The 144,179-nt window shown below is 35.4% G+C and overlaps 2 protein-coding genes across 2 annotated transcripts; one reads left to right on the forward strand and one right to left on the reverse strand.

Moving 5' to 3' along the window:
- Window positions 1-45,758: 45,758 nt before the first annotated feature.
- LOC149557089 (NAD(P)-binding Rossmann-fold superfamily protein) lies at window positions 45,759-110,600 on the forward strand. Its single transcript, XM_089831771.1, has 9 exons — window positions 45,759-46,060; window positions 61,664-61,750; window positions 61,849-61,922; window positions 62,166-62,261; window positions 62,689-62,769; window positions 90,446-90,508; window positions 109,894-110,067; window positions 110,177-110,272; window positions 110,381-110,600. Exons 1-9 carry the CDS (start codon window positions 45,898-45,900, stop codon window positions 110,459-110,461), a joined length of 915 nt encoding a protein of 304 aa, XP_089687897.1. The 5' UTR covers window positions 45,759-45,897; the 3' UTR covers window positions 110,462-110,600.
- A 32,006-nt stretch (window positions 110,601-142,606) lies between these two features.
- On the reverse strand, window positions 142,607-143,815 carry LOC149557090 (uncharacterized). The gene has a single exon (XM_089830090.1). It carries the CDS (start codon window positions 143,813-143,815, stop codon window positions 142,607-142,609), a length of 1,209 nt encoding a protein of 402 aa, XP_089686216.1.
- Window positions 143,816-144,179: the final 364 nt, after the last annotated feature.

The following is a 144,179-nucleotide window of genomic DNA, read 5'->3' on the forward strand; positions in this document are numbered from 1 at the left end:
ATGACAATGCAAGTGCACAAATTATGGTAGGAATGATTGATAATGTAGCATCCTTTGTCACTACATCCTAGAATGCATAATGATTGTATTATTTTAATTTGTTCTATAATTAAAAATTAATTTACATTTGATAATTAAATATTTAATAAATCAAAAATTATAAATTCAACTCAATATACCTACATCTCTAAGCCATACATCTATTGTAACAAGTCATTTTTCAACAAAACATTCCATGCACTAACATGATGGCTTCTACTTCTCTCATAACAACTAGAATAACAATCAAAATAAACTTAGGAGGTAAAACCATCCCTCTATAAATCAAAATATCTCCCAAACCATATATGGTAACAATTAGTGCACATGTGAGAGCTAGGTGTACTAGAAGAGGCAGATGGTCAAGCTATTGCACCATAGTCTAGGCCAAAAGGTCGAGATAACTATGTGCCATGGTAGATGATTGTCAGATAATGTGGAAATTTCTTAAAGATCTTGTGCCTCTATAAAGACCTTTGGGGCTATTAGAATTATGACATAAACATTGGATTTTACTACAAGTAGTCTTTGGTTTGGGTTTATATCTACCCACTAAGCTTTCAGTCTATCCTATGTATAACCTCTACCATGTTGTTGGATGAATCAATCTAGTGATTGTGTGAATTATTATTGATTGCTAAATGGGAAAGAAAGGTAAGAACACCAAGTTGTTGTAAAAAAAAGTGGCCACATGATCGAAAAAACATAAATTTCCATAAAACTCATGCGTATTATTTAAAATTTAAAATAACACACTTGGGTTATGACATGGTAAAACTAAGCTCAAAGTTATTCAAAATGTGTGTGTGTTTTGAAGAACTAAAAATTAATTTTTAGTTCTTCTTAACATGTACCTGTTGTGAAGAACTATATGTTCTTTTGTTTGGCTAGACTATTTATACAATTTTATAGAATCTAATTTTTCTTATCTAGAAATAGAAATTCTCTCAAAGACATATCCTAAATAACATTTTCATTTTTCTTATTGGTTTGATATATATATATATATATAGATAGATAGATAGATAGATAGATAGATAGATATGTGTTGTGAACTTTAAGTTTATAAGTATACATTTTTATTTATTCATAACATGTATGCATCATGTAAAACTAAAAATAATGCTTTTAGTTCTACATAAAACGTACGCATTATGTACAATATGGAATCGTGCTTTGTGTTTTGCATAGCATGTGAGAATTATTTAGCACATGGAAACCTGTACATATTATGGCTTGGTTAGAGGCTTGGGAAATGACCCTAAGGCTTGTAAGCTCATTTTCCCTTCAATTTTGTCCCTTTACACGTGTTTTTATCTTCAAAGGTGATTTCTCAACTTTGCCATCAAGGTTTACAAATGATCAAGTAGTTGTCTCTAAAATTACCACCATACTCTCACATGTCTTCTCATCTTTCTAACTGTACAATTTCTCCTATTATTGGACAACATTAGCATAGTGAACTTTATTGTTCTTTACAAGTATCTTGATAGTCCAAAGAGACATTTCTACCACATTTTGAATAACTTTTGACCTACTTGATCAAATACAAAACAAATTACATATTACTATTCTACACTTGATTCTATACACTTGATAAAAAAGTGTGTGTTTTCAATTATTTTGATGCAAGTTATGCCCATTGCATGTGTACACTAAGTTTTTGCACTTCTCTAAACCCTTTTATCCAAGGTATCCCATAGATTGGAACACTTGAATGGTAGCTTAGAGCTCCCTATCCATGGAGTACAAAGGTGTGTTCTTGTGTATATGAGAAGCTCTTAGCTAAGCCTTAGAGACACAACCCTTGCTAGTAAGCCATGCAATGGGAGATTCCTTAGACAAGAGCAAGAGTGCAATGCCAAAGGAGCTCTCAAACATGCAATGCAATAAATTAGCTAAGCTAGAATGAAATGCACAATGCAACTATGCAACTATGTTAATAATATGATAATGTTACCAAGCCATACTAATTAAACTAGGTAATCTAAGCTATTGCAAAAGGAAATATAACTATTCTAAATGGCTCTAAGCTAAGATGAAGGATGCAAGAATGAGACAATAAGAATATAAGTTCTCCACAAAAGCTCCATGGAATTCGTCAATAAACCTGTAGCATAACATTAGCTCAAAAAAATGGGATCCTTAGAGAGGGAGAGAGCTCTATCTTTTAATGGTGTATGGACGATTGAGATCAAGATCAATAAATGGATGATAAAGGTGGGGTTGACTTTTTGTATGATCCATGTGCAAGATCAAGTCAACTAATAAGAAAGAGTTGACTTTTCATGTGAGACAAAAGCCTTTTCTTTTAATTCATAAGTAGGGAAAAAACTTTATGTGTGCACATTGAGTGGGTTAGAAGAATGGGGCCTTTTATTTAATTAAATGGGGATGTTCTTTAAATAAAATATGGACTTAGGATATTATACTCAAACTATAGGTTAAAATCAAATAAATTGATTTTTAGCAATTTGGCCTAGGGAAATAATTAATTAATTTAGCCAAAATGTTGAGAAAGGGCTAATAGTCTAGATGACCATTTTTAGGTGATTACAGCATGAACAAGTACCAAATTTTTAAGATGGGGCCACTTCAAAAAAAATTAAAAATTAAAAATACTCAATACTAAATTATAAGAATAAAATAACTCATAGATCTCACTCTTACCTATCACCCTACCAAATGGTTTTTTAAAATACTAAATCTAATTATATATTTTGTGAAGAACATGTAAACAGCTATGTTATATTTTTCTAAAAAATCATGAACATTTTTCATGTGTGGTGGGTTTGACCTCTTAATCTTTATCCATTTTCAAGGAAACTTTAGTAGTTTAGAAACTAAATTTCGAGTACTACAATTCTTGTGCTTTATACATCTTCTCATTTTAAGTGCATGACCCTCAAATTTCTTTTTGAATTTCAAGTTAACCCAATTTCAAAAAAACATGGCCACTTATTCCCCTCTTTTCATACACCATCTTGGTGCACTTACCCAGAAATGATCTTCCTTTATATCCATTAAGGAACCTCTCCCAATCAACATGCCCCTTCACAAAAGAGTGGCATACTTCTTCAAGTCAACCCCATAAAATAATAACTATAATTTTTATTTCCTTTTGTGTTTAACATGGGTCAACCTAAACAAGGGTCCAACCTTAGCTACATTGTTAATTTTTCCTCTTAGCTAGGAAGTATCCTTGTTGACATTTGAGTCATGGAATAACCTCCACCATCGCCACTCCCAAAGGGTGGAACATTCACCATGGCTACTCCCATGCATGGAAAAATATATGAACGCAAGTTCCCATCATGAAGTTACTCAAGTGATGTCATCATCCTATCATAATGGCCATCGCGGCTACTCCCAGAGGGCAACTAAAAAAAAGTGATAAGTCATGGAGCTTGTCAACATGACATCCACCTTGACTACTTCTAGAGGGAAAATCCATCATGGATTCTCTCATAAGTGGAAATGCAAATGAATACAAGTGACTATCACAATATCACTCAACATAATGCCATCATCTCATAATGACATTCACCATAGCTAGTCTTAGAGGGTGACTAAATACAAGTGTTAAGTCATAGTCACCATATGATATCCACCTTGGCTACTTCTAGAGGGTGGAAAGAAAAGGTACGTATGTATCACTCACATAATCACTCAATGTGATGTTTTCATCTCATCATGACATTCACCATAGCTACTCCCAAAGGGTGAATAGACACAATTACAAATTCATGGATTTTATCTCATGACATTCACTATGGCTACTCCCTAAGGGTGGATCCAACATGAGCACTCTTAAAGGGTGGGACAAGGGATTTCACCTCAAACTTATCTCTTACAAAGAAGAATATATTACAAGGGTTGACACCTCAAATTTATCCATCTTAAAGAAAATTTCTATAAGAATTGAGGCCCTATATTTCTCTATCTCAAAAAAAAGTGTTATAAGGGATGATAACTCAAATTTATCTATCTTAGAGAAAATATGCACACTAGGGATGATACCTCAGATTTATCCATCTCAGAGAAAAATTTATATAAGGGATGATGCCTCAAATTTCTATCTCGGAGAAAAATAAATACAAGGGATTGCACCTCAAACTTCTCCCTCACATAGAAGAACAAATTAAGGTACATCTCTAGGAATTATTGATACAGACATTCCCTCTCAACTAGGCATTCATTCTCCACAATTCAAGCTTAATTTTTCTCAAAAATGGACAAACTTCACTTTGGCGAGAGGCTTGGTGAGATTTTCAATCATTTGTTCTTCTATGCAGTGTACTTAAACTAAATATCAACCCTTTGAATCATATCTCTAATATAGTTATATTTGATCTCTACATGCTTTGGCTTGTCATGAAATGCAAGGTTGGTGTCTGCATCACTCTTAATAAATCCCAAGCTCACTAAGTACCCATCTATCCAGAAATATTACAACCTTAAGTGTTCACAAAAAAGGCCTTCCAACCTACATATATGGTACTCCATCCCATGCATCATAGACCTCTGCTACAATTTCCTAATCACTATATAATCCATCTCAACATGATTTACTCCCTCTAGATCAATATGAACAAGATCCTCTAAAATGAAATAAAATAGCTCCTCTAGCTTCTCCCTCTAAAACTCAAGTTCTTACACCAAACTCTTGACCTCTTCATCCAAAGTTGCCTCTAATTGATTTCCAAACTCACTTTGAAAATTAATTTGACTCTTCCTCTTTGAGTGATGTCTTTAGTTATGTGCCATCAACTTAGTCCTATAGTAACAAGATGTGTCTCTATTCTTCAACCTAAAATACTTTCCTAGAGGATGCGTTTAGCTCTTACCTTAAATTCTCCTCAATTTGTCAAAATCACTGTTGTCAATATCAGTGGTCATTAAATCTATAGTTTTTATACTCACTAGATGTAACACCATTTTTAGTTTTTTCAATCAAGTCAAGTGTCTCATCAATCTTTGACTCTAAAGAAAGAGAGTGAAGCTTTATACCAATAAATCTTCACCTATACATGATTCAATAACTATCAATATATAAACACAGTGAAAAATACAAATAATGCTCAAATCACACTACTTAGAAATTGTAGCCACAATGAATGCATGACTTCATAGAACTTTTCAACACATTGAATTCTTACACTATTCCTAAACCAACACCTCGATGGCCAACAAGAGAGTAAATACATAAATAAAGGTAGATCTATCTTTCTTCATAATGTAAAAATTTTTAAAAATCATGTCTCCCTATGAAAATCTCTCCATATTCCCATGTAAGAAACTCTTGACTTTCCAAATGAAAAACTATTCATGTTCCCAATGATGGGACTCTTTATATCCAAACATAGGTCTCTATAACACTCTCTAACCAAGATTATACAAAGTTTGTTCATACTTGAACAAATTGTCATTAAAAAAATGTCTTTAAATATCACACACCTAGAAAATAGTGAGAAGAAGCAACCTTCACATATGTTGATTGTCTTACAAAATTATAATAGGTACAAATAAAATATCACCTACAACTAGATATCTTCAACAGAAGAGGATCCCACATCATTTGACTATCCATCCATAATTCTTTAATTCACTTGTGGTTTTTTCGTCTTCGTTCATTTCACATTAAAATATATTCCTTCGAGACACGATGCTTTCTGAGATCAATAAAACCCTTCTCCTTGTCAATGTGGAGCACCATGATGGGTTTGTGCCTTCCCACCTTAATGAGGTTCCTCATCCTCTAAATGAACCACCACAATAGATTTGAGAATAATATCATTCCCTCTATGTTGTTATACTCCAAAAGAGATGCATATGCCCCTATGTATATCGTGTTCTTCACTTGTAGCCTCTTAAACTTGGCATTGTTTTAAATATCCAAAATGGACTCTTTCAAGTCATGAGATAACTCTCAAAGAAATAACTAATGAATGAAAATGATATTATATTCAACATCTATCATGGTGCTTGAACAGGAGGCATCTCAACTCTTGTAATATATTACCTATCTCAATATTAAAGACACAAAACTGTCATTTCTCTGATATTGTTGGATGAATCAATCTGTCGATTGTGTGAATTATTATTGCTTTCCAAATGGGGAGAGAAATAATCTTGCTTTATATTCATCAAGATTTCTCTCCCAATCAACATGACCCTTTACAAAGGGGTGAACAAAAATTTCAAGTTAGACCAATAAAATAATAAATATAATTTATATTTTATTTTGTATTTAATATAGGTTTGACCAAACAAGGGGTAGATCATAGCTACAAAGCCTCAAATTTTACCTTAGAATTTTATCTTATAAAAAAATTTGACATTTGATTAAGGATATAAATTATAATATATTTTTAAAAAAATAGGAAAACGTGAAACTATATGCAATCTGAAGAGGAGAGGGGTCTGCAAGTGGGTGTGCTATCATCAACACCATACCTCATCTGCACATTGCTATCATAGATGATCAAAGGACTTCCTATTGTGTGGTGGAGTCTTGTGTGTCCTTTTCATGAGTACCTACATTCATTATTTGTAGTGTCTATAGTTTTAAACCTTGTTTTGTTTTCCCTTTTTTTGCGGGTTAGGTATTTTGTGTGCAAGTCTGGTATTGCATGTGAGTGTTTTGATAGTCTTTAATTCTGAGTCTTTTGGTGTGTGGTTAGTGTTTAGTCATGGGCTTGATTGATTGGTGACCTCTTAAATTAAAAATGATGGTAGATAGAGGCCAAAGTTAGGTAATAATGAAGGTCCCAAACCCATCAATATTAATAGTCATACAATGCAGAAACCTTCGTAATGAGTCGTGGTTATAGAATCTATGTTGCCTACAATACCAGACTCATCCACTTTCAATGGAGCATTCTAAAAGAGGTATTTGGAACTAGGAGGAGCAAGGGTCAAATCCAATGGAGATATATCCAAAGGAGGAGAATCTAAAGGAAAAGAGGAGTTTTTGGATAATGGAGAAGGTAAGATCTCGATGCCTATTATGGAAACCCTCACTTTGGAGTCAAATGATGACATGGTAAAAGCTATTAAAGTTGAACAAGAGGGATTAAAAATGTTGGTATTTTTTTGTATGTATGTATTTGAAGTTTCTTCCAACTCGTAAATTTATGGATGATTAGTTTAATAATGTGTGGGGCAATAAACTAGGAACCTTTGTTAATTTTAGCAGAATGGTGCAAAAAGGCATGTTTGATGTGTTTTGAAGAACCATTTGATGTGGGAGAAAGTATTAAAGCAGGGCCTTTGGAATGTAGGGAAAACTCTATCTAGGGCATTTCCTTGGGCACCCAAAAGCAAACATGAGAATGTACATTCATCCTTCTCTCTGTTCTAGGTTGAAATACAAGGAGTTCAACCTAAGTTCTAGTCCTTTAGTTCTCATATGTTGAAACCATTGGGGACTTTCCTCCAAGTTGAGGAGTTAAAAATTACCCTACTGCATTTGAATGTTAGAATTATCACATCTCTCAACCTTGATATTGTGTTCTCTAAGGAAATTTCATTGAAAATTGAAGATGATAGTTATTGTTGGAAAATCTGCAAACTTGGGGATGTGTGTGCTTGTTTTCATTGTAAATTGAATGGTCATAATCCAAAATATTTTACTTTATTGAAAAACATTTAGAATAATTTTAACCCTCCTAATAAAGGTAACAATCTTGACTCTATTAATAAGACTAGAGAAGAGGATCATAATATTAATGTTGGAAAATAAAATGTTGCTCCCAAATCTAGGGAAGATAATCTAGATAGCCCCTTGGGTAATTTTGTCACATTAACCAACCCTCTATATGAATATGATTATGTTGTTTTACATACCACTCATAATGAAGGTATAGGTCCTGTCAACTCTTTTGGTTCCAAACTACAGTATATTCATGTTAGCGGAGAGAGAGTCAATGAAGATAATGCTCCAAGATTTAATGCCCAATAATTAACCATGAAACAACTCTACCACATGATGGATCCTGAGCCAAATAACTCTTCCTTAGAGTCTAATGATGTTTTCCTTGGCTCCACACATGCTCAAACAAAGACCATGACAATGAATTACCCAACCTTTAGTAGTGATTTACCTTAGGCTCTTAGTGAGGAAGGTTTTGAAGAAGTTATCAATAAAAAAAGAAAAGAGAGACTTATGAAAGGACCAATAGTGGAAAGAAATATGAAAGGAGTAATGAGATTCAAAATAATGTAATCCCATAATGTTTCAATAGGCTATGTAAGAATAATAACACCCCAAATTGTTAATAATAAATATGCATATTCATAGTTGCAATATCAGGGGTCTTGAAATGCCAAATAGGAAATACATTGTGAGAAGTTGGTTTAATAAGTTGCACAAGAAAGATCTTGGGATATCATGTCTTTAAAAGTCTCAAATTTATTTGCAAGAGATTAAGATCTTGGGATATCATGTCTTTAAAAGTCTCAAATTTATTTGGGATAAAGATAAATGTTTACATTTTGGACATCAAAGGGGTAAGGGGGGCGTGACCTTGCTTATTGGTCCCAATTTGGTTGATAGAATGGTCTCCTACAAATTTTCTCCTCACCATAGAGCAATTTGGGCTACATTTAATGACAAGGACAATAATGTCAATGTATCTAACATCTATGCCCCCAATGACTATAGAGATAGGGCTAGATTGTGGGACTAGTTAGCTAATAATCTCCTTGACAACATTTGGATCTTCACATGTGTGTTTAACATGATTGAAGACAATCAAGATAAGAAAGGTGGGGTAAGACATGATTGGAAAGGTAATGAGTTATTTTTTTTGTCTAAATTCAAAGGAATATTTAAAATCAAGGACCCTCTTGAGAAGAGTAGGCAAGAATTAGAAGGCATATGGTTTACTTGGTGTAATAATCAAGCCAACAATATGAAAATTTATTGTAGGTTGGACAAGGTATATCTGAACCCTGTTATATTTTCTTATCAACATCCTCCAGGGGTCTCTCCAGTAAGGGTCATGCATGCCAGTCTCTCAAATTAATCTTCTATATCTATTAGCATCTACTTTAATCATGATATAGGTGGTAAACCCAAGACTAGAAAATGTTCCTTCAAGTTAAACATCACCTTCTTACTTGATGAAGACACAAATGGTGCAATTAAAATTGCTTCTATTCTCTCCAAATTTTGTAATGAAAATTTATTAATTAGATAGAACTGGAAGACTATGATTAGTGCATGGAGGAATTTTTTTCAAATCATTGGGACTAAGGAAGCCAAAATAAAAGAGAATGAAAGAGAACCTGTATAAAAAAAGACTTAGTGAAAGTGAAAGAAAACTTCAAGATAAAGGTAATGGTGTTACTCTTGAAACTAACCTGGTTAACACTAAAATGTAGTTGAGGAAGATTCAAAATTATAAAATTCTAGGACAAAAAGTAAGAACTAAGGCTAACTAGCTTAAGGGTGGTGATAAAGGGTACAAATATTTGGTTAATCTTATCAGAGCTAAGAAGTCCAGAGAAAATATTGAGGTTATTCAAACTAATAATGGCATGAGTAGTGACACCAAAGAGATTCTAAAAGCATTTTACAACTATTTCAAAGATTTATTCACTTCATAGATGGGTCAAGACAACATGGAGACCCTTAGAAAATGTTTAAAGTTCATCCCTCATAAGGTCACTAGAGGACAAGCCAATATCCTTAGCCAAAGCATTTTACTTTAGGAGATTGAAGATACTATTAATTCCATGGCCAATGGGAAGTCACTTGGTATGGATGGTATTCCAATTGAGTTTTACAAGAAGAACAAAGAATGGATTTCTATTGAACTTATTTAGCTCTATGATGAAGCCTATGAATATATATCCCCTGGTGAAAACATTAATAGAGGAGTGATCAAACATTTGCCCAAAGGTAGAGAAAAATATGAGGTTAAAAAATGGAGGCCAATCACTCTTCTAAATTTGTTTTATAAGATTATTGTCAAGCTCCTTGTTATAAGGATAGACAATATGCTTAATGATATTATCTTAGTTTCTCAATTAGGTTTCATAAAAGAGAGATACATAGTTGAAATTTTGATTACCAGTTTGGAGGCAATGCAACAAGCTAGGGACAATGGTCAAAATGCTTGCATAATCCTTGTTGATTTGTAGAAGGCCTATGCCATAATTGAATGACATTTTGTGATTAGTGTGTTGCAGTCTTTGGGTTTCCCCCCTCTTTTGCAAATGGGTAAACATCCTCTTCAAGGATGCCTCCATTGTTATTGAGGTGAATGGGGAATTCTCTGAGTCTATTAGTCTTAGAAGGTCCATTAGACAAGGCTTCCCTCTTGCCCACTCTATTTTTTTTGGTTGTAGATTTTATGCTCTATATTCTCAAAACTAAGGATTTGGGTCCTCTCATCAAAGACTTCATAATAATGATGAATTGATTCTTACACAATTTGTGCATGACACTTCCATGTTTATTATTCTTAAAGAAAATAACTTAGATAACATGTTGAATAGAATCCTTTTATTTTGTAAAGCTTCTAGGGATAAAAAATTTCAAATGGAATATGTATCATTAGGTGGGATGAATTTCCACTTGATTGGGTTTCAAAATAAATGTTGGCAATGTGTGGGTCACCACAAGATTGTAAGATACCTAGGTATTCCTTTCTTTGTGGCCCGCTCTCTTAAAGATATGTGGAATTGGATTTATAGTAAAATTGAGGATAAGCATTGTAAGTGGTAGAATCACATTCTCTTTTGGATGGTAGAGCCTAAATGGTTCAAAAGGCTCTCTCTTCCCATGAAGTTTATTATGCTCTAGCTTGGATACTTTCCAAATATCAATACAATAAACTACAAAGAATTCTTAGAGAATTTCTTTGGTCTAATGGCATTGGTAATAAGAAGAGGCATTGTGTGAAGTGGGAGTGGTGTTATCTTCCAAGACATCTAGGGGGCCTTGGGATGATGGATATTAGACTTCAAGTCATTATGCTAGCTTCCAAATAGATAATTAAGGCCTTAAATAGTAATCAACCTTGGAAGGTGTTGATCATAAATAACATCTCAAGAGCCAAGATCAAGAAAGGCAAGCATTGGACTGAAGTTCCTATCATTGATATTTTCATGGATGGTTTTAAAGTCAAAGTAGTAGGTTCTACATTTTTGTAGTCTTTGTGGAAAGCATGGAGCCTGGTTAGGCATATGTTATATTCTAGGGATGCAGTTGGCAAGAATCCTCGATATATTGTTATGGATAGATCCTTGTGGGTAGGGGGTTTCTCTTAATAATAAACCCTTGGCTCTAACTCAATGTTGCTCGGCTAAAGCTTGGAAGGGCAAAGGCATCTCTCTGCTAGAGGATATTATTATGAGGAATCAATTGGGATCTTGGGAAGATCTTAAAACCAAGTATCAACTTCCTTGTTCCCAAAAGAAAACTTATACTTTAGTCATCAAAGCTATTGGCAATTTCTTTCCTAGCAAGATTTTTTATTCTAGATACTATATTGATTAGGTTAAGTGGATTGATGGTAAATTATTGAGAGAAACTTCTTTCAATAAAATTAATAACTTGATGAATTATGATAGTTTATCATCAATAGAATCAATCAATTCTACAACTTTGGATGGTCATGCACTAAATGCCAATTTGTCTTTGATCTATTTTGGTACTCTCATGTGGAGCCCAAAAAGGGTTGCTTTAGATGGATGTTGCTCCTTTATAAACTAGTTGTTGGTCAATTTATCTCTCATTTGGGCAAAAAACCTATTATATGCTCCTTATGTAATTGTTTAGAGTCTTTTGAGCATCTTTTCTTTGAATGTAGTTTTCCTTGTAAAATTTGGTCTATTTTTTTTGGTAACCCTATTAAGTGAAATCACAAGCCTAGTTTGCCTTGGCATGAGATCCTTGTTGGTTTTGTTGATAAGTTTAATACCAAGCTTAATTGTTTTTGGTTTTCTCTTACTAATGAAATTTTGTGGTTCATTTAGAAGGAAAGGAATGAGGAAATCTTTTAGCATAGACAATGAGACTTTACTGGGTTTTATGTGAAACTCACCCTCTCTCACATAATGTCTAAAGTTATTGATATATATTGGAGGTGCCAAGAGAAAGGTTCTTATTACTCATCAAGGAAGGAAACATGCTTATCTTCAAAGATGACATTCAACTATCCAATTCTGTGGCTACAACATCTGATAACAATTTCCTCAATGACAGTGCTCAATAAGACCCAATTCTTCACAATGTGGAAAGTGACAACAATAATCAAGACACACAAGCTAATCCTATAGATCTTATCAGCAACTCTTATGCATTTAAATCCAACAATGTCTAAGAAGAACCTTTTTTCTATGGAGATGATTGGGATAATCCCATATACATGAGCAACCATAATGATGGTTGGAACTAGTCTCTGTCGTGTTTATAGTAAATATATTTTTAGTTAAATGTGGATAATGTATATTTGGAAAATATGAAACTATTTTATCTCCAGTCTGATGTTAATCCTAGATTGAACTTCTTGACATCTTTTGTGATGTTTTTGGTTTTTCTCCTATAAAAAAGTTGATATACTATCTTGAACAGAAAAAAAAAAGGAAGATATCTCATAATTATTACAAGGAGGTTGGATGAAGACTATCTACCAACTATCCCAAATATTATGTTCAATACCCTCATGATTACACCAATGTATTAGAAACCTCTTTGGACAAAGAGAAGGATGCTCATTTGTTCTAGGATCAATGGAAATGCCACATATTTGTACTTATTTATTTTTTACTGTATCACATTTTGTCAATCCATTTGCATAGTATTAACAACATGAGCCCTTATTAGTTTTCTAATAAGTTGTTTGGATAGTAACTACATCAACACTTGTGCAAATTAACTCCAAGGCTATGCCATGGGATGCATGATTTATGTGTTGTGGAGCCTTTAGTCTTCAAATTATAATAGATATAGTGGTGTTGTTTTTTGTTAGGTATGTTTTGTTCAAGTGTAATATTTTGAGCATATCATATCAAAATTAAAAGAACTAATAAATTAATAAAAATTAATAATTAAATAGTTAAATTTTGATTGAAATTATTAAAATTCAAAAAAATCAAATACCTATCTCTTTAACATTATGACATGTTGAGATTAGTTGCGATTGAGCAAACCTAATAGGATTTCACTCATTACTCACAAGGGTTTTGATGTGATGTTGCAAGTAGTGGGTGGGAATGACGTAGTCTTCCATTTATTATAGAAACTTATAATTAGAAAGCTCCAATCAATTTTTTTTATTTGAAAAACCCAATCAGGTTGTAGTTATAAGTTTAACATGTACATGGTTTTAATTAGAAAATAATGTACATAATAAGGTTTGTATTTTGAGTCATAACATATATTGATTTTTTGTAGATGTAAAAAAACACAAACACATTACCTAATTTTTGGGTTTTTTTAGGTGAGTGGTCATTTTTTTGTCCACCATTTTTGTGCACACACTCATATGTGTGTGTCTATTTCTTGTTGTGTCACTTTTTTTTTCTTCTTCTTCTTCTTTTTTCCCTCTTTTGTTTATTATATCTAGTCATGGAATTACATGCCTCACATCATCATGCTTACGCTTGTCATCATATAATGGTATATGAAACAATGTTTTTGTCTCACTATGCTATTTGCAACTTCTTTTCTTTGACTTTTGTGATCCCTTTTTGCCTATATTCCTTGTGCTCTATCTATCACATCTTTACAATTTCCTTCATTATTTATATAATGGTGTACTGACTACAACATTTCTTTTTAATCATTATTGTGTTTGCAACTTCTTTGTTTGTGTTTATATATGCACATAACATACCATCATCGTGATCCTATATCATATAGTACATACAAATTAAGTGCTATATGAAAATAAATATTTCTCACCTCTAATGAAGTTACTATGAATACATGTATCCATCAGCCATTTTTCTATCATTCATCCACACTCATTCATCATCCCAATTATAATTCATTTTGTTGAGTTATATCCTTTTGATATTTCATTATCTTACATGTACATCTATGCAATCTAGAATCTTAATTAGCATCTAGTCATCCTAGTGACATCAATGAAAAACACCAATTTTATACCATCATATAGTCTTTGTATGGTATGTACATCATCTCAACATGATTTCTACCAAATCATCTTTTATACATATTGACACATATTTCTCTTCTTTCTTTTCTTTTTAAGAGATCTACAAGGCTCCATTTCACCCAATAAATGGCTTTAGGGACATCACTTCCACCATCATCCCTAAGTGTTAGGGAATCTTGCTAATGAAGCTTTATTCCATATCACCCTACTTTTTAATCTTCTTTGACACAATACCACTTAGTTGCATTATATCAACACAAGGGAAAAATCTAGATACCTTACAAACATTTCCTATTGTTTTCCTTGGCCTAATCTAAACCATCACTGTCACATATTCCTCATTATCTAGTTCATTTCATTACTTCGTCCAAGTTTCCCAAGGTTTACATTTAATTGAACAATTCATATTATTTGATTAAAATAATTTACCAACTCATTACATTTAATCAAATAGCTAAATAATTATCATATTTTATCTATTGTCTACCTAATACATATGGATAAAATAATCAAATAATAATATCATTTAATTAATGCGTATGTTACTTCAAATTAATCAAAGGCTAAAGTGGACATAAGGAAACTTTTGTTTATGACTTAACTATTCCCTCCAACAAGCCAAAAAACCTAGCCTTACTATCTATTTGCGTTCTTCATTTCCTATCATGGTCAAAATAACTACTAAATTTATCTTGAGCCAATCCTAGCCATTGACATTCCATCTACCTACATCCCATCCCTCAATTCCCTCATTGCTTCTACATAATTTCTTTAAATAAGTTTGTATTATTGATTTTATTTTTTGATCTTGACCATCTATTTAATTTTCCAAGAATCTATAAATGTAGACACTATACAATAGAAATGTGCATCACTCTAAACCCTTCTATTCAAGTGATCCCATGAATTGGAATGCTTGAATGTCAGCTTAGAGCTCCCTATCCATAGAGTGCAAAGTAGTGTTTTGAGCATTATGAATAGCTCTCAAGCAAGCCTTAGAGTCACAACCCTTTCTATTAAACCATGCAGTAGGAGGTTCATGAGACAAGAGCAAGAATGCAAGTGTCCAAAAGAACTCTCAATAATGCAATGCAAGAATGAGCTAAAGCTAGAATGATATGCACAATCCAACTAGATTAATCAAAATGAGTGTGTTACTTAGCCAAGCTAGTTGAACTATGTGATTTAAATTATAGCAAAAGGAAAAGCTACACTATATGAATCTAAGTTAATATGCAATGGTGATGAGAGAATTAGACAAGAAATGAGAAGTTCTCCACAAAGCTCCAAGAAATCAATCGAGAAACATGCAACATAACAATAATACTCAAGAAGATTGATCATTTGACAAGGAGAGAGCTCTCTCTTTTAAAGGTAGACAGACGGTTGAGATCAAGATCAAGGAAGTGGACAATCAAGGGTGGGGGTTGACTTTTGGCATGATCCATGTGTAAGAAAAAGTCAACCAATGAAAAGGAGTTGACTTTTCATGTGAGACAAAAAGCCTTTTCTTTTTATTTATAAATACAAAAAGGATTTTATGTGTGTACATTGAGCAGCTTGGAGGAATGGGGTCTTCTATTTAATTAAAAGGGATCATGTTCTTTTAATCAAATATGGACTTAGGATAATATAGCCAAACTATAGGTTACAATCAAATAAATTGATTTTAGCAATTTGGCCTACGCAAATGATTAATTAATTTAGCCAAAATGTTGGGAAATGGGGCTAATAGTCTACATGACCATTTTTAGGTGATTAAATTTTTCCCTCTTTGAATAATGTGTGATCGATCTGGGAACAGATTACGTAAAATAATACAGAAGCCAAGTAGGCAACAATAGATAGAGATCTAGTTCCCAAGAACAAAATGTAGAAAGAGATAGCAAGTCCTGAATGTATAGACTGATAGCAATAGTATTGAACACTAGGAAAGAGACAATGTCAAAACTCAAGAAGAGTACTAAAACCAAGCAAAGTAGATAGATTGAGAGCACATGAAAAGATCAAACATATGCTCCTAAGAAATAGATAGTTGTAGTCAACATTGATAGAGTATTTTTGCCCCTTTAGAATTGAAATCAAAATGGGGTAAAGAAAATGTAGAAATGAGCTAGATATGAAAAAATTGAGTAAATTCCATGATGAAAAATATGAGATTAGAATCGAAGAGTGAATATTAAGGAGTGATAGAATGCCCCTGCTTGACTGGAGCTAAGCAAGGAGGATAATTATGCAAGTTAGGTCAAATCAAGTAGAAAGATGATTTAGAAGTCAAAATTGTGAATTTAAGTAGATATGAAGTGTAGAAATGGTGAAGACATGGAGAAATGAAGATGTCCCAATGAACATTCAAATATTAGACTTCAAAAGGTCAGTTAACTGCATAGAAGAAGGTAGAATTTTGAATGTGGTTTTGACTATCAAGATGAACTCAAATTTCAATTTCAATCCCAAAAATGGATCTAGGACGTCAAAATTAGCCAGGGGTGCAATTTTTTCAGAATTTTGAAGAGTTTGAAAAATGAGTCAAAATGAGATTGAAGGACTATATAAGGGGTCCAAGGGTCATTTTCAATTCATTTTTCTTTTGTGATTTTGGAGAGCTTTTGAGAAATTTGGAGAGAGATTATGGCTTTAACAGACATTCCAACGGACACACACCATTTCAAGCACAGTTGATTGTACAACCGGCCACCTGAGTACAAGGCCTCGATAAGTCTAAGAAAGTTTTCACTATTTGGAGCTTTTAGCACATTTTTATTAGGTTTCTAGGGTTTTTTGAAGAAGTGGCACACAATACTTTAAAATTATCACACGAATGCTTTAAGAAGCATCATATGAATACTTTAAAAAGTATCGCGCGATACTTCTATCAAGAAAAAAATATTACATGCCTTTGGGAAACTCTATCGCACCAACCCCACCCAAATCTCACATGACCTTGTGCAAAATATCACCCAAGAAAAATGTATCACCCGAGTAGTATAGAAAGTATCGTATGACATTTGTTCAACAAATTGTATCACCTAGTTAGAATAAAAAGTATTGCATAGTCTATTTTTTAGTTTTTTATGCATGTTTGGGCATTGTTTTCTATCATTATTCTTAATTGATGATGTTTATAGCAGATACTGATGTTTTGAATTTTTTTTACGTCATTTTGTAGATTGTTTTTTCTACCCTTCTCATTAGAGCCCACAAGGTGGTGGGGTTACTCATCCTTCAACATCTAGAGGATAATGAGAGGGATGACATATCGAGCATGGGATTGAGGTGGTTGACATACATGCCCCATATATACATCCAAACCATGAGTTGTTGAGTGCTTTAGTTGAGTGGTGGTATGGTGAGCACAACACCTTCCATATGTTGACTAGCGAGGCCACTATCACTTTAGAGGATGTATGCCACATCCTTTGTGTTCTATACCACAGAGATCCAATGAACATTTATGTTTGGTTACTAATTTTTAAAAAGTTTTGGGTATCCATATAAGGTATACTAATGTAAGATTTGCATGCCACTGGTTTATTATGATTAGACCCTAACAAAGGGGAGGTTAGTTGTACAAAAAATATTTCAGGATTTCATTATCCTACATTATCTCTTGAGTTGGGAGAGGCTTATAAATGATTATGTAGATGAGTTTCCACTACCTTGCCTTCTTTACTCACTAGTTGCTCAAGCTCTAGTCACTAATAGGGGCTAAAAGGGCTTCCCACCAGGATGGGGCAGATTGGTGGCAAACTTGATTGGGAGACCCCAAAGGATGGCTTGGGGACTTGAGATCTTAGCCGACATGCATCATGAGTTGTACAAGATTGTTTACCGATCAGGGTGGACATGGACATATGGTACAGGTACTGGCCCAAATATGGGCTTGGGAGCATATTGCAGTGATTTGATCGCAGGTGCAACCACGAGAGCATAGCAAACCGTTTATTTTTAGATATATAGGGTTCATCCCATAGAGTCACAATAGAAATGTGACATATTATTGGCATATTTTTTATGAGCTAACCTCTTTTTTTTGGTGACCATACCATCAATGCCATAGATGGTTCAATGCCTGGGAGTTAGAGTACATGCACTACAATCATCCATTAGTTGGGAGACATTTAGATATTGTAGAATGCTTTGTCATCAACTGAGTACGATGGTAGTTTGGGCAGCAATAGGTGATCTCGATGGAGACTACCACCTACGCATGATTCCATGATGAAGAGGTGAAGGGTTGGTTGTCTATGCTAGATTATTAGAATCCTTAAGAGATGTTGCAACACTTATGCTCGAGCCTTGGGATTATTACCCAGATGTGGAAGATGCAAGGGCAGATCTAGCATACTTATATGAGATGCAACATCATCCATTCTTGAGATTCACATGACTAGATGTACCACCTATGGTAGCATGACAAGGAGGGGATGGTGGAGATGGCAGGGGAGGTGAAGGTAGAGGTGGTAAGTGTATGGAGGTCAGGAGTAGTTCTTGAGCAAGGAGGCAAGCACGGGCCTATGTTGTTAGAGAGGAGGAGAGCGAAGAGGAGGAGGAGGAGCATCCATTGAGACACCAGAGGGTAGAGTGAGCAGAGCCATAATAGGAGCATCCTATCAAGGGAGATGGGGAGAAGGATGCTCGAGATGCCTGGATTCGGGCCTTGGAGGTGGAGTTGTAGATATCATGGATTGCCCTAGTTGTGTAGGATCAACAACTGATAGATGAGCGGATATGGGGGAGGAGCTCTACATGTGGTGAGATGTTGCTAGGTGAGAGTCAAAGCATCATGGAGCATGGGCTACTTACTACTATGCAACATACAAAGGTGTGGTACTGCCATGATAGGGGTTTCCTAATTATTCAGAGCAAGGGGGCAAATCAAAGGCAACCATCGGATAGGAGATAGGGTCCACCTCCATGACCACTACTAGCCTAGGAGGCAACGAGTTAGTCCTAGAGTTAGGAGTAGCCTAGGATGATGTTCTTGTGGCATTTTTGTTGTACCATATGTATTTTGAGACATAGATCTAGGTTTTGGATCTCATATTGTATATGTACCTTTGACACATTTGATATATATGAGATACTAGATTTGATGTATGCACTTGTGTATTTATCTCATATTTATGCTCATGTAATTGATGTTGTATATGGATGTTTCAACATTTTATGTTTCCATGTGATATTTCAGTTTTCTACTCATGATGATGTACTCAGTTTTTGTTCATGTTGATATGCTCATGGATCTCTCTCCTGGATAATTTAGCTCTCATGCTTATGATATAGACTCTTGTTTTGAAAATGTAATACTTAGATGGATCATATGTGATTTTTTAGATTAACCCCTTGTAATGATAGGATAGCAAAGAGGTGAAGCGAAAGATCAAGAAGATGAAAAGGCACATGATCGAGAAAAAATTGAAGGAAAGATGAAAGAAATTAGTTGATATGTCCATGAAAGATGAAGAGAGAGCTCTCCCCATATGTAGAAATGCAAGATTGCACTAAAATGTACCTATGATGAAAACTAGTATGCAAATGGTTTACTTGCAAGGGACACAAATCATTTAGACTTTAATTCCATCATTGAGCATTATTTAGGGACATTGTAAGATCATACAATCATCACTAGTATAACTATGAGGATATGAATATGATCTATGTCAGATAGGAATGTAGGAATCAAACCTAAGAATCAAAGACATGTAAGTCAAGATGAATAATACAATTAGATTCCCTAAGTTTAGTATAGCAAGATTACACCTGTATCAAGGCATAAGCACCAGGATAACCCTTGAGTGCAGTCTTACAAAAACATACAAGGATGATACGTTGTATGTAAAAGTGTCAAGGAGGAAAAACATGAATTCTCTAAACACCTTAGATTAACAAAGTATACCCACAATTAGAAAGGAAGTAAACATTCCCCATGCCCCCAGTCTTCTAGTCCATGACATCCTCAAAAGACTATTAGAAAGAGAACACTCAACAAATAAATTGTCATAAACAACACACAAAGAAGATAAAGTTCATCATAGCTCACTGAGTTTAACATTTAAGTGTGTGTGTGTGTGTGTGTGTGTGTGAGCCACATGGTCATTTCTTCAAGACTTGACTCTTATAGTGAGAAATATCATAGCATCCTAGATAGTGGGTAGAGTATCTAAGAAGTGTTCAAAAACACTTATGTCGGGGTGGGGGGGAGGGGGGCGCGGGGGTAGTGTTGAGAAACATTATTTTGTGAGTTACCAAAGAAACCATAACGCATAAGGAGACCTTGATAAGCTAAGCGGTTGTACCCCTGAGATGAGGACAAAGAGACAATTCTGAGCTAGGAAATGTGTTTGCAGAGTGAAGGAGTGAGATTGATAGACATAGGTGCGAGGGTTTCAAGTAGCGCTTGTTTCTAGGTTTTCACCACTTCATAGATTTTTTTAGGACTTTTTATGACTTCTTTTAGATTTTTTTTGGGTGATACATCAAAGTGTCTATTTTTTTCATTGAGATAATCATTTTTTCAAGACATTTTCTGATTTTTAGACTTTTTTAGGATCAATAGATATATATACAAATAGCTAAGATGTGAGCCTTAAGCATAGGACTTTTTCAGATTTAGGATGTTGATAGGCTTAGCTAGTTGTTCTCCTTCAACAGTAGAAAGCTAATAGGCACCAGATCCAAATGTTGTTGTGACAATGTAAGGACCCAACCAATTAGGCTGAAATTTCCCTTTCTGCTCTTTGTTTTGTTGATTTTTGGGATTTTCTCGAAGCACAAGCTTGCCCACTTGGACTTCATAGGGATGAGCCTTTTTGTTGTAGGTAGTAGACATTTTTTTTGGTAAGCCCTCATATGATCAAAAGTAGCCTTGCGATGCTCATCAAGGCTTTTTAGCTCTTGTATCCTCATAGCCCTATGGTCTTAATCAGTTATCAACCCATGTAGAGAGACTCGTAGTGAGGGAATCTCAACTTTTAAGGGTAAAACAACCTCATAACCATAGACTAAAGAAAAAGATGTAGCCCCTATAGAAGTACGTATGGTGGTCCTATAGGCCCATAGTGCCAGATTGATTTGTAGATGCCAGTCTCGACCTAATTTGTGAACCATTATGTGCTGGATTTTGAGCAATGTTTTATTAAAGGCCTCATCTTAGTCATTCCCTTGGGTATAACAGATTGAGGACCAGTGTTGTTTGATCTTGAATTTCTTATGCAATTTTTTTATGTCCTTGTTCTTGAATTATCCTCCATTATCAATAACAATGGAAGATGAGATGCCATAGCGATAGATAATATGGTTGAGAACAAAAAAGGCAACATGTTTTCCTATAGCAACAGATAGAGTTACAGCTTCAACCCATTTTGTAAAGTATTCAATCATTGTAATAATAAACTAATGACCACTGGATGAACTTGGGTGAATCTTTCCTACCAAATCAAAGGCCCATTGTTGAAATGGCCAATATGTAACAAAAGGTATAAGCTCATGTCTAGGAGCATGAATCAAGTTACCATGAAGCTGACATTTCTTACAAGATTTAGCATATTGAACAACATCAACCTACATGGTTGGCCAACAGTAGCCCACTCTAAGTAGTTTTTGAGCAAATGCAAGGCCATTAGAATGTGCCTCGCAAATGTCATCACAGACTTTGGCTAATGCCTTTTCAGACTCTTCTAGTTCTAGACATCTAAGGAGCATTATGTCTAAACCCTTCCTATACAAGTCACCAAAGACCAAGGTGTGGTGTGAGGCATTGTGAAGGAGTTGATGCTTTTGGATGTGCGTGAGATTTTTAGGAATAATCTGATCACGTAAGTAGGAGATAATGGTGGATTAACGTGAGGAATCATCGCTGACAATAGTGTAGATCACATGATTTTCAGAGGAGTCATAAGTGGGGTGATGTAATTTCTCCACCAGGATCTCAAAACATGATTCATGTTCTTATAACTAAAGAATAGATGCTAGGGTGGCCATACCATCTGTAGCCTTATTTTTTTCTCTAGGAATTTGTTGAAATGTCACAAATGTAGAGTAGTTCCATAGAGCATCAATCAATTTCTTATAGTGTACCAACTTGTCATCTTTGGTTTAATACTTGTTATTAATTTGGTTAATAGAAAGCTAGGAATCTCCATAGATATGTAGCTCTATGATCCTCCATTCTAAAGCCATTTTGATTTGTTTGTCAAGGCCTCATACTCTACTATATTATTAGTGCAAGGAAACATAATTTTGTAGGACTTAGGGATCATGTAACCACGAGGTGTGATAAATAGAATGCCTACACCAGCTCCATTCTAAGTGTGGGAACCATCAATGAACATCTTCCAAGTTCTTTTACTGATATACATAATGGAAGCATCGGGAAACTCGATCTACATAGGAGTTGTATGTAGTAGTGTAAAATCAGCAAGTTAATCAACTATGGCTTGCCCTTTAATAACCTTGCATTTGACATACTGAATGTCAAATTCAAAGAGAATCATCATCGATTTAGCTAGACAACCGGTAAGCACAACTTTACTCAATAGATATTTGAGGGGATCAATTTTTACAATGAGATGGACTATGTGAGCCAACATGTACTATCTAAGCTTTTGGGAGACAAATACCACTGCTAGGAAAGCCTTCTTAATGTTGCTATAGTTCATCTCATAAGCCACCAAAGTATGAATGATGTAGTAAATAGCACACTCTTTTCCAGTTTCATAACTTTGTGCTAAGAGTGCTCCTAGGAAAGAATCTATAGCCAAGATGTATAGAATCAAAGGTTTTCTTGGGATGGGTCATATCAATACTAGAGGTTTATCCAAGTACCCTTTGATCTGATCTAAGCTTTGTTGAAAATCTTCATTCCAGATACAAGTGGAGCCTTTATACAATTTCTTATTAAAAGATTGAGCTTTAATAACAAACTAAGATATGAACCTCCTAATGGATTGTAGACATCCCTGAAGACTTCTTAATTGACTGACATTTCTAGGGGGATGCATTTCCATGATAGCTTGCACTTTTTTAGGATCAACATCAATGCCTTTTGATGATATGATATAGCCTAACAATTTACCTGATCTGACACCAAAGGCACACTTTTTGGGATTTAGCCTAAGCTAAAATTCTTCCATGTGGTCCAGTATCAAAATAAGGTCATCTAGATGCGTATTTCTTGTTTTATATTTTTCCAAGGTGTCATTAACATATTATTCCATGTTTTTGTGCATCATGTCATGGAAGACGATGGTCATGGCTCATTGATATGTAGCTCCTACATTCTTTAGCCCAAAGGGCATAGCATTCCAACAAAAGGTACCCCATGCACATGTAAAGTTTGTTTTCTCTTGATCTATATTGGCAATTTTTATTTGGTTGTACCCAAAGAAGACATCCATTAAAGAATACATTTCATAGCCTGCAGCCATATCCACTATCATATCTATGTTAGCCAGTGGAAAATCATCCTTAGGGCATGCTTGGTTCAAGTCTCTGAAATTAGTGTACACCTTAATGGATTTGTGGTGTTTAGACATAGCTACAATATTGGAAACCCACTCTATATAATCAATAGCTCTGATAAAGTTTGCGCTAAGGAGCTTTTCTAGTTCTGCCTTCACCAAGAGAGCTATATGTGGATGCATTTTCATTAACTTTTGTTTAACATGCTTGACACCAGGAGAAATAGATAAATGCTACATAATAAGTGTTAAAACATGAGCCCAAAAACTAAAGATGATAAACAACAATAAAAAAAATCATACAAGAGATATAATCAACACAACAAGATATCCTAGGAAACCCTTTGAGAAGGAAGGGAAAATCCCAGCCACACAACCAAAAGATCATTTTATTGATCAAAAAATCCAAGTGTGCAATCCTTTCACTTGAACCAAAATATATAACCATTAAAGAGACCCTTCACATAAAAATCGAAGTCTCTTTAGTTTCCCATAACTCCTATGATAAATTATAACTCTTCGAATATTCATGCACCTCAATGCATGTGAATGACACATGTCATTTACATTCAATACTACAAATTAAACTTAAGTATCATTTTTAGCTGAAGATGACAATAACAGTAATAACGTCTAGATTTTGAGAGATAAAGATCTTTATCACAACTACAAACTTTAACATTCCTTCTTAGCAAGAGAGATCTTTAGCTAAACAATACACAAAATTGTAACCAAAAAATGTCAATGAAAATTCTGATCATACAAATTCAAAACATAATTCATGGAGTTACTCAACATGAAAACCTGTAACAATGAGTCATATTCATGGAATCACTCAACATGAAAACCATAACAATGAGTCATATTCATGGAATCACTCAACATGAAAACCTATAACAATTACTCAGATTCATGGAATCACTCAACATGAAAAGATTTGTAAGACTCACAACTAAGCCTTTAATCAAAAACTCTCTCAACACAAACTGTCATAGAATCTCTCAACATGACATCCAACTCCCATCATAGATTCTCTCAATGTGATGACATCATGGACTCTCTCAACGTGATGTTCACCATCATATAGTGAAAGAGTTACCATAGTTGATCTTACAATCTCATTTATTCACACAAGAATAAAATAGGCAATAATAAACTAAGACTTGATTCCATTTAAGTCTCAAATTTTATAAATATCACAAGCATCACAAGCATATATAAGAATGAAGGGGATTCCATAAGCACTTCCTCTTAATTATGAAGCCTCCCTTTGAAGCTAAAATCTCCTTATAAAGCTTAACATCTCCCTCTTAATTAATGGAACCTATTGCCTTTCTTGTTGCATCCTATAATGATGAGACATAAAAGATCAATCACTATTTATGGTTAACATTCATAAATACTTAAAAATAACCACTATTTTTTAATATAACATAACTTCAAAAATTATAGGATATTTATCTTAGCAATTCCATGCAATACTTGTCTCTGCAACCTATATCCAGACCAGAGTTTATGCAGAGTCTAATACAGAGAGATGGATTTCTGAAAATGAATTATGTTGTCTACGGAATCATCTTACTATATCCAAAAAATAGATAACTCATAAAGAATATTTGAATGCAATAATATTTATAATTAAAATCAGAAACTTTAGCAAAAGATGATGCTAGATCATTACTGAAAAATTCAAGAAGGCAGAGATATGATCCATTACTCTAATATTCCAAGAATTTCAGTCAAGCCCCTATCATAGTATATAAAATCATATGATATCATAGTGTAATCACCCAGAAATGGTCATCTGGACTATGAGGCCCCTTTCTAGCATTTTTCCATAATTTATCTAATGGTTATTTTTTATCAAATCCTCAAAAATCTATTTATTTGATTATAAACTTAAAATCTATTTATTTGATTATAAACTATGGTATGAACACTTTATCCTAAGTTCATATTTAATTAAAAGAACATGTCCCCCTTTTGATTAAATAAAATTTCCCTCTCATCTCTTATCCTAAGTGTGCACACATTAAGCATTATTCTTATTTTAGAAATAAAATAAAAAGCATTTTTGTCTACACATGAATGCACAATTTCTTATGTGAGAGGAATCTTCTATTTTGAAAATAACTTTAATTCTCCTCCACACATTTCAAACCCTCTCAAAAAGTCAACCATTAATTGTGATTGGTTGAGATGCTTGTGCACATGGATCACTCCCACTTTCAAACTCCACCCTTGATTACATTCATCTTGCCTCTTAATCTCTACCATCTATTTTTCTATAAAAGGGGGGGCTCTCTACTCATTCAAAAAATCTTAGTCTCTCATGTTATTGTTATGCTGCAGGTTTTCTTGGTGATTTTGGAGACTTGAAGCATTCTTGCATTTTTGTATTTTAGCTTAGCTTTCATTCTACTTACATTATGTCATACTTTTTATCTTAGTTTCATTTATGCTTTAGCTTAGTTCTCTTTGTTATCTTGCATTTTATTCTAGATTGTTGGATATTGGCACTCTTGCCTCCACTCTTTGAATCTCTTGTTCTATGGTGCACCTTGCAAGGGTTGCATAGTTTGGTTCATTTGAGAGCCACCATCTCATATCCTTTGCACGTCATAGATAGAGAGCTATAAGCCAGCTCTTGAGACTCCCTCTTCCATGGGTTCTCTCAAGTATAATAGTTTATATAAGTGTGACACTTTTATGCACACATTTTTTATGTCCATCGTGGGGCTTGAATCAAGTTTCTAGCTCCATTTGCTTTCATTTCTCATTTTTGTTTTTTTACAACAGCATATTGGATCTAATCAAGTGGTTTTGTAGAGTTCTCACTTTGGTTTTAAGACTAACCCATATACAAATTGGTTTGAAGGCCAAAACCCTAGGCTTTTGAAGATTTGATCATATCTCCTAAACCACTTGGAGTTTGGTTTTGAAATTTTTTTGTAGGTTGACTGTGTCTGAGATGTCTCATTCTGATTTTCAAATCATTTTGACTTGATTTGTGTTAGTTATGAATTTTTCTTTGTTTTTCATAAAAAGTCATCTTTGGTCGCAAATTGATGACTTTTTTAGAAAAAACTTACATTTTCAAAAAGTTTTTTGAATTCTACAGGGGTACTTTCTTTGTGTTTTAAATTTTGAGGTCATATTAAGGATCAAAAATTCGATTTGATAGATTTGGTCTATTTTGACAAAATGGGTCCCTAGGGCACAAATGAAGAATTGTTTTTGAATTTCTAGCATTTTTAGAAAGCTCTCTAGTTTTTAGTAGGGATCTTTTCTTTTCATTTCTATTTTTAGATCAAAAATCATAGAAAAAAAGTCCAATCTTGTTGACTAGGTCAAAGGAAAAGAGTAAAAATGAGAGCATTTGTGATTAGCTTGCACTTTCTTTGCATACACTTGGTTGGAAGATAACTTGGATCTTTGAGGCAACTAACCACTTTTTTTTGTAGGTCTTAATTGGTTGTTCCCCTAACCTTGGTCGTTTTGCAAGGAGTTTCTCATTTCATTGCTAAAAAGAATGCATGTCAAAGCTTCAAATGCACAAGGGCTACTAACACTTGTTTGCAAGGGCTGCCCAAAGCATAAAAACCAAACTTTCTTGTATTTCTTTTATTTCATGTGTGGAACTCTACTAGTTTATTTCATTTCATAGGCATATTAAACTTGTGATTGGGATTTCTTGGTGATAGGAGAGTATGCTCTTCACCCTTGCGGTGAATTAGAAATCTTGACCCACCTTTGGATTTTGAAAGCAAGTGGATAATTGAAGCTTCTTGGCATGTTTGGTGGAAGCAATCAAGGTAGGAGAGTATGCTCTTCACCCTTGAGGTGAATAAAAAATCTTAACCCTTGAGAGTGGATCCATTTTGTGGTAGTTAGGATCCTTTAAAAGGCCTATTCTCAGACAACCTGAGCGGAACGACCCAAGTGGGGACAAGAAAATTACTTGGCTCTTCCAACCCACTATAAACTCAAGGCTATCAAGGACACAAAACCTTGGTAGATGTAGTCTTTATCTTCGCTTAGTGTGATTGCTTATGGAATTTTGACCATGAGGAGATCACTAGGCAAGAATGCTTAAGGTGCTCTTGTGACTGCGAGGTCTATTACCCACCGCAAGGTGGGGTGTCCCTTAATTGGGTGCAAAAAGAACATTATGAATGCAAGCTCTTTCTAAACACCCTATGTTAGTAGCTACCCTATTTTTCTACTCAACTTCTTGGTGGAAGGATCGATCCTAGTGGACTACCCGAATCACCCCAAGATTTTATACTCACCATTTGTGTTCCTTTGGTTGTACTTATGAAACTTCCATGACAAAGCCAATATCTCTTGTGGGAAACTACTTGGTGTGAGGTGAAGGAGCATCAAACATGGGCCAAGTAGTTGAGTAATGAACCATGACTTTTAGGTAGATATTGCTTGATGTGTTCTTGAATATGCTAGACTTGTGGAAATCTTTTGAACATACACATGACGATAGTTCTAGGGCTTTCTTTTAAGACCTCACATATGCTTGTATCATGCAAGATTGCTTTGTCCCTTGCTTGATGATTTGAAGACTACTCCATGTGTCACTATCTTGCTTGGAAATAAATTGCTTTTGAACATCAAACTTTCTATGTTATCAACTATTGTCAAACTTTGTCAACCAAGTCAAAGCATCAAGTCTTAACATTTTTCTTGTGTTGCTTGCTAAGGGGAGTCTCATCATTTTATTTTCCTTTTCTATGTCTCTAGTGCTTGAACATGCTTAAAGTGGCTCTTTGGTCTTAGTGATCTTGGTCTTTCTATCTTCATGGTCTATGTTTGCTTGCTACTTATCTTCTTTCTAAAATGGTTACCTTAATTTCTTGACTACACTCTTAGGTTGGGAAAGTTGTTCAATTGTCACCCTGCTTGCTCTATCTGCTTGGCTATTTGGCTTCTTGCCTAGATCTTGACTTGAGTCATTAGTGTTGTAAGTTTCTTGGACACTTTCTTGACAAGTCACTTTATTCTATCTTTATTATTTTGGCAAGTGAACACTCTACCTCTTTAGTTTGGACATTAAGTTATCTTGTGTCACCTTCTTAGCTTCCTCTAGTCTCCTTCAAGCTTGATTATCTATCTACCACTATGGAACTCAAATCTTGTGCTACCAAACCTCAACCAAATATAGATGATCATGATATCCTCCATGCCACTAAAGAGTTTCAAGATCTATATGCTCAATACAAAGAACTAGAAGAGACAAACGATCCTTCTTACCTTACTCTCTCTAAGCATATGATAGAAATTAAGTCTAAACTTGAGAAAAGATTAGAGGGGCAGATTTCATTCTTAAATGAGTCTCCCTTAAGACCTTTACATACACATGGTTTGTCTTCATCAAGGTCTACATATTCTACTTCAATACATCAAATTTCTTCATCTTCTAGATATAAAGACCTCCTTAGAGAGAAAGAGAGTGATACCTCCTTTGAGCCTATTCCAAGCTATCATGATGGACCTATCTTTGACCAAGACAATGATGAAGACATGGATGCATACCATTCACTTAATAAACAACAAAAGGACTCTAGACATACTTTTCATAGAACTTTTTCTCCCTTGGAAGATTCTTATGATGACACTTCGCAAATACACTTCGTAAATACTTCTTGGCACCAAGCTCATCATGTTACCTAAGTCTAGCTCATATGGAAACCCATTATTGGATATTTTTTGTGCTTATCATTAACATGATGAGCATAGTACTTCAGATTACATTGAGCTTAAACATAAAATCTAAGATCTTATTGATGATAGGATTATTGATACATCTAGTAACTCATGTGATGAGGATACTTCTCGTAAGCAAGATCATATTAATGAAGCTATGTCTAGTGGTGTTTTCCTTGATACCTCTGTTTCTTCCAACACTCATACATCTCGCAAAACTTCAAAGCTTTCCAACATGACTCCATCAAACAAATAACCTAGTGCTTTCCATATGGACTATGTGTACCCTCAAGGGCTACCTCTAAAAGAAACTCAACCTAACCTTCACTTGGCTGCAAACCTTTTCCATGCTACTAAGCCTAAAGATCCAAGCACTACTCCATTCACTTTTCATTCTCCCTTTTCCTTAGCAGTGGCTCCATGTCAAGAGGACTCTCAAAAAGAAAAAGCGATAAATGTCAAGAAAGATCAAGATCAAGCACTGTTTCATCTCCTTCAAAATTTCACCCCTCCATATCCTATGTCTTTTCCATCCCCCAAGTATGATGAAGATGCCACTTCCATTAACTCCCTTGAGCTTACTGAAAATTATGAGAAAATTTCTCTTCCTATGCTATCCAAAGCTACTTGTCAAGATCAAAGCATCCCCTCATGTTCTACTTCTTCAAAAGTGTACTCAAGCTTCAAGTGCTCCTATTAAAAATGTTGTTCCTATCAAAGCTACTCATGAGTCTATTGATGGCTTTGACTATGTTGCTCACTGTAAAGATGTTGATATCCCTTTTCACTATCCATTTGCATATCTAAAGTCTATCCTTGGTCCTTGTCCATCAAAGTAAAGCCTTAAAACCTTCCATCTATATTGGGACCTTATGTTCCTTCATCTCCTACATTTTCCACTCCTAGCTCTCCCATCATACCTCAAGATCAACAAGACACTCATCCTTGAAGAATTTCCACCCATCTATCCATCTAAACCAATCATATCATTTTTATTCATCCACAAATCCCAAGTCTTTTGGAAGCAAGAATAAACATAAGAATCCATTAAAAAATGAAGATCACCATGTTTCATCTAATCAACATGTGAATGCAAAGAAGAAATTCAAGAGACCACAAAGGTCCATTATTAAGAAAGCTAAATCAAAGCAAATATGGGTTCCTAAACCCATTATTGAAGAAATGCATTATGAAGTATCCAAAGGAAAATCTAAAGCTATATGGATTCCCAAGTCTCTCTTGAAAGACTTTAACATTGAAAAGAAATCAAAGTTGACATTCAAGCTTCCAAAGGCTTCCACTCCATCTTCTTCCAAAATTTCTTTGCTACATCATATGTCTAAACCTAAAAATATTTCCTCCATGATTCCTACATCATTCCAACACCCTTTAAGGTGTGTGTCGATGTTGATCTTGCCCAATATTTCAACTACCCTGATGAAATTCTCTAAAGCTTACACTTACTTTCTATACATAAACTCTTAACCTCCATATACTCTTCCTACTGCCATCTCTCTTCCTTCATCCCATCAACATCTTTGAGCATACCTTATCCATGGTCTTGGCTTATCATGACTTATTCTTCCTATAGGAGCACTATCTAAATTGACAAAGTTTGAACTCTTTCTAAAAAGCCAAAAATAATTTAAAAGAAAAAAATAGAAAAAAGAGAAAATGTGCCTTAGTGAAAACCACTTCTTGTGGCACCTTGGATAAGTACCATGATGGAAACCTGGTAAATAAGCATCATGTGTAATTCTTCCATCATCAATCTATCCCCTTTTCCCTCTTCCTCTTTGATCTTGACATTGTTGAGCTATCCTTGCATATTGGCTATCTTATCCATGAGATTCTCTATTGTGCTTTCTCATTCATTCATATCCTTCATATCCAACTTCATTCTTATTTCTCTATCGCATTGCTATCCTATCTAGTTGATCCCTTTGTCTTGATCACACAAAGAAAAAATGGTTCTCATAGGTCTCTTGACATGGATACTCTTTTAGACTACATGCTTTCATGCTATCTCACTTATTGTCTTCCACTACTTATGCCATATGCTATCTCGCTTATTGGATTCACTACTTATCCTATACACTATCTTGCTCATTGCTTTTGTTGCTTATCCAAAACCTACTTTATATGGCTATCTTTCCCTAGCTTGGGTAATCTTGAGGAGTCAAGTCCTTGAGGATCATTTTCACTTGCTTCATACTCCTTTCTTATCCATCGGCTTTCTGCTCCATCATGTCCTACACCTTGCTAGACATTGAGAGAAAATAATATGATCTTGTTTGAGAATTAGTGATTTCTAAAAATCATATATGGTCCTAAAAAAATCCTCAAAATCAGAAGATGTCCTAAAAAAATGATTATCTTAGTGAAAACCTAGCAATAGGCACTTTGATGTATCACCAAAAAAATCAGATATCTCAAAAATACAAAAAAATTGAAAAAAGTCCTAATAAAATTTGAGAAGTGGTGAAAACCTAGAAATAGGCACTACTTGAGACCCTGCACCTATGTCTACCAGTCTCAATCACCCATTTTGCTATACATTACCTAGCTTGGGATTGTTTCTTGTCCTCATCTCGAGGGCATAGTTGCTTAGCCTATTGAGGTGTCCTTGTGCATTAGGTTTCCTTTAGCAACTCACACAATAGTGTTTTTCAACACTACCCCCAACTTGACATTAGGTGTTTCTCAACACTTTTCAGATAGTCTACCTACAGTCTCCGGTGTCACGATATTTCTCACTATCAGAATCAAGTCTTGAAGAAATGGCCAAGTGACTTACACACATGCACTTAAAAAATTTGAACGATTGAGCTATGCTGATCTTTATCTACTTTGTGTGTTGTCTATGATGATTTCTTTGCTATATGTTCCCTCCCTAATAGTCTTTCAAGGATGTCATGGACTAGAAGACTTTATCTGTCTATAGTGTTTTATGCATTCATCCTTGTCTTATTTGACACTTTGACTTATAAACTTATCATCCTTGATTGTTTTGCAAGACCGCACTCTGGGTTATCCTGGCACTTATGCCTTGATACAGGTGTAATCTTGCTATACTAAACTTAGGGAATCTAATCGTGTAGTCATCTTGACTTATATTTCTTTGATGCTTAGGTTGGATTCCCACATACCTATCTGATATAGGTCATATGTATATCCTTGTAGTTTATGCTAGTGATGATTGTATGATCTTCTGATGTCCCTAATAAGGCTCAATGATAAAAACTAGGACCTACTTATGTAACACTTGCAATCGCACCTTTTCATACTAGCTTGCATTCTAGGGTTCATTCTAGTTTAGGTTTACATTTTACATGTTGAGAGAGCTCTCTTCTTTATCTTTCATGGACTTGTCAGCTAACTGCATTCATCCTTCTCTTGCATCTTCTCAATCTTATCTTATCTCTTCTTTCCTATTTCTCACTTCTTTTCTATCTCACCATCTCATTTATGCTTTTGACCTATCTTTGCTAATCTCAACATCATGGATCCATTTTCAGGATTGAAATCCAAATTCAAGTTCATCTTGCTAGTCAAAATTTCTTCCTTCTTCTATGTAGTTGGCTAACCTATTGAGGCTTAATCTTTGAATCTTTTTGGGGAAACCATCTTTTCTTCATTTCTTCATATTTATACTCTCTTCCACCCTTCTCTTTCATTTCTATTTTATCTCATTTCACCTTTCTTCTTTCTTTGACCTAATTCTTATACTTTATCTTTCTTGGTCAAACTTACTCAAACTGGGGCATATTGTCATTTCTTGGTGGTCACTCTTTGGTCTTAATGTCTTATCTATGATTATGAACTTTTATTTGTTCTGATTTGATCAAATCTAGCTTATTTTTTGCATCTCCTTTATCGCATTTTGATTTCAATCCTGAGGGGTAGGAATATTCTATCATTGTTGCAAATTGCTTTCTTCTACAACTATCTATTTTCTCTTGATCTATCATTTTTTTAAATGTTAGTACTCTTCTTGAATTCTGATATCATCTCTATTCCAGTGTTCAGTACTACCGCTATCATACTATGCATTCAGGATCTTCCATCTCTCTTTGCTTCATTCTTCATAATCAGATCTCTCTATTATCTTGGATTCTTCATTCTTTGACGTAATGTGTTCCCAAACCGATCACACATTAGTCAAAGAGGGGCAAATGTAATCACCCAAAAATGGTCATATGGACTATGAGGCCCCTTTCTAGCATTTTTTCATAATTTATCTAATGGTTATTTTTAATCAAATCTTCAAAAATCTAAATATTCAATTATAACCTATGGTATGACCACTTTATCCCAAGTTCATATTTAATTAAAAGAACATGTCCTCCTTTTAATTAAATGAAATTCCCCACTCATCTCTTATCCTAAGTGTGCACACATAAAGCATTATTCCTATTTTAGAAATAAAAGAAAAGGCATTTTTGTCTACACATGAATGCACAATTTCCTATGTGAGAGGAATCTTCTATTTTTAAAATAACTTTAATTCTCCTCCACACATTTCAAACCCTCTCAAAAGTCAACCATTAATTATAATTGGTTGAGATGCTTGTGCACATGGATCACTCCCACTTTCAAACTCCACCCTTGATTACATTCATCTTGCCTCTTAATCTCTATTGTCTATTTTTCTTTAAAAGGAAGGGCTCTCTCCTCATTCAAAAAATCTTAGTCTCTCATGCTATTGTTATGCTACAAGTTTTCTTGGTGATTTTGGAGACTTGGAGCATTTTTGCATTTTAGCTTAGCTCTCATTCTACTTGCATTATGACATACTTTTTGTCTTAGTTTCATTTATCCTTTAGCTTAGTTCTCTTTGTTAGCTTGCATTTCATTTAGAATAACTTGCATTTGCATTGCATTTTATTCTAGATTCTTGGATATTGGCACTCTTGCCTCTACTCTTTAAATCTCTTGTTCTATGGTGCACCTTGCAAAGGTTGCATAGTTTGGTTCATTTGAGAGCCACCATCTCATAGCCTTTGCACATCATAGATAGAGAGCTATAAGCCAGCTCTTGAGACTTCCTCTTCCATGGGTTCTCTCAAGAATAATGGTTTATAGAAGTGTGACACTTTTATGTACACACATAGTATCAACCAAACCCATTATTTGAATTAGAATAGCCACATGATAGAAAAGATTACCAAACATAGATCTTGCACAGGCAAGCACATCATGCAAAAGAAGGAACTAAAACTATAATTATGCTTAAAGGAACAAACTCACTAAGAGAGTAATCCAAGTTATGGTGTGCACATGCATAGAGAATCCCGACACCTTTTGCTTCAAGTTATTTTTGTCTCTTTTCTGTTGATCATTTATGTCACTGCCCAGTATCCCAACTTTGCATGCTCCTTTATTCATCCAAATTTACGTGAAATGCCATAACTTGTGGGTATTCTTCACATCTCCCTTCAATTTTTTGCTCGTTTTTATTTAATGATAAATTTGAATCCTCCACCATGAGCTGAATATACTTCTTATGAATATCATTAAATCAATCCTAACAATGTTCCCATCTACATATAATGTTCTATCGCTATATATTTACTCTTTGCCCCAATGCTATGAGAGTGTCCAAATTGAAAACCCCAAGCATATGAATTTCAAAGAACATCAAATCAATGCTTCAATAGCCAAGCACAATCATATACTATCAAATGATAAAACCAAATCACCTAAATTAAGAGATTTCCATAATAAGCGATGATGCCAAAAGGATGATTGACACCACGAGAAAACTCTGATTAAAAGAAAACAATTTTAATAAATTAAAAATTGCAGGAGTATCAGCTACAAAAATAAATAAAAAATGTATATCCTTCAACCTACAAAAAATAATAAAAGCCAAAAGAATACTTATTTGACTAAAATATGATCGCATCTAATCTGGCTATGTTGCTAGTTAGAATGCATCGCTTCAAAATTTAATATGTACAAGAAAACACCCAAAGATGAAAAACATGATCGTTGATAGGAAGGAAGTCTTTAATTTTTGTTGACTGATGAAATCCCTTTTCCAGATCATGAAAAAAATATGTCTAGCCTTATAGCAAGGATTTTGACCTTTGTTAATATAATTAGACGCCCATGACTGTGAATGTCTCAACTGCAACAAAAGAGAAGATAAAGAGGGATTTTGACCCCAACATTAGACTTGTACTTTGCAACTATCGAACATATCTATAGTCACTCTCCTTTTCATTGGAATATGGTCATTAACCATGAAAAAGTGATAGATGAAACAAGAATTCAAACATGAATACAAATAAGACAAAGGAAATGATGACTATATCTGTTGGCCTCCTGCTGAAGAGACAATATATGATCATTGCAATATTTCTTCGATACTTGACCACCAATGGGCTTCTAGCATAACACCTCTCCTCTAGTGATGATAGTGAGATCATATTGACTGTTATTTTATCACTAGAACTACCACGCTAGCACTCACATTAGGAAAAACTGACATTGAGGAACATGCCAACATAATAGTGTTGGTTTTTATCAATCTTGAAGATATTGACTAAATACAAGTGCTAATAACTAAAACCAATGTTTTGATCTAAAAATTCCATCAGCGATGGCTTGAGATGAGTTTTGTTGTCCTCTCTTCTAAAACTTAATGGCTGCACAGATTCCAAATCATATCTCATATTTGCTAGCGACTATGCACAACAAATTATTGCCAACCACGATCCCAGCTTGTATAGAAGCATGAAAAGACATAATGTTACACCTTATGAAATCAATAGTGAACAAAAATGCAGATGCTTTATATTGAAATTTTTATAAGAGACTGCATAATTATTAGAGACAAAGATCAAGGAAAACATCCTGATCGATAATCAATCTAAGCATCATTTACACATATCTACCCATGATATATTAGATGGAAGGCACTGAACAAGCTTGCTCTAACACCATGTTAAAAATTGAGTGTAGAAACTAAAGATGATAAATAATAATAATAAAATCATAAAAGAGATATCATCAACACAACAAGATATCCTAGGAAACCCTTCGAGAATGAAGGGAAAAACCCAGCCACACAACCAAAAGGTCATTTTATTGATCAAAAAATTCAAGTGTACAATCCTTTCACTTGAACTAAAATATATAACCAATAAATAGACCCTTCACATAACAATCGAAGTCTCTTTAGTTTCCCATAACTCCTATAATAAATTATAACTCTTGAATATTCATGATTTAATGCATGTGAATGACACATGTCATTTACATTTAATATTACAAATTAAATTTAAGTGTCCTTTTCAGTTGAAGAGAACAATAACAATAATAATGTCTAGATTTCAAGAGATAAAGATCTCTATCACAGCTACAAACTTTAACAATAAGATCCATGTCAAGGCTAGGCATATCTAAGCAAGTCTAGGTGAAGTTGATCTTTTTATCTTGAAAGAACTTAGTGAAGTTCTCCTTTTCTTCAGCCGATAGAGATTGAGCCACATAAATGATTTTGGGAGATTCCTCTGTACCCAAGTTGTAGGCTATGTGGGTTCAATGAGAATTGATGATCTATCCTAAAAATTGCTTGGCAGACTACCAAGTACCTCACCTTTAGGTGCCTCAAAGAGGTTTTCACCCTTAGATGTGTCTTTATTTTTACCTTTTTTGTGGTTCAGAGACTGCCAAAAAGTGGTTTTCGCGATCTGAATGTTTTTTTTTCATTTGTTTTTATGACTAATGTACTTGATATCTAATTTTTCATGTTAATTGTGGGTTCACTAGTGGAAGATATCATCGGTTCAATGGTTTTGAGGTAGCAAGTGATCTCATAATCATTCTGTAAAGATTTTAGTTTAGGTCTTAAGTGTTGAGCGGACCAATCTATGAGATTGAGGTGGATTAATGAGAGGGACATGGAGGCTTCAAGGTTATTAATATGGTAAAAGTCATCTCTAGTGACATGAGACGTTGATCCTATAATGAAAGTTCCAAAGGAATCTAGATCAGGAACAGGCCTAGAGGGATTGGCGTGAACCACTAAAGTAGTTTGTGAACCAAACTTGCCAGACCCTAGACTAGACTCTTCAACTATGTTTGGTTGGGTAGCATAGGCATGGATTACATCCAATCCTAATTCACAGGACATATCTGAGAGACTTTCCCATCCATACTCACCAGAATTTGTACTTTTGGTTCCTAGCAATCAAGTAAGCAATGTTCTCTATTATCCTCCCTCTATTTGGGTCTTCCTAATCAGATGCATCTTATTGGTGTTGCCTCGAAGTGGAAGTCTCAACATCATCAGAGGTAACCATATGTTCTTCTCCCCAAAGTAGGGAATTGAGAGGCATGAAATCCTCATCTTGTAGAGTAGTAGCAACAAAGGGTGGGTCATCATCCTTTGATTCACTAAACATGGGAGCTCTTTAGTCAAATTTGGGCAATTCATCTTCTAGCCCAAAGCCTAGGCCAATATTATCTCTATTATTGTGACCCTCAGTGTGACTTAAGGGCTCTACGAGAGCTTTCTTATTACTAGTTAAGGACCCTTGGCCCTAATAGCCTTTTTTTAGAAATTTGTATCCTTTTCCATAACGTTTAAGAGAGATAGGAGTAGTGACTGTGACTTCCTCCATATCTTCCTCTTCCCTATATATCCAATCTCTAATAGCTTGGTCTTCCTTTTCTACTTCTAGGGGAATTGAGGACTGAATGCAAATGCCAAAAATGGTCATAGTAGAAGCTGAGGGCTTTGATTTTGTAGAAGGTTTCCTATAAGACCGAGGAGAAATTGGTAGAGAAACAATAGAATCTAGAGTGTACTCACCCATACCGAGGCTAATCATTTTCAACTTTTGTTCACACTCTTGGAGAGACAATTTGAGCTCATGAGAAGAGCAATTGTGAGCAACTAGTGTTTTGGCAGTGAACAGTGTGTTAATAGACATAGAATTATCTCCAACAACGATTATTTTAGTACCATTGAAGGGAAACTTGATACATTGATGGTACATAGATGATACTTCCTACATGTCATGAATCTAAGGTCTTCCTAGCAACAAATCATATGCTAGTAGGATGTCTAACACTTGGAAGACCACATTTTTATCAACAGGACCAACACAAATTGGGAGCACAATAAGACCTTTAGAAGGCGTTTCAACCTCATCATAAACTTTGATAGTGATCTTTCGCCTAAGGTCAATAGCAATTTCAGACATGCCAAGTTGTTGAATAACGTTGAAAGAGATAATGTTTAACCTTGCACCATTGTCTATCAAGACTCGATGAATGTAAGTACGAAAGATTTGGACTTCTATGTGTAAGCTGAGATTATGGGGATGACCGAGGGATTTGTCATCTTCTTTAGAGAATGTGAGGTAATGTAGTGAAGAAATGTGATTCACCATAGCTTGGAACCACTTTGCATCAATATATGTGGGGACGTTGGCTGAGCATAAGGCTTTTTCAAGAATATCCTTGTGCAGAGGATATAGCTCTAACAATTCAAAGATGGATATTTGTGTTAGGGTTCTTCGTAAATGACTAATGAGGTCATAGGTAGAGATGGCTAAGGTAGCTACTTGTTTAGACAATGAGGCATGTTTAGGATCATTGGCAACTTTAAGGAAAACTTTTAATTGCCTCCTAGTAATAGCATTAAGTGTCTCACCATGTGACGAGGAAGGTTCTACCACTCTAAGAATTACCTTAGGTTGAGTGTCCCTATATTGTTTTTGAGCATTACATGTTTTAGGGACTACCTTAGATTTTTCATCATCTATATCATAATTGAGTGCTTTGTCAAACTTAGGACCCATCATGCAAAGATATTCAATAGGTTGTATCATGTTAATGACATTGTTAGCATCAGTGTATGTGTAGTTGATCTTTGTGTCATGATTTTTGTTGTTAGCCTTAGATGATTCTCCTTTTTCATATTTTGGTAAAAGTTGTTTGAAGGTCTTGTGATCAGAATTTTTCACTAAGCAATCCATTACAACTTTGTTGGCATCAATCAGATCTTGGATGCCATCTTTGAGTTTAAAGCAATTTTTAGTGTTATGGCCTTTGCTTCTATGTTAACTGCAAACATGGTATAGGGCCAAGAATTGTTTGGAAGTGTGACCAGTTTATTTTACAAGTAAGGTCTTCAAGACCACTTCGTAAAGTTCTACCATAGGTGCATAAACACATCTTGGCCTAGATTTTTTTTTTAAAAATCATATGTTTGAGACTTTGAAGTCTATTGTTGCTTCACAACATAAATAACATTGGGAAGGTTAAAGGAAGAATCTTTGGTCTTAGGAGCATCCACTACTCCATCATTAATAACATATTTTTATTTATTTTACAACTTATTTTTGTCTTTGCCATTTTTGTCTTTATTCGGGACAATGTCACATTTTCTAATAACAACATCTTTAATGTGGTATGCGCTTTCAACCATAGCATTGAAGGATGTGAACAATTATTTTCTAAGGTCAAAGTAGAGTTTTTGTACAAGTATATTGACAAAAATATCAATCTTCTCAATCTCAAGAATTTGTCGAGGGTATCTAGAATTAGAGATCCCCATCGCTGGAGATACGTTGCAAAGGATTAAACTTGTTTTTGTTTAATATTACACAAATCCAATATAGTAATGGGAAGTTGAATGTTGTAATAGTACTGCTAGATGAAGCGTTGTGCAAGTTCATCAAACATTTTGAGAGGAGGTGATAGTTTTCTGAACCATTCCATAGCTTAACCTCTTAAGCTTCTACGAAACAACCTCATAAGGTACATGTCTTCATGCATGAAATCCATACTAAGAGCATAGAAGTGTCTCACATGATCACGAGGATGACTATTTCCATCATATTTATCATATGTGGGAACCTCTATATCCCTAGGAAATGGAAGCATGAAAAGACTTCTATCAAAAGGAAGAGCACATATTGATTCAACAGAGGATGTTTTGGGCGGTTCCTTAGAAACTTGTAGTTGTGCAAGTTGATTTATGAGTTCTTGCATCTCTTCCCTCAAGATCTCAGCTTTGGTAGGTTCTCTGTTTTGGATTATCCTTTGCATGTCAAAGTCCTGAGGGAGTTTCCATCCCTTTGTTGTTATATATTGGAAGTATTGGTCCCCATTTTGTTCCAAGGCTTTGCGCATTAGCCTTTGGGTAACTTCATCTTGTTCAAATCTCATCAAGTCCTTGCTGGTGATTTTGTCATCACTTTCATGATATGATTGTGAATGTCTGGGTGGTGATGGGCATGCTCTTGTGTTGACTCTAGGAGTCCTAGGAGGCATATTGTTTCCATTATTGCCATCAAAAGGAATGTTGTCAAAAGGGTTGTTATGATATCCTTGCCTATTTTATTGTGTGTGTGAGCATCAGACACAACTTAGTGATAAGATTTTCTCTAGTAGCCATGCATACAACCTCTTTGAGTCTTTCCATTCCCATGTGGGCTTGTTCTTTTAAGTGATGTTTCCTCTCCTCAGGATGCATGGTGATCAAGACGTTGTCTTCACCCCTAGGTGTATCAAAGGATGTATCGAACGGATTCTCAAACCTATAGAGGGAATCATGCTAGATATTAGCTTCTTGTGGTTTATCAGAGACAAGATCCTCCACATAAGGTTATTCGCAAGGGTGCCTAGTTGGAATTTTCAATTGTTTGAAGGTGAAAGAAGGACGACTACCTTTATCGACTTGGAACCTAGTCACAACTAGCATGTAAGGGAATGTCTTTGTTTAATAAGATGAGAGTAGTGTTTCAAATTTGGAGCTTGTAGGGTCAAGAAAAATCACTTGGCAAAGATAGAATAAGCGAGTGGCTTATCAAGTGTGCTCAAGAATTTACAAAACTAGTGACTCGAGCCAAGAGAGTGAGCAAGAAGCTGCATAGCAAGTAGTTTTCATAAAAAGATAACCAGATTTAGACAAGTGACCATTAGTGATCATTTTTAGATTACATCTAGTAAACTAAACCCATCTTCTCGACTTAGACCAATATCTAACACAAAGATTATTTACCAGATTCAGGTAGGATGAAGTGACGACCTCCCTAGACCAACTAAGACACAATCTAGACTCTGTTTTAGAAGCAACAGAAGCTAGGTGATATTTCTCTAAGAAGTAGGCGATATTTGAACAACAAAATGCATTGTATGATAGAGTTGACATTAGTTAGGCAACACTTTTTCATCAGATGATACTTTCCTTTAAGGAGGGTGATATAGTTGACTATAGGCAGGCAATACAATTTTAGAAAAATAATATCGTATGATATTTCTCCAATAGTTGTACGATAGAGTGCCATTGAACTATGAAAAATGCACTTTTAAGCAAGAACAACTTATGTTTCAAGTTGATTGTCGAATGTTTTCAAACTAGAGTGTTATGCAAATAGTATAAGACCTTAAATTTCATCAGAGAACAACATGGTTTGCAAATGGTAAGGGTAATTCACATGTCTCAAATAATTGAGCAAGGGACAAAGCAACCTTGCCAACACAAAATTGTGATATCAAAACAAATTCCTACTGATACTAATGAGATGTTTGATTTGCAAGAATGTTTACACAAGTCCAACAAATTTAAAAACACCTACCAAGAAAATCTACGTAAGAGTCAAGGTTCATTATCAGCAACCTGGCCCACACTAAGTTCCCCTTCACCTCACGCCAAGTGGTTTCCCACAAGAGATATTGGTTTTGTCATGGAGATGCCATTAGCATAACCAAGGGAACATAGATGGTGAGTGTAAAATCTTGGGGTGATCTAGGCAATCCATTGGGACCGATCCTTGCACCAAGAAGTTGAGTGGCAAAATAAGGTAGTTACTAACCTAGAGTATTTAGATTGGACTTTCGTTTGTAGTGTTTCTCTTGCACCCAATTATGGGACACTTTGCCTTGCGGAAAGTAATAGACCTTGCACCCACAAGAGCACCTTAAGCATTCTTGTCTGCCATTTTTCTCGTGGTCCCAATCCCACAAGTACTCACACTAAGCAAAGACAAGCACTACATGTACCAAGGTTTTGTGTCCTTGGTAGCCTTGAGTTTATAGTAGGTCAAAATAGCCAGGTTCACTTGTCCCCACTTGGGTCATTCCTCTTGATTACTCAAGAGCAGAACCTCTAAAGGATGTTATATTAAAACAGATTGGATCCACTCTTGGGGGTCAAGATTTTTGATTCACCACAAGGGTGAAGATCGTACTCTCCTATCCCAATTGTTTCTCCCAAACATGCCAAACAAGTTCAATTACCCTCTTCCTTTTGAAATCTAAAGGTGAGTAAAGATTTTTGATTCACCACAAGGGTGAAGAGCATACTTTCCTACCACCAAGAGATCACAATCACAAGTTTTATGTCTCTATGAAAAGATAAACAATTAGTATGATCGCTGCACACAAAATAAATGAAACACAAGCACTTGTTTGGTTTTTATGCTTTTAGGAAACCCCACAAACAATCATTAGTAGCCTTTTTGCATTTGATTTGAAGCTTTGACATGTGTTCTTTTAAGACAACTTTTCAAGCATTTGGGGCAAAACCTACAAGCACAATCATTAGTCCAACAAGAGTTAGTCTCGAAATCAATATGAAAACCTGCAATAAGACCTCTGTCAGACTATAATGAACCTGAAAAACCTGACAGACAGACTGCTACAGACCAAAAGATTGATCAAAGAACTGAACACAAGCAGTTTTAGGCTAGGCAATATTTTTTGTTGACAAAGTATCGTACGATACTTTTGTCTCATGCGATATTTTTGCCTATAGCTGAGCGATAAAATTTCTATATTGGTAGGATAATGTTTTGTATGGGTGCACGGTACTTTTACTAGAAAGGTATCACACGACAATGCTAAGAAATATCGTATGATGTTGAGAAAGTATTGTCCGATATTTACAACTGTAAAAAGATAAATAGACCAGACATAAAGTGGAAAATGTAGGAAAAATGATGCAGAGCAAAACTAGACCATTTTGCCCCATGGTGGGTGCCAAAAATGTACACTAGAAATGTGCACCACTCTAAACCCTTCTATTCAAGTGATCCCATGAATTGGAATGCTTGAATGTTGGCTTAGAGCTCCCTATCCATGGAGTGTAGAGGAGTGTTTTGAGCAATATGAATAGCTCTTAGGCGAGCCTTAGAGACACAACCCTTTCTAGTAAACCATGCAATAAGAGGTTCTTGAGACAAGAGCAAGAATGCAAGTGTCCAAAAGAACTCTCAATCATGCAATGCAAGAATGAACTAAAGCTAGAATGATATGCATAATGCAACTAGATTAATCAAAATGAGCGTGTTACTTAACCAAGCAAGTTAAACTATGTGATTTAAACTATAGCAAAAAGAAAAGCTACATTATATGAAATCTAAGTTAATATGCAATGGTGATGAGAGAATTAGATGATAAATGAGAAGTTCTTCACAAATCTCCAAGAAATTGATCAAGAAACTTGCAGCATAACAATACTCAAGAAGATGGATTCTTTGAGAAGGAGAGAGCTCTATCTTTTAAAGGTAGATGACCGATTTAGGTCAAGATCAAGGAAGTGGACAATCAAGGGCGGGGGTTGACTTTTGGCATGATCCATGTGTAAGAGCAAGTCAATCAATGAAAAGGAGTTGACTTTTCATGTGAGACAGAAAGCCTTTTCTTTTAATTTGTAAATAGAAAAAGGACTTTATGTGTGCACATTGAGTGGGCTAGAGGAATGGGGTCTTTTATTTAATAGAAAAGGGACATGTTCTTTTCATCAAATATGGACTTAGGATAATATAGTCAAACTATAGGTTACAATCAAATAAATTGATTTTAGCAATTTGGCCTAGGCAAATAATTAATTAATTTAGCCAAAATATTGAGAAAGGGGCTAATAGTCTAGATGACCATTTTTAGGTGATTATAGACATATACATCTATTTCTCACCCATTATCATTTTTTCCTAAGTACATGTAAAACAAATTAATTTTTAACAAAGGAGCATCCACATATTCATTATTGCTTTGGAGTAAATCAACCAACAATGATGATTTTGGTAACATTTGAGTTAAGTTACAAAAGTTCACAAGGAACAACACTTTGTAAAGGTTTTGCAAATGATACCCAAGCTAAATGGGCTTAACCTTGAAGGAAAACTCCATGGTTAAGTGTGCTTAAGTTGGAATTGTACTAAGATGAGTAACCTTCCATGAATACCCAATTGCCTAGACACAATTCCATTAATTCCCATGAGAGATGGGTTCTTGCAAGCCATTACTCATGAAACATGGGTTAATGAGATTGACTCAAAAAAACATTCGAGATATTTGTTGATTTTGTTGTTTTGTTTGTGTTCTCTTATTGAGCTTTTTATGGAGATTTTTCTTTAGTTTGAAATAGAATTTGTGTGCATTTGTTATTCCATCTTGCTTTCAAATTGAATATGCCTTGAATGTAACATACTCAAAATTCTGTAAGTCAATCATAAGTAACATGGGATAAATCTTGTAGTGCGATATTGAGCTTCAAGGTGTACTTTAACCTCATAGAAGTTGTTCAATTACGAAGGTCAAGTTCTCCTTCCTCAAGTTACTCGCTAGGCTGACTCCATGACATTAAGAAGACAACAAACTCAAGCATGCAATGATTTATATGTAGTATTGATGCAAATGCTTTTTTTTAGCTCAAAGTAAATAATTCATATAATGTATGCTCATCATGATGTGGTTATTACTTGATGTTCTAATACATGTTTAAATGCAACATGGATGCCTTTAAATACGAATACATAATGGATAATATCACAAATATGCATCAAGTTTGCTCCTAATAGATACTATAAATGGAAGGAGTGATCAACTTAAATATCTTTAAAACTTTGAATTCAAGTCAATCTCATGCAACATGGAATTAAATCATTGTGTTGTGAGATTTACCTAAGCTAAAAAAAAAAAGGAAACTTCACGATCTAGAACAAATATTTGGAAACAATATATGTTCTTAGTACAAATGTAAGAAAGTAGTAAATTTTAAAAAAAAGACCAAAATTGCTTGAATTGAACACTTGATTTTATTTTGATAGGTGATTAAAAGAATGGATAAATATAAATTTTATTACTATTATTGCTTTAGAAATGTATTATTGTACTCTCAAGCACGCATTCAAATTTATTCGATGGAAATCAAGTGAAGAGAACAATGTCTCTGACTATCAAACTTCCAAACTCTAGAGAAGGAGAGATAAGTTAACCAAAACTTTGTAGCTAGATTAGTTCTGCTCTTGCCTTGGGGGGTGATTGTGTAGGTCCCATAGGCTACTTTAGCCTGAGTGAATGTAATTAAAATCTATCATATCATATCATGTGAAAAAAGATTAATTTCAAAACTAAAACCCACACAAAGAAATTAAGAAGACATTGGCAGCATTTGAGAAAGACTTACCATCCGTCCACAACAAATAAAAAAGAAATGTGTGGATTGGGCGAGCTCATCTCGGTTGCAAAACAATAAGCAGGTCAAGCTCATCCCTGAGCTTTGGAAATCATTTCAAATGGCTCAATCTATGCACTGCATGCATCTAACTCTCTCGCTCAGCTGCTCTACAATGCAGCATTGCAGAATCCCTTGCAAGAAATCATGGGTGGCAAACAGCTCATCTAACAAGAAATCTGGCCTGACTTCATTTGGAGAACGCTTGCTTGATTACATGGAAGGTAGATGTCGTTTCATTCTTTCCTCCACCTATTTTTGTTCTAATTTCCCAAGTTAGGATATCTTCCTTCGAATCAATATATGATAGTATGAGACCAATTTCAGATTCCCATTGCTAATCCGTACACTTATATTAGTTTTGAAATTTGCTTGTACGAAGCTTCAAAGTATGTAGAAAAAATAACTACAGTTAAAAGTTTTCTTTTGTTGCACACACAGTTGCTTTTTCTCCCACTCCCTCTAATTAATTAATTTATAGTCTCGATGCCCAAAGGACTTGAAAAAATGATCTCTTATAATCACAGAATATATGTCTTGCCTGTCACTATGGGTTTTGTTTATTCTCCATAAAGTTTGGGCGAGGGACATCAGGATATTTTTCTGGGATAGCTAGGATGGGAGACCTTTTTTAAGGAATGACAAAGGACAGCAACGAAGAATTATTGGAAATCTTAATTATTTGAGGACAATGTTTTTGTAAAGAGGAGGACAATGTAGTGTGCATATGGTTACGAGTGGTCGATTTGTGGCTGCCTTAACCTTTAAGCGAGTCGTATTATCAGCATTAAATTATTCTTTAGTCAGGTATAGTGTTTTATTAGGCATAAAGAGGGTATATATAAGAGGTGCAGTATATTATTTTGTCTTATTGAGTGTTGATTTCTTATTAAAAATTATATGAGGCATCCTCCCCTGAAATAAGTATTACACAAGCAATTGGTAAATTATTGATTGTTGTATTAACAAATGATCAAAGGGATCATTATAAACAATTTTACAAATGTACAAAATAGAAAGTTTCTAATAAGAAAATGAAAAAAGACTGTAGAAACGATCCTATCTATCTAAATGACGTTTTATACAAAAAGATGACCATTAAAGTGATAAAATATTAATATTTTAATATCCAAAGCAAGGTGAAAATTCTCCGCAAAGCATCTGATTCCATATATTTCACTCTAATAATTCTAGCCCAAAGGGCTGCTGGGCTTTCATATAAATTCCATGTCAGCTTTGCCTCCAAGTTGATATTCCTCTCTAGAAGGTTATGGACTCCCACTCCACTGTGGGATCTTGGCATACAAAATTTTTCCCATGAGACGAGCACGATCTTTCTCTTATTATCTAGATTTCCCTTCCAAATAAATTCCTGAAGACACTTTTTAATTGAATCCAATACTCCTTTAGGAGCTAAGAGGACCGATATTACAAAACTTGGGATAGAGCTGGAAACTGATTTTACCAAAAGAACCCTATCTGCTAGTGATAGCTATCTACCCTTCCAGGATGCAACTCAATCTCTGATATTTGATTTTATTATCATTATTTATTTAATAATAATGTTTTATATAATTGTTATTAAAACTATATCTTAAAATGGGGACATGATAGTTATTGATGTGCCCATGCTTAAAGAGAGGAATAGCCACACTAGTTGCCCAATCCATCGAGAAACCATCTTGAATGACAGTGTTAAAGACTCCATTTATGTGAGGGGCAAGGAGATAAACTCCCCACTTATAAATTCAGCTTTAAACCCATCAATAGCACTTGCTCTACCATTTGGTAGCTTCTCTATTCCTAGTTTGATATCATCCACTAAGAAGTTCCATAGAAGTGTTCACAATGGAAAGAGAGTTCTTCTCACAAGTCTGCTCATAAAGAAACTTTGTGTGTTATAACCATTAAGCATCTGTAATACTATTTTCAACTTATTTTTTCCTTCACTGTAGTTCTTTGCAGAAGTCTTTGGGATTATGTTTGTCCAAAGATACTAACTCCGTCCATCTTGGATTTACATACTCCTTTTTTTTTTTTTGCTTCGATCAATTTTGCGTATTTCTTCTTGTCTTCGTTTTTTGGGATTTCCGTTTTATAGATCTCTTAGCTGCCTTGCAGCCTTCTTCATACCAGGGACTAGCTAGAAAAGTATTCGTAGGTCTCTTTCTATCCGAGCTTTCTTTCTACTACAAGATATTTTACATGTTTTCAACGCCTTATGTATAATAGGAATCGACAAGCTGCTATGTGCATGCTCAAATTCCTCATTGACCCTTCCAATAGCCAAGATACTATTTGTCTCAAGAAGTTTCCTGTTTAAGAACAACGCTAAATAATACCCTATTCTCCTAATTTATGAGGATTCTTCTTTTGTAAACAACTGTCTTTTCCCTGTGTAGGACATGTTTTGCAGATGACTTGGAACAATGTCCAACCTAATATATAAAGGCATGTGATTTGACTTCATCTCTATAGGACCTTCTCCAATGTCGAACTCTACACTCTAGATGTAAGACTTTGAGAGAAAATCACGTAATCCACCACATTGTCTGTTGTAAGTTTTTCAAGGGATACCTCCTAATGTTGGCCATCTTGTATGTTGTTGCATATAACCATGCCAATGAGACTACATAACCCCAATAATTCTGCCCCGGAATATGAAACACCGCCATTGCTATCTTGAGAAGCCCTCTTCCAATAATGATAGTCACTTTCTTCTATTTATAAAATGGTTATTCTCTCCTTTTTGTAATTGCTCAAATGTAAAGATAGATTGTTGGCTGTCCTTGCATTAATTTCTCTTGAAGTGCTGAGTTAAGGGATTTCTATTTCTAACGAAGCAAAGGGTCTTCATTGTCTAGGTTCCACCTCTTAGAGATTTTCAGAGCAAAATAACAAGCGACCAATTGGAAAATAGTTTCATTTTAGTATTATCTGCAGCCATATGTATTTTTTATTTGGATCTTCTTTTTCAATTTTAATAAATCCATACCAATTCTCCTTTATAAACATTGTGACTCTACTGCGCCCTTTACTTAAATCAAAATTGTTTTGTAACATTTGAAGTTCAGAACCATGCAACTGTCATGTTCTTGTGTTTCAACAAGAATAATAATATCCTTCTCCTTCGCTATAGGCCTCAACCCAGGACCTCTTCTCTATGGATAACCCCTACAGTTCCATCTTACTACATTTAAGTGATCCTGTGGGGCCCCTATTTCCTATTTCTTATTCGAGATATGCTCATTGATTTGAGTTTTCCCATTTTTCAGCCATGGCCAGTATCCCTAGCTTTTTGCTGTCTTTACTTTTTCCCACTTCTTCCTCTATTCTTCTTGTTGAGAAAAAATTAGATCTTCATCTAGATAGAATTGCGTTCCTCTAAGCAGCCCTCCATTTCTAAGGATAATATTTTCATCTTTTAATATTCTCAGGATAACTCTTATGTGTCTATCCCTTCCTCCATCCAACCTCTTACCTATCCCATTTTCTTGTTGAATGCTGCTTGTCCATTTCAGCTTATCTCTAAGAAAGTCCCTTGCTAGAATGTCAGTCCTTTTTTTTCTCCAAAGCCTTTCAACCCTTTGATGATATTTGCAGCCTTGCCTTGTTCGTCTTGTTCTTCCCTTATCTGAATTTTGAGTTGTTGTTCAATGATTCCCTTTTGTTTGTTTGCTGAACCATTTACCACCTATGACCTTGATTTGGCCTCTTCTATCCTTTTTTTAATTGCGATTCTTTAAATTCTATGTTTTCTAAGGCTGATTGAATTTCCTTCAAATGTGTGGTGTCGACTTCTTTTACCGTTTGTTTTCCTTTACTCATTATTCTTAATTGTTCCAATTCCTGTCTTGTGTTCTCAAGTTCATGCTGTCCTATATCCATTTTGATCTGCATGTTCGAGATTTGCTCTTTAAGATTCTTGTTTTCTCTTTCTACTTTGCTTGTGTATTCTACAGTGAAACACGGGGACGCGTCCCCCCTGCCAAAACTAGGCTGCACCCGAGATGGGGACGCACTCAAGACAGGGGGACACCGTCTTGGTGTCGCGGGCGGCGCCACTCGGAGTGCCACCTCCACCGGAGACGGCGAGACGTCCCCGAGTCCCCTGTTGATGCGGGGGGGGGGGGGGGGGGTGCGACTGCGTCCCCTTTGGGTGCGGGGGGATGCTTGGATGTCTCCCCCATCAACAAGATGGAGCAAATTAAAAAATATAAAAAAAATGCATTTTTTTTTTGTTTCTATTTTTGTTATAATGGGATGTGGGCCCCATTCCTTCCTCCTTTGCTCAAAAGTCTTCTATTCTTCATTTTTTTTCACATTTGCATTTCTCATTGTTTGCAACAAGAAGAAGAAGAAGAGTGAAGAGCTGAGATAAGGGTTTGTGCAAGAGTGAAGAAAGTGTTTGCAAGTGAACAAAGAGAGCCCGGGAGCAAAAAGAAGAAGAAGGGGAAAGTTTAGCATCTTGTTGAAGGAGTTTTTAAAGAAAAAGGTAGGTTTTTAAACTTGTTTTTCTGATTTTCAAATGTATGTTTATAAATTATTGTTCAATGTTTTTAGTTCTAAATGTGTATTGTTTCATTTTGTTATAGTTATCATTCATTCATTGAATCATTTATAAATAATAGATTAAGATTCTTGATGTTTCATTTTGCAAATTCTTGTTATTTAGTTTCAAAATTTAGAAAGTTTAAAGTAGGGCATAGGCTGAAAGTTTGTTTATTGATTTTTTTTGTTTATTTTGTCAAATGCAATGTCAAAATGAGCTCCCACATTGATTCTCATAGTGATGATGAGATGGAAATTTATTTAGATAGTGGCAATGAATCAGAATGTGAACTTGAGCTTGAGGTTGGCGTTGAGCATGATGATGACACCGTTGAGAGGGCTGAGCATGAGAGTAACATTGGGGCTGGGCCAAATCAGCAAGGGCTCCAAACTAGTTCCACTTCCATGGGTAGTGCATCTCAACTATCTGATACTCCATCTATTGATTGCCCCTCCCCACATTTGGCACAGTAGGCTAGGGGTAAGTTTGATCCAAAATCTCCTCTAAAACAATTTGCCACTAGAATAACAAGCAGATCAACATCAGGTGGCACAAGAAGGTGGAGATGCAATCTTTGTGCTGATGAATGGTATGGTAGCATCACTAGAGTGAATGCACACCACCTCTTTTGGATAGGTAAAGGTGTTGGACCATGCAAGTTTTTGAGTGAACCCAAAAACATGCACTTGAGGATTGAATTCAACAAGGTTTGGGGAGTTCCAAAGGACTTGGGCATTCCAGTGCTTACTCCTTGGTAGGCAGTAGGTTTAGACTATACAATAGGTGCATGAGCAACAAATATAGGGGCAGCAACACTGACATGTCTTCTTCTAGACTATAGTATAGAGCTTCAACTATTGCATTGCTAGGGGTAGCCTTCACACCTTGCTCTACTTATAGCTCTATGGGTGTAGCAACAACCCAGTTGAGCAAGGGGAAACGCAGGGCATAGTCTAGTGACAACAACCCCATAGCAGATTTATTTGCAGCCTAGACGAGAGAGAAGTTAGATGCATGCATTGGGAGAATGTTATTTGCCAATGAGATTCCATTTCATATTGCTCGGTCTCCTTATTTTAAGAAGGCATTTCAGAATGTAGCGAAGGTGAGGTTACCATCATATGTGCCACCGGGTGAGCACAAATTGAGGACTAAAATCTTGGATGATGAGTATTCCAAGATTAGTGAGTCCATGGAGAGCATGAGGGCTGTTTGGGAGGATTCAAGGTGTAGCATTATCATAGATGGGTGGACAGACATTAGACACCATCCACTCATCAATGTCATAGTCAAATGCACAGAGGGCCCATTTTTTCTTAGGGCGGTTGATTGTTCAAGGCATCAAAAGGATGCTGATTTTCAGTTTTAGATTCTTCGGGAAGCTATTGAGGAGATTGGGTCACAAAATGTGGTCCAACTAGTCACAGATGCAACTCATGTGGGCAGAGCTGTAGGGAGGCTTGTTAAGGCCACATATCATCATATTTGATGGACTCCTTGTTGTGTGCATGCTATGAATAATGCTCTAAAGGACATGGGGAAGATTACCTAGATAGAGGAAGTGATGAGTGATTCTAAATATGTGCAGATGTATATTTGCAACCACCACACCTCACATGCATTATTTAGGAGCTCCACCAAGAAGGATTTCCTAAAGCCAATTGAGACACGGTATGCATCCTATTTCATTCTATTGGAGAGAATGCTTGAGTTGCAGGAGCCACTGCAACTAATGGTTATGACGAATGAATGCAATAGGTGGGATGGGTCTGGGTCAGAGCAGAGGATGAGGGTGAGCAAAATAATTAAGAGTGCCGTATTTTGGAGCGATGCAAAATACATTGTCTCTATCATTAGGCCGGTCTTTGAGGTGATTAGGTATGGAGATGGGGATGCACCTACACTTGGAGAGGTGTACGAGTGCATTGATTCTATGTTTGGGAAGATGAGGGCAGTTGTGCGAGAGAAGGACCCCACATTAGCCTTCTACAATGATCACATTCGGCCTATTATTTAGTGTAGATGGGACAACCTTAACACACCCTTACACATGGCTGCATATGCATTGAATCCGAAGTGGTATATGACTAGGCTTGGTAGAGTTGTACACTTCACGATGATGAGGTGGTTTATATTATTATATAACACTACTTATTTTAATCATCTTTATGTCTTAGACTCTTATCATTTTATAAATCATTTATATCACTAGCGTCTTGATTCTTCTATTTGCTAATAATTTGTACTTTTAAAATTTTTTCAGGTGAAGGAAGGGTTCTTCAAGTGCATAGATAGGATGTATGACCCTGAGACAATAGCTAAGGTTCGCTTCAGTGTAATGGGACTCTGCGAGTCTGACCAGGACTTTGCGAGTCCGAGGTAGAGTCCCACTTTCCTAGGAAATTGGCCTCTAGACTCGGACTCGGCCAAGTCCTGGTAGAGTCTACATGGACTCGTCGAGTCTAGGGACTCGCTAGATTCGCTGAGTCTTGAGCCCAGGACTTTCATCGGCAAGAAAGACAAAGTGCAAAAAACATAAAAAAAACATTGACTTAAGTTGCATTTTTTTGGTTGTTATAAATCTAATTGACCTAAAAAGGTCAGTCCACCATTTGCTTATGCTTGTGATAGAGAGGAAAGAGTTAGAGAAGAATATTAGGGTTTTGATAGAGAAATTGACAAACCGGTTGGCTCTCCTGTTTGTAGCTTGCACTTAAGCATTGAGAGGAGCTTAAAAAAGCATTTGGAGGAGGCTTCTACAAACTTACTTGCATTCCATTGTTTGACAGTTGACTTTGTGCAAATTTGAAGAGGTAAGCAACAAGCTGCATTTCTTTGTGTTGTTTTGTAATATGTTTTACATTCATATTTTTTACTTCCCATTTTGTTTACATTTGTTGAGTCTCTACTTCTACTATCTACTATTTAGAATCTAGATTTATTCTAATTTATGTTGATGACAAAGTAAGAAGGCCCTAAAGTTTAAAAATCTGATTTGATCCTAACTTTTTTCTATTTATAATATATTCGTATTGCAGCAACAAACACATTGACATAATGCCTCAGGGTGAGCCTTCTGAAAGTGGAACTAGGCCTGCATTTAACCCTAATGTAGACCCAAGTGCAATAGCAAGGGTTAGGGCTTGGAAACATGCCATCCCGGGGCACAAAAAAGGAGTTGTTACATGTTGGCATTGTGGTGTAGTATATGATGAGGGAGGAATAAATAGATTGAAGTATCACCTAGCACATATACTTAGGCGTGATGCTAAAAAATGCAAAGATGTAGCCCAAGATGTTATGCGACACATGCAAACTCTTCTAGAGGAAAAAATGGAGAAAAAAGAATTGAAAAAGAAGCAACAAGAAGAAATGGCACAACTAGCCCAACAGGGATCTTCTAGTTTTCGCTCTCCATTATCCCCTACTCCACCTACGGATGCCATTGCTTCTACTAGTGTGACCATTGGGCTTCGCATTTGTAAGCAAAGATCGACACTTGATTCCATGTTTGTTCTACACACGGCTCCAGGTGCACAACCATTGCTTGAGAGCATGGGTTGGAACAAGGAGAAGTGTGATTATGCAAAATTGGCACTTGGAGACTTCTTCATCTACAACATTTCATTCAATGTAGCAAGGTACTTATTTATTTAAATTTAAATTTATGTCTTACTTCTCTTGCTTTCAAGTTTCAAGTTTCAACTTTCAAGAGAATAATATGCTTATTTTGTTTATTTTAATTTGTATTTTATTTTCAAATTTATTTATAATCTACTAATTTGTTTAACTTTAAATTTTATTTAATTTGTTTTAGGTCCCCTTATTGGCAAATTGCAATCGATACTGTTATTGTTTGTGGTCCGAGGTTCGAAGCCCCTAATGCTGACGAGCTAGGAGGCCCTATTTTGACCCAAAGGGTGGCTGATGTAGAAGGTGCAATCAAGGAGCAGCGTGAGGTGTGGAAGACGAAGGGTTGCACCATCATGACTGATGGTTGGATTGATAGGAGTAGAACACTCCTCAACTTTCTTGTCTCCTCATTAAGTAATTGTACTTAGAGTTTTAGACATTAAAAATTTAGAAGTAGAACTTGTACTTAAGTGATTAAGTTTATAAATTATGAATTTATAAATTATGATTCATCATTAATCATTATACTAATTTGTTTCTTTTTCTTCAGGTTCCACAGTTTTTTTGAAATCAATTGATGCCTCAAGATAAACAAAGAATGCTGAATATCTTTGTAAGGTAATGGATGAAGTGATAAAAGATGTGGGTGAGGAGAATGTGGTGCAGATAGTTACGAATAATTTGCTTCAGGAAAGCTTCTTATGGAAAGACACCCTCACATATTTTGGACCCCTTGTGCTGCTCACTGCATTGACCTCATGTTAGAGGATCTTGGTAAACTCCCTTGGATAAAAACAACTATAGAGCAAGGAAGTAGTGTATACAAATTCATATATAATCATACGTGAGTCCTCAACCTCATGAGAAAATACAATGAGCAAAAAGAGTTGTCTCGTTCAGGGGTCACTAGATTTGCAACCAATTTTTTCACATTGAAATTTTTGCTTGATTCAAAGGGAGGTTTGAGATGCATGTTTGTTAGTGAGGAGTGAATTGCATCATTATATGCAAAGACCACTACAGGGATTGATGCAGCTGATCACGTTTTTGATGAGGCTTAGTTTTGGACACCAATTGCTGATATTGTGACAGTAATTTTTCTTTTTGTCCTCATTTCAACTTTATTTTGTTTATGAAATTATGTTATAAATTATTGTTCATTTTAAAAAAAAAAAACTTAAAGCTGATTATTTCTCTTCCAACTTTAATAATGATTGCAGTTCGTAAAGCCGCTTATTGTCCTCCTACGAATTGCTGATGGAGAGAAGCCCTCAATGGGCTACAATTATGAGGGCATGGATAGGGTGAAGGAGGCCATTCACTTTTTTTTTGTAGGGAATCGAGATAGGTATGGGCATATATGAGATATCATTAATAGATGTTGGCGCAATCTACTTCATAGGCCTATACATGCAGCGACCTACTTCCTTAATCCAACATACCAATTTAGCCCACATTTCAAGGTTGATGATGAGGTGTGGAGCAGCCTCTATGATGTTGTAGAGAGAATGTCACCTGATTCAAGAGTTGGAAAAATTGTAGTGCGTGAGATTGAGTTGTTTAAGAAAGCTTAAGGGGACTTATTTGCATGAGAGTTTTGTAAGAAAAATACAACAAAATTGATGCCTGATAAAAATCTTTGATTCTACATCCTAATTTCTAATTCTATTACCATTTTAATTTGATAAAGTCAAAGTTGTTAATATGATTCAAAATTTTCTTGTTTCAGATGCATGGTGGGAGATGTTTGGCACTAAGGTGCCAAATTTACAGAGGATTGCGATTCGCATCTTGAGCCAGCCATCTAGTGCATCAGGATGCGAATGTAATTAGAGTCTATTTGAGCACACACACTTGAAGAAGCGCAATAGGTTGGCAATGAAAAAATTGAATGGTCTTGTCTTTGTTCACTACAACCTTTGCTTTCGCCATAGACAGATCCTGGGCATTGATACATCACCGATTGTATTAGAGAAGGTTGATCCACATGCAAAGTGGAACACAGAGATTGCTGATCCTGTCTTCAGTGATGAAGATGTGGAGTGGGTAGATCAGGTGGATCGAGAGGCTGAGGCAGTAGCGATGGTAGTCGAGGAGGCTAGAGTGCGAGAAGACAGAGTGTAGGACCCTGAGGCTAGGAGTCATGGATCCCAGTCTGATGATGAGGATTATGTGGGTGAGGATGAGGATGAGGATGAGGTTCAGCCTCAGGTACAGGGAGAGAGGATGGCTCTACAACCTTCTATGACTTATCTTAGGCGTACTTGTAGGAGGACATAGAATACTACGAGCCTTAGTCTTTTAGTTTTTATTTTGATAAATGTTTTGAACTTTTGATACCATAGATTTTGCAATCCATGAATATTGTAGAAATTTGAGTCTTTGACATTGCAGTGACATTATTTTTATTACTTTATAATATTATACTTTATAGTTTATATTGTGTTATTCAGTTTTTTTCTTTCAAAAATTCGCTTTCATACTTATGTGATCTATGCAAAATTGTGTATGTGTATTAAGTAGCTTCTATTTATCTCAATTATCGTGTATTTGATGTTAATTGACTGAAAGATGCATGAAACAATTTTAAAATCCTTAAAAATCTTCGAATTTCATGGGTTTTTCAATTTTCCGAGTCCTTGCCAAGTCGGGTTGCCGAGTCCGAGTCCGAGTCGGATTTTGACTTTTCGAGTCAGAGGCGAGTCTGAGTCCCGTAACTATGGTTCGCACTGAGTGGACCGAATTTGCTACTCTTAGGGGTTACAATCAAGTGACAAAGGCAAATATCAAGACTATGGCACAAGAGGATCCCATTTTGTGGTTGTCAGCTCATGGACCAAAATCTACAACCACCACACTAACTATTCGTTTGCTGTCCCAGGTACTTAGTTCCTCAACTTGAACCTATTTAAGTTTTCACTTCTCAAGTTTTCAATGATCATTGTTCAACTTCTAATTCCCAAGTCTCACATTGACCAATTGTTTTTCATCTTAGGTTTCTAGTTCCTCAGCTTCTGAGAGGAATTGGTCTACATATAGCTTCATCCACTCTCTTAAGAGAAATAGACTTACCTCTCAGAGAGCGGAGAAGCTAGTGGCTCTACACAGTGTGTTGCGCATCGATGATCGCAAGACGTGTGTACAAGGAGAGCCCAACATTAGGATGGGATGTAGAGCCTGAGGATTCATCGCAGATTGATGAGGAAGAGGATGCTTTAGATCCAGCTACAGGGCTAGTTGGTGTTCCCTTTTCAGCTCTTGATCTTGGAGACACCGATCGTTCTAGTGGCGATGAGTTTCAACTTCTAGGGGATGATCATTGATCATTCATTTGGCATTTTGATTCAAACTCTTGGAGACTTGTAGTTTTTGTTTGCATTATATACTTATTTTGATATCATGATTCATGGCACATGATACTTATTGTAATCATCTTTATGTCATGACTCATGTGATCATTGATTAGATAGTAGATACTCATATTATTGATCTGATATATATTATAAATTTAAAATTATATAATTTGATACTCTTTCATTTTCGGATGTTCAATGTTCATTGTTTGATCATGAATCATGATGGTCCAGTTCAAAACTTCAATGCAATGTTCAATGTTTAAGTTTTTTACATCTTTATATCTTATATTGTAGTACATCTTTTCATAACTAGCATTTTAAGTACCATATGTATAGTATATACATCCTTGCTCCCCCCGCCACCCCGCCGTCCCCAAATCAAGGCCCCTCTATCCCCCCGTCTTGGAAACTTATGCCCCCATACCCCTGTCTCGTAGGGTGGTGTAACTATGGTATTCTATCACTTCATACACTTTGTTCTACTCTTCCCAATTCCTTGTTTTGAGAGTTTCATCCTTTTTTCAAAATCCATGAGCTCTTCCATTTATGGCTTTGAAGACCACCTAAGTCACAAGGCTCATATTCAAATTCGAGTTCGTAAATCATAAAATTCGATGAAATTCGGCAAGGGTAAAAATTTGGAAAAAGATCAACATTAAATTTACATTATATAAATTTATTAATTTTTAAATATAAGTAATATATCCACAAAAAATGTCAAAATAGTTTGACATTGCTAAATAATTAAACTGAATAACTCAATATTATTTTAAAATAAAATCATATTTTATTAAATATCATAAATTTGGATGAAGTTCAAAAAGGTAAAAATTCGCTGAAATTTGGTGTATCTAGATACTTAGAAGACCCCAATAGTGGTGTTGTAGTTGAGATAGAAAATTTATTATTGTCTTGTTTATCTTCACTGCTGTCCCCTTGGTTCGCCGTGCCTATTTCTGGCTGATTTTCAGATTCGATTTGGGATTATTTTTGGTTTCAACTTGTTCTTATAGTCCTTTTTCCTTTTCTTTCTGTGTTGTTTGCCTCACATTAGATTGGTAGTTCTTGTCAGAGATTCCATTAATTCTAGATAAAGTCATTGCGAAACATTTTTATTCATTTGCCTAAACTTTTGGTTCTATCTATGCCTTAGAATACCTTTGTAGTGCTTCACACTAACCATTATTAACCTTTCACCTGTGTTTGCCTGCTTGTTTGAGAAAATCGGTTGTAAGAGAATTCCAAGTCCTTGTTAAACTTTCTAGTGTTAAATATCAAGCTGCCGAAGGCCCACTTATAGCCTATCTCCAACCCTTGTGCAAAAAGTTAACCATTGGGCTCATCAACTTGGTTTGAAGATTCCAGTAGAGTCCTACTCCATCACCTACATTCAAATGGAAGAAAATTGCTTCTAGTTGGTATATGGGACCTCTTTATATTGGGTCCATGGCAAACCATCATTAGGTGCCTGACTCATTAGGGCTAGGCATCATCAAGTGCTGATTTATTCCAGTTTTGCCCCAATATTTTTTAGTTGTCATCTGGTTTTCCAGTTATCCAGTGTTTAGTTTTCTAATTCTCCAATTTTTCTTTAATAAAGTGCTTTGGAAGATTGTGAAGAATAATAGAAAATAGGAGACAAAGGGAATAAGTTGGCACACCTCTCTGCTGTTTAGGCCTGCTCTATGCTCCAGGATTGTAGCAGAAACACTAATGTTGTTGCAGGTGAAACCGTCATAACTTTAAAATTCGCCACCTGTAAATTCCTTTTCAGGGAAAAGTGTTCCTAAAGAACCTTGGCAATTTTTGTCGCAATGCCTTCACTATTGCAGGCTCCGCTTTCACTGTTGTAGGTCCTGCAGTGCCCTCACTGTCACAGTGCTCGTGTGATCTCACAGTGCTCATTAATGCAAAGCTTGACAAGGTCAGTCAATACAATTTGATTTTGAGGGAAAAGTCCTTTCTATATCACACTAGGCCTTTGATAGATTCTATCTTCATAATCTAGCTTTGATTACTAGCAGTGAGATTCCTACCCTTTTCGCCATTCAAAGTTGGAGAACTTCAGGTTTGTTTTGAAATAAATTTGGCTTGTGGAGAAGGCAGTAGGGGAGTTTGTAGATTTGGCAATTAATTAAACCTTTTGATTTGCAAAAAAGACCAATATTTTGGTTTATGGTGATTGGTCGGGTAAGCACTGTTACTCGCCATGTATTGTGGGGTTCAGGGAAACAATGCAATATTTTTTTTGGGTCAACTTGTCAAGCATCTCCCTAGGTTGACTTGTCAAGCATTTCCCTAGTTTGACTCGTCAAGTATGTTTTATGGTTTACTTGTTAATCGAGATTGGTAAACTGCCTAAATGGCTTTAAAAAGCTGCGGTGTAATGTAAAATGTATCAGATTGTGATTTGCTTTTCACTTGATAATATGACTTGATTCTTGGTGGATGTAGCCCAAGATTGGGTGAACCATGTTAAAAATTTGTGTCTTTTGTTATATTTATGTGTGCTTTATTCCTTTGCATTATTGGTTATATATGCATGTAACTATTATTTATGTCTTCTAATCCGAACACAATACCTAGAGAGACAAACCGAGCATTTTAGTTCCTTCTAATCATACCATCCTATCTAGATCCTTTCCTGGGTTTCTCTTACTGGAATTTTCTTCTATTTCTGTTAAGAGTTCGAGAGAGTTAAAGAATGGTGACGATGAGACATAGCTCTCACATTTAAGTCTTTTTGATTGCTGGCTATTAAACTTTTTTATGGTAAGGATGGCAGTGCAATGGCAATTATCAATTTGTTCTATGTGAAAGGGGTCGGTGTTACAAGTCAGTTAAACTTTAGGCACAATCATGAATGAGGAGCCATTTGATGGGATTGATAGAGAGTTCAAATTAGATGAATGCCCATCAATAGTCAGAGGCATTGGGGGTCTAATCAAGGACCTTTCCTATTGCATAGATGTGTAAATCTTGGTTTCACTTGCTTTGGTTCCATGACAACTGTGTTAAGGCTTGATACTTGTCTTGGATAAGAGTTTGGTTCATACTTTTTTAATAGCTTTGTATTCTTGATGTTTCAAAACATTGGTTATGTAAATTGGTTTTTTATTAAGCCCAAAGCTTGGGGCATCCTCTATAAATTTTTATCTCAATATAAAATTTAAAATTGTGTGATCTAGTTGACTCAAACACTTTACACTTTGGGGTTGTCTTTGTAGTTGGTAGTGACTTACCTACTAGTATCTTCCAAATTACAGTTGCAGAGAGCATGTGTTCACGTCTTGTCTGTTATTGGGATTGACTGCGATTTGTTTGATTTTCATTTGACATAAGCTAACATCATAAGTCTGGTAGAGACTGCTTCAATTTATATTTTGAAAGATCCAAGGGTTAGATATTTAGGTATCCAATCTTTTTAATTAAGTGCTTGCAGAGTCCAGACAAGGGAACAATACATAAGTATACTTGTGAATTGTACTATGCTTCTGGTCATTACTTAGGAAGACGTTGTTCAGCACCCAATGCACAGGAGCTGACTTGTATCTAAAAGAGCCAACTTCCAGTCAGTAGTAGCAAATAAGATTAACATAAATTTGTTTAGATTTGAATATCTTGGGAGTTAAATTCTTGTGGAATGGAAAAAGTCACTTTTGTTTTTATGGAATTTCCTAGATATTATGTGTGTTCAATTTCAAGACTTGGTGTTGAGCTTGAGTTGGATTCATGATGCATTGGTCTGTTTGAGTAAACAACAATATTTCTTTGAGTTTTGGGCTATTGGGGATGGAAAGAATGGCTATGTCAAATACGAATATCTAAAAAATAAAAAAATAGGCTTGAAGTGAAAAGAAGCTAAATTTTGAAAAAATTACGCACATCCCATTGATGCGTAATCCAAATGAAAACCATGATAAAATAATATGTTTTCAAATCGTAGTTGATATAATATGCATTCCAATCATGTACTAGTTGAGTGAGCGTCGTTGATTTCAATTGGATCTGTTTTTGAATTCGTTGTTACCACTTGCTTTTATGATAAACTGGCTGATTTGTTTTTGTTTTGAATTTTAGGACTGACTTTAGCATTTCTTCTATTTGTATTTTGCAGTATTATGATCGTTCTTTTATGATAAACTGGCTGATTTGTTTTATTTTGAATTTTAGGACCGATTTTAGCATTTCTTCTGTTTGTATTTTATTGTATTATGACCGTGCAGAAATTCCTTGTTTCTTCATTTAACTTTATCAAAATTTCATGAATTATCTTTTGGTTGTAGGAGGGCCTAAGCTAAGGAAATGGTATGGTGCACCTGATCAGCTTCCAAGAGATCGAAATGTTGAAAACAAGGACTATAATAGCAGAGGTAAAAATTTCCATGAATGTTTTAATTTTTTCTATTCAATCACACCAAAAAAGTCTAAAATTTTGTTGGTAAAGGAAACATTTTTTTATGCTGAACAGAACCTAAGGAGGATGATATTCCTGAAATACGTGATGCTGTGCTAGTTACAGATGGTGACAGTGACATTGGTCAGGTAGAAAAAGATATAATGGTCTTAGATTAAAGAATTTTCGATGTTTATATATCCTGTTAATTGGAAAGCCAAGGTTTGGACATGTTCTAGAATAGTCTACAATTTAATGAGCACAATCTCACATATATGCATTCAATCATGCTTAGGAATAGTTGTGCTATATCAACTTGTTTTGCATTTTATTATACTGGTGGTTTAGTGACCAAAGAACTCATACTGCATGTTTTGTGGCTTATGATGCAGTTGGTGATTCTATCACTAATCATTAAGCGGGCTCGAATCAAGGCACTTGTTAAGGATTCAAAAAATGCCATTAGTTCTTTTGGTTCTTATATTGAGGTACTACTTACTACCTCATGCCGCAAAAAATATTTCTTTTGTTTGAAAGCTTCCTTATTCTCATTTGCTCACTTTCAGCTAAGTGGCTTCCTTTATTTTCTGTCCATATTACAAGACTTATAGTGCAAGTATCTGAATTTGATTGTGTGAGCACATTTTTTCTCATCAATGTTTCTAATCACACTCTGTGATCCATCATCAGGATGCAAGAGAACAATATCATTTTGCTTCTTTTGTTCGCTTGCATCCTGATGATGGATCAAGTAGTGTAAATCAAAACCTTGGTGAGAAAAAAATTGTTTGCACAATCTAATCCAGAAACTTGCACTGCATTCCTATGAATTGTGGAAATCAAATAGCTATGATTACAAGACTTGTTATTTCTATTCTCTTTGTAATTGACTTGTGACATAATTTATGTGGCAAGCCTATAGATGGAGATATAACAGATAAAGCATGTGTCAAGAGGGCTTTAAAGGGGGTTCGTGCCATCATATGCATTATTAAGGTAGATGAAGTTCCTCTGAAATTTTTCGGAGTCTAGAAATTAAGTTATATTATTCTAAATATTTGTTCAAATTTGAATATATGAAGGAAACTTTCTTTTGTAACATTCATGTCCTCAAGATATACATTGGCTAAAATAGTAATGATTTCATTACATATATATATCTTCCATTAGGTGCAGTAGTATTTAATTTGTAGTGAGAATCATCTAATGACATGTTTTAAACATGTCTTGAGTTTGTTTCTAGTTCTTATTGCCAATATGCCTTTCATTTTTTACATGCATGTGCATGGGCATAGAATATGATGTGTATTTACTATTTGCTAACGGCTTAATTGACAAAAATAAATTCCCCACAAAGTAATTTTGTTTACATTTAAGCTAATTAGTCAATTTACTAGAAAAAGGATCCAATTAATTCATAAGTGGGATCCAATTAATTTAAGCTAAGATCATAAGTGGGATCCAATTAATTCAAAATCTGAATTCAAGGACAACAAAAGAGGATGCCCATCCTATGTTACAGATTGACTCACCTCAATACTTGAAGATGGCAGCAAAGTATAAGAAAACACTAGCTTCCATAGCAATAATGCCAAGAGAATACAATGCGATCATGATGACCACAGTAGATGAAGACCATGCCTAAACCACTTCCAAAGACTTGAGTGTCCCTTGATGGTCATAACTGAAAAAGTATGAGCAATTTGGAACTCCAGTGAACTGATCTCTGCTATATAGTCCAAAACAATAATATAGTGCTAATGAAGAGCACACACAACCTTCTATTGTGCAAAAACAGCAAATAAGCTCGTCCACGTTGTAAATGATAGTGTGAGATGTGAGCACAAATATGCACAAGGGATGCTGTTGATTCCCAAGGTGACCTCATGGTGCGAGAAAAGGGCACACACACCCTTGGACACACAATTCAAGCAAACAAGTTGATACACCTTAAACAAAATGACAAATACATACTGGGGTAAGATTGCTTCTTTGTCAAATGGATCTACAACCCAGAGATTGGTAGTTGTGTGTTATCTGTAATTTCCCTTGTTAATGTTTTGCCCAAAAAAATGATCAACAGCAATAAGAAAAGTAGAATAAAGATGCACAAAATTATTGTGGAAAACCCTTTCACTTGAAGGGAAAAACCCAACCACACCAGAAAAATATCTCTTTTATTGATAACAAAAATGTTCAAGTACAATGCTTTCACTTGATACGTTGTGTATAACACACAAAGCAATCACATATATATAGAGTTGAGAGACCCTTCATATTACACTCGAAGGTCTCTTTAATTTTCAAATACAAGACTCTTCGTGTTTCCAAATGCATGACTCTTTGCACAACACATGTCTCTCCAAATAATATTATCTCAAATATTATCATAAATATATTCTCCAATTGTTGACACAATATTATCTTTATGGAAAAACCAGAGATAAAGATCTCTATCACAGTTACAATCTTCAACATTCCCTCTTAGCAAGAAAGAGATCTTTAGTATGGCAGTCACACATAGCTGCAACCAAAGATGTCAATGCTAAATTCTCATCACATAGGTTCTCATAGAACATGTTATCCCAGCATAGCATAATTCATCATAGTAGCATAAAATTAACATCATGGACTCAAACACAACTTCCACCATGCCGCATCGTAGAGGGTGGAAGGAGGGCTTTCACCTCAAACTCCTCCTTGAGAAGAATGAATTTCCACCATGTCTCATCGCGGAGGGTGGAACAAGGGCTTTCACCTTAGACGTCTCCTTGAGAAGAATGCATTTCCACCATGCCTCAACGCAAAGGGTGGATCCACCATACCTACTTGTAGAGGGTGGAACAAGGGATCTCACCTCGAACTTTTTCACAGAGAAGAATTCATTAACTAGGGATTGCACCTCAAATTTCTCTCATGAAGAAGAACTCATTAACAAGGGATTGCACCTCGAAGTTCTCTCACAGAGAAGAACTCATTAACATAATGTATAGAAATGACTGAGATCCTCTCTCAACAGGGACAACTTGATCACCACAATAAGATTGTTGATGTAACCTCCCTCCGAAGCTGAACATCTCCCTCTGAATATGTATCATTAAGGCAACATCCTCATCTCATTGATTCTTGTTGCACCTGGCAACCAAGAGAGAGATTAAAAACTCTTAAAATCAACTATAATAGAGATCAATGTTAAAAGCATACACTATTTTAAATAATATAACAAGAATTCAATATAGAATACTTATCACTTTTTGTGCGACAACCATAAAATGAGAACCAACAACTTAAACTAGCATCTTCCAAAATAATTAACACCAGAATAGCCTGTCATTTCTATTACATTCTCTTGCACGATGCCAAGTCAGCATATGTACGATACAGAACATATAATGTATGACACTTGAATCGGTATAATAGACCTCTTAGACTCATAGGTAATATAATACTCAAAACAAAATACAATCTCATTTGCAGATTGTTATGCTCGCAAAATACAATCATACAAAACTCAATCTAAATATAATCTTGAATGTTGTTATAAGAACAAATCTTTCACCTAATCAGGCTTGCTCTTATGCCACTTATCAATCCTTGCCGACTTTAGCAAAAGGAAAATCATTTGAAGTCAAGTGCAATTACAGAATATAACATTCTTCAAACATCTCACAGATATTGTATTCAATAAGATGGCTCATACACATTTGTTCACAGATCATATACAGAAAAATAATGTAGCAATGATGTACTTATTATAGAAAACTTATTCTCCAGACATGAGAATAATAAAACTTGCATTTACAACAGTCTCTGTAAAAATCTTTGTATGATCAATGCATCATGCACCACTAAAGAAAACAAAGCGCTCTACAATTGAGCCAAATGATCTCCTTTCATGGAATACAAAATCACACGATAAAGAACTGCAAACCATTAATAAATTGAATCACTGCCAAATACAAAAGAGACCAACTTAACATTTAAAGAATCGTCGGATGATGTAACATTAGTGCTACCCACATGGAATAGAAAGGAACTACGATGCTAGATCATCCTATACCTAACTTGAAGAAGCAACACATAAAATGAATGATGAACGATAATAAGGAACAACATAAAAACAAACAGATGGTGATAACATATATAACAATACACATATATTTTTTCATCAATTCTGACACAAAACCCTGATATGCCATCCAAAGTCTATTTTCCTTGTTACTGGCTCACACTATAAAGACTTTCCAAGAAATAAATTATCTCCACTGTGGAAATAAGGAGACAAGCATTTACAGTGATCAATAATCATGAACCGTCAACATACTATGTAAAGCATGACCATGAAGACAAATAATTCCACTCACAATGAATCCATGATACCATGTAACAGCATCAGGCCCAAGAGAAAGAATAAATTGGTTGGAGGTAATGACTAAAGAAGGAATGCTACATAAGGAGGCATAAAAAAATTATTCATAAGAAGAGCTAAAGCAGCCCAGCAAAATAGCACTGCAGACTTGGATACCATCAGACCAAGGAAGAGATAAACTCAATGTGACTTTGTCACTCAATAACAAAATACAATGAACAAAGAAAATCAAACAAAGATTTTTGAAATGCACGATCAGGAATGAAGATCTTTCTCGCAGCTTCTTAAAATTCAACATTCCTTTATTTGCTGTTATCTAAATTTGGCTCTAATACCATGTTAATGTTTTCCCCAGAAAATAATGATAACAATAAGAAAAGTAGAATAAAAAAACAAAAAAATACAAGGGATAATCTTGGAAAACTTTCCATTTGAAAGGAAAATCCAACCACACTAGAAAACTCTCTCTTTTATTGATAATAAAAATGTTCACGTACAATGCTTTCACTTAATATGCTGTGTATAACACACAAACACAAACACACACACACGCACACGCGTGCGCACGCGCATGCGCACACGCACACACGCATGCAAAGTCGAGAGACCCTTCATATTACACTCAAAGGCCTCTTAAATTTCCAAATACAAGACTCTTCATGTTTCTAAGCGCACAATTCTTCGCATGATACATGTCTCTCCGAATAATATTATCTCAAATATTATCATAAATATGTTCTCCAACTGTTGACACAGTATTATCTTTATGTCAAAATCAAAGATAAAGATATCTATCGTAGCTACAATCTTCAACATCCCCACTATGAGGATTAGCTTGGGATAAGTAGTACGTTCAAAATAAATGTCAAAATTAAACAATAACAAGTCTAATAATAGTATTCTTTTCTCTTAACCCTAACCTTAAAGACATCTCTAGATCGGGTTTCCTAACCCTTAGTTATTCCACTGTCTTCTCTGGAGTGCACCCCTTAAGGTTCTACGACAGGACATCCTTTATCCAAGGCCAATCATATATGCATATGTTGACATCATCAGAATATTCTAGCACATGTGGATTATACTAGTCATAGTTGTTGGTTCCCAAAACCACAGATTGAAATCCTATGAGTCTTGCCAACTTGATGCTAGGATTCCAATTGGTAAAGGGTCAACGTGACGAGATTATTTGATATGATCTGAATCCCTTGTGCTTCTAGCTCTGCAAAACCAAGGTGGGTGCACCTAATCCTGGGCAAAAAGCTAAAATCCAAGGATATTTATAGTAGATAAGTTAATTATGAATATATTGAAAGTCCTCCAAATTGGCAAGAAACTTGAAAACCTTCAACTGGTATAAGAAAAACAGAATGCGCTGAAACTATATTGATTTTTGCAACTTCAATGATAACTTCAGAATATAAATGCTTCAAACTTGTAGATTCTGAATTTTAGACAAAATAAATATACGAGTGTGAAAGTATTTGAGATGAAGTGTACTTGAATTATTGAGACAAATGAATATATTAATTTTCAAAGGAAAGATATGAGAAAATTGCCAGCATATAGATTATGAATAATGAGTAATGTAAAGACCAGTGTCAAAATTTAAAGGGCAATAGAGTCTGTATTACAAGTTTATAATGTACAACTTTAGAAAATTCTGCACACTTCAACTATAAACAATGAATGATCAAGATGTGCTAGATCAAATAAATATGCAAGTTCAAACTAGTCTAGATTTTGCTTTAACTTCTAAGGAGACAAACTAGATACAATATGGAAACAATTAAATAGTTCACTATATCTATGATAATTAAGCTTAAAATGCTATAAATGATCTAATCTACTTATCTGATATTAAATTATTACAGAATTTGAAAGATATAAGGACTAAAGTTTAAACTATATAACATTCAGACTCTAAAGCTTCATGCACATAAAATAAAATAAATAATCTTACTGATTATGCCAGAAACAAAAGTGCAAATGAAGACACTCTTTAATGACGATCAATCCACTGTAGTTCGAATCTAAGATCGCATATAAGAGATTTGCTCAATGATCCAATTTGCACAGGCTTTGTTCAGAATTTCAGTATTTGCCAAATGAAAGATAGTATAACAGGAGTGCTTATAAAATCCAAGTTTTTAAAATTTTAGGAATATATGTGCATTGTATGAATTATCTTTTTGCTTCCATATTTATAGAATTAGAAGGGTATTGAGTGCCTTTCAAAGCATCACAGCTCTTTCTTAACAAATAACTAATTTCAAAACTTTGATTTAATATGATCAACGGTTTTGTAACTCTTGTGTGTTATATTCTTAAATGTTGGCAATACTGAGTTTGAATGCGTAGAGACCCCTGAACTCCTACGCTCTGTATTTGCATAAGCGCCTCCTCCTTCAAACGTGTATACACTTGTGCCAAAAACAAAGAATCATTAGATACATAACATAGATACAAATTCCTTGTGTTTGATTTATCCCAATGCCCGACTCCTTCATTTCTTATACGACACAACACTAGTATCCGATATCTTACGCCGGTGATTGGTACTCAAATTTACTCCATATTTATCATGTTGAGGATCCATGCGTGTATGGATTAATTTCATCGCTCTACTCCTTTGCCTGTGGGCTTACACATAGACATGCTTCTCCAAACTGTGATATACAGTAGTTACCACTACATAAACTCTCGGCGACATCTGAAAATAGTGCACAAATAACATATCGCATCCTTGAGGGTAGGCATTGCCACACATCATGCTCTGTTTTTCTCACGATAAATTCAAAAGTATTTGGAATATTCTTGCGGATTCATCATATATTCTGAAATACTTTAGACTTCAAACAATTATGAGAGAACTCAAAATAATGAAATTTTCTATTGTATGCATATGAGATTCGAAAGCCCGTGATTAATCGTTTTGGTATGGACGGGCATACTTGTTCCTGCTCACTGCTGTAGCGTGCAATATCTAAACTTATATTAATCCGTAACAAGGTGCAATCTTCTCCAAACCATAATCTCGGAGATTATCAAAATAAAGGCAACTGGCAACTCTTTAAAAATCACGAAAACTGCTCACATCGTGAAGTTACGATCTTGATAGCTATATAAAGTCATTGTTTCAATATTTCCCTTGCTATGAAATAGGTTACTTTCGAAATCCTCCTTAACTTTGTTCGTAATGATATACGATGATCAAAGAGGGGTGCCTGCGACACTCCATTTTGCAGGATACTATTTCCTATATGCTTTATTGTTTTGCCACTTGTGCTTGCATTGAATATCTAAGTTTGTGACATCTGAAATGTCTTGGCCATGAAATATGGTGATCTTCTCCAAGAATTGAGGTTGGCATCCATAGTTCCTGTGCCTTTTACCTACAACACGGTCATCTTCCTGTGGATAAGACTGGATAATGCTACCAATAATTCCTCAAATATTTTCATGGTATGATGTTTCAAATTCCTTTATAGTTTTTCGTTGATCATTGATTGCTGAATGATGTTGCCAAATTTCCATTTGATATCTGAACTTTATTTGTGACGATATATTTATTTTCTATAGGGGACAATGTCGACATTATATGTCATCTGCTTGTATTTGGTATAGATGATTCCTCAAAAATATGTTGATAAAAAGGATTTTGATAAAAATAAAGAATATGCTATTCACAAGGCATCAGGCTATATAGTTTGTGGAGAAAGTGGAGATGCAAATATCTGTGTGCTTAACTCAAGCCGATGTAATTTCTTTTTGTCAATCGAGATGTGCCTTGTATTATCCAAAGATGTTATATATCCAGCGGGTACAATATTTACATCATTACTCCAATCTATGCAAACTTCTCCAATCCATCATGCAGTTTTTTACAAATCTTCATAAATGGAAGCCTTAAAATTTTACAATATTTGGGTTCCATCAGTGGCTCTTATTGGGCACATATGCCCCTTCGGGCATAATGAGATTCTAGCCGTCTTTGGGTGAAGAAGACTTGCAAAAACAAAACAAAAAGCAATAATTAGTCCGCACAATAATATCAATAGAAATTTAAAATAAGTATGAAAGAGAAAATGTAGAAAGGAAACAGGACTCCCTAGATGTTTTTATTGGAAGAATGGCTCTAGGTACTGTCCATGTACTAGGAAATCTTGCATGTGTCCATCTGTATCTTGCAAAAAATAAGAATGTTCTCTAGCCTTCTCAAAAATGACAAATGGTCCTAACCACAAAGCTTCAAACTTCCCATGCTTGCCCATCTCTTGATCCTTGGCATTCCATTTTAGAACCCAATCGCCTACTTTAAAAGACCTATTTTGAGCCCTCTTATCATGAAGAAACTTGACTTCTTGTTTATTAATATTTTGTTCTTGTGCGTGCCTCCTGATTTCATCAAGTTCAACTAGTGTATTCAGTCTGATTTTCCATAAAATCAATATCATCTAATTGTTCTTTAGTAATAAATTTGTAAACCGGAAGTAGGTTGCTTAGAGGAAGTTTGACTTCTTTGCCATAGACTAATTTAAAAGGGGACAATCCATTAGACTTCTTTACAGTGATCCTGTCCGCGCATAATGCTAAATTTAACTTTGAGTCCCAAGCATGCTTGTTGTTGTACGACATGCTTCTAATAATCTTTAGGATATTCTTGTTACTTGATTCAGCTTGTCCGTTGCCTTGAGGGTGATATGGAGATGAATATGACACAGTTATACCATACTTCCTGCAAAAGTCAGTAAACTCGTTAGACCAAAAACGCATGCCATTATCTGCTATAATCTATTGTGGGACCCCAAACCTGGTCAAAATATTCTTTGTATGAAATTTGATTGCAACTTTGCTTGTAGATTGTTGAGTAGGTATGGCTTCTACCTATTTGGTGAAATAATCAGTTGCTACCAGGATCCAGCTATGACCTCCATTTGATTTGAAACTAATTTCTCTGATGAAGTTGATTCCCCACATTTGAAATGGTTTCTCTGCTTGTAAAGTTCTTAGCAGAAGGGCATTGTCATACTTTAGCTTTCTTGAATTTTTTTGGCATGCTTCACATTTTTGCACATATGCATGACAATCTTTAAAAAGTTGGGGCCAGTAGTAGCCTGCTCATAAAATTTTATGCGCTGTAGTCCTTGCTAAAAAATGACTATTGCATACGCCTTCGTGTATCTCTTTGAGAATAACTTCGGATTGATATGTAGCTAAGCAAAAGAGTAAGACACCATCATGGTTTTTCAAATACAAATCACCTTGAACCAACACATACTTAGCGGCTTGTAGCTTAATTGTCCTTTCTTGGTTATCATTTAGATTGTCTTTATATTTCATGTCTTAGATAGTAAACTATATCATTATACCAAGGACACCTTTTGATACAAACCTCAGTGTGGTCCCTATTGATCTAATTAACTTGCATAGCTTCCAAATTTGATTCTGCCATAAGTTCAGCTAATCCTTGTACTTGGACCAATTTTGTAATTTGAATATCTATGTCGAATTCTTGAATTTGGTTTATCCACCTACACCTTCTAGTAGTCTCAGATTGCCTAAAAATGTCTTTGATAGCTGCATTGGGGACATAAGCAACAATCTCAGTTCCAACCAAGTAAGGTATAAAGGACTTAACTGCTTTAACAAGGGCGTAAGCTTGCTTCTTGTTGATATCGTAATTAAGTTCAGCAATTGGTTGCTCGTGACCTTCTTCATTCTTTTGTAACATTACAACAACTATAGTATGGTAAGAGGAAAATGAGAAGATTTGGAAAGGTTTCCTAAAATTAGGAGATTTGAGAACGGAAGCTTCCTTAATAGCTTTCTTTATTTTTGTGAACGCTTCTATAGCTTCATTATTCCATGCTATCTTACCTCCTTTCTTAAGCATTTTAGCAATTGGTTTAATGATTTCAGCAAAGTTGTAACAAATCTTCTCACAAAATAAGTTTGTCCAAAAAATGACTAGATGTCCTTAACAGTTTTAGGAATTTGAATATTGTCAATAGCAGCTACTCTTTCGGGATCTATCCTTACTCCTCTAGAGACCATATGTCCTAAGAGTTTTCCTTCTGTGACCCCAAAATGACATTTCTTAGGATTAAGGGAAATTCTGTATTCCAGAGCTCTTATGAAAATTCTCTCCAAGTGTTTGTAATGGTCTTCGGCCTTTTTAGGGAAAGTGGTAAGATCGTCTTGATAGACTACCATAATCAAATTAATCAATCCACCAAATGCAACATCCATTGCTCTTTGAAAAGTAGCACGTGTGTTGGTTAAACCAAAGGGCAGTCTAGCATAGACATACGTACCCCAAGGAGTTGTGAATGCTGATTTATACTGTTTAGATTCCATAACCTTAACCTGGTTATACCTGGAGAATCCATCCATCATAGACAATAATTCATTTCCAGTCACTTTTTGTAATAAGATTTCCATATTTGGCAGAGCGTAGTTATCTTTTAGAGATGAAACGTTTAAATTTCTAAAATCTACGCTTAATCTAATATCACCATTCTTCTTTCTAAATTGAACAAGATTAGAAACCCAGGTTGAGCGTCTGATGGGTTTGATGATGTCAACATCCCTTAAACTTAATCAACTCTTCCTTCATTTTAGGGGCTAAAGTCGGGTTAATAGGTCTTTGTCTTTGCTTGAAAGGTTTAGCATTGTTTTTTAAGGGTATTTCATGTTGAAATAAATCTTCCTTACAAGCCTTCAACTCATCATAACTCCAAGCAAAAACATGCCAATATTTCCTTAAGAGAGCAATCAAATCATATCTTATTTTGGAAGACAATTCCTTCCTTTAAAAAACATTTTTAGAAGTGTTCGTTTCCTAGGTTAATCTCTTGAATGTCATTTTGAATTTTAGTTGACTTACTAGGTTTTAAACTCTCTCTCATAAAAAATTCTCTCTAAGGCTACCAGACCCTTGGGTATTTTATTAGTTTCCAATTGAACTATTTCCTTACCAAATAACATTTCCTTATCGTCCTGTTCCTCTACACACCCATTCCAGTCAATGTTTGGTTTTTCATAATCTTCTTCATAAGTCAAAAACCTGATAAGATCCTTACCATCTTCGAAAACCTGCTAGTTCTGCATGTTTTCAAGTATTGACGGGTTATTCTTCATTTCTACCTGCACAACTTTGTCAAGCGAGAGATCAATCTATCTAATTGCAAGGTTAGCCATTATGTCAGCCAAATAGTTGTTTGATCTATCCACCCACCTAATAGAAAATGCATCAAAATATTCTATCAAATCCCACACATATTTTCTCTTCTCCTTCTTGATTCTCTTCTAGAATAGATTGTGCAATGACACAATGTTCAAGAGCATGGGGCAACCTGCAAATTTCACACCATTGCCCATCATCAATCATGTTGACTTTCTTCGGAGGATCTAGAGTATCCTTGACATGACTTGGTCTTTCCGATTTCCCATCTTTCTAGATGGTATTATATGGCATATCTTGCAATTTTAGTTTGTCATTCCTCTGAAAAGGCGGCCTTTCATTTTAGTATTGTTTCATCTTTATATCCTTAAGCAAATCCATAATCTCTTTTAACTCATCTTTTTTAGGGGCTTTTGTATTGTATAATTTTGCATCATCCCTCTTGTTTATTTTGTCAGCCACTTTCTGTTGTTTTCTATTGTCATGGCTACTTTGAAGGCCCCTGGCAAGGAACTTGGTCTATGAGATCTTATCTCATAGTGTGTTTTGTTATCAAAAGCACTTAGATAAAAATCAATTAAAAATAGATCCACCGGTCTGATTTCTCTTGGAATTCTGTTTAGCACTTTATTAAATATTTTGTTGAACTCCAAGACAGATTCATTGACATTTTTTGTGATCCTTGTTAACTCATACAAGGAAAAAGATGTATCATTATGATCTCCAAATTGTTCTATAAACTGATCAACAAAATTGCACCACTTTGTTATGGATTGGTTTGGGAGACTTCTATACCATTCTTCTGTGTCTTTTGTCAAGGATTGGAGAAAGAGTTTCATGAAAACATCCTCACGATCTTCTTCAAAATCTTTAATTCCATGTTGCTCAGCAAATTCAACTCCATTACCAGAGAATTTTGGAATAGCAGTCCTCAAATCATTAGAAATCGGGTTGGGGTATCCCTTTATCCCATCAAAATCGATCTGCTGATGTCTTTCAATAACCATAGGTTGTCTCATATCTTGATTTCTCATCCCTAGATTTTGTGTCGCATAAGCTTGGTTATTTTGGTTAATTTTTTTATTATTCTGATTGCCTCCACGAGGCTGCCCGGACTTTGCATTATTGTTTAGGATGCCTTAATTACTCTGTCTTGAACTTCCAACATGATGATTACCACTATATTGTCTTCCGAAACCGTCATTTTGATTTCCATTTTGTTAATGATTAAACAAAGGATTTAGATGGCTGGTAGCAAATTGTGAATCTAAGCTTTTCCTATGAGGAGGATTGTATTTATTCGTTTTATTTCTCCTCTTGAACAAGTTCCCTTCTTTCTTCTCTCCACCTCTCTTGTCTTCCTCCATTGTTTTCTTTGCTTCGTGGAGAGATAATGTCATTTTTTGATATACCTATTTTCTCTAAGACATCGTTAGGTTGCATCTTAAGTATTCTTGCTAATATTTTGTTGTTACCTCTAGCTACTCCAGCCATTTTCTTAACAATTACATCTCACTGTTGTAACTCATTTTCATCCTCATCTATATCATCGTCAATTTGATTTACTTCACATTGCGGTTCTTCATCAATTCTAGGGATTCAGAAGAATGGGTTGAAGTTCTTGTGTTCCTTGTTAGGACTAGTATGATTTGAATTACTTCTTTCATTCTGCTTATTAGTCCTGTCATGGAAATCCCCGTGTCCTGAATAGATCATTTTTTATTTCTGATTTTTACTATTCTTTTTTCTTGGTTTTCTCTCAAAGGTCAACTTTGCGAATCTTTTAGGTCCTTGATTAGTTGACCTCCTTCCCCACATAAACTTTAAGAACAATATCTAATTCCTTTCATACAAAATAAAATAAGCAATGAACAATAGACTCGCCACCCTTTGCGGGAATTGAAATGAGAGTCTAGGTACTTCCTCAGCAGAGAATAAGCTCAAATGCTTGAAATTCAATAAATATTCTTGAAATAGAATTCTGAAAATCAGCACTATGACAAGAATTAAAATCTTAATATTTTCAGATTAAAGTACTTTTAAAGTTTATATGTTCAATTTGCAAATGCTGAAATGAAAAAATCAAAACCTCAATAGCGATTAGGATCCTTATAATCTCTGATTTAAAGGTGGTCTGAAAATCAGAACTAAGGAATCTGAAAACGTTAATTAAAAAGGTTTTAAAACAGCAAGTGAATGCTAAATGCTAAATTAAAATATTCAAAACTTTTCCAAAATATGAAAGTTTATTAAATATTTAGATAAATAGGAAAAGATTGAATGCTGAGTCTTGCCAACTCGATGCTGGGATTCCAACCGGTAAAGGGCCAACATGACAAGATTATTTGTTATGATCCGAATCCCTTGCGCTTCTAACTCTGCAAAACCAAGGTGGGTGCACCTAATCCTAGGCAAAAAGCTAAACTCCAAGGATGTTTATAGAAGATAATTTAATTATGAATATATTGAAAGTCCTCCGAATTGGCAAGAAACTTAGAAAACCTTCAACTTTTATAAGAATAGCGGAATGCGTTGAAACTATATTGAATTTTACAACTTCCATGATAACTTCAGATTGTAAATACTTCAAACTTGTAGATTCTGAGTTAAAGACAAAATAAATATATGAGTGTGAAAGTATTTGAAACGAAGAGTACTTATGAATTATTGAGACAAATGAATATATTAATTTTTAAAGGAAAGATATGAGAAAATTGCCAGCATATAGATTATGAATCATGAGTAATGTAAAGACTAGTGTCAAAATTTAAAGGGCAATAGAGTCTATATTACAAGTTTATAGTGTACAACTTTATAAAATTCTATGCATTTCAAGTATAAACAATTTAATGATCAAGACGGGAATGATCAAATATATATGGAATTTCAAACTAGTCTAGATTTCACTTTAACTCGTAAGGAGACAGACTAGACACAGAGACAAAAACAATTAAATATTTCACTATATCTATGATAATCAAGCTTAAAATGCTATAAATGATCCAATCTACTGATCTGATATTAAATTATTTACAGAGTTTGAAAGATATTTATAAAGGACTAAACTATATAATATTCAGATTGTGAAGCTTCATGCACATAAAATAAAATAAATAATCTTACTGATCATGCTAGAAATGAAAGTTCAAATGAAGACACTCATTAATGATGATCAATCCACTAGAGTTTGAATCTAATACAAGAGATTTGCTCAATGATCCGATTTCCGCAAGCTATGTTCAAAATTTCAGTCTTTGCCAAATGAAAGATAGTATAACAGGAGTGCTTATAAAATCTGAATTTTTGAAGTTTTAGGACTATATGTGCATTGTATAAATTGTCTTTTTGCTTCCGTATTTATAGAATTAGAAGGGTATCAGGTGCCTTTCAAAGCATCACACCTTAATAAATAACCTATTACAAAACTTTGATTTAATATGATCAATGGTTTTGTAACTCTTGTGTGTTATATTCTTAAATGATGGGAATATTGGGTCTGAATGCATAGACATCCTTGAACTCCTACGCTTCATATCTGCATAAGCGCCTCCTCCTTCAAATGCATATACACCGATGCCAAAAACAAAGAATCATTAGATACATAACAAAAATACGAATTCCTTGTGTTTGAATCAAAGTAACGAGAATTGGAATCGGGCCAGAATAGGCAAGGCCAAAACGAATCACGAATCGGTCATGAATTGGAATCGAATTGGCAACGAATCGGCAAATTAAAAAAACCCTTGAAATTTAGTAACTTATTTCATAATTTATCGCTGATTCGATTCATCGATTCACAAAAAATCGTTTGGCTTGAATCGTATCATGTGAATCACCATGATTCTTGTTACTATGGTTTGACTCATCCCAATGCCCAACTCCTTCATTTCTTATATAAAACAACACCGATAGATATCCGATATCTTAATCTGGTGATTCGTCTTCAAAGTTACTCCATATTTATCGTGTTTAAGGTCCATGTGTGTACAGATTAATTTCATTGCTCTACTCCTTTGCCTACGGGCTTAGATAGATATGCTTCTCCAAACTATGATATAGGGTAGTTACCACTACATAAACTCCCGACGACATTTGGATATAGTGCACAAATGACATATCGCATCCCTGAGGGTAAGCGTTGCCACACATCATGCTTTGTTTACCACATGATAAATTCAAAAACATTTGGGATATTCCTGTGGATTCATCATATAGTTTGAAATACTTTAGACGTCAAAGGGTTATGAGAGAACTCAAAATAACGAAATTTGCTATTGTATGCATATGAGATTCGAAAGCTTGTGATTCATATTCTAGCATGGACGGGCATACTTTTTCCTGCTCGCTGTTGTAATGTGCGATATCTAAAATTATATTCATCCGTAGCAAGGTGCAATCTTCTCCAAACCATAATCCAGGAGATTGTCAAAGTGGCGACAATTGCCAACTCTTTAAAAATCATGAAAACTGCCCACATCATGAAGTTACCATCCCGATACCTATATAAGATCGCTATTTCAATATTTCCCTTGCAATGAAATTGATTACTTTTGATATTCTCCTTAACTTTGTTAGTAATGATATATGATGATCAAAGAGGGGTGCCTACGATGCTTCATTCTACAAGATACTATTTCCTATATGTTTTATTGTTTTGCCGCTTGTGCTTGCATTTGAATATATGAGTTTGTGACATCTGTAATGCCTTAGCCATGTAATATGATGATCTTCTTCTCCGAGAATTGAGATTGGCATTTGTAGTTTTTGTGTCATTTACCTACAACACGGTCATCTTCCTGCAGATAATACTGGATAATGCTACCGGTAATTCCTTAAATATTTTCATGGTATGACGTTTCAAATTCCTTTATAGTTTTGCTTTGATCATTGATTGCTGAATGATGTTGCCTTTTTTTCATTTGTTATTTGAACTTTATTTGTGACGAGATATTTATTTCCTGTAGAGGACAATGGTGGCATCATATGTCATCTGCTTGTATTCGGTATAGATGATGCCCTAGAAATATGTTGATAAAAAGGATTTTGATAAAAATCAAGAATATGTTGTTCATTAGGCATATAGCTTGTGGAGAAAGTGGAAATGCAAATATCTATGTTCTTAACTTGTGCCAATGTCATTTCTTTTACTCAATCGAGACGTGCCTTGTATTAACCAAAGATGTTATATATCCAACGGGTACTATATTTACATCATTACTTCGATCTATGCAAACTTCTCCAATCCATCAGACAGTTTCTGACAAATCTTCATAAATGGAAGCCTTAAAATTTTACAATTATTTGGGTTCCATCAATAGTCACATCAACCAGATGGAGATTATGCCAATCTCTCATATTGACACTACAATCTCATGTAGCCATTCATATGGGGTTGTACTAATTTCTTGTGTTGACATGATAGCCATTCATACAAGGTTGCACTAACCTCGTACACTAGAACTATGAGGTTCCATTTATCCCATGTTAGCCATTCATATAGAGACAACCTCATACCCTACATTGGCCCATAGTTATTCATATAGAGATGAGAGCATTCCCTACACTGGCACTATGAGAGTTTTAATTTATTACTACTTTTATTCAATTAATAAATATTACATTAAATAATTGTTAAATATTATTATGTGAATTTTCATTATTAAATATTCATAAGCCTTTAGATATTGTTTTGAATGAATATATATTTCAAATGGAATTATATAAATAATAACACATACATATAAAGAAAACTTTGAATATATAACATATTTTATATAGATACCTTTTTGATTCCTTTTCACCGCCTTTTAGAGTTGCCTTGCTTCTAAACATTAAATATATGCAAAGAGGTATGTGATTACTATTTTTTTTTTCCTTTTGATACAATTTTTTTTTTTGTTATTCAATGCTATTTTATAAATCTTGTTTTATTTGTTAGCTATGTCCTTTTGAAAAGTCACAACCCTTCATAATCACAATCCTTTTGAAAAGTCACAACCCTTCATAATCATATTCCTTTCAAAAAGTCACAACATTTCATAATTACAATTTTTTTAAGAGTCATAACCATTCATAATTCCAAGTTTTCCAAAGAGTCACATCCTTTCATCATTGCAACCATTTGAAAAAATCACTTCTTTATTTTCTTTTCATTTCTTTCCTCTTCCATTAATCCTTCTTTAACTCCTTATCTTCTCCTTTTCCTCCTTCCTCGTTAAAATTAACTCTCCTCCTTTTTATATCTTAATTTGAAAGAGTCACATCTCTTTATTACATATCTGTTGACTTTTCATTAGATTTAGTTAATTTATATTATTTTATATCATTTTATTTATTTACTTATTTATTTTCTGTATATTATCATTTATTATGAAATCCTATTTACAAAGGTAACACACTTTCTATAGTATTCTCTCTTGTATTTAAAATAATTTTGGTAATTTATTCATTGTAAATTTATTATTATTAAATTATTTTAAATCTTATACTAAATATTATTTTATTGATATTGGATTATGTATATATATATATTTTTTAATATTTTAATATTAATTAGAATATGCCTTTATTATCATAATTATTTGTTTGATAATATTTTACTATCTCATTGTTATTAAAATTCTATCTTCAAATGGGGACATGACAGTTTACTCTTTCAACAAGTAAACATGTATCAATTGTTCAATAAGTAGGACAAATAATCAAGATACACACTTGCAATAATTAGGGCCAACAAGAAAATTCAGAAAAAACAAGAAAATGTCTAACCTGAAGTGCATATAGTATTACATTGATAGCATATTCTATATAGGGTGTGAGCATGTTCAACAAAGTGCTTGTACTATTAAAAAATCATGCAAGCAACACAAGAACATAAACATTGAGAAGCATAGTGCAATGCTACAAGAAAAATGCTCCTAATACACCAAATAATTAAAAGGAAAAATCTAGAGATAAAATATGCTAAAAACTAGTGCATGTATGCCAAAAGAAAGTTAGATATGCCAATTTACAAATCAAGTACTTTGAAATAGATGAAAGTAGAACCCCAGAGGGCGCATATGCTATTTGGTAGTGTGCATATGTTACGTAGTATGCAGATGCACTATAGAGTAGGGTGCTTGTGCTAAAACGAGTATTATCAACCCCAAAGAGTGCATATGGCACAACGGGTATGTATGCAATGTGAGGTATATAGGTACACCACTACACATATTCTATCCTATTAACTAGGATTTATGGGTTCAAACTACGATAGAGTGCAAGTGCATTGAAAGCATGTGTGGATATGTGTGGATCGGGATTGGGTGTTCTTTTTGATAGAGTGCTCATGCCAAGCTAGAAAAAATGTCAAATGCATTTGAAATCTTGCAAAAATAAAAAACTTGTAAACATGGAAAGTAGATGGGGACATGGTCCTATTAGGCATGTCAAAGTGGGTATGCAAAGATTTGAAACAAAAATGAATTAAAGAAACTCAATCTAAAGAATCTAATTCCAAGCCTAGAACAATTCTAATTGAGTTAAGGGGTGCATACAAATGGTTAGGAAATCAAGATTCTCACCAACATATTTCTTGATTCTAATGGGATATGCTTAAGATGATTGATGTTGTTGAGAGTTGATGTAGTTGTTCATTCATACAATATGACTTTTCTATGAATCCAATTTTAACCCTTACAAATGGTTTGAGGAACGGGAAATTTCTATATTTGGGATTAGAATGATGGATGAATTAGGATTGATCTTGTAAGAGAGAATAAGAAGCATATGAGTGCTATCTTTTGATTGGTGCGGATCAGTCGGGAAAAGAATGAAGCAAGATGATGGGTGGAGATTTTCTTATTTTAGATGGAGGACAAGGATTGAAGATGGTACCTTTTGGAGCCTTGTGAAGTGTTGACTTTGTTTATTATAAACAAATGGCGGAGGAATGTGCAAATGATTATTTAGGTAATTGAATCAGATTTGTTTATTCAACCAATGATGAGGATGATTATGATCAATTAAATAACCATTATGTATTTATTTAATTAATGGGGAATGCTTAGGTTATGATTGGTCTAGTTTTTTTCTTTCTTAAAATTAATGCTGGAAGAATGGTTAGATTTTTTAATGAAATAATCAAGCTTTATTTAATTCAGGGAAGTATGATTGAATTGATTATTAGAGAAAATATGGGAGATAGATTTGTTCTGATGCCATTGGAAATGTGGGAATGCATTTTAATTGTCTACACATGTCATTCTTGAGCACACAAGATCCTTGTCAATTGTGTGCTCTCTTACCAAATTAAGGACACACATTTGGTTGTAGATGAATTTCAATTAGGTAAGTTGTCTAGCCTTTTCAACTCCACTTTTGACCCATCTAATCTTTCTAATGCCATTAAACATTAAATCCAAGCAATGTATAACATGAGGACTTGAGCAAATAACAGGACTCTTCTTCTATATAAGTTTTTTTGTGGTAACATATGTTTTAGATTACACTAAAACAAGTTTTGAAGGGACCCCGAAACTCTTTCACATCCTCAAAAAAGGAAAAAACAAGCCATCCAACAGGAAAAAGCCCAAAAACCTATTGCAAAGTAGATCCAAAATCAGGTTTTACAGGGACTTGAAACCACTAAAAAAGTCCAGATAAAGTACCCAGGTTTTACAAGGACCTAGAACCTACAGTACAAGATAACAACTAAAAGCCAGAAAACAGGACCAAACACAGGAACTAGAAGTGCTAGCCAGCAAACAGGACTAGAATAGGAACCCGACCAGAAAAGAAGACCCAAGAAACTATTGCAGTTCCGTTATCATCTTCACAGCCTCCTTACCAATCTTAGCCGTGTCCTGGATGGAGTTAGCAGCCGAAGAAGCAGTAGCAATCAAAGCTTTCTTCCTCGAACTCTGTCTTCTCCTCTTGCTTGGGCCCTCCGAAGATATGGTTCCTTCATTAACTCTTTTGCCTAGTGTCGCCGCAACTGCACAGATGCTTGAGGTAACTTGCTCCATTTTTGTTCCACTTTCCCTGATGAGCATTCTAAGATTCTGCTCATAATCCTTTAGTTTTTTTGGGATATCTCCCATTTGCACCTCCATGTGTTGAATAATAGCCCGATCAGCCTTCTGGTTTTGTTGCAAGGTATCCACTTTCTTCTTCAGCCCCATTATTTCATTATATAACCAGGAATCGACTTGAAGCAAAGAGTCAGCTTTTTGTTTAGCAGAGTGAAGGAAGGAGAATTTGGTTTCCCTCACTGGGGAGTCACCCTCGTCATCAGCAATGGTGTGTGGTAAGCTTTATCAATATGAATCCCTCCATCCAACAACTCCTCACCAGACACCGCTTGAATATGGTGGCTCTGGCCCTCCTTATCATGTCCCTCAGTCTCCTTAATAGGAGTGGAAGCTTTCCCCACTCCACTCCAACCTCCACATATGTTTCTATGTTGTTAGTGATGATTTGGACAGCATTCTCCACTCCAACCTCTTGGAGGATCCCCTCTGATATGTGCACAAAGTCTTAGAATTTTTGACATAATGTGAGGCATCAATGGGCTTCAAGAACACCAACAAGCCACCCAAAGTCACTAAAAAGTTAAGGAAAATCTTGTTCCTACCATCCATTCTATAGCTCTTTCTCCACCATACTTTCCTTTGGTCATCAATAGCGAGACATGCATTTTTCATTGCTTTCACTAACAACATGGCACTCAAATTTGATGACAACTGTAAATGCATATACAAACCCTTTCTAATATGGGTTGTTCCCCACACAGAAAGGTATATTGTATGGTGCCAAAAAGTTTGCTAGTGCCATCCTAGCCCTAGCCACATGGTATTTTTCTTTTTTCCAAGTGATATTTTAAAATGATATTTTTCGTTAGAACATTGTGAAAAATAAAGAAATTTGGTAAAGGAAGATGGTAATACTAAAATTGATGAAGCTAAGGAGTGGAGAAAAGTGGATGCCAAATGCACGGGCTAAAAAAGAATCTATAGATGAATCGGGGTTCAAACTTATCATCGCTGCCACTACATCCATTGTACTCTTCCCTTCCCTTTTTCCATATCAAAACTAGTAAGCAAGCATTCATTTCTCTTGCCATTTGAACTTCACATCTTCACATTGCTTCATGCTTGTCCAAGACATCTATGAATTTGAAACATTAGGTTTTCAAAGTCCATTACTATTGCCTTTGAAAAGATTTTGGATAGAATTGCACAACAACAATTATTGTCACATCAGAATATTGGATCACCCTTTGTGATCCATCACTAAGATAACTTGGGAAATTGAATGTGAAGATTGTAGATTCTAGTCTCCTTTTGGTGCTGAAGATGCCATTAAGGTAAGCTATCTCAAGAGGTGTGGAGGGAAGTGTGAAAATGGAAAATATCAATAGAGTGCCAGAAGGTACATCGATAGGAGGAAAAAGCTATCAGTTTTTGTGTGCAAATGCTGAATAAATTTAAACAAAAAATTAATAATTAAATGGAAACATGAGAAAATAAAATAAGAAAGGTACATGTGAAAGATATCAAATAAAATAATGTAGAAAACAAGTGAAGTGACAAGAGTAGTTCGTAGGTAAACATACCAAAAGGAAAAGTTTGAAATGGAACAAAGTAAAAAGGCATGTAGTGGTTTTAATTAATAGGCAGGATGCCTATTTAAAAAGGGTAAAATTAGATGTAAGTGTAAAATTAATTGATGGAAATTGAAAGATAACTAAATAAGCTAAGTTACTGGGTTGGGTTTGGGTACACGTTATGATACGAGAACCTGGTATGTGAGTATGAGGATTTTTTTTCCATTATGGTACGTATGTTTATATTTATATGCATTATATATATAAATAAAAAATATACAAAATTATAAAACTAAATTATTTCATAGTATGATGCTTGATCATTGAGCAATGCCAAATGGCAAAGATAAACATAAAAACACGATTCTAATGAAAACCATTACATGAAATTACTGAATTACAAAATGAAATGTAGCTCATGAAAGTTGAAACATGACTCAATGTTTGATGTTCATCAATAATCGAAGTGTTCATCAATCATCAAAGCAATTATCAAAGTCTTCATTGTCTATGGCATTTTCAACATCTGGAAGTAGATCCTCATCATCATTAGAACCCAAATTGGTTCCACTAGCACTAGATGCACCAAGTGCAATGTCATCATCATCCAAATCAACAATAGTTGCTCTAGCAAGATCCTGAATGGTCAATTTCAAGTCAGCATACTCGGGTGCTACATCCCAAAGTTTCTTTGCCCCCTTGTATTTTGGATCCTTACGTGCCACGAGGTGCAAATTGATGTGAATAAACAACAAGTATTCAACTTTTTCTGTAGCCAGTTACACTTCATTGAGTGGATAAAGTAGTATGTCCTATTTTGCTTAGTGGTAGAAGAGCTTGCAACCTGGAGAGAAAACCAACAAAATAAAAAATAAAAAATACAAGATAAATTTAAGAACGTTAAGTCTTAAATTCTACAATGCAAGTGGCCAGAATAAAAGGAAAAAACTTGTGAGAGGATCTTAATGGCAAGAGGTTGGAGGTACATAAAATCTTAACCATGAAGGTACTACCATGCAATAGCATCCATTCTGATTTGTTCATTGATAGCAATAGGGAGAAGACCTTTTCCTGAGATAAACAGTCCAAATTTTCTCCTAACAATTGTCCCCACCTTTGGATCACGAAAGAGTCTACTAAGTGCCCTCTTGCACGAACTAGCAATCTCAACATCTTTGTATCGTGGCGTTGGACCCATTTTCAACACACAAAGAATTGAACATCATGTTGCACCCACCATCTAGTTGGTTAAATACATGTGCCTCTCAAGAGTTTTTAAGGTTAGTTTTTGTGTGGTTTCAGTGAAGGCCTTTATTTTAAATCTTGTACTGATTTTGTTGATGTGTATCTCATCCTAAACTTTCATCAAACTTACTATGAATATCCATCTAGAATTTGGACATTTCTACAATTTGTCAAGGAAGTGATAAATTATGAAGGGGCCTGTTTACACCAATAGGGTGAAATTAATATAAATGATTGAAGCTTTTTGCCGAGTTACTCATGACTTAATATTAACAACATTCTAGTTGTCAAGGAAAGAAAATTGTGAGATTTCACAAGGTTATGAGCTATATTCCAAAGGTCACCAGAAGGTTGATAAGTTAGCTAACAACCCCTTTGTATTTGGCCTTGAGCCCTCACACATATTAATCCCTTTACCCCTAGGGCCCAAAAAATGAAGTTTCACTTGGTAGTAGGAGCTCTTACATTGTGCGTTGCAAAAATTACATTTCCAAAGAAATCCCCTGCACCCCCACGAAGTTGAGAAATTCTTGTAGTGTGTCTCCATAAAGGAGTCCCTTTATCAATTTAAATTTTTTGAGATCCCTCCCCACCCACTGAGCTTTGACTATTTATTGTTGCAATCTATTAAAAAAGGAAAAAAAAATACATACTTCAAAATATCTTCATGAACTTGATTTTTTTTTTAAAACTTATAAAAAACTTGAAACAATCTATCAAAAAACTAAAGAACATGATTGATATGCATAAAACACTCAAGTTTTCTTTGTGGAAGGTATTTGGCACTCCATAATCAATCTCCTTCAAATACATTCACCTCACTTCAAACTAGCAAGATGCAGAAAGCAAAGGTGAAATAAAATATGTTTGGAGGCTTCATATGAGGTTGTCTTAGGGTTAGAAGGAAAAAATGTGTTTTTAATGTTTTTGGGCCCACTTTATCTTTTAGTCACCATTAGTTCTTGTGGGTTCATGTGTGGTTCTCCTAGGTTTAGGCTAGGTACGTGCAGAGTTCGTGCCCAGACTTGGGTTTGTAAGGGTCTACAAGTATGTAGACCCGGATTGACCCAAAGGCCTAGGTGCGGACCTTGCGCATACCCAACCTAGAGTACACAATGTACTCAAATCTGATTCGTACTTGAACCTAGCTCAAGGGTCCAGATTACAAACTAGTAACTCAGTTAAAATAAGGTGAAAATTCTCCACATTGTAAGGGATGTTAAGTAGAGATTGAATAAGAGAGAAATAGGAGGATGAAGAACAAAATAATTGAAACAAATGTAGGAAGGAGGAAATTTGAATAGAAAGGGAAAGAATAAATGTTGAAAGGATTAAAAAAGCAAAGGAGTTAACGTAAGAGATGCCAATTTTTTGTTTAGCTTAGAAAGTGGATCGGAGTCGCTTTAAAGTAACTCGAGTTGGATATTTAGCAACAAATTTGTTTTTTTAATTCTTTAAAAGAATATTTCTAAGTTTCTAAGGTTGAGTAAATAAAAAAGTGATTTTATGTATGATTTAAAGTTAACAAACCAAGGAAAGATTCTTTTGTCCAAATTACAAACTAGTAACACAGTTAAAATAAGGTGAAAATTCTCCACATTGTAAGGGATGTTAAGTGGAGATTGAATAAGAGAGAAATAGGAGGATGAAGAACAAAATAATTGAAACAAATGTAGGGAGGAGGAAATTTGAATAGAAAGGTAAGGAATAAATGTTGAAAGGATTAAAAAAAGCAAAGGAGTTAAGGTAAGAGATGCCAATTTTTTTTTAGCTTAGAAGGTGGAGCGGAGTCACTTTAAAGTAACTCGAGTTGGATATTTAGCAACAAATTTGTGTTTTTAATCTTTGAAAGAATATTCCTAAGTTTTTGAGGTTGAGTAAATAAAAAGTATTTAGTTTTTGAGGTTGAGTAAATAAAAAGTATTTATGTATGATTTAAAGTTAAAAAAACCAAGGAAAGATTCTTTTCTCGCAAGTTTAGTAAAGCAATGTATATGTAAGATTGTTGTGATAGACTTGTATTGTACTTTGAAGAGAGTTTTTTGTTAGGTTGAATAAAAGACCCAATATTTGCAAGTTTTTCTCTACACTGGAGTCTCCTAAGTATATTTGTGTTATTGTCGTTCTGTGATTGACTTCTGATTTTTTGCTTCTACTATTATTTGTTGTTAATTAGCCCAGTGTATTGATTGTTATATATCAAATAGAGTTTCTATTTTGTGAGTATATTGTGCAATTAATTTGTAGCTAGGTTATAAGAAATTAATATGGTATCAGAGCTCTAAACTTTGAATACGAAGCCAAATATGTGACACGGATTTCAAGGAAATTTTTTTTCCTTTGAGGGTTTCATTCTACAATGACAACTGATGCTCAATATGAAGATAGGTGTGAGGGTGCTTCAAATTCGTTGTAGTGGAAGGTTTGGATTACATCAGTTCTCAAGGAGAATAGGTTGTGGGCCTATGTTAGTACAATATTGACTCCTATGAATGTTCCCATTGCTCTAAATGCATATGAAATAAGGAGACCAAGGCACAAAGGATTATCCTTGATGAGGTAAGAGATCTCTTGATTACCCATCTGTTAGGAAAAGATGCTACCAAGAAGATGTGCGATACAATCACAAAACTATATCAAAGTGATCATCATAGTCAAAAGGTGATGCTCAAGGACAAATTGCATAATTGCAAGATGTTTGAGGGAGATAGAGTGACATCTTACTTGTTCAGGTTGACTCAGGTCAGGGATGAGTTAGCGACTATTAGAGAGACAATTGCTGAAGATGAGCTGGTGCTTATAGTCTTGTATGGTTTTTCGAAAGATTGGTATGAGTTTGTCAAGTGTGTTGTTGGCTGAGATTGCCTTCTTGACTAGGTAGGGCTTTGGGATGATTTTGTCCAAGAAGACATATGTGAAGGCTCTCAAAGAAGGTTGAAGATGAAGAGAATGTTGCTCTTGTAAGCAAAGGAAAGAAGGACTAGGAAAGGCAAAGTGAAGTGTTTTTGCTGCCATCAGTTGGGTCACTATGTCAATCAGTGCTCAAGTTAAAAAACAAGGGCAAGCAAAAGAATCAGGTTGCAGCTACTGTAGAAGTGGACGAGTTTGTAACATGGTTTGAGAATAAGTTTTCACTTATTGCCTCATTCTTGAGTTTGGTTGCCAACAATGTGTGCTAAATTAATAGTGGAGAACCAAACTGAGCGGAAGATAGTTCCCTGAACATTCAGAGGAAGAGATTTCTTGGAGACATCGAGAGGCAGAGAGTTACTCTAATATTGAGTGGAGCAATTTCCTAGAGACATTGAGGTTGTGAGGAAGAGATTTCCAAGAGAAATTGGAGAAGGGGGGAAAAAACAGCAAGGGAAGTGGAGGCAATTATTCTTGTAGATATAAATTGCTATATTTTCTGCTTTGAATTTTTAGTCTTCTTTTGTAGATAGTTTTTTAGCACAAGTTATTTGCACAAGTTGAGAGTGAGTGTTTGGACAAAGAGAGGAGATTGTGAGGCTGAAGTAAGTGTTGTGGCAATATTGTAATATATTAAATGAGTTTGTACTCTTAAAGATGAATAAAAAGTGCAATTGCAAGTTTTCTTCCTCAGGATTGTGTGGAGAAGGGGATAGTGAAACTCTGGTACAGACCTATGGACAAACAGATAGAAGACATCCTCACAAAGGCTTTGGTGAAGAATAATTTTGTATTTTTTAAGGATAAGTTAGGTGTTGTGCAGAACACCTTCCTTGTAAGATGGATAGTATTTTTTGTTTAGCTTGGAAGATAGAGTGGAGTTGCTTTAAAGCAACTCAAGTTAGATATATGGCAAAAACTTTATTTTTTTATTCTTTAAAAGAATATTTCTAAGTTTGCGTGGTTGAGTATATTAAAAAGTGACATTATGTATGATTTAAAGCCAAAGAAAGCAAGTAAAGATTCATTTCTCACAAGCTAAGTAAAGTAGCGGGGCTCAATCTGTGTAAGCTTGTTGTAGTAGACTTGCATTGTATTTTTGAAGAGAAAGGTTGCTATTAAGCTGAACACAAGATCCAACATTTGCAGGCCTTTCCCCAAATTGGGATTTCTTGAGAATATCTATGTTATTGTATTTTTGTGATTGACTTTTGTTATTTTTGCTTCCTCTATTAATTGTTTTTAATTAACCTAGAATATTGATTATAATAAATTAGATAGGGTTTCTATTTTGTGAATTTATTGTGCAATTAATCTGTAGCTGGGTTATAAGAATTTAACAAGAGGAACCAAGAAATGGGTGGGTTAAAACTTAATACTGAATAGTGAGAAAAGAAATTTGGAAGAGTTGGAGGGGGAAAATATTTGTTAAACATGGATGAAATTGTTGATATATAAAAAGGTATAGAGTAATGAGAGAGCTTGTAGATCAAAACTCACATGTTTACTAAAAATAAGACAAAAATCAAGGGAGTTAAGTAATAGAAAAGAATGAGTAGGTGTGTAGTAGAACTGAAAAAAGAAGTGTGGGAACAAAAAATGAGGGAGGAAGGGCTTGATAGGTATGGAGAGATATTGAAGAAGAAATGAACATGAGAGGTTATTGAAAAAACTGAAGCTCAAGGAATTGTAATAAGGTTAGAATATAGATAGAGATACCCCCTCCAAAAAGAAGAAGAAAAAAAGACAAGGAGAAATTCATACCTCTAGATAAAATGATACTCCAAGATGAGACTGGAACATTAGGTGGACAATAATCCTCAAAGTAAATAAAACGTAAAATGTGTGGGTAGCGGTTCAAAGTATGATTGCAAACAAAGAATAATTGTCTTGCATATTTTTGTGTGCAACTTGTTGGACTACCCATACTATAGTGCTTTGATAAGGAAATAACACAAAATACGCATAACTTCATATAAGTCAACATTATACTATCTTTTCAGCAAGAGTCTATTGATGCATTTCTCCAAAAAATAATTTGTTTCTAAATGCTTTGTAAGTGCTGAATACACTTTAACTATTATGGAACAATTTAAAGTTCCTTCATATTTTTATCTAATTTTTGGCACACCAATACTGGAGGAACTGAAAGCTCAAATATAATGCTATTTTATTAGATTTTATTGAATTTTCTTAGTCTTTGTGAATAATATATTAGTTTATATGTGCTTATCAAGATTTTTAGTGTTTAATCTTTTCCTTGATCCCAGCACTGTGTAACATTGAATGTGAATAAAGACATTTTTTGTATATATATATACATGTATGTATGTATGTATGTATGTATATTTATTTATTTGTTTGTGCTTCTTTGCAGATGGGTGTTTTGTCAGAAGTTGAAAATCTGAAAGGGATAGAGCACATTATTTTCTTATCTCAGGTTTGGTTCTTTAAGTTCCCTGTATTGTAATTTTTGGGTTCCATGTGTTAATTTCATCCTCCACATATTGAGCTGGAAAAGCATTTTGCCAACAAAACAGATCTCTTTGTAAGTGCCTATGAGCATGTTATGACCAAATTGATTTTGTGGAATATCATCATGTTAACATCTCCATGGTATCTAGTTACTCCTTTTGTATTAAACTTGGTAAAAATATAGGACAAATAGCATTGGATAGATACACACAAGAACACTATCCCCTGTGATGTAATAATGAGTGCAGACCAGATGCCACTTCCCGCAACCTTTTGATCTGTGCAAGAGATAGAAGGTTTTTCTGACAATCCATAAAGAATGCAAAGGTCTCCATGTTATTTCTAACCAGTCCACTCTAAAGAAAGTGACCACTTGTAGATCTTTGTTCTCCCTGGCAGCTGTAATGTAGCTCGCCTCCCCAACAAATCCTGATACTGGGTGTTTACTCAGAGTTGTTATGGCATTCACAGCCTCATTTTTTGAGCCTTAGGAGGATGTATGTTGATCACCAATAATCCCCAGCTCACATCTCCCATTTTCTATACAACATTGTAAATAAACATTTCCACCAATGAGCCATTAGGTATATGGGCATGTTGCTGATGTTTCTCCTTGATGACCTCTTGAATATCCTTCTCTATATCAACAGCTGACTTAATAAATACATATTGAGGTTGTGACTCCAAACTCTGCAGGTTGCAGTTGTAAAAACCATGGGAAGTTCATCGTTTCCACCATCTTGTATTTCCACCATCTTGTTTCAATCTCTACAATCTTGGTCATGATTAAATAGCTGCAGCACAAAATTGAAGAGGGTATGCAATCTTTGTGTACATAATTCTAGTCAGAGTATTCTGTAAAATGAGGACATCCATGTCATCAATATGTATTTTCATAGCCTTTCCCATCCCCTTCATGTGATTTATCTGCATTGCCAGTTGTAGCTAAATCATCTGACCTCTCCACATCTATTGATGAAGCTTTTTTGAGTAATCAATACCACAATTGGATAAGCAGTCAACAGCTTGGTTAACTTCTCTAAAGGCATGCTTGATTGTGAACTTGTTGATTAATTTTTACATGTCTGAGGTTTTGGGCCTCAATTTTATTTTTTTTGCAAATCTATCTAAGTCCTCATTCCTTTCATTATTTTGCCCTATCTTTTCTTGTTATAACCGATTTCATGTCGTGTATGGTTTCATTTATTCAAAAACAAAATTCCTCTGAGGCATATTTCAATCATTCAAGAGGTTCAAGAACCTTTTGAACCTCTGCAGTTTTCAATGCTGTTTGAAATTTCCAACAGAGTAGAGAATACTAAGAGAAAAGAAACTAAGGATGAGGTGGTGTTGATGGGTTCAAGATCCCTTTAGGTAACCCTCCAACATAGTTTGGGAAGGATTAAAAACACCGACATAAGAAAAGGAAAGTAAGAAACAGAGAGGGAAAAAAAAGAGGCAAGCAAAGTAAGGCATAGATAACAGATGCTAGAGTTGTCCGGGTTCTTGAACTTGCTGAACCTTTGACAAAGTTCAAGTGGAGCTAAAATCTCCAACTGTTTGAATAGATGAATATAATAATATGTTTAAAATGCCGAAATGGGCACCTGAATGAATATTGTGTGAGTGTAACCTTGTGTAGATTGCACCTATTATCTAATGCCATTGGTGGTCTGGCTCTCCTTAATTATATGTGCCTGTTTGATCTATGGTATTCATTATTGGGCAAGATTGATCATGTGCCCTTGATTTGATTTCCCAATGTGCTTGGGCTCTAGTTTGCTGGGAATTATATACGAAAGTTATTTTTCATTGTGAGGCATCGGGCATTGTTGTTTCCAAAGGGCTTTTGTGGTTGTTGAGTAAAATTTTAGGGTTTCAATTATTGTAGGTCCAATCTCTAGGAAGGTAGTGAACGTATATAACATATGAAAGCTGAAAGAGAGTGATGGCTATCATGAATTGAAAGTCTCCATGGTTGTCTGTATATTTTTAAGGGAATTTGTGATAAATGGTTAAGTTTTTACCTTATCTCACTAGCTGATATGAATATAATCCAAATTTGAGAAATGTAATACCATTTCTAAAGCATTGAAAGTCTTGTAATATGATTTCTTCATTGCAAATGCATATTAGTACTATAATGTTGGATAATTATCTTCTATGTTTGATAAACATTATTTAACTCATTTTATGCATCAAGAATTCCCTCTTTGCTTCAGTTCACTGTTTTTCCATTGGATAGGCGCCACCCTTGGAAACTATTTATTCAGTCACACCATTAAACAAAGAAACAATTATAATCATTTGCCTAGAAGTAACACCAATGTGCCTGTAGCTTATGATTCAATCAATCTATATTATTTAACCATTTTTGTGAATTGTGTATATTTGCCCTCATCTTACATTTCATGCAACAATGCTTTTTTCAGTTATGCAAGAGGTCTTGTGCTGTCAGGTAGCTTTTAACCTAACAGTCCTTGGGGTTGACTTACTTTGTATGCTACTGCAAACCTTACACCTTGCAACATCTTAAAACACCTTTAATCCTATTAAGAATAACTCTAGGAACACCTTGATTGTAACTTTTTAGTTGAGCATAGAGTGTAGGTGAGCTTATCCACTCTGATTTATTGGCCTTTTGATGAACCACTATTTTTCCCTCCCAAAGATAATCTTGGCTTTGAAATTGAAATTGAGTTCTTGGATTTGTGGAACAACATTAGAACCCATCACAAGGTTTACCTATACTCCCAAACAAAAGACCATTGCAATGGGTTGTAGTAGGCCCCCCCAGAATTGCAAGGTATCTCTCCTCAAGAAGTCTCGCTATCACCACATATGCTACCATATTGTTGGTAGCAAGTTGAATGACATTCTCCACTCCAACTTCCATGGCCACTTCCTCCACTGCAGTCTTAACAGTTTTCTAATTTCAAAGTTGTTCCACCTAATACCACTATAAAGTTGATCTTGTAGTTTTTATTGTCCATGAACCCATAAGACAAAATAGTGTGGTCGTTTGTATGCAAAAGTTTTCTAATCTTTTATTGTTTTTGCTGATTGATGCACATCTTTGTCCAACAAAGTCCTAGTCAAACCATATGGACTAGCTACTTTTCTAACAATGGTCAATTCATTGTATGTTGTTAGAATTCTGATATTAGTGCATGTCATCTTGCCTGATAATGCTTGTATTGATCCACACAGTACCTTCAAGTGAAGTCTGCTGCAGTATTAAGGAACAAAGAACCCCTCTGATTACATTTGACTAGAGCTATCTGTAGTACATGAGCGCCATGGCCATGTGGCAAGAGAAAGACAAAATTCCACTACATGAGTCTCTAAGTCAAGAGTATGATTCATCACATCTATATTGCCTCAAATGTCATTTTTTTTCTAAATTTTCCTCATCATACAATGGAATGACAATCTCCATCTCTCATGTAATCTTTTGTTCCATTGAATTATGTTGTTGTACATTGTAGATGTTAACTACCATGACCATCAATCTGAGAAAGCTAGGGGTAGTCCTAGCTAGGGATACTATGCAAATGTTCTGGCAAAATACCAAGATGGTTTGACTTCTACCATGTCAGCAATCTCTCTTCCTTCAAATGTTTCTTCCGAAGTGTGCTTGCTTCAAAGGGGGCCTAAGCATCAACACCGTGGAATTTTGAAGAACAAAGAAAAGGCAAGGCTCAAGAAACCCTGCCAGAGCTCCATGTGTTGACATGACAAAGTTTCAAGAACCTTTGCATGAGGCTTCTCCTCTCCAAGTTCCAACATTGTGTCAGGGGCGCAGTCACATCATCAAAAGGTGGCAGGGCCTGCATCCTTAAGGAAAATGCCGCTTCATCATTTATCAGCAAACCTTGGGGCAGATTTGATCCAAAATGCCATCAGCTCCACTTGCAAAAAACAAGGAACCACTACAAGTTGATTGGGGAATTTATCCCTCATAATGGCAAGAAGATTACAAAGGCCACAGGTGACATCCACGCCGTGTGCGTAGAAGAATATTAATGATAATGAGATCGACACTCCAAGATAGTTGTAGCAATCACTATGGTTAGGCTTCCACATAACACAATTTTAGATCTCTTTACGGTTGCATTTTCAAGATTTAGCTCTAGGACATTTTCTATAGAAGCCTACAGGCACATTGTAATGAGTTGTTATGTTAGATCTAGAACTTCTGTTATGGAGTCTTTGATTCGCTGTAAAGGAGACTTAGGAAAGAATTGTAATTTGTTTTTCAGACCCTAGCTTTTTATTTCCTACAAAATCAATAATGAGATATATCGGACAATGTCGAGTTTGTCTTATTATGTTTCTTACTTTTTGTAGATGATTTAAGGTTCTTTGTCAATTTTGAATGGGTATAACTATCATTTATTATTTCTAGGCTCTTATAATTCAACATTGATTACAAGTAATTAGATCGTGTTTGGTTACTCTTTTAGTGCTTGTGGTCTTGGGGCATACCATGCCATTTTGGTGAATAGAGCTCTTTAGGATACATGTTTTAGTGGGATAATAGGAACATTTCTTGTGAGCCCTAACAAGTGCTTCATATGGAAAGATATGAATGTTTTGGCCTGTGTCTAGGATCTTGACATTGTGTTCTCTTTCCAACAATGAATAATCTGTGGCATTTTGTGCTCATGTTTGGGTCTCATGTTCTTATTGCATCGCCTTAGTTTTTGCTTAATTTTCTTCCCTCTTTTGCAAAAATGCCAAGAGGAGAGACTTCTAAAAAATCTCAAAGTTTGCTTTGAAGGGCGCACTCTTGTCCCACTATGAGGCCTTGCCCCGACCCATCGTAGCATAGTGATACTTTATTATTTTGATACTCATGACTCGATATGTCGAGACACTATCGGATACACTGAACATATTATGTTATTTCATGTTGTGTGATGTTTACTTTCAGATATTTGATTTCGTCATTTAATGCTTTATGAACATGTATGTTGATGAAGTAAGTGAATGCAGAATTAAAACTTTGATTATGCAATTTTAATGATTGAGAATATGAGTAGAACGAGATAAACAACTGATTATTTGAAAGATGAATGTTTTAATTTATGAGATTTCCCTGATACGTTATATACATATGTGCATGTGATTTTCTTGAGCTACTGATGTGTGCAATGAGTGTGCAGGATATTTTAGTTGAGAAACCTAACGGAGAAACGAAACTGAACCCTATGTGCCATTTGTGGAAACTCCGTCGTTCGTATTTTATTTGTATCGTGAGATGTATGAATGTATCATTCTGTAATCTAGTAGATGTAAACTTCTGAGATAGGGTTATGTGAGTTAAGTAATTCTATTCGAATACATATGTATTACATTTAATCCTATTATCACTTTACAAAAAAAAAATTTAAAAAAAATTGTCGGTGTGTTTCTGCCCTGTATTTTGGGCATGACACCCACCCCTACAAGGCTTCTAGACTGTCCTCATTTAGACAGGAGCCTATTTCTTGGATCAATAGTTTTCTTGGCACACCTAATGGGACAGAGCTTTCACAATTGGAGATTCGGTGCATTCTTCAATATTTTCAGCCTTCAAGAGGCATGTTCCAAGTACTTGTCGATTCCGTAGTTCAGGGACTAGTGTTGTTCCTAATGGTATGCGAGCAAGTCTCTCTGTCTTCCCTTATGCTTTGATATGGAGGGATGCGATGTCAACAATTTTCTCCCCCTCCTTTTCATGAAAATGCAAGCACTCCACCTCCCTACCCACTATTTAAGGCAAAAAATGCTTCCAATTTTGCTCCATTTTCCCTAGCTACGACAAGATATGAGCAATTTCCTAAAGCTTGCCTACCACCCACCCCAACACATGCCTACCAACAGCCACACAAGGCTTACTTTATCTCTTGTCAACATGCTTACCCTCCCACCCCAGCCCAAAATGTGGGAAGCCAAAAAAATATCAAGTTGGAGGGAGATAGTGCTAAATATCCAAGCAAAGTTGAAGGCTATCTAGGAGGAAGAATTTTGCTGCAGGTAAGAAGAGGATACTTACTAGGCTTACATGCTATGATAATAAGTTGAGGCCATAAGAGAACAACAAGAGTACTTTCTCACAATGCAAGTTGTTACTAGGTATGAAAGGACCAAGAAGTTGGCGGCTATGGAAGAGGCAAGGCGAACTAGGTGCAAGCTTCCACTTACTTACCAGACTAGGAAAGTGGCTTCAGAGGAAGAGGGAGAAGAAAAAAATGAAAAGGAGGAGCTACATGAGGATATTGAGAAGGTTGTTCTTTGACAAACCTCTCTATAGACAAGGTAAAACAAAGACAATGAAGAGAAGGAAGAGTTAATCCCCTTCTTGAGGAGCTTCCCTTCTTCGTTGATATGGAGGAGATTGAGCAGAACAATGAAAACACAATAAAGAGAGTAGTTCAAGAAGAGGAGCTTCTCATTCTTCCAATTTGTTGTCATAAGGATTTTTGTGTTACAAATGCATCTCTTGGGATAAAGGGAATCATAGTGGAGATCGAAGGTAAGATGACTTCCTAGATGAGTTTGATATCATCTGCTCATCTGTTGGCTTCAAATTAGTGGCTTCTGGATTTGAAGACCACAAGTTGCAACAAAGGGAGGCAATTTCCATACCAGTAAAGAAGCCATCAGAGCTATCCTCTGATTACTAGCAAGAGGTCCATGCAACAAAGATTTTAAGCAGATGTCCCATTAGGCATCTTGCTCAGATCTATAAGTCGCCACTGGTCAAGGTGAGCTCCATGTAGAGGAGCAACTTACCCATGTGCTACAAAAGACAACACCAAAACATGGGTGAGCATCTTTATTCTCAATCTTTGGGAGGCATTCCAACATGTTGGATGCCTATTGAGTTTCCTTTTCTAGCTAGTTGTCCAAAAGCATGTAAAATCTTGCAAGCTAGTTAGGAAGGGAAGCTATTTCAATAAATTAGTTAATAATTTTGTTCAACATCTTTTCAATGTATATCTTTGTACGCAGTACGTTAGGAGTTTTCTTGTTTTTGAAGAAGTTGCATGTAATGCATTCTCCTTTACGGAATACATATTGTAGCTTCCAATTTTCCTCCAAGTGCATGCTTCCACAAGTTGTTGCATCTTTTCTTGTTTTGAGGCAAGTTTGCTGCGATGGCTTCCTTCTATGACTCTATGCCCAATAAATATGTGTTCTGGTCTGCAAAACTAGAGATCATGTGGTTCTCTCTTAGCAAGCTAAGATCCCACGTTAGTCACCAAAAATTTAAATGTTATCTACCTCAATCGTCTATCATGTTATCTATCTACCATGACCGTCGATTGAAGCAAGCTAGGGGTAATCTTAACTAGTGATACCTTGCAAAGGTTCCAACAAAACACCAAGATGGTGAGACTTCTAGAACCATGTTTGTAGGCTCTCTTCCCTCAAATGTTTCATCTTTCAAAGTGCTCTTGTTGTAGAGAGCGCCTAAGCATCAACATTGTGGAATTTTGAAGAACAAAGAGAAGACAAGGCTCAAGAAACCTTGCTAGAGAGCCATGTGTCAACACCACAGAGTTTCAAGCACCTTCGCACGAGGCTTCCCCTCTCTAAGTTCAATCATTGTGACACATGTGCAGGTCATGGTCACATCATTCAAAAGGTGGTGGGGACAACATCCTTCAAGGAAAATGCCGCTTCTTCGATTATGTTGGTTCCCAAAATCGTAGATTGGAAATCCAAGAGCCTGCCGCTTCTCCGATAGGATTTCGCAATCAATTCTGGCCAACAAACGAGAATCACCTTGATTCCCCTGCACTTCAGGCTCCGCTACACCTAGGCGGATAGACCTTCTCCTCAAACTTGATCACTTGGTTCAGAGCTTTTCTAAAGCAAATTGAAGCTTTGAAGAGTTCTTCGGTTGACAAAGTCCTTGAACTCAATTAAAATGAAACTAAATGCTGAGTGTTTAAAATGGTTGGATGTTTTATATAATATTTGTCAATAATGGATTTGATGCTTGTAAGAAGTAAGATATAGATTTTTTGACTTCAATAATAAAAAGACCAGTGCATTTAGGCAATAGAGTCAACTTCAGTGAAGGTTTTCACGTACAACTTTATAATGTTCTACGCACTTATATTGCCAACAATTAAATAATCAAGATGCGACAGATCAAATATATATGCAATCTTAAATTAATCCAGATTGAACTTTAACTCCTCTGGTAGTGAGATAAACTAGACACAAATATGGAAACAATTTGATATTTCACAATATCTGTGATGATCAAGTTTAAGATTCTAAATGACATTTAAATTGTACACAAAATTCAAAAAAAATTACAAAGGACGTATCATCTGCAGTTTAAATCTCCATGCCATTTAGAAATTAACAAAGGACCTTTTATTTTATTATTAAAATAAAATAATTGAATTTATATTACAGAGCCATATTAAAGCTCCTTATCCCTGCGTACAAATGTATATTTCTTTTATAAAATGCTTGTCAATGTCGAATATATCCTGTTCTTGCTATTCTTCTCCCATTTATATCCCTTTTACATTTAAGACATGACCTTTGGAGTCATATATTAATTACACTCTTTCATCTCTAATAATTATAATTTAATTTATGGTTATTAGTTCCTGCCGTGCAGGATACAATTGCACCGGTTAGATGCAATCATTTTTTTCCTTCAACCAATCAAAATTAAATATTTTTTAAGATTATATACTTCAACTATAGTTTGTTAATTTGAAGCTATTTCAAAATTTATAAAAGTATCCTTTATTTATTTACTTGTGCTCTTTAACCAGATTCATCACTGCTCTTTGTGATAATGAGGCAAGAGCATCCAGGGTGTAAGAGTAATTTTACATTATCTAGAAATATTGTCTAGTTCAATAAGGGCTATCTTTGGACAAGTTTACTATTTTCAGTAAGTAGTTCATTTAAGCACAGATTGTTCCAATTGCTTCCTTGGAGGTTCAGTTTGGATATACAAGCCTGTTGGTAAAGTTTCATGGAAGGATCAAGTCTGGTTTTGAAGTTATTGCATTTTTCTATTTTGGCGGGGTGGTACAAAAACTGTGAACTCAGCTTTAAAGGCTCTGGAAGGGGGCAAACCTTGGTTCGAGCGGTGTTTCACTATTAACGGCTATAGAGCACTTTGTGCCATTTTCGACATGGGGTCATAATAGCCTATTGACTCAATGGTTCACAAGGTTTGGTTTTTAGAAGCTGGGCCTTTAGGACTTTAGTTTCAATACAAGCGGAAAATAGAGAAAAATCGTGTAAGAGGGGAATCTGAATTGCTGGGCACCAAAATGCGAAAAATATACTTTCTAGAATATTTTAAGGTGGTTAACTGTGCTACTTATATAGGGCTAAAGGGGAATTTTAGGGTTCAGTTCTAGGAGTAAAAATTGTGGCTGTCTTACAGATTATTGTAATGAAACTGCCAACGTGGCTGTGGCATGTTTTATTTTCTGAATATTGTAATGCCATTTCATTGAGGATAATAGAAAGCAAGTGTTGTTGCCATTAATTTGTTCTTGCAAATTTCTGTTTATTTCCTTGTGTTCGTTTGGATAAATAAGGGAGTGTCCTTCACCAAATAATTTCTCTTAATTTAGTTGGCTCCTCAATAATAATCAGCCCTCTTTTAAACAGCCAATTTTAATTATTTTTTAGTTTTGGGTTTGCCCCTTTATTTATTCAACCCCTTAGGGTTATTTGTAAGGTTGCCCTACCCACTCACTTTGAGTTCCCATTAATTAATGCTTGAATTTTATTTACCAACATTACGATCTGATTTACAGGGTGGGGTATGACAAGGCTTTTAATGTGACATTTGGTTCATAGTAGCAGAATAGTGAAAGATTGCAAGGATCACAATTTCTTGTTGCTTGCCTCGACACAAATATTTTGACCCTAAAAATCATAATTTTCAGATAAGATTGCCCATTCTGATTTTTTGCAGATCTTTTCTCAATTTATCATGAGTTTTTGATGAATTTAAATGCTGAAAGCAGATATTCCCAAGTTTGGCCTATAAAATGCAAAAGTTGCCATTTTTTGAAGGAACCCTATCTCTAACCTGATTTTTGCCAATATTGCAATTTTTTGCATGAACAACTTTTTCTGCTTCGGTTTGATCAAACGAAAGAGTGTAAGCTCATGTCCAAGATGTATTTTGTGAGATGTCTGATCTTTTAGTGGAGTTTAAAATGGATTCAATATGCTGAGCTTAGGAAGTGATTTGTTTAGTCCTTTTTTTGAAGTTATTTTCTTCTATTTTATTAATCAAGTATTTTGCTTTGTGGTGACAGTCGATAAGAGAATCAATGGCTTTACAGTTAGGTCTGAGATAGCTACTCTGTTTGGCTGTCTACTAGATTAATTATTCTCTTGTGAAATGAATGCCACAAGATATCATGACAGCTTTGTACAGTGGCAATATCTAATTGGTCATCAAATATATTATGTGACCATATTCTTGATGAGTTTTATGCAATGCCGAATAAGAATGTTAAACCTTCAGAATACTGCTTTCTTAAAAGTTTAGTTAAGTTCCTAAATTAAATATTATATAAGCCTTACCTTTTTTTAATAGAAATATTAGGACTGAATTATCTTCTTCTAAGGGCATTGAGTTGTTTACCTATAGGAGTATAATTAGCAATATCTTAGAGCGATTTGATAGTTTGTATAAGTGTAAGCATGTTTTTAGCAACCAAGTTTTTCAACTTTGTAAATTTTGGTCTTGTGGGGAAATTGTTTCAATTTCTTGTTGGTTTTTGTTGCTAACAATGCCTTTGTAAGGTTTGTTCTATGTAAAGGCAACGTCCCGATATCGTGTTGAACTCAAACTTGAACCACGGGGTTCAAGTTCAAGTTCAGGTTTGAAGGTTCAGAGTTTAAGACTCAACATCTACCAATTCAAGGATGCAGATTCAGAATTTTAAAAGTCCAGAAAGATGAAACAAGTTCAGGTTCAGAATCTGGGTTCATCAGGAACCCACTATTAGAAGATTCAAGGTTCAGAGTTCAAGATTAGGTTCAATTCACATGTTCAAAGTTTGAAATATGGTTTCAGAATGAAAAATGTAATGTCCAGATTTGCGAAGTAGGTCTTGGTGTGAAAGACCTTGTGTCGATACAATGGACTGCGGACTTTTGATATTCATAAGCTCTGTTATATGAATCCTACCCAAGTCTATCTCTCTACCAACATGTTCGAGCTTCCAATTTATACAAGACTAGTCGCAGCTATCAAAGGAGATGTATTTCGACAAATAAGGGGATTGTAATGTGTTTAACAAAATACTCGTCTTGTCATAGCTTATTGCACAACATAGAAACCAAAATTTACATGGTTAAACTATAATCCTACTCTCGGTAATATAGTCTTTGATGATAGCCTTGGGTTTAAAGGCCTCTGTATAGCTAATGATGGAGTAGAAGGCATAGAGCCCCTATCCGCTACAAGGCATGATACAACAATTAATGAGTTCGTGCAATTGTATAGTGAAGTTATCGACATGTGGATGGAGATTATTCACCTGGTTACTTGAATATGAGTACTGGCCAAATCAATATCGTGATCAATTGCTCAGGCCAATAAAATCTGTACAATAACACATGCAAATCATTTGGCAAAATGTCAATATCCATGACTCACTTTAATATAACCTTTGGTAGAAACCCGATTGCAGTAAGTTCAATGCCAAATCCTATCAGTCAAACAAGCCATCATAGTGTAGCCTGATGCTAAAATTTATTCTTTTCTCCATAGAAAACGCTGTTGTGAAGTTTTCACACCATCGCCCCAAAATTTTTTGGGGACCCCCTTTTTTGTAGATCACCTTAGCAAATTTTTTTACTTTGTCCAAAAATTTTGATTTTAGAAATTGTTTTCTTGTCTTGAATACCTTCAAGCCACAAGGGAGAGGGTTAGATCTATTTTCACCCAGTTTCAACTTGATTTTTCAGAACAACCAATTTCATCCTTAGGCCGAACAAATTTCAAAGAACAACACTTGGTAGGATAAAATTGTAAATTTTGTACTTAGACGATTTTTTTTTAAAATTTGGATATAATTGTATAAATTTGAATAATTTTAGATTTAAGTTTTTTGGAAAATCTTAAAATTTTTTGGTGAGAAAATTAATTTTGTGAAGATGAAATCAAATAGGGAAATCGATTTTAGGATCTAAAGAAATGATTTATTTTTTTTGAAAAATTAAAATGGCATAGCAAAATCGATTTGGATTAAAATTGCAAAAATTGGCATTAAATGGATTAAACTTGCCTTGAAATTTTTAAATCTTTAAAGAAATTAGTAATTTAAAATTGAAAAGATCAATTTTGGCTAGCCAAAATCTGATTTTTAATGATATATTAATTACTAAATCATCATTAAATGGAAACATTTAGCATCTCCAAAGCATTACTTATCTTATTTTTGCAATCTTGGTCTAACTGGCAATTTAAAAAGTAAGTTTCATCTTGGCAAAATTAATTTTTGGCTAAGCATTTAATTGGGGGCCAGTTTGGTGTTGTAATTAATATATATTTTGCTCCCAGGGTCTCAGTCGGCCAGCTAGAAAGGATGAGCAAGTGGAGTATAAGAGGAAGCTCTCTCCCCTTTTCTCCTCATTCCTTACTCCTCCTTGGGTGCTTAGGTGATTTTTGACTAAGAGCAGATTTTCTCTTCCTTGAGCAATTTTGCAAAAGCAGATTGGCATTTTCTTTGGGCGAATTTTTCCAACTAGGGCAGATTGGCATTGCGTTGGCAATTTTTAAAGATAATTTGGAGCTGCTCCCCCATGTTTGGTGATTTTTTGAGGGCAGATCTGCACTTTTTCTTGGCGATTTTTTGCTTAAGGCAGATTTCTCTACTTGGCAATTTTGCAAGCATCTAGGGTTTTGGCGCCTTATTATGGACTGTTATGGGCAGTATTTACTTCATTTTCAGATCTGATTCTTGGCATCATTTCCAGTATTCAAATGCAGCAAGATCCATCATATTTGGGCACCTTCGTTTTGGGCGATTTTCCTTGGAGGGGGAAACACATGATAAATATCTGATTTTGGGCAAATGGTGGACAATTTCAAAAGATTAAAATTCTGATTTTTGCAAGAGGGCTCGAATCTCCCAAGGTTTGATCCTAAATTCCAAAAGAAGACTCAGCTATTGGTAAAGGTAATTTCAAATCATTTAGAGTTGAAAGGGGCCTTTAAGCGGATTTCTCTCTTTCGTTCTTGTGTAGTTTTGTTTGGCTTGGTTCTTCTTGCATTCATCATCCACCACTTCATCATCCCATCCTAGGTTGAAGATTGGAGATTGATAAGGGTAGAATCCATGATAAGACATTTGAAGAGATAGAAATAAGCTAGACCACCCTAGGTTGAAGTTGGGAGATATAAGTGTAGTCCATCTTAAGGTAACGGCAAGGCATAAATAAGTGTTAGTCCCACCCTAGGTTGAAGATTGGAGATTGATAAGTGTAGTGATAGGACTTGGCGAGGCAGAAATAAGTGTAGAATCCATCGATAGAAAGAAGGTTGGAGATCGATAAGGGTAGTCCATATCACTTAGAGTGAAGGGGCAGAAATAAGTGTTTAGGATGGTAGATGTTAGTGCAAGCAAGAATCTTAAGGGAACAAATACTAAGAAAGACAAAGAGGATATGATGCCCAAAACAACTTTCTTCTCGAAAATGAGGCGAATAACTGATACCAAAGTCGGTACAATAAATATGATACAGGTAAAGGACAGAGTAAAGGAAGGATAATCCCCCTTGGCAAGAATCCTAAGATAACAAATACTAAGAAAGACAAAGAGGATATGATGCCCAAAACAACTTTCTTCTCGAAAATGAGGAGAATAACCGATACCAATGTCAGTACAGTAAATATGATATAGGTAAAGGAAAGACTAAAGGAAGGACAATCCCCCTTGGCAAAGAAGAAATACAGAAGTCGAATTGTACATGCAGCAGCTTTTCCTCCTACCTTGCCTTGTCCAGAATTGGTTATGGAGTGTGCATCCAAGTTTGATCTGATCAGTAAATCCACCATTTTCGATGAAGGGAAGAGGGTGTTGGCCAACATTGGCAGACAGGGGATCGAAGAAGCGTTTAACATTCCCTAGTACAAGAGCATAATAGTGGTGATGATGAATCAGGCATCCAACTCATTTCAGGATAACCAAGAAGCTTATTTCACACATCTAAAACAGGATTGGCTACACGAGGAAAAGAAAAGAGTAATCAGATCATCGAGGCTCACAGTGGTAGATTTCAAATTAGAATATGGCGATCTCATTGTGCTTCTCAGCCGGATCATGGGCCTAGCTCAAGGTATGCAATTCGAAAACAGGATGTACTTCTTTATTGATGAAATTGAAAAAGGAAAAAGAAGATTTGATTGGGCTAGGTTCATAAGCGAGAATCTAGAGTTGCAACTTAGAACCGTACAAAACCAAAAGCAATTCTACATGGGATCCTATCTGTTTTACTTAATTGCTAGATTGTATAAAAGTCTGGGACTTAAGGCCTTAGGAGAAGTTGGCAATGGGCTGGGGCAATATTTGGTGCATGAATGCTATCCACAGCTTCATTTGCACAACAACAAAGATTACAAAATGTTTTATGACGCCTTTGCTATGAAGACAGTAAGGGTATTACAAGGGACACCTGCTAAGAGACTCTCATCGGAAGCAGAAGCAAAGATAAAGAAGTATGGAAGTTGGTTCATCCAATTTTCACAATTCACATACATTAGAGTAGCAGGAGGCATAGTTTGTCCCAAGAGACTTCCAAGATACCCACCTGATAAAGTAGTTTTGATGGAATTGGCTAAGTAACTTGAGCATTATGATAGAATAATGAAACTCAAGGGTGAGACAGGCATTACCTTCTCATTCAGAATTGGCAATGATAGTTGCCCCAATCATGTCGCCTTTGTAATTACGGAGAAGGAATTGGAATGGTATCATCTAGGATGGTACAGAGCAAGGCAAGGATTTGATCCTAATGGTCTTATCAAGGTATCTCACGGAAACACATTTAAACATGTTCCCACTATAGAAGACTTTTGGGCCAATCCCAAGGATGACTTTCATGTGAGAAAGCTAGCTTTCTCAAGGTTGTTGGTGAACATGATGAGAGATATCAAATGGAGAGGCTTTGATATTCCCGATCAACTGAAAGATGATGGAGATGTGCTGAGAGAAGATTATGATACAATAGAGGAAACAAAGTTAAATCCAATAGATTGGGATGATCATCAAGATCCTTCCTTGGAAGTAGTCACAAGAGTAGTTGATTTGCATACTGAGTTGTGGTATAATGGAAAGTTAAGGAAACTACAAAATCAAAGGATACCTCTTACTTATGAGAAGATGAAGCCAAAAGAGGGTCCAGCAGAATCAGTCGGACAGAAAGGTGAAGGAAGTAGCCAGCAACAAGAAACAGTTAGAAGCAAGAAGAGAGCTTTGGAGGTTGAGAAGAGCAAAGAACATTCGGAACCTCCAGCAAAGAGATAGCACGTGACACTTGATTTTGAAGATATCAGAGAAAAGGACATTGATGAGACAAGGCTTGGATCAAAATTGGATGAGTTAGGAAAGGCTGCTATCAAGAAGTATTTAGGCACCCTTTCCTCCCTCGATGCCTTTATTGGATATGCAAAAGAGTATGAGAAGGACCATGAAAGGCACTACAGGCATCAAGCAACATGATGAAATCAGCTGAGCTCAAGATAAAACATACACCTTGCCCTCCCATAGAGGAAGTCAATGATAGGCTAGCTAAATTCATTGCCTTAGCTAAGAGAATGAAAAAAAAAGGGAGATTTATATTAGATCATTTGATGTAAGCCAAAGTGGCAATTTCTCTTTCTTCTAGGATAGGACAAGTGTCGAATTCTGATTGGCCACTATTTTGGTGCCTTCTCATTGGTTGCTACTTGTCCACTTTTTTCATTGGTCCATTGGCAAGGTGACATTTTCTCATTGGCCAATGGGGTGGCAACCCTAATTAGGGTTTCTAGGATTCAATCTGGATAGTCGGTTTTTCCCCTTTATCTCCACCGTCGGTTGTACATTTTGGCCTCTATATAAGGCCATTTGCTCTCATTTGTAATGGTCAGAGAAAATTGTTGCAAAGATAATGCCAAAATTTGCTATTTCTTTCTCATTGTTGTGACTTGCATGGTGATTAAGAGCCTTTGGTATTGTTGCATGGTTTCTACTTCCAAATAGTTAGAGTAAAATTTCTTTTCAAGTTGTTAAAGTGGATCGCATTTCAAGTTGTTAAGTAAAGAGTAAAGTAGATGGGTAGTTGCATGGTAGCATTAGTGGATATTTGATAGGGATCAATAACTAGGCCACTAGCATCCTAGTGGCTTGTTGGGAAGCGTTGTGTGGTAAACTAGTTTATTTTCCTTTGAATTATTGCATCTATGGAGGTGGAGCTGCTGGTTAACTTTCATTAGATTCGATCCTCGTCTATTTGCTTATCTTTCCATTCATAGGAGTTGGAGTAGAAGAGCAAGTAGTTTAGGAGTTGGAGTTTTGAAGAAGAAAGTTAGGAAGGCGTAAGTCACAAGAACATTCACCCTCCATTACCATCACCATCACCATCAACACCATTTGGAACTCATACCATCACCACCATCATCCCACCAAAGGTCCAAGTTATCTTCGAATGAATAACATAAGCCCGCCTACATGATTACTAGCAAATTACATTGATATACTGAGTTAGTATCCACAGGTGTAAGGAACATTGGAGTTATTCTCATGTCCCATGAGTATTAACTTTTCAAGAGAGGAATTGTGTGTTTGATACTCTGTATCAGATATTCAATTGCTAATATGTTATGTGGTATAAAGACTGACATCAACAAACGCCTTCGTATTTGTGGAGAGATCCCAAGACCATTTGGACTGAAGACTTATATGATAAAAAGACCTCAGAATAGAACCGCGACCACATGAATACGTGGCAATCACCGGGTGCATTATGTGGGTGAATGCAAACATGAAAATTTGGAAGTATAAAGAGTGCAATTGATATGTTTGACATAATGCCCAAGCATCATGATTGAGGAATGGTGTATACCCAAATCATGAACTGATTGAAAGTGGGAAGCAATTTTTTTGACATGATAGCTGAGTCACTTTTGTCATGCTAGCAAATCTGGAGAGTTTGGATGGTGTTCAATTCGACTTCAATGATATGTATATAATGTTCTCAAAATGCAGATTGAGAGACATATATGTTGGAGTATCAATGGCATCTCTATCATTATGAGTCTTGCCAAGGAATTAAGAGGTTGGAGAATTGAAAAGATCTCACACTGCAGAGTCTGTGTGTGATGAAGACGACCGGAGCAAATGGCAGGGAATGCCCTTAGATCCACCAAATACAGAAAAGAGGGACTTCATTATTCACTCTATATCTTTGATGAGTGGTAAAGGTGTCTGGAGGAAGTATAGACCTGATATTCAAACCAGTGTTACGGGACTCGGACTCGCCTCTGACTCGGAAAGTCAAAATCCGACTCGGACTCAGACTCGGCAAGGACTCGGAAAATCATACAAGTATAATAATGAACTTTTGAAGGAAAAAAAGAATAACATAATATAAAGTTGAAGATTTAAGATTTAAGATTCAATCCTTAATAGATTCTTGACATGCCACATCATTTTCAAAATTCATATACATTGTAAAAAACATCTTCCGGAAATCTCTATCTTTTTAAATTAAAAAAAAAAAAAAAATTTAAAATTAAAAAAAAAAAATTAAAAAAAAAAAAAAAATCAGTCCTGGGCTCTGGACTCGCCTAGGACTCGTCGAGTCCTTGGACTCGGCGAGTCCATGTGGACTCTGCCAGGACTCGGCCGAGTCCGAGTCCAGAGGCAAATTGCCTCGGAAACATGGACTCTGCCTCGAACTCGTAGAGTCCTGGCATGACTCGGCGAGTCCCATAACACTGATTCAAACAAAGCACATTAAAATGTTTTCAAAGGATTAGTGCAAGAAATATCTCTCCTAATCAGTGGAAGTGTTGGTTTACCAAACAATAAAACCTCAATTTGTTAAAGTCGGAAATTGGTGGGAAGAAGGCTCGGTAAAAATTGCCCCAAATAATGTGTTTTAAGACAAGAAAGACACTTGGCATTTAAAGTTTATCCCATTCTATATGGATTGAGATGTACTCTCACTCCTCACTATAGAGTATTCTCAATTGATGAGTTAGCTCGTACTCTATAAGCCTCTTCCGCAGCCAGGGATGTTTTAGAAAAGGGAGGTAAAATATGATCGGGAAATATCTCCGAAGTTCTGAATTTCAAGATTGAGTTATGAAAACTGAATGATGCTGTCAGGAATCTATTTATTGAGAGAGACTTAATGGATACGGGTTCTTTTTCCAGAAAGTCCTAAGGCTATAGGAGGGGAAGATGTTTTGGAAGTGCTATTTGTAACAGGGGAATATATGAAAGTTTATTTGATGTTTGCTGCATTCTTGATTATAGGGGCAGGATACAGAATGGTCTTATGGTCATTTTGTGATACTTAGAAATAAGGCTAAATATATTTCATAGATCATGTGGTTTGTAAATTAATTCGTCTTAATTAAGATTAATCCTATGGTTCTCTTTTTCATGTTTCTGAATAACTTTATCCATTAATTGTACCAAGCATGTGTTGTATGTAATCTTGTGGTTCGCATACTCACTTCTTGCAGAATATCATGTCTAACTTCTTTTATGTCCTCTGTTATGTGAAGGATTAAATAGGGATTCTTGTGCTTGTTTGTTTGTCCTTCTTGTTTATAAATTTTATAATAGCATTCATTTCACGCATATGAATGAATGTCAGAAAACCTTAGTATCTTCAAGTTAAAGATACATCCTATCGTTCAATTCATTGCTAATCTTTCAATGAGGAAGCTGTACCTCTCAATTCAGAGGAGAGTTATCAACCAATGATAACTCATCCAACTGTTAATTCTGTTTGTTCTTCCTTCTGGGCATTTAAGAGTCAATTTATTTCATTATTCCTGAAGGACAAATCTGTTTACTAACAATAAGGACAAATGCACTCAAATAGTCTATATGACGATCACAAAGCTATTTGATGAGGATGCGTCAATTGCGTAAGTTTATTTGCATAGCAATCATAAAGAGATGTAATCTTCAGTATTTTATATCTGCAGTTTTCTTGGTCTAGAATAATTTGGTGTGTTGTTTAGCATTTGTCTTCTATCAATGCATTCATGTGGTTTCCAAGTGGCTTACGAGTGCCTTTTACTAATCCACTTGAAAATGAAAATCTGCATTATTAAAAAGGGTGCAGTTGGCTGTGTTTAGAAGCCACGGTGGTATTCAAGCTTTAATAAATGGCAAAGCTAAAAGTTTGGCTGAGGAAGATGAGATGGCAATCTTAACATCAGGGATTCCATACACAATAGTTAGAGCAGGTCAATTACAAGACAGACCTGGTGGTCAGCGTGGCTTCAACTTCAAAGGGGTAAGGGAGGTTACTAACATTATCTTAACTATTACAGAGATGCCTTAAGCAGATTCTCTAAACGTTATTATGCCAGGAAAAATTAAATGTGATCCAACTATTGTTGCAGGGTTGTGCAGGCAAAGGATCACTTAGCAAAGAAGATGCAGCAGCTATTTGTGTTGAGGCACTTGATGCATCTCCTCAAAAGGGACTTATTTTTGAGGTAGTCTAACTTTCCATGATTCACAATTTTGGTTAATCATAAATCGGTTCTTCCGTTTTTTTATGATTTTACTACATTTGTAGCTAAGTGAAGGGATTTTCTTGGCAGGTAGTTAATGGGGAGGAGAAGGTGCAAAACTGGAAAGAACTTTTCACTTCATTGGCTGAAAGTAGCAACCAACTATTATAGCCATTTTCTGTTGCCACACTATAGTGAATTCCAAACAGTCGATGATATTGAGTTCCTTTATTTTACGTTGTCACTTGGTAGATCTGTATCTTATATAAGTTTGATCATTTTAATAAGAAGAGATGCTTGATATTGCTCAGATATTATGAGGACAATTTAGAGAATTTACTTGAGATACATGGAATAATTAGTGTGCTGACTAGAATGACATTGTTTTGTTAGTTTTCCATTTTCTTGTTTTGTCTGTCTGATATGAAGAAAGTTCTCGACCTTTTCTTGTTTTGTGGGCTGTAATGAACTTCAATGCTTAAGATTTAAATAATGTGCAAATCACTTTCATTAATTCAAGATTTATGGCATTGAATGCAGCTAACATTATTGAATCAATATGATGTATGATATGATCCTATATGTGGGGACATGATAAGACAGAAAAGGTGCAGTAGGAATTGAATATCTAAAATACAAATTTTAATCACTTTTCCTTGTTTAAAGAAGAAATAATTAAACAATAAAATTCTATGATATACACAGAAATCTGAAAAGATTAGTAGAACTGTATTACAACCCAAATTGACAATTCTTGCCTCTAGGTAAGGTCTGGATTCTAACTTAGGTCCAATTTGTATGTGCTGAGTTTGACCACAAACAGTAATTCTGATGGCTCCTCGGCAAATTCTAGCCAAAAACACACGTTTTAGTTTGAGGCTTATAGGGCCTTTTTGGCTTTTCTAGATTTGTGTGGGATTAAGGGTTTAGTGTCACTTTTGCCACCTGTAGGGTCTCTCTCTTGTAACTAACATATTCCTACTTGTCACCACAATTGGAATTATTAATGTTATTTGATCCAGGAATTCTCCTATAAAACAGTATCCAAATCACAAAATGTTACCTCACACATTCAAGAAGTCTTATTTCAGATTCTCAAGCAAGACATCTATTCGCCACGTTTAAAATTATACATACCAAATTGCAATTAGAAAAAAACTAACAAATTACTATTTGAGAACCTTCTCAGTAAGCCACTTATTCACTTTCAAATTCGATCCATTGCATGTCCCATGAGAGTAAAAATGTATAGGTTCCTTAATTCAAATGATGAAATGCAAATAAGGTGAGATACAATTGATCCTGTGTGCTCATCAACAAAGAATAATTCTAAACTCGACAGTTCGAAAAATCCACCATAGACATCAATTCCGAAGAAAACTATGCTGCTCAAGATGTTAATAAACATTTGTATTTTGTACTCCTCCATGCTCTTGCTGGGCTAGATATTTTTCCAAAAGTTTACTACTGCATGCGGCTTTCAGATTCTAGACATTTCTAGTGAAACTCTATTGCTTGGTATTAAAAAATGAAACAATGAAACAACGTAGATGAATTTCTCAAAATCCAAATCTATTTATAAGAAATCTATATTAGGTAGATAGTCATTAGAACATTGCCATGTTCTGTTTGCTATCCTGTTTTATACACCTCCTGAACACACGAGCAACTAATCATTCAACGAAGGAACTAAAACTGTATAACACCCCACCAAGGAACCCTTGGGAATAAGGGTAAGACATACATAAGAATGGACGAAATATTTTTAAATTAGAACATTAACATAAACCAAGAGTGTCTCTACACACTTTTACACAAATGCTATGAAACTTCCTCAAACGATACGAATGCCCTCTTAAACTTTACGCAAGGTGTATAAGGTGTTTAAGACTCGCCAAGGCCCTCTAAAGGTTTCAGAGCTTAACTCAACAAATTGTGAATTTTCCAATTCTTAGGCAGCACAAATGAGCTCTATTAAGGAGTGACTTGCACTTAAATGCCTCAAAGGCATACTAGATGGATTCAAAGCCTTCCCAACCCTATCCCAAAGGTTTCATGACTTCAATTGTTTCCCAACACAATTGGAAGGGGGCCAATTGGATATCAAAAGCTCCAACAATTATTTTTATAATTAAGTTGTAGTTTTAAGGCTTCTACAAAGGATGATGCGTGAGTTTTGGACAAAAGCTAGTACACATGTTCTTCTATTCAAGTGTCATTTATCCACACATAAATCCATTTTTTGTGTTGGCATCCTATTTCTAGGCTAGTGTCCTATCGGACAGGCGAACTAGTGTCATCATCACTTTTCAATGTGTTTGCCTTGACTAGTGAGCTTCTTGACTTCATTGTAAGGTCTCTAGGACATCATCTGACACCCTAAGGTGAATTTAAATCACAAATTTGGTGTACACAAAAGGAAAGTTCGATGAAACTTTGTAGGGACAAGAGATGCAAAGTGCCCTTAGAGTCACCAGTTGACTCCTACAAGCAAGGGTGAGATTAGGTGGGTTCTAAATATATCCAATCCACCCTAAAAAATTCCAAAACCCATTGTAATGGATTCAATAGAGTCTAAAGCACCTAGAACCCATAATAAGACCACTTGGGATGCTCATAGAGACATTCCAAACCAATTTCAAATTACTAAAAACCACTCAAAATTGGTCGAGGAACATGATCAAACACAGAGGTGACTAAATCAACTTCCAATACTCTACTACACTCTCCTAGATTTATTATAGAACACCAATTTAAGTGTTACTATGATAAATTCAAGAATCGTAAATACACAAGAAGAATAAACAGGCATAACTTGTGCTCGATCACAACACAGGGTTGCGTACTTTTACCATCTACATATTTTTCATATAACTAGCAATTGCACCCAAAAGGGTTGCAATGTTTTAGCTAATAGAAAATATATCTAATATTACATTATTTAGAGAAAAAAAAAGTTAGACAATAGATAGGAATGTGTTTTTGCTTTTCCCTACCCTTAGTGAAGGCTATGTTGAATAATGGGTGAATCCAATTACCTGACGAAGCATCAATTTTCAATTTTAACTTTTTGCTTTACTGTGAAGAAAGATTTCTCAATTGGTCTTCCTCCTTTTTTCTTAGAATTGTGTCTGTGCTATTTTGCATTTTTGAGAATTTGTTGAAGGAGAACATCGGTTGAATGTAAAGATTGTTTAATAGTTTGACTCTTTTGACATAGTTGTCAATGTCAAACCTTGCCTCTCTATTCTGCCAACATTGATTGTTGTTTTTTGTAATGTTAGCCCTTGGGATTTGTGGATTGTTATAGCCCATGCGATGGTAAGTGGTAGTTGCCTTGGACTACCTAGTAACATAGGAATTATTGATATGGTATTGTGGTCGTCCTCATTCTATGGTGGACCACAATAATTATTGATCCTTGCTGCAATGGATGTCAGAACATTTAGTGGGCTAGGCCTAAGGTTGTAAACAATCTGAATTATTTTGCCTAGAGCTCCATTTACCAACCCTGCTCATGTCCATATGTTAGCTATCAACATTATACGTTGGCCTTGACAAAGTACAATCTGCTTCTCTAATTGTTCATCAATTACATAATTTTCTATTGTGCTTCTAGTGCTTGTTGCAACACTCACTGCAATTGGACAATTTAGCATTTTCAACATTTTCCTTAATGCAACTGACCAAAATCAGTGGTAGCAAATAAGTGCATTGATTTGTCGAATTCTTCTTTTTCACTTAATGTCATTTGTGTGTTTGCGTGCTTCATTAAGAGTTCCCAATTCTCTTGTCTTGGTTCATCTTTTCGTATATTCTTTAAGAATTGTTCTTGTTTTGCACTTCAACCTTCCCGTCAATATGTAGTTTTTAAGCTGACTACTGTCTTGAATTGTTCCCATTGTATTCTTGCAATTGACTGTGATATGCAAATCAACTTGTCTAGTACAAGTGGTAATTGTGCTAAGTCACCGACAAGAATTATGGACATTCCCCCAAATACTTCTATAAACATGAGATCAGCCAAAGCTAGCAATAAAATTCTATCAATTGTAGAACTCACAACATGTACACCGTGCAATGGTGCCATCAACATTGCATAGGATGACTGTAATATCCTCAAAATATATTCTTTTCCAATTATCCTCAATAAAAATTTCAGAAATATAATAGAGAATTTGTGCAATAACAACCAATAACATTAACCAATAAATAACTAGCAACATAATTCGTTATTACATTATAAACCAACAATACAATAACAACTTGGTTTTTAAATAAAGATTACAATTAGATTGGAACTCATAAAAGAACCTGAAATGCAATAGTGAACTCTGTCGCAAATTCACTGCAACTAATGAATCAAAGCTACGTCCAATACACCCAAGAAGAACTTGAGGGTTTGTGTGCTTGGATCCTAAATAGAAGCTGAAGCTTCCTTAATTTCTCCAAGAGAAATCTCAAACCAAACAAATACCAAAACATACTCAAATGAGCTCCTCAACCCTCTTTTATAGACCCAACATGTGACTCTTGAGCTTCCTTCCTCTCCTTTCGTCCTTTTCCTTCTTTGACACTTTTTAACTCCCTCTATTATATTAAATTGACCCATTTTATAAATTTTCTTTAAATTCTCATTTGCCAAATTTAATATTATTTGAACTTAACTTTGGAATCCCTAATGCCCCAAAAATGGGACATTACAAGTCCTCCCTCCTCAAGATTGCTTGCCCTCAAGCAATCACGAGTCCTCGAACTAATACTAGGGTCCCATATCAATCTCAAGGAAGCTACTCCACCAAGTCGCTGCACCACTCTGCCACAAACAACATGTCTCAAATTGTGAAGTTCATCAAGTTTCCACAACAATGCATCGGTCATGCTAATATCAGGATCCCGAATAACTCCATGTGCATAATCTGTCCAATCCACCTACCATGTGCATGTGATTGATCCTCCTGGGTCCCACAAACAAAGAGACTATACACCTTCCCAACTATTTGGAATATCTTGTCGCTCCATACTAGAAAATAGTAGAATGTCCAAAATATCCAGCTGTCACAACACTGTTCCTTTAATATATATGCTGAAACTATAACTGTATTGGAGAAGCAAGCTAGATATTGCTTCCTCCTTCATAAGGGGAAGTGTAACAAACCAAGTGCTATCATCATACTCAACATCTATGACAATAAAGTAACTATAGGCACTAGATAAACGAGGAGAATAATCGATCAATGAATACCCATCAATGCCTCCCTTCCTCCTTGTATGCTCCTTGGTCATATTGCTAGCCAAGTTACTATATAGGGTTGATTTGTAATCAACATTATGCCCCTCTATCAAGTGTAATAGACCAGTCACCTCTTGGCTGCACTCAATATCAATCTGTGACTCTTGATCAATATCAAAAGGTGTTCTATCATCAAACTCAAATAGTGGAGTCTCCAATATCCAATCAACATCCATCTCAAAAAACAAATTACTATGCTTACCCAATCAACATTATGCTGGCTGAAAGTATTAACATCATAAGAATAATTTTCCTTGTGCTTCTACACAAATAGTTTATCCAAAAGATACCTCATCACCCCTATAGTCATCAACCAAAAGACATGGTGTCATACAAGAAAGAGACTCCATTGAATTCCCAAGTGGCTGATCCAGAATACCATCAATTTCATCCCTACTAATCTGCCCATATGTCTGAGTTTTATCTTTTGCATCCTTCTCTATAGGCTGAAACAATTTTTCTTTTCTTCCTCCCTCAATTTTGTCCCTTACTAAGAATGATTCGAGTTTTTGTTCACATTGATTGATGACATTGGTAACCAAACCATATGCATCAACAGATGTAACATGAATTTGTTTTAAATCAACCAATATGGCAGATAACAAGAGTTGGGAATCACCATCACTCTCTTCAATGAGCGAATATGTAATGCATAGCATAAATGATAAAAACATCTTATTTCTGGACCCTTTTAATAGAAATCAAGAAATGATGGAACATATCATGAATTAAATTTTCACAACTGAGATCTAACATAATCACACAAGCACAAAGTTTTGCAACTGATTCTAGAATATTGATTGTCTTACCATAGGATGGATTATGGATATTACACAAGCCTTGAAAACTTTCCAAGATCAGTTGGAACACTTCCTTCATAACTTCCCTGCTGCAAGGATCATGTGGTGTTGTTATCCTCACAACATGAACAATACAACGGGGGACTGCAAGTCTTACCTCCCTATCGGGATGCCTCAACAATGATGACTTAAGTAGAGGAATCAAAGCAAGAAGGTGTTTACTTGTTTACTCTCAAGACCTAACTCTTCTATCATAGATAAACAACTCTCAATTTCCTTCAAATCACAAAGTAGTCTATACTTTGATTGAGACAAATCTGTGAGTTTCCTTTCTATATTGTAGAGTTAGGACCTGTTCATTGTCCTCAGCAATGAATTTTGGTAGTTGTCCAGACTCCAAACATATATGGTTTCTTGCCTTGAGAAATTCAGACCTTAAATGTATGGCTGAGAGGGCCTATCACCTTATATATGTCTGTGCTGCCTAGAGTTTTGTTTGCAATATAAGCTTCAACAACAAATCTCAGGGAATTAAAATTCAATTCTGATAAAAAAATACTCTTGACATTTCAATGATTACAAATCCAAAGTGCATTGATAGTGGGTACTAACATGCACTAATATTCAACACTGCAAATAATTTATATTGCATAATTCAATGAATGATGGTAACAGTAAATTATTTCTTACCTTTGAGAGCAGCTTAGACTCAATTATGATCACTTGACGAAATCAACTTGTTCATTGAAGGATCTTGATTATAAAACAACCTATATGTCCAAATATAAGAGAATAGCAATAACACAAGGAATATCTGATTGCTCAGGCTACTATATCAGGTATAAGTCTGCTCACAAATTTAAAACTGTTGGCTGCTAAAAATTCGTCACTTCCAGAATCCTTAAATGGACATTTCTTGTTTCGTATAACCTTCAATTGGGGATATTTAAATGATTAGAATAGTCAAACAGTAACCAATAAGGTTTTCTTACTGGAGGTTATGCATTCTCTTTTTGTAGTCTTTAGCAAAGCAACTCCAATGTAATCAGCTAAAATATAAAATGAGTTTGAGTTGATTAAACTTGAACTCACTCTGATATGCTTATCTCAATATGTGTCAAAATTTTGTTTCCACTGGACTTGATTTCTACAACATAGAAAAAGTAATCAGAAAATAATCTCCTGTTTTGATCGCTACGATAGAAATACTGTAGCGGTATTTCTATTTTCTTCATGCAGCTATGTTGACAAAAGCAACAACTATCATAGTTAATGGCAATAAGTGTCTAATATTCCTAGCAAAAAAATTCTTAGGCTAGGGTCCCATGGGCACCCGATTCCTTAAAAATAGAGCAGCTGTCACTGAGGTTTTTTAAGAATATTTCAAAAGGGAACTAGTCCCATAGAATATGTGAATCTGCTTCAAAAAATTAGTTCCTGAATTTTAAAATATATATATATATATATATATATATATATATATATATATATATTTCTTCATAAATTTGTTCAGCAAAAATTAGCTCCTGGTTGTTTCATGAATTTTAAAAATAAAAATAATATTTCTTCATAAATTTGTTTAGCAAGATTATTTCATTTTGGTGGAAAAACAAAGAGTAGGTTGTTGACAAATGCCACAATTCTTCCTTAAGCTGGTGGGGCTATTTGCAACTCCACCCCATTTTCACCTACTTAAATTGAGAGAGTTAAAAAGTTGGAACTCTTATTTTATAGGAAATGATTCCAAATAAATATTTAGCCCCTTTAAAAAATGATCATAGAACCCCGCTCCACAAAAATAGAACCCCAGCCCTTCACATAGAACCCATCTTAGATTTCTTTCTTTTAGTTCAAGTCACAAAATGCTCCCATAAACATACAACTAATTATAATGGATTCCCCCAATCCAGAGTTGCATTACAGTAGTGCTATTCTAATGAACTGTCAAAGCTGGTGTAAGGAATCTTTATTAGATGATAACTGCCTTCCGAAGAAAACTAAAGAATTTCGATCAGTTCAACGATTCTCTTGTAACGGCAAAGGGTCCCAAAAATAAGGGAAAGAGACAAAAACAACACATACAATCATAATAAATGGTAAGGGCCCACAACTGGGTATAAATCTAAAATGACGGGAAGTTCCCACATGTAAAATAAAAGCAGGTACAATGTGTAGAAGGAGAAGCATGGTGCTTTGATTTTAAAAATGTAGGTTGAAAGTGTGACTATCAATCTGAGTCCGGCTATACAAATCTCATTATAATTTTTAATTGGGATGACTTTATCAGAGTCGCCCAAATTAAGAGGAAACCCGCAAATGATATTACACACAACACTTATTTATGTTTTATATCGTGGTTTCATATTCTGTCATTTCGAAGGATTATTCCCTTCAGCAAATACTTAAAACGACAATAATGTATCAGGTCTCTTGTTGAGTGAAAAAAATTGATGCAATGTATATAGTTGCCACTCAATAGCTCCGTAAATTCTCGCTCAATTCCAAAACATGGAAGCCACTCCAATATTGCCTTTGGCCCGATAAGTAATCTCCAGATTGTAATATATGGTATTTATCCTCTCAGCAGATAATTTAAACAAATCCTTCACACCAGGCATGCATAATACTCTCTTTTACGCTGAAGATTTTTAGATAAAACTTCTAAACCTGTAGGTCTTAATATGAGACCTCAAAACCGGATACCCAAATATTGTCTTGAATTTGAATGAGTACTTCAAGGTTATATCTCTCCTAACTGTTAACTCAGTATGCTAGCAGGATGCACGGTTATGATACTACTGTAATATCTTAGTAGGATGTTCTTTTTCAGTTTTCTTCGATAAAAATTTCAGAAATATAATAGAGAAATTGTGCAATAATAACCAGCAACATTAATCTGTAAATAACCAGCAAATATTCTAGAATTCTTTATTGCATTATATTCCTGCAATACAATAACAATCCAAGCCTAAAAACAATGATGACAATCATATTGGATAATCGGAAAATGAACTTAAAATGCAACTGTGAATTCCATCACGAATTCACCACAGCTGATGAATCGGAGCTACGTCTAATCACCCGAGAAGAACTCGAGGTTTGCATCATCAGACCCTGAATAGAAGCTGAAGCTTCCTTAATTTGTCTAAGGGAAATATCAAACCAAATCAATACCAAAATATACTCAAATGAACTCTTCAACTCTCTTTTAAAGACCTAACATGGGACTCTTGAGCTTCCTTCCTCTCCTTCCGTTCTTTTTTTTCTTTGACACCTTTTAACTCCCTCTAGAATATTAAATTGACTCATTTAAAAAATCTTCTTTAAACTCTCATAAACTAAATTTAATATTTTATAAATTTAACCTAATACTCCAAAAAAGAACATTACGATGACTCTATTACACAAAAAAATGAGATAAACAATAAACTCCCTACAAGAGCCACATTATAGGTCATCCATTCTGGAAAATGATGCAGCGTAATACAAATTGGACCATCTTATAATTATTGATTAACAAAATTAAAGTGCGATTTTCTCTCATTATTACATGGCACATCCCCTGCCCTTTATACAGAGCCATAACCAGACATACTCAACTCACACGATCCATCACCCATCTGCACTATAGAACTCCTTACTTATAACCCAATTAGAAGTCAGATCCAAGGAATCAACTAACTCATAGAATGGATCTGCCTAAAGATATTCTAATACAAATTGGTCAAACACATTGATGCAGGGGCATCACAAGATTCGAGACTTTTCAGATATTTGAGATCGTACATGCATTACAAGTGTTTATTTTCATAAGACGAATGTAATCGGTCGAGTAAGAGTGTTTATTATGGTTGAGATAGATGATAGTATTTTGATTTAATATATGTTTGGTATTATCGTGAAGTTGATACTATTCTAGTTTCTTTTATAGTTTTGAAACTTACTCTAATTGGTATTGTAAAACCGTTAGAGGAAGTAGATTAAGTTGGGAAAGGGAAGTTAAAAGTTAGTTTTAAATTTAGTTGTCGGGCTGTCTTGTTTTGAAGGTCTTTATATTCAAGAACCCGAGAGTAGTAGTGGGACAGCGGAGAGTCCGAGCAGAATGGAGGGGAAAGATCAATGTAGTCAATGTAATACAAAGAATGAATAAATAACATTTTGTATCTACATTCGATTTTCTCTATGACTGTTTGGATTTAAGAATATTATGTATTGTAATGGAAGCCTTTGTTATTTGCTGTTAGTTTTGAAGATCTATATTCGTGATTGGATTCATTAACCTTCCACTGTGCTCTCCGCATCATATTGGTATCAGAGTGAGAAGATCTAGTGACTAAGGTGTGTTCTATGGCCTTGAAGAGCCTAAAAAGGTCTTGATGATATTGTAATAACCCCAATAGGTTATAACTTCTTCAATCACAAAAAATCTTTATACTTCAGTTGTTTGACATTTCGTCAAACACTTTGCAAGCAAGGGTCATCTGACTGATATAACTTTTCAGATTGCTACAGTGATTTTTATTTGGATTTGCCTCAAAGAGAATGCTTACAAAATTGTCTAAACAATGACCTAACATGAATGTGCAACTAATTTTGGCAATATTCAATACAAAAATGTGACTTAAACTACTTGCAATATGCAGCTACAGCAATTAGTAATTATGATAAATACTTTGGATGCAACCTAGGATGGCATTAATGCACTTACAACTAAGTGGCATTAATATAAACACTTAGTATGCAAAAGTATAACATTATTTATGCCAAAAAGAGAACTTACAGCCAATTGACATTTTGTCAAACAATTCGTATGCAAACTAATAAGCTGATCATCAAACTCTAGGTTTACAATATAAATAGTCTAAAAATTACAATGCTCTTTAATTGCAAAATCCTAGCCTTCCTTTGATACCACTAATGCCAAATGGCAAACAAAGACAAGTACAATATGGAAATAGTGAAGTGCTGAAGCTATATTTTGTACTCAGCTGAAAACCTACTTTCCTCAGAAACTATGCCAAATGAGAAGTGAAGAACCTGATTGTAGATGACTGTAATAATTTTTTTTTTGCTTTTTCGAATTTGCTTTTTCGGATTGCTTTTTCGGTTCTGCTTTTTTCGACTTGCTTTTTTCGAACTGCTTTTTCGGCCTGTTTTTTTCGAACTGCTTTTTCGGCCTGCTTTTTCGAACTGCTTTTTCGGCCTGCTTTTTTTCGAACTCTTTTTCGGCCTACTTTTTCAAACTACTTTTTCGGCCTGCTTTTTGTACTCAAATATTTTTTCTCAATGTAGCACAAATAGAAGACTGAAGTATCTTCCTCCCAGCTGCAATAATTCAAGTGATATTTCACACCCTCAAAATCACGTACCAATTGAGACTTTTCGTTCTCAATGGCCACAAATATTTTTTTCTCAATGTAGCACAAATAGAAGACTGAAGTATCTTCCTCCCAGCTGCAATAATTCAAGTGATATTTCACACCCTCAAAATTGCTTACCAATTGAGAGTTTTCGTTCTCAATGGCCAGTTGTGACTATTGCAAAAACCCTAGGCTCCACAATGCACATCAACAAACACCAACATCAACAACAACAAATCTGGATGATTAGAATGAAGCCTCGGGGTGCCTATTTATTCTTTTTTCTCCACTTTCTCCAAAAGCTTCTAGAACATTATTTTATTTTATCTATTAGTGACTTTATAAAACATTTTATAATTCAAGTCACTTTATTAAATTAATTAAATATAAAGTTACCTTTTAATATTTATTTATTTGATAACTTTATAAATAATTAACTTAATACCACTTATTTATTTAACTAAAATAATTAATTAGTCATCATCATAAAATATTCATTATTTTGGACAACCTAATTAATTAAATTAATTAAATCAAATTGCCTCCAAAATGGGGACATGACAGTCCGCCCTTCCTGAAAATTGCTTGTCCCCAAGCAATGGCTAAACAATAAACCAATCAATCTGCCTGGATCCCAAATGTAGTCATGAACTATACTACTATCAATCAACACAGGCTCCTGCAATATCCTCTGCAATATAATCAAGAGGAATCCATAATCAAACTGACAATTACAGCTCAACCAAACTCCAAAATCACAACTGCTAACACAATAAATACCATCAACACATCCCACTGGCCTATACGAAATGTACAATCCAACTCTACAACAATGGTGAGTGCTCCCAAATGAAACTGTACCAAGTATGGAGAATCCACACACTGAACAACTCCTGCAGTCAACACAAATCTGCAGATCACCGGCCACTGTCTCATAGCCATAACTCCCATGCACTGCTGATGGTGAAAATTCATCACAAGATAAACAGCAAGAAATGGAACCCAAACCAAATTTTCCTGCTATCAACTCTTCAGCACAAGGATCAAATGCTAACTGATGCACATACCCTGCAATATAATGCTGATAAAAAGAACCAACCTCAGTCAACAGCTCACCATGAACAAGTGATACAACCCACTGTGATTGATCACCAGCTAAGTCAGGAGATGTCATAGCCAAAGGAGTAGAATCAATAACAACAACTGCTGAAGCATCACTCCCAAACTCCTGCTCTAAGTCGTGTATTATCAAGCTGTCAACCGCAAAACCTATCGCCATGTCATGCTCATCACAACTCTCATCCTGAAGCGTTAAACCGTCCCATAACTGATGACAAGCACTAGGAACCAAAGTACATCTCTGTATCATCATCTCATCAACATGGTCATCAAAGGTAAATTGATGAGCATACCTCACAGTGTAATGCCGATAAAATGCGCCAATCTCAGTCAGTGGCTCAGACTGCAATCCAGATGAAACTAACTACAATCGATCACTAACCAAGTTGGAACTGACTACTACCTCCGAAGACATCGCCAAGGGAGTAGTATTACTAGCAAGAACCATGCCAACTGTTGGCTCATCAACATCACACATGATCTTTGATACAACATCTCTAGTCTTCGTGCCATTAGTACTAGAGGCCACCACCATGTCAGGCATACAACAATCTGCTGCAGCACCCAACTCAACTGAACCTAACTCTAGTGGGAATGAACCTGATATGCCAATGTTAGTATCAAGGATGGATGCATCCCCATCTCCACTGTCTCTGATAATTTCAACCATGGACATCCTCAGATCACCAGACACCACAGCTTGTGACTGTACAGAATCTGGTAAAGACTGCAATCACTCTAACTCCATGGTCAGCTTAGCCAAATGAAGCTGTGACTCCTCGAAAGCCAACTGTGTACTCTCAAGAATCTCAGAAGTCACCTCGAGCTGCTGAGTAAGCTCACTCACCTCATCTTCCTTGGCCAATAATGCATCGTATGCTATACTCCCCCACTCCATAAGATAATCTCTGTCGGCTACTAGCTGCATATAATTCTGTCTCAGAATCCGAATAGCCTCCCATAAAGAGTGGATCTCTGTCAAGGAAAAATAACTGCCTCCCTGCTCATCACTAGTAGGAGAACCCCATCCATAAACTGCTAACAACTGACGAGCAGCATCGAAATGCTGGCAAGCGGTAGCAATGTCTCGCTTACTAACTCTCAACTGACTAGACACATGATGGCACTGGCTAGACTGTCTCCTACAAACTTCCTCTGACACACTGTCTAAGGGAGTATCCTCAAAGTTACTGGTCTCTAGAGTATTACCAACCATATCCTGCGAATCAACTCCAAAGCTCATATCAACATATGGAGTATCAAAAACTGTAGCACTACTGTCCAACTCCTCTGTACCAAAAGAAACTGCTAAGGAAGCTAAATCTTCAAAACTACCCACTGCATCCTCCTGGATGTCATCCAAGCCAATATGATCCTGGGACTCATCTATACACACTGCCAAATATGAAAGATCATCAACACATTCTAGCAAGAATGGTCGACTGGATATATGAACAAAGCCCAACACCAGTGTATAAAAACTAATACCAACATCGGACAAGCTGCTCGCACAAGAAAAGACAACACCGTGCAATCTTCTAATCAAATCCATGATAGCACCCAAACAATCACTGCTACCAAAAAGTGATAAAGATCTCCAGTCGACTGAATCCCAAACGCCAATATAACAATCTTGAATCCATATCCGTAAGCTAGAATCAACTGGTAACTCAAGAAAACTCCTCACCTGAGTAATATGACTAATACCAACTAACTCCACGTACCTGTCTGACATTGTCCCTGTATCCTGAATGTGAATGCAAGATGAACTCACAACATTATCAACGACCACATATGATCCGCCTGCTGCAGAAAACTAAGTATCAGGAGTGGAAGATGAAACTAAGCTCAGCTCCATGCCATGCTCATTCCCATGTCTCTCCCAGTCCTGTAATGCCAATGGAGTATTCATCCAAGAAGCTCGAATGTCCTCAAGCTCGCGAGAAAGCCTGTCAACTTCCTCCTCTTTTCTCCTCAAGGCATCTGAATAGTCTCCGACAAGGCTAAGAAGATGGTCACGATCTGATAGAAGATGTAAATATCTCAACTTCATTGTTCCCATTCCTTCCCTAATCACTTGTAAGTCAACACAATAAGACTTTTCCTGAACTCCCTTATGTCGACCCTGTAACTGAATCATTCGGATGTGATCCTCTATCATATCTCGCATTCTGTCATGATGAGATAATGAAGTCACAATACTATCTTTGCTCACCTTGAGCTGCCTGGACAAATCCTGTGAAGTACTACTAGTCTCAACCTCATATGACAAAGCATCTAACTATGCTTGGTACTCTCTCTCAGCAAAGTAATGAATGCTGAATGTCTACTCATCTCTGCCAGGTATCTCACCACCATGCACAACAACATCCTCATAATCATCATCTGAACCCACTACGTTTTAGTCACTGCCTGTTGGAACTAAACCATCTCGAGTACCTGTGACATCACCCTCTGACGACCTGTATACAATTGTCTCAACTTGAGTATCAAGTTGACCGTTACTATCAATCTGCATAATATCCATTCCCACTACCTTCTGAAGTATTGTGTGCCCAACATCTTCCTCCAAGCTAGTCTGATTTTTGTCCTCCCTAGATTCGGCTATATGCTGGTCACCAACTGCTGCAAACTCCTTGTAGAGGTTTCTAGATACCTCACTTGTAGAGACCTCTTGTTCCTCTTTGTCTTTGTTCTGTGATGTAGTCCTCTTAAACATGGAAACCATCAATTCATTCATCCTTTTCTGACTTTCATCCAACCTTTTCAAATTTTGTTTAAGCTTCTTCATATCCTTGTCCCATTGCTTCTGGGTACTTGAAGTAAACATGATTAACTAACTGATTCAATGTCCAATCTACCCAACAGGATGGCAGGTCAATAACTATGATACCACTGTAATAACTCCAATAGGTTATAACTTCTTCAATCACAAAAAATCTTTATACTTTAGTTGTTTGACATTTCGTCAAACACTTTGCAAGCAAGGGTCATCTGACTAATATAACTTTTCAGATTGCTGCAGTGATTTTTGTTTGGATTTGCCTCAAAGAGAATGCTTACAAAATTGTCTAAACAATGACCTAACATGAATGTGCAACTAATTTTGGCAATATTCAATACAAATATGTGACTTAAACTACTTGCAATATGCAGCTACAACAATTAGTAATTATGATAAATACTTTGGATGCAACCTAGGATGGCATTAATGCACTTACAACTAAGTGGCATTAATATAAACACTTAGTATGCAAAAGTATAACATTATTTATGCCAAAAAGAGAACTTACAACCAATTGACATTTTGTCAAACAATTGGCATGCAAACTAATAAGATGATCATCAAACTCTAGGTTTACAATATAAATAGTCTAAAAATTACAATGCTCTTTAATTGCAAAATCTTAGCCTTCCTTTGATACCACTAATGCCAAATGGCAAACAAAGACAAGTACAATATGAAAATAGTGAAGTGCTGAAGCTATATTTTGTAATTAGCTGAAAACCTACTTTCCTCAGAAAATATGCCAAATGAGAAGTGAAGAACCTGATTGTAGATGACTGTAATATTTTTTTTTTTGCTTTTTCGAATTTGCTTTTTTGGATTGCTTTTTCGGTTTTTCTTTTTTCGGCCTGCTTTTTTCGGACTGCTTTTTCGGCCTTTTTTTTTGAACTATTTTTTCGGCCTACTTTTTCGAATTGCTTTGTCGGCCTGCTTTTTTTTGAACTGCTTTTTCGGCCTACTTTTTCGAACTACTTTTTCGGCCTGCTTTTTGTACTCAAATATTTTTTCTCAATGTAGCACAAATAGAAGACTGAAGTATCTTCTTCCCAGCTGCGATAATTCAAGTGATATTTCACACCCTCAAAATCGCGTACCAATTGAGACTTTTTGTTCTTAGTGGCCACAAATATTTTTTCTCAATGTAGCACAAATAGAAGACTGAAGTATCTTCCTCCCAGCTGCGATAATTCAAGTGATATTTCACACCCTCAAAATTGCTTACCAATTGAGAGTTTTCGTTCTCAATGGCCAGTTGTGACTATTGCAGAAACCTAGGCTCCACAATGCACATCAACAAACACCAACATCAACAACAACAAATCTGGATGATTAGAATGAAGCCCCGAGGTGCCTATTTATTCTTTTTTCTCCACTTTCTCCAGAAGCTTCTAGAACATTATTTTATTTTATCTATTAGTGACTTTATAAAATATTTTATAATTCAAGTCACTTTATTAAATTAATTAAATATAAAGTTACCTTTTAATATTTATTTATTTGATAACTTTATAAATAATTAACTTAATACCACTTATTTATTTAATTAAAATAATTAATTAGTCATCCTCATAAAATATTCATTATTTTGGACAACTTAATTAATTAAATTAATTAAATCAAATTGCCTCCAAAATGGGGACATGACAGATATGATGTTTGGAGAGTTGGAATCTAGTCTGAGATGCTAAGTGCTTGGTGTCCTTTGATGCGACATAGGAGTAGATGCATCCTTCTATGTGTTCCAAAGTGGTGGCATTGGGCTTGAGGGATCTTAGATTGGGTTTCTTGGTGAGAAGAGATGGCTTTGGCGAGGAGTGAAAGAGAACTTATTAAGGCATTAAAGGAGTACTTGTATGGTGATAAAAAGGAGAGAGAAGAAAGAGAAAGAAAGAAGAAGGAAGAAGAAGCAAGAAAAAAAGAAATAGAATGGATGAGACAAGAGGAGTTGAGAGGCCTAAGAAGGGTTTTGGAAGAACAAGAAGAAAAGAAGTTACAAGAATCTTAGAGAAGAGTTAGATAAGAGTATTGCAAAGTGGGAGAGGATAGCATTGCTTTTGGAGCAAGCAGTAAATGAAGATGAAGTTGTTGATGAAGACAAGGATCAAGAAGTACACATTCCATTGGAAGGGCATGTATAGCAGATGAATGCTGGTGTAGAGAGTGAGAGTGAGAGTGAACAACAAGAGGTTGTTGTTGAACCTTGTGAGGAAAAGGTTCTTGCAGATGAGGGAGAGTTGGTGATAGGTATGGTTGAAAAAATGATTTGCCCGGATGATGGAGATGTTGATAAAAATGATCAAGACGGAATGGACATAGTCCAAGGATTACAGGCTGACGAGAAAACTATTAATGATAGGGATGAAGTATTTGTTGATCATTGTGATGCTCTAGAGATATATAAACAGGAAGAAGATCATATTGTGGATTGGTATTTTTATGCAGGTGATATGATGGTGCCTACTGTATTTGTTCTGGAATTTAAAGAAGGTAGCACTACACATGTCAAGAAGGACGTTGACTGTGATGATTGCATTCAGCATGTTATGGCAAGCGGCATCAATTCAGTCATCATTGTGATACCATTATTACCTCCGTGCAATTGGAAAACCCAGAAGAAAAACACAGCAATTCAACGGGACTTGAATTTTTCTGTTCCTGGGAGTATGTTGTAGGGGCATCACAAGATTTGAGACTTTTCAGATATTTGAGATCATACATGCATTATAAGTGTTTATTTTCATAAGATGAATGTATTCGGTCGAGTAAGAGTGTTTATTATGGTTGAGATAGATGATAGTATTTTGATTTAATATATGTTTGGTATTATCGTGAAGTTGATACTATTCTAGTGTCTTTTATAGTTTTGAAACTTACTCTAATCGGTATTGTAAAACCGTAGAGGAAGTAGATAAAGTTGGGAAAGGGAAGTTAAAAGTTAGTTTTAAATTTAGTTGTTGGGCTGTCTTGTTTTGAAGATCTTTATATTCAAGAACCCGAGAGTAGTAGTGGGACAGCGGAGAGTCCAAGCAAAATGGAGGGGAAAGAATCAATGTAGTCAATGTAATACAAAGAATGAATAAATAACATTTTGTATCTACATTCGATTTTTTCTTTGACTGTTTGGATTTAAGAATATTATATATTATAATGGAAGCCTCTGTTATTTGCTGTTGGTTTTGAAGATCTATATTCGTGATTGGATTCATTAACCTTCCACTGTGCTCTCCGCATCACACATCATAAGCTTTCTAAATGTTTGACTTTTGGAAAAGAGGAATGGTGCGTTTAACATTCAATTCTAAAATACATTTGGCAGCGATTTGGCAACAGAAAGGTAAACATTCTCAAGAATCCAAATTCCAAGGCATGCTGGCTGAAGAAACATTAGAGAGATAAACGAGATGAAACATGTGTCTCAGATGGTACAAAAGTATAATTCGCAGTCATATAATTTTTGCTTGTCGTGATTTTCGGAATAAAGTCATACAACATATTATGTCAGTGGAGTTTAGGTCATTTTCTTTCCTTGGAGTTTCAAAAAGAAAACATATTAAAACTAGTGTGTTGAGTCGGCAAGGCCAATAAGTAAGAATATTAATAAATTTCCAAAGCTTAGAAACAAACATTGGAGCGTTGTGCAAGTCAACCAGGACACATTAATTTAAATCTAATGATGTAATGAGTTATTGTGATATGGCTGGGAGATTTCAATTATTCACATTCCAACCAACTCATAAACTTCAGTAGACTTTTTGTGTTCTCGCCTCTGCCTCGTAGGACCATTAAAAACAGGAAAAAAATCAAATTGGTGGCTTTGATAGAACCCACAAGTGATCTCTAGCATTTATTGTGATGATGCTCATATATTTCCTATCATATTGTAAATACTCTATACCATAGACTGAAAATACGTGAATTATCTCTATAGACTGTCACTACAAAGAAGACGGGGGCTTAATTTGTAACACATTTCTCCCAAACAATGAGAAGTCCCTGTTTTCGTCCATGAATTATGCAAGCCTATCACATGCCAATTTTGTAATCTAATGCTTGAGCAATGTTTTTTGCTTTCATCTGGTGTGCGTGTATTGTTGAATTCTCATTTGCCTGGACTACATCATATCGACTGGATTTCTTGTAAACAATAGCTTGCGCTGGAAATCACTTAAAACATTCACTTGCTTCACAATTTATCCCTGTGGTGTTTTGATAATGATAACTACTTTCTACTAAGAATTAAAATACTTTTTCAATAACAACATCAATGTATAATTTTCATTAATGATAGGCTATAGGCACTAGCCACTGGCCAGTATTAATAAGCAAGTAAATCATAATAGAGAAATCAACATAGGGTTAAAGAAAATGATAGCACATATCACTTGGTGTTACCTTTATAAAAATAAAATGAGATAAATCATACAAAAGAATTAAAATTCTAAACAAAAAAGTAAATCCACCCATCAATGTAAGAAAGTGACCCTCTTTGGAAGTCACCATTTGGATACAAGCATACCTAAAAGTAGAAGTGAAATTGAATTAAGACGCTAACAAAATATGATAAAAAACTTTAAAGTTAAGTTTGACCATATAAATTCAAAAACTTTCTTAAATTCATCAAAATGAAAACATCAGCATTCTTCAATTAATGAACAAGGAAATAAAATTAATTATTTATGCTACAGTTCAATGACAGTTTTAAGATTAGCTGGCAATGACTTATAACCAAAACTCAAATGATAAGTAGGAAACAAAATCCTCTAAATTGTGAAGGATTTACAAAAATTAAAAAAGCCAACAACATATAGGTTAGCAGAATACATATCCTTGTCATCAACTGAACCAACTTTTTTTGTGGTAAACTTTTGTTTCAATTTTGAAAGGAAATCGTATTTTGTCATTGTGGATTTATGTTTGTTTCATTACATCGCTCCAAATGATTATGTTCCCTAGAACTAAATTTAATTTCACAATTCATCATCATTTGAAGTGGAAAGAACGCTTTGCATTGGTCCTCATTATTCCTTTTGAAATTCCTCTTCATGCATTTATGTCTCCACCTAATTGGTAGTGTGAGTGTTCAAAGTTTCTGTACCTTTTCCAACAATAAAAAAGATAAAATGACTACTGCTAAAACTTATCGGGTGAGACATCATGATTTTTCGTGGGATACTCTCAACATAGGTAGCCTATCAGCTAATTATTACATCTTTCTCCACAATAGAATGAACAAATATGTTTGTATCAAGTTTACATTGTTTGAATCCCTATAATTAGATTTACAACTTGCAAGAAATGAAAAGATGTGAGAAAGCCTAAGAAAGAAGTAAGTGGCAACCTCCAAGGATAATCTCCAATTGATTACACTAATCCCCAATGGCAGTTGGCAATGCCATACGACCACATGGATCATGAAGGTCCGTCCCATTGTGCTCAAAGATAGCCACATGGCCAGACAGTTAATCATAAAGCACCAAGGGGATATAAGGCTTCACACAAGACATAATGAATACATATCAAGCATGATCAACCTTACAACAAGAAACTCATTTCAATCATCATCTCAATTGTTCACTACTCAAATCTCTATATGGTGTTGGATTCTAGAGCACGGGGGAGTGTCATCATATGTGCTCATGAGGACACACCACATTTAACCAAACATTCTCTTGCACAAATGAGAATGACTATTGTGTAAGAACTGATGTCACATGAGAAGGGATTTCTCTTTGGACTAGTCCCCCTGCACTTTATGTGTGGGTATGCCTTTTTAAGTCACTCATAGTTGTGTGTATAAAAAGTGAACACATTTCTATAAACCATTATTCTCAAGAATATCCATGATCAAGAGCATCTCAAGAGGTGGCCTATAGCTCTCTATCTATGACATGCAAGAGTGCAATGATAGTATGGTGGCTCTCAAATGAACCTAGCTAGGCAACCCTTGGAAGGTGCACCATAGAATGAGAGAGTCAAATGAGTAAAGGCAAGAGAGCCAATATCCAGGAATCAAGAGAATGCAATGGAAGATGAAAGTGTAATATTTAAGCTAAGAGATGCAAATACAAGCTTAAACTAATAGGAATGAGAGAGTTACAAAACCTCCTAATTAAACTATGTGATCTAAGTTGTTGCATAAAAGGAAATTTAAGCTAGAGTGCAAGTAAAACAAATGCAAGTGCAAGATGAGTGCTCCAAGTGCTCTAGAGTGAAACCTACAACATAACAATAGCATAAGAGTGTAAGATTATGAGAGAGTGAGGAGAGAGCCTCCTTTCAAAGAGAAATGAATGATAGAGATCAAGAGGAAAAATCATGAATGAATAAGGAGTCTTGACTGATCCATGTGCACAAGAATCTAACCTAAGCAAGATCAATGGTGGTGTTTAAGAGGCAATAGATGTGTGGAGGAGAATAAAGATTTCACCCACCTTGGAAAGTGTGCACCTCATGTGAGACAAAGATGCATTTTATTTTATTTTTAAAGTAGGAATAATACTTTACATGTCACACTTAGGATAAGAGGGACTTTGGGGAATTTATTTAATTAAAAGGGGAGAAGTAATTTCAATTAAATAAAATACTTAAGATAAGGTGGTCAAACCATAGGGTAAAATTGAATAAATAGGAAATTGATGATTTGATCAAAGATAAGAGATAAATAAACTATGCAAAGTTTCTAAAAAGGGGGCTCATAGTCTAGAGGACCATTTTTGAGTGATTATATTTTCCCCTCTTCGAATAATGCGTGATTGATCTGAGAACACATTAAGTCAAAGAATGAAGATATCAAGATAGCAACTGATAGAGAGATTTGACTCTGAAGAGTGAAGCACAGAGAAATAGATGATTCCAAATGCACACTCAATAAGTAGTGAGACTGAACATTAGGAGAGACAGTCAAGACAATACCAATACACAAGATGAGGACTAATGCATCCAAGCTAAAAGCAGGTAGATAATCCAGGTCCAGACAAATTAGAACTCGAGATGAGTATTGACAAGTCCAAAGCAGATATAGTATTCTTGCCCCCTCAAGATCGAAGCCAAAATGAGGTAGAGGAGATGTAGAAATGAGATAGAGTTGGTCAAATCGAGATAAACCAAGGTCCATGATGACATATAAGAGATTAAGAGCAAAGTTTGACCACCAAGTGTTGATAAGATGCCCCAATTTGATTAAGTTTGACTAGAAAGATAAAGCAAAAGAATTAGGCCAAATCAAGAAGAAAGATAAAATAAAATGAAATGGAGTGACAAGAGAGGTGAAGAGACTAGAAATGATGAATGCCTCAAAAGATTCAAAGATTAAGCCTCAAAAGGGTTAATCAACTGCAAGAAAGAAGGAAAAACTTTAAAATGCAATTTGGACAATCAAAAGGAATCCAAATATCAATTTCAATCCTAAAAATGGATCCAGGATGTCAAAATTAGGTAATGGTGTAATTTCTGTGGAAATATGATGAGTTCAAAATTTAAGTAAAAAATAGGTCAAAAGGGCATATAAGGGGCCCAAGGGGTCATTTTCAAGTCATTTGTCTTATATAATTTTTAAATTCTAGAGCATGGAGAGAGAGAAAACCATGACAAAGATGAGGGTTCTTGTCGAGAGGCACCAATTTGAGCTCAATGGACTACACAACCGACCTTGACCGTATGTTGTCTTAGTAAGTAATTGACATCTGAGATTCATTTTTGAGTCATTTTGGGCATTTTTTCCTATGTATCTACATATTTTGATAGTTTAGGTCAAAATGTCGTACGATACTAGTAAATTATCGTACTAGTGTTTTGCAAAGGATCATATGATAGTTCTGGTCTTTAGAAAGTATCAGTCGAGAGTCATAAGGTTTATCATATCAACCACACCCATTTGTTGTATGAGCCTCAATGGAGTATCATAGCATGATTAAGTATCATACCAATATAAAATAAAGTATCATACGATACTTGTTCAATCAATAATGAGTGCACTTAGGACTTAGTTGTTTGCTCTTGTAGCTGAGTAGTGGCATTCTTAGTTTCATTTTGATTTTCATATAATAGGAATTGATACATTTGCATGTGTTTGTGATGCAAGATAAATTTACAAACTTGTCTATCCGAGTTCTAGAGGTTGTGAAGTTGAGACTCGTACCCTAATTAGGTTCCACATAAAGGGCTATGCTCAAAGACATGAGATTTGGTGAGTTACTACAATTGCCCCATATCTGAGCAAACCATGGCCTCTTGACATCCCTAGCGAAGCGATGGAACAACAAGTATAATACCTTTTATCTACCAATGGATGAGGCTACTATCACACTAGAAGACATGTATAGGATACTATAGATTCCTTGTGTTGCAGAGCTAGGGAGTGTCATTAATCAATTTTCAGTTGTCATGTATCCTTAGTCTTGGTGATGTAAGCTCTGACATGAAAACATTATCTTGGAGATTTACTTTGATTACTCTCTAGAGGAGGGTAGAGCTGCATTATGAGTAGTGTTCTAAGATGATATTATCTTGGATAAATACATTTTGTGGGAGTAGATCATAGAGCACTACAGGGAGGACTATCTGGTGGCTTATATAGTGTGCACTTTGATAGGACAAGGATTGATTATTGACATGAGTCAAAGAGGATTCCCATGTGGATGAGGGAGATTGGTAATGGACTTGATGGCTAGACCATGATGGATGGCTTAGGGTCTCGCCCTCCTCACAGACATGTATTGTGAATTGCATGATATTGTCTATATGAAGGGGAAGATTTGGGCTTGTTGTGCCATTCTAGCATAGGTATAGACCTAGGATCACAATGTTGTGGTGTGACCTAAGGTCCAATTGAGAGTGAGGGATAGATCCTTCATATATATTTATTCAAGGTTCAAAGCACAACCACCCAGTGGTGATACAACATACTACAAGCGGCTACTAGATGACTTGGCAACATTCGAGTGGAGGCCCTATGTCAACTACGAGGATTGGGAAGATGTGAGATGCGAGTTAGATTACATGTTTTATGGTAGGCCTCTACTAGGGAGACATCCCAGAGTGGTTGAGAGAATTTCCATTAGTGGAATGTGGTGAAAATTTAGTAGGAGTAGGAAGTAGCCACTAAGATGATTATGTATGCCAGGTACATGGATGAGGAGGGTCAGGGTTGGTTTTTGATGTTGATCTATGCAACATGCTTGCATGAGACACGACATTTATAGTTGATATCTTAGGATCTACTACCAGGGGTGAAAAATGTAGGGGCCTCAGTGAATTATATGAGGCAGATGAGAGTCCATCTCTTCCCGAGGTTCACTACTCTAGGTGCAATATAGGTAGATAGAGGAGATGAGGGAGATGATGGGGGTGGCGGAAGGGGATGGAGGGAGAGGAGGTAGGAGACAAGATAGGCCTAGCAGGTCCAGGAGACAAGCTCCATCTAGCAATCAAGCTTCTACTTGAGCTCGGAGAAAGGCGAGGGTAGAGGAGGAGGAGGATCCAAAGGAGGAGGAGAGACTGATCAGGAAAACTTGAGTAAGTAGGGAGAAGGATAAGGGCCATAGACAAGAGCAACCTAAACTAATAGGAGGGGAGGATGAGAGGGATTAGAGGATTAGGTCATGTGAGGTAGAGCTTTAGTAAGAAAGGATCACTATTGTGGTCAAAGACCAACAACTAGTGGATGCTAGAGTTGAGACTCAAGTGAGGGAGAGAGTGCTATGGAAGGACCTAGCAAGAGTATGAAAGGATGCAGAGAGGCATGAAGCGAGAGCAGCCTACTATTTTAGGGAATATATAGAATTAGTGCCCTTAGAGATATAGGTGCTTGGTTTCTTAGAGAGAGCAGGTAGATTAGAGGGAGTTACACATCCACTAGATAGGACCTAGTCTCCTCCACCTCTATCATCTACACAAGAGGGAGGTAACCATATATAGGGTGTAGCCAAGGCTCAATAGTTTTGATACACTGATGTATCATCTAAGACATTGATCCAAATTTTGTACTCATGTTGTATTGACAGTTGATATTCCTGTAAGGAAACTCAGGTGCGGAAACAACTTCTTACACTAATCCCTTAAGGAAAGTATTGTGCAAATTCCTATTAAATCCTTACAATTTCAAATTTGATATTATGTAAACAATAATATTGCAGTCAACCATGAATACAGAAAATTGAGAGAGAAAGAAAACACATAAACACAAAGATATGTCAGTGAACAAAAACCTTTTGGTAAAACAACCCCACCCCTCCAAAACCTACACAATGTATTATCTTCAACACAAAAGGTTACAACACACTCACAATGCAAGTTCTTTCAGGACACAGAAGACAAATCCAATAGCAACATAGCATACCAACAATACACACACACACACACACACACACACTCTCTCTCTCTCTCTCTCTCTCTCTCTCCTATTTGCAACCCAAAAATGCTTATATCATGCACTTTCCATTTTAGGGAATTTTCCAAGAACAACCATCTTAGGATTTTACCATTCTTCGAGAAAGTAGGAACCCAAAGTTTTTTTCGAAACCCCATGCACTAGATGGAGACTCAAGTGTATAGTACTTAATGATCAATTGCCACATGTCTTCACGTCTTCACCCAACATCAAATCTTCCAGAGATAGCTCTTACGCATCATAAGAATCTGTCATAACCATTTCAACAATGATCTCCTTACACACAATTCAAGATGTTGACACATACAAGTGGAGTGACACATCAACATGCCAACTAGACATGTACACTCACAGTTAATTACATTATTTGCAAAAAATATATTTACAAAACATATAGTAAGAATAGGAATTATCCAAGGTTGAGAGACCTTATTCCTAACAATTCCATCATTTCTATTTTGGCATTGTGTACTTTTCTCTTTTCATGCTGATGTGATGGATTTACATTTCAACACTTGTTGTTTATGCATCCATGTGATGTTGATATTATATGTTGATGTTGATATCTGTTCATTTTCTTTTGATTCTCATGTTGATATGTTATATGCTCTTTGATGTATGGCATCTCTCTCATGTATGTATAACTCTATGTTATGATACATAATCAAAATTTGAAAATTTAGCACTTGGATAGAATATATATGATGATTGAGATTAATATTTTGTGATGACAAGAAAAGAGGAACAAAGATAAGATGAAAAATATCAAAAGGAAGATGAAGACATGATCAAGAAGAGTCAAGAATATGAATGTAGTTGATTGACACATCCATGAAAGATAAAGAAGACTCTCTCAATGCTCAAATGCAAAGCTAAGATAGAATGAACCTAAAATGCAAGCTAGTGTGTAAGGTGCAATCACAAGGGATATATAAGTAAGTTCCTATATTTATCATCAAACCTTATTAGGAACATCAAAATATCATACAATCATCATTTGTATAGAGTGTGAGGATATGAATATGACCTATATTAGATAGAAGTGTGAGAACCCAACCTATGCATCAAAGACATAAAAGTCAAGATGACGGTGCATTTAGATTCCTTAGGCTTAGTGTAGTAAGATTATTCTCACATCATGAAAAAAATATTTGAGATGGTCATAAGCATGGTCTTGCAAGAGAAAACACAATAAATAGACAAGTACATACCTCCAAAAATCCTATGTGACAAGTGGGTCAAGCAAGATGCTCAAGAAACCTAAGATCTGCAAAGTACATTGACATAAAGAAATCAATGCAAGACATGCCCCATGCCTCCATTCTTCTAGTTCAACAACATCTTTGAGAGATTAAGGAGGGAACACCTAGAAAATAAACCAACATAGACAACACACAAAGAAAATAAGTCAAGCAAGCATCAATTAGTTTTAATCTAAGTGTGATGTGTGAAAAGTTGAGTTGTTGTCTTACTAGGACTCGTGACCGCAAGTGAGAAATATCGCAACATACTAGACCATAAAGTATTGGTTCAAGGTAAGTATTTGACAAGTATTGAGAAATATTCAATGTCAAGGGGAAATGTTTTGATTAAGTAAAAATAGGTTTTAAAGGACCCAAAATCTATTACAAAGGAATATAACAACAAGAGCAGAGAAGCTCAGAACATGTGCAGAACATAACTAGCTAAGATAAGAAGCCTTAAAACAACCTACAAGAAAATATAACAAAAAGAAAGAAAAAAGACAACACAAAGACATCTGCAAGGTCTTCAATAGATCAGCTACTTGGTCTGCAAGGATATTCATATTATCCATAGAGGCCTTCAGATCTTCCATTTCTTTGGCTTCGATGACCTCATTTTTTTTTAGTTGGCCCTGGTACGCTTGTTGGGTCCATGGTCATCTTTCACGTCCTTGGAGCCTTGACCTTTCCTTTGTTCAAATTTGTTCATCAAAGTATTAATGTTGTTTGCCACAATCTTTAGAACATAACTATTCTGGTCAACAAGTTTCTTAACCGTCTTCTCCATATTGATCACTCTGTTGTCCATACCATCCAACCTTTTCTGGAACTGTTTAATCAGCTGATCCAAAGCTTCACTCTTGGCTTCTAGGGGTGGAACTCATTTCATAAGATTCTTTACCTCTTCAGTATTACCGATCACCTCAGAAAGTCTATTGATGTGCTGACCTAGAGTTCTCTTGCCTCTAGTAGTTTTGTTGAGCTAATCAAACTCTCTCAAGATGTACTACATCTACTGCTTCAAACTACTAATGTCCTTCTTCATTCGCCACAGATTACCAAATATCCCCATCAAATAACCTTGGTCATCATTTTCCTTGTTATGAATCAGGTAATCCTCATCCCTACCCAAATTGTCTCTTTCATCATCCACCTCCTTAGACCCTTTGTCAGCTACCTTCCCTTGAGAAAGCACATTGTTCCCTTTCTACTTCATCCTCTTAATCAGAGGTTCATCATCAGAGGGTATGTTTGAAACTCTATCTGTATTTCTCCCCTTGTTTCTTGTAACAATACCAGAAATGCCTTTCTTCCCATGACCCTCCCCAAGCTCCTCTTCAGACTTCATATCCATCTCAGATTGACCTCCTTCATATTCCTTTTCTTCCCAGACGAGCTCTTGGGAATGAGATTTTAATTTTGATCCTCTATCTTAGCAACCTTGTCCTCTATATCCTCATCTGGGCCCTCATCTTGTTCACTCCCCTTAGTCTCGTACTCCAACAATTTTTTACTATAACGGGGTCTATCGACCTTTTTGGATTTAAGAAGGTTCATAACCATAACCATTAAGCCTTGATGGCAAGCATGGTCATCCTCAAGATCATTCTGAATAGCTAAAATTGTGTTACCCAACAATTGCCTAAGGTAGAAGGGGAGATTAAGCCTAACCCTATGCCTAAAGTGGTTAACCAACATAAAATGATACCCAAATATCTTAGTGAAGCAGCCATCCAAAGTTAGATATTCGATCACCACAAACATGACAAACCTCCAAGGACAAGATATGGAACTAGGGCTCAAATAAAAATTACCAATTTTAACCAACCTTTTATGCTCTTTAGCCGTATCCACAAATTCTTGCACAACCCGATCAGGAAGCTTCCTATCCCTATAGAAATTGATTCCCTCTATGTCAAGACCTGTATCTTCCATAATAATGTCCTTTGTAACCATCATTCTCTGATTACCTACCAAAATACTACCATCGTTCTAGGTCTTGATAAATTGATGGGTAATGGAAGGGTTTCTACCCTTTAACTTCTTCATGAAGCCGTGAAATTCCCTTATTCTAGAATTTCCCAAATATCTGCCTTCTTCTTCCAGTCCTTGCAACTAGTTGGCTTGAACCTCTTTCTCCTACCTCCCATCTTCTTCAAACTATAGCAGAATCTCACCATCTCAATATAAACAGGTAGAATGAAAAACCTTGTGTTGATATCATAGTGAAGGTTTTTATTAAATAAACAAACCCACAATCTATGTGGCAATGAATGAATAGTCTCTTCAAAACTAATCATATCTCGTCACTCCCCAATCTTGCCCAAATCATAATTAATCCTTATATCCATGTTCATCATTAATAAATTTTTTTTGCATACTTCTCACTTTATTGTACTCAATCAAGGATAACCCATCGGTAGGGATATTATCACCATCATTCGAAATCAACTTGTCATGACTTTTTCATGCCACATTCATAGCCCAGTCAACAACATGGTTTGTTTCTCTAAAGTTATGAGTGATTATTATGAATTGTCCAAGAGGGATTATTAATTTTATTAAGATGATAATATTAAGGGAGTCCCCCTCAAGCCAAATCTTATCCAAATTCATATTTTTGGCATGACTAAGACCATAGAGAGCCACACTAGCTTCCACCACATGATTCGTTTGTTTTGTAATAGGGATGGCCATCACTCCCAAACTATCCCTATACATATTTCTGATGACGACACTGCAACCCGCCATCCTTGGGTTGCCCTTCAAGGCCCCATCAAAATTAATCTTACACCAACCTTGTGGAGGACAATCCCACCTAGCCAAATTCCTAAGGTTATTATCATTCTAGATAAAACTTAATCCTTCCAAGTTCCAATTCTAAATCACTTTTCCTTCCCATTCATTCTAGGGTTGGTGACCTTTCCCAATTGTCCTGATATTCTCTATCACCAATGCTTAATCTTATGGAACAAATGGACATAATTGGTTTCCTTACCCCTAAACACTCTATTATTTCATTCCTTCCACACGTCCCAACAAAGGAACAGGAGGATGAAATCCCATAACTTCATAATCAAGGTATTATGAGAGGGAGACTTCCATTCTGTAAATAACTCTTGAATACTAAGGGGGGAAACCCATTCCAAATCTAGCAAACCATAAATCCTTTCCCATAATCTTCTAGTATAAGAACAGTAAATAATCAGATGGTTAACTGACTCTTCTTCTTCCTTGCAAAGGTAACACCTACTGACAAGACTCATACCTCTCTTCATCAAATTGTCAGTGGTAAGAATTTTATTCTACAAAAGAATCCAAAAATATATATAAACTTTGGGTGTCATTCCTTTAGACCAAGCTTTAGCCCAGCAAGGTGCCTAATAGTCTTCAAAAGCATTACCATAGAGAGAAGAAATAGAGAACAACCCATTAGCGTTATATTTGCATATTAAAGCATCCTCCTCTTGAGCTAAAAAGATAACATCCAAATTTTTTTTGAGATTGTTAAGATTATTATCCACTCTATTGAGGTTTACCCAATTATCCTCTTCCCAATAATCAACAACATAATTTCCAAAAAGGTTTTTGCATCGATCCATAAAGCCATTCCACCTATGATCAAAACTGAGGGAATGATCAAGAATCCAAATATCATCCCAAAAAAGAATAGTCCTACCAATTCTAGCCTTCCATCTAACCCCTTTATTAATAATTTGCTTATTTTTCTGAGCTTGCTTCCAAATCCCTGAACCCCCTTGAGAAGCCTCATTACTAAGGAAAAGATTAAACCTTTGATTCTCCCTATTATATTTATCATTCCATATGTTTCTCCATTCTCCCTCTTCTTGATGACATCGCCATATAAGCTTTGCAAGTAAAGAATCATTTATAGTTAGAACACTTCTTAGGCCTAATCCTCCTTTTTTGATTGGCATGCATACTTTATCTCAAGCAATAAAAGCCATTATTTTCTTCTTTTCCATACCCATCCATAAAAATTGCTTCTGAATTTTCTCAATGGCCAAAGCAAACTTCCTAGGAATCTTAAAAACTCTCAAAGCATACAAAGGCATATTCTGTGAAGTGGATTTAAGAACAATAACCTTACCCTAGATCCAATGAGTGTTAAGTGTTCCATTTATTCTCATGATAGATGGATTCATATTGAATCACTACTCATGAAACATGGGTCAATGAGTTTGACTCAAAATCACACAGTTAAATCTTGATAGCAATATCACAACAATAACCTTACCAGCCTGGCTAAGGAGAGATCTTTTCCAACCTGCTAACTTTGAGTGGATTTTGTCAATCAAAGAACTCCAGAAGGTCTCAATAGGTTCAAGACAAAGGGGTAAGCCAAGATAAGAACCCAGAAGTGTACCGACCTCAAAACCAATGATTCTTTTGATTTTATTTTGTCTATTCTCATTAGCATTGATAAAATAAATCACACTTTTATTCCAGTTGATAATTTGACTAGTAGCCTGCCCATAATCCTCAAGAGTTTTCTTGTTATTCCTTGCATTCCTAATAGAGACTTCTCCCATAACTATAGAGTTATCCACAAATTGCTGATAAGAGCAAGTAAGATTCTTAGAAGAAGGTCTAAGACCAAAAAGCCTGAAGTAACAATTTTTTTGACATATCGACCTAAGCATTCAACCATAAGAATGAAAAGGACTGGAGAAAGTGGGTTCCCTTGCCTTAACCCATGAGAAGCCCTAAAGAAAGGTGCCAGAGAACCATTAACAAGTACAGAGAAGGTGGTAGAGGAAACTAGCATAAGGATCAACTCTAGAAATCTTTTATTAAACCCAAAAGCTTCTAATCCACATTCTAAGAACTTCCAATCCACCCTATCATAAGCTTTAGATAAGTCAAGCTTTAGAAGGAACCCCTCTTTCTTGGATTTTTTTAATGCACCATAATGATTGAATTGAAAATCTGTCTACCAGGAACGAACCCATTCTGTTGTCTTGAAATCATATTAGGTAGGAAAGATAAGATTCTGAGAGTAAGAACTTTGGAGATAACCTTGTAACATGAGTTACAAAGACTGATTGGTCTAAAATTATCCATATAGTTAGTACCAAGCTTTTTGGGAATCAAAGCCAGAAAGGTATCATTCAACTCCTTCAAAAGTTTTTGAGACCCAAATAACTCTTAAAAATCATTAAAAACATCCTCATGAATGATATGCTAGAATTTATTAAAAAAGAGGAAGGGAAACCCATCCGGTCCCAGAGCTTTGTCTCCTTCAAAGGAAAAAATCGCCTTAGTAATTTCTTCATTAGTGGGAATGGTTGTAAGTTTTTTATTCTATTCATTAGAAATGCATTTTGGAATATAGTCCAAAAACACCCTTTGCTCATCCTTATCCAAGTTGGGATCACCCTCTAGCAAATTACTAAAAAAGTTCATGGCTTCCCTTTTCATAGTTTCATCATCATTAGTAGAAACCACATGAACATTAAGCCTAGAAATCTTATTAACCATTCTATGCTTCAAAGTAGTCATATGAAAATATTTAGTATTCTGATCCCCCTCACTCAAAAAGACTTTTCTAGACCGATATCTCCAATACATCTCCTCCTTAGTAATTATATCATGCATCTCAATCAGTTTCAAATCTTCCTCCTTCCTAGACACATTCTCATAGCCCTCAGCTTGGATTTTGTCCTGAAGCTCTTTTAGTTCCTTAAGAATTCTCCTTTTGCTATCAAAGATGTTCCCAAAGATTTCCTTGTTCCATATTTTTATATTCTTTTCAAAATTTCTAAGTTTTTTAGCAACTTTAAACATAGTTGTTCCCTCCACATGAATACCCCACCTATCCTTTATAAGGTTTTCTAGCCTGAGATGGAGAGTCCACATCTTCTCAAATCTAAAGGGATTGTTCCTCTTGATAGATATAAGATTAGCCAAAAGAAAAATAGTGTAGTGGTCTAAGCCCATTCTCACATAAGTAGAAAGGGAGCATTTATACTTCAAAAACCAATCATTACTAATAAGTGCTCTATCCAACCTCACTTGAATAAGGTCCTTCCCTGTCCTTATATTAGTCCAAGTATAGTCAACCCCATTCAAATACATGTCATGCAAAAGATGATTATCAATAAACTCCATCAACTCCAATCTATTGTCCAAATTGGTCTGACTGTCTCCCATCTTCTTATTCTCTTTCAGAGGTGTATTGAAGTCACCCATAGTGATCCAATTCTCATCCACAAAATTCTTTCTTTGATTAAAGAGAGCATCCCAAAGAGCTTTCCTACCCCATTTAGAATTGGGAGAATAAATATTAGTTAAAACCCAAGAGGTACCATAATTAGCATTAGAAAATCTAATATTCATCATATTTCTATTATGAGAGATAAGTTCCCCACAAATATATCTATCATTCCAAAAAACTGCCATACCACCTGAAGCCCCATCATCATCACCCCCAAGAACCTTACCACTCTTAAACACCAAAAGACCTTCAACTTTCTCTTTGTTCTTTTTAAAAGAAGTCTCCTCCTTTATCATTTTAACTCTTAAGATCTTCTTAGCCCCCACTGTAGTCTAGTCTGCTCCAAAATCTTCTTCCTCTACCATCAAGGTTTTAGAAATATCCCGAGCATCCCCCTTCTTGGTGTTGCCATCCAAAGGCATTACTTCTATAAGAGGCCTATTCTTAACTTGAGATCCCTTCCCGAGAATAATATGATCATGTGCCTCATGAGAGTCATATTCCTTCTTATTATTAATAAACATACTATAGTCTTCCAAAATATCTTCAACAAGAATCTCACTGTCCTCTACTACACCCCCATTAGTAAGCATAGCCTCAACCACACGGCTATCCTTTGGCACCAAATCAACAACCTCTTCTACTCGATTAGTATCCAAA

Source organism: Cupressus sempervirens, chromosome 5, assembly GCF_028749045.1.
Source record: "Cupressus sempervirens isolate cs-2001-9-10 chromosome 5, ASM2874904v1, whole genome shotgun sequence".
NCBI classification, from domain to species: Eukaryota; Viridiplantae; Streptophyta; class Pinopsida; order Cupressales; family Cupressaceae; genus Cupressus; species Cupressus sempervirens.

What these genes read in the sequence shown, in the direction of transcription:
- LOC149557089 (XM_089831771.1), top strand. Translation starts at nt 45,898, where the DNA reads ATGGCTCAATCTATGCACTGCATGCATCTAACTCTCTCGCTCAGCTGC. An exon ending in ACATTATTTTCTTATCTCAG is followed by an intron (nt 90,509 to 109,893) that starts GTTTGGTTCTTT and finishes AAAAGGGTGCAG; the next exon opens with TTGGCTGTGTTTAGAAGCCA. An exon ending in AAAAGGGACTTATTTTTGAG is followed by an intron (nt 110,273 to 110,380) that starts GTAGTCTAACTT and finishes TTTTCTTGGCAG; the next exon opens with GTAGTTAATGGGGAGGAGAA.
- LOC149557090 (XM_089830090.1), bottom strand. Translation starts at nt 143,815, where the DNA reads ATGATAAAGGAGGAGACTTCTTTTAAAAAGAACAAAGAGAAAGTTGAA.